Below are 127,065 nucleotides of genomic sequence, written 5' to 3' on the forward strand. Positions count from 1 at the left end.
AAACTTATTTTATTGAGACGTTAAAGAAAACTAGGTCAATGGAAAGACGTATCACATTCATGATAGAAAGACAGACTACTGTAAACATGTCGATTCTTTTCTAATTGACCTGTCGTCATGGTCCTCAAAGTCTGGTTTGTGGAACAGCAGCCACAGCATCCCCTGGGTGTTTGTTGAAAGTGCAAAGTCTTGCCCGGCCAGTGTGGCTCAGTGATTGAGCGTCAGCCCATGAACCAAGAGGTCACTGGTTCAACTCCCAGTCAGGGCACATGCCTGGGCTGTGGGCTCGAACTCCAGGAGGGGGCGAGCAGCAGGCAACCGATCCGTGTTTCTCTCTCATCGATGTTTCTCTCTCTCTCTTCCTCTCCCTCTCCCTTCCTCTCTAAAATCAATAAAAATATATATATATATTTTTAAATGCAAATTCTTGGGCCCCATCCAGGGCCTAGTGCATCAGAAGCTGCAGCCGAGAACACAGGGTCCCCTTTTCCCCGGCTCCCAGCCAGAGGGCTTTCTTCCGGAGAGTAGAACTTCAGCGTTGCTCATCCTGCCCTCAGTTATCTGTCGCTGAGGCCAGATCCCAGGTGAGTGTGGTTAAAGAAGTGTGGGCACCTCCCCCAGCCCCCACTCATGAACCAAAGGCTCTACACGGGCATGGAGTCCTGCGAACACCCTGGCCCCGACGGTCCTTACTGCACCAGAGATTCCAGCTGGGGAAATCAGACAAGAAACAGAAGGCATTCAGGTCGGAAAGGGCGAAGTAAAACCATGTCTGTTTGCAGATGATACGATCTTGTACATAGAAAATCCAAAGAAATCTACTAAAAAAAACTATTAGAACTAATAAATGAATTTAGCAAAGTTGGAGGAGACAAGATCTATATATAAAATCAATTATATTTCTGTACACTTGTAATGATAATCTGAATATGAAATTAAGAAAGCAATTCTGTTCACAATAGCATTGGGGAAAAAATGCTTATAAATTTAACAGAAGAAGTGCAAATCTTATATCCTGAAAACTACAGAATATTGATTTAAGAAATTAAAGAAGATCTAAGCAAGTGAGAAAACTCCCTATGTTCGTGGGTTGGAAACGATGACAGTTAAGATGGTAAACTGACCCTCAAAACTGATCTACAGATTCAACACAATCCCTGTAAGAATCCCGGCTGACTCCTTTGCAGAAGTCAAACAGATGCTTCCATAACTGATACGGAATCATGAGTGATCTGGAAAAGTCACACAATCCTGAAAAAAAAAGAACCGAGTAGAACAACTCATGCGTCCCAATTCCAGAACTTACTTCAAAGTAATGGTAATCACGACAGGGTGGTACTGGCACAAGGACAGACAGACAGATACATGGAGTAGAACTGAGTGCTGAGAAATAAGCCTATAGATCTGCGGCTACCTGGTTTTCAACAGTCGGTGCCAGCACATCTGCACAGCCACACTCTCAAAGACGACTTTTGATGGATGGGCTCTTACCTCCCACCATAAATGGAAACCATATGGTCAAAGACATAAATGAAAGAGTGAAGACTATAAAACTCTTAGGAGGAAAAAAAAAGATGTAGAGAGATCAGAATTCTCATACACCGCCCGTGGAGATGGAAAATGGGGCAGCTCCTGGGAAGCAGTTCAGCAGCTTCTCAGATGATTGCAGAGTTTACCGGGTGGCCCAGCCACCCAACCCAGGCATCTGCGCGAGACGCAGAAAAACACACATCCGCACAAAACCCTGTGCATGAATGTTCACAGCAGCTCTGCTCATACAGCCAAAGGTAGAAACAACACAAACGTCCACTCCACACACGACTGGACAAACAAAACGTGGTAAATTCAGACGACGGGAGGCTATTCAGAGAGGAACGAAGCACTCACACCTGTTCCTTGGATGAACTTGGATGAACCTGAAAAACGTGCCAAGTCACAGAGGCCTGCGATAAAGATTCACATACTATGTGACGCCACGCAAATGAAACCCCAGCGCAGCCCCTGTGCAGATCCGAAGCCTCAGCACCTGCTTGGGGCTGGGGGGGAGGAAGCTGGCAAAGGGGCATAGCTCGGGGTACGGGGGTTTCCGAGGCGAAGAAATATTGTGAATTTTAGAGTGGTGAGGACTGCAAACACCTGTGAATACCCTAAGAAGCCCTGAATTGCCCGCTTTAAAGTCTGGATTGCATGGTAAGTGAATTATAGATCAATAGAGCTGCTTTTTAAAATGTGTCGAGGGGACAGAAGGGTCAAGAATCGCCAAGACACTTGTTTAAAAGCACAGTGGGGGGCTCAGCGGGCATTGGGGTTAATTACGGAGCTGCAGCGAAGACGAGGTGCTGTCGGCAGAGGGAGGCACACTGACCAGTGGGAACCAAGTCGAGGGCCTGGACCCCCGCGCACGCTTGAAGCTTTGTCTGCGATCAAGGGGGGACGTCTGGTCAGTGGGGAGCAGGGGGACTGCCCACTTAACACATGCAGCTGAGAAACGTGGTTATCACAGGAAAAGTTGAAATTATATTTCCACCTCACAGCATTTACAAAAGTCAATTCCAATTGGATTTAGAACTTGAATATAAGAAAAGAAACTTTAAAACGCTTAGTATAAAATACAGGTTGAGTATTTATAAATCTTAGGATTAAAATCTTATGTTTTTTTAAGTAAGTTGCAAAAATCATGGATTATAAAAAAATTTATGTCTGAATAATCGATGTCCATAACTTTGTTCATAAAAGATAACCTTTACAAAAGTGAAAAGTTACTGAGAGAAGGTATTTTCAATACACACATCTATGAACAATTTGGATTAATAATATAGAAATGATATTAATAAATAGAACATAATAGAACAAATTAATAAATAGAGCATAATAACCTAATGAGAAAGTGAGTAGAAACATGAATTAGGAAACCTCTCTGGCCAATAAACACAGGCTGCTCATCATTAGTGATTAAGGAAAGTTCTATCAAGATCGCATTGTGATATCATTTTAAACTTCTTCAAATGGAAAAAATTAAAAGTCTGAAATACCTAATGTTGAGGAAAATGTAAATTGGTGCAACAATTTGGAAACCAGCTTGGTATTATCTCTTAAAGTTGAGCATCCACATGCTTTAAGATCCAGCAGCTTCTTTTTTTTTTTTTTTTAATCTTTATTGATTTCAGAGAAAGGAAGGGAGGAGAGAGAGAAACATCGATGATGAGAGTCATTGATCGGCTGCCTCCTGCACGCCCCCTGCTGGGGATCAAGCCCGCAACCCGGGCATGTGCCCTGACCGGGAATCGAACCCCGATCGCCTGGATCCTAGGTTGATGCTCAACTGCTGGGCCACGCCGGCCGGGTCAGCAACCTGATTCTTGAGTGTAGATCTAAAGGAAACCTGGCTCTTGTAAAACAGGACACATGGACAAGAATATTCACACTGGCACTGTTCTCTACAGAAAAATCTGGAAATAACCAAAATGCCCATCCAGGGGGAGTGGAATTTTTAATGCAATAAAAATTTTCACAGCAGTCAAAAAGCAATATGGATGAAGCTTAGCAACAGACCATTAAAAGGAAATTCAAAATATTACAGACAACATGACCTTTGGATAAAATATAAAATCTAGACTCAAAAGTCCATCATGACTGATCTATCATTTATCCATCCATCCATCCATCCATCCATCCATCCATCCATCCATCCATCCATCCATCCATCTTACTAGGAAGGGACGGAGGGAGGGAAAAGACAGAAGTTAGAAAGGAAAGCAAGTGAATGATGAGCGTGGGGATTCTGGAGAGTGACTACCTTGGGCCAGGAGAGGCAGGGAAATGTGATAATGGGCAGACTGTCAGTTAGACACATACAGGTTATTGTTAGAGATACAACTTTTATTTTTCACAAGCGTTCATTACATTGTTAGCTAATATCTAACCAAGTATCTAAATAAAAGTGAGGGGCAACTACTATCTGGGCAACTACATGCTCAGATAAAACTCATGTTTTTAATGCCTAACAGGAAAAACAGAGAATGGGCTGGGCATGTGGGGTGGGAGGAAGGGGGAACCAGCAGTCTCCACCACGCCATTCGCTTTATTATTTCAATCTTCATGTTGTTCAATTACAAAAGCTTTATTTGATCTTCACTTCTCAATAGTCTTCTTGATAGTCTCTTATCCCTGGCTCGTATTTTTAAGCTTCCCAGTTGATACTAAGCATTTTTTAGTATTCTGCATTTTTTAATATTCAAGTAACTGTAACCACCTGTGGTCCCTGCTGGTTTTCACTCACATCTTGCTTGTGTTTGTGATTTTTGACTGTGAGCTACTCGTTTTCCTTTGAGCCTAACCTGTGCTAATTCTTTGAGCCTGAATTGAAGGAGATTTCCTCCAAAGACTATACTGATTTGTTCTGCCAGTCTCCTGGGGACACTACTAACCTAGGTCTGTTTAAACTTTCTGCCTGGGGTCTTGGGGTACAGAGGTGGTGTGAAGTCAGATCATGAACCCACCTGGAAGCTGCCTTGTGGTTATGAATTCGTGGCCATCTTAGCGTGTTCCCTCCACCCAGTGGCAAGATGAAGGCAAATGTTTCAATTCCATCTACAATCGATTGGCAGATTTTTTTTCTACCTTACACTTTGTATGTAGCCCTTTGAGCTCCCAGCCTTGTTGGAGGATTTCCTAGTGGACATCTCACATTGGGCAGCTCCACACCAGACTTTCTGAGTCCTAAACACTGCATAATCTCAAGTACAAAAGCTCCAGGTGTCCAGAATGTCAAAGAAAACCTAGGCACAAATGCTTATTTTGTCAGCATCTGTTAGGCAACTTCCAAAGGCCCCAACGCCTTCAGGAACAAAAGCCGCTCCTATCAAGTTCTTTTTTCTGTCCTCAATTGACACAAGTCTTCATGCTTTGAAAATGGGTCTACTTTCCAGAAACAGGCAAAAGCAGCTGGGGTCCAGAGCTTCTGCTCCTGCCCAGCCAGCATGGCTCAGTGGCTGAGCAGCCAGGAGGTTGCAGTTGGATTCCTGGTCAGGGCACATGCCCAGGTTGCACGCAGGAAGCAGCCGATCAATGACTCTCTCTCATCATTGATGTTTCTCTCTCTCCCTCTCCCTTCCTCTCTGAAATCAATTTTTTTAAAAACCAACCACGTTAAAAAAAAAAAAAAAAAAGAGCTTCTGCTTCTGCTTTCTGTTTGGGGGGCGGGGGACACTTCCCAGATTCCTTTTGGACCAATTCAGGAAAGCATTTTAAAATAAATATTTTTATTTTGTAACTACACGTGTCATTACTTCAATCGGGGGTATCATTACTGGCATCCAATCTAATATCCTGTGAGAAAGAGTCAGTCACTAGTACTTTCTTACGGACAGCTGACTACTTCTGTTTCCTGAGCACCTAAAACTTGGCTGCTATTGACTGATGGGACAGCCCCCACTATGACCTAAAGGTCACTTCTTTTCTTTCAGTAGAGATATGCCATGAATATAAAAACCCATTCCAACTTACTTTGCATTGTTTTAGGGAAAATCAGGTAGGCTCAATAGAATGAAATTCTGTCTTTAAGAAGCGTGAGAAACCAGGCTTCCTGGCCTTTTAACAGGAAAGCACTCTCGCTGCATGACAGCCAGGCTCGCGATCCACTGGGCCATGAAGATGACTGAGACTGACCTCAAATAACTCACAGTCAAGTAAAGACAGGGACAAGTAAATATAACAAAATGTGATTAAATGCTGCATAGATTTATGTTTTAAAAGAAGTGATCTGAGCTCAGAGGACAGAAATGGGAAAGGCTTCCAGAGGGTGTGACATTTAACCCAGGTCTTAAATAAGTAGGTGCCTTCAAAAGACAAGAAAAGAACTGCGGACAGAAGGAACCAGTTTAGGCAACAAGGGGGCCCGAGAGGGCACAGCAGGTGCGGGCGACCCCGAAAGGCTGTGAAAGGCACACAGAGTCCGTAAAGCAACTTGAGTCGCCCACGCCCGAGAAGACTTTTTCCAGACCTCCACCCCCTTCACCCCACACACCGGATCAGGGGTCAGCCTAGCTAACGCCACACCCTGTTAGCACGTAAGTCCTCCTGTCCATTCCCGATTCCATTCCCTTAGCCCCCCAGCCTCTGCCTCGGATACTGCAGGTTTCTTAACTGCTCTTCAAGCCTCCCCACTCCCGGCCCAGGCTACACAGGCACTGAAACAGCCTTCCCAACGTGCAAGTCAGGGCGAGCCATCTTCTTGCTTAAAACCCCATTTGGTGCTCCAGCACTTAGGAGGCAAAGCTCACCCTCGGCGTGACGTCCGATGCCCTGGGTGATCATGACCCGCCGCCCCTTTCAGACTCACGCCCGACCTGACCCTTCCAGACCCCCCGGCTCTGCGACAGGGCAAAGGTTACTACAGGCAGTGAGCCCCCGCCTCACCTTTAAAATGGAGACCATGGCTCCTCCCGTGTTGAGGATTAAATAAAACTATACATTTAAAACCGTCAGCACGTGGCCTTTTTCTCGCATAGCCCAGGGACTCATTAAAGGCAGAAACAGGACTGAGCGATTCCATTACACTTCAGGACGCCGAGGGGCAGCGGGCAGGGCTGAGGGGTAACAGGAGGGAGGGAGGCAGTGAGCAATGGCAACGGGGGGAGGGGCGGAGGGGGAAACTCAGGAATGTAATCAGGACCTGGTTGCTAACTGAAAGCAGAGGTGAAGGGAAAGATGTACTGAGAAGGCAAGTTTCTCTTTTTTATTGATTTCAGGGAGAGAGAAACATCAATGATGAGAATCATCGATCAGCTGCCTCCTGCACACCCCCTCTAGGGATCGATCCCGCAACCCGGGCATGTGCCCTGACCGGGAATCCAACCTTGATCTCCTGGATCCTAGGGCCATGCTCAACCACTGAGCCACACCGGCCAGGCAAGTTTCAAAGAAACGCCCTGACACCATCAGGAACAAAAGCTGTTTCTAGGAAGTTCTTACCCTTCCCCTGCCCTCAGTTGAAGCAATTCTTCATCCTCTGAAAATAGATTTACTTTCTAAAAACAGGCAAAAGTAGGTTGGGGTCCATTCTTGCAAAACAAGAAATTAAACTCTGAAATGCCACGTGGGCTAGAATTAAGTGTCGAGTCCATGAAACTGGCAGGAATCACATGCATGTAACATGCATTTGCTTGGGGGGGGGATCTATCTAGGTGTTTTATAACCAAACCTTGCAATGCATGTAACTGTCAATTAGGAAGCACATGGTTTCATGAGAAAAATCTCAGCAAAGCAGCGAGAGCCCTGGTGCTTTGACCAGCGCTGACCCCTAGCAATGTACTGACTGCCTTTAGCAAATTTCCCAGTCATTCGGGACGGGCGCCCTGTGTGGACGGAGGCAGCAGGAGCCTGCCTAGCCCCAGGGTGGTGCTCACGTTAACCCTGCAAGTGTGATAAAAGCAATCATACCTCACAGTTCTTCTGTAAAACACTTTGTAGACAAAAATCTCAAATGCAGATAAAACACTTGATCCGTTACACATTGGGATTACTCAACTGTGACTTTATACTATGCTCCGCGGACAATTTTAAATAGCAGAATCATGTTTTACATTTAACAAGTAGAAATACACTTTGGCATATCATCAGAAAAACAACAACAAATGTTACTGTAGATACTGAACCATGAACCCTTATGATGCTGCCCAGGTTTGAGATGAGAATCCCTGGGTGTTCATTTACCCGAAAGGTGGAGACCAAAAATGCATCGCTTCAGCCTACAGCCAACTCCCAGGAGATACACGGAAGCGGACGCTTCCCACGCTGAAGGTGATCCTTACACCACGTGGTCTAGGACCAACTGCCCAGGCCCCGTGGTTCCTGCAGTCACCCTCAGAGTCACCGTGATGACTGGCACTCCCTGTGGTTCCTGCGGAAACCCTCAGTCGCCATGCTGATCGGGTTTCCCCTCAAACCACTTAACCCACAAATCCAAAATGAACAGTTCTTAGGTTCTCTGTCCTCACATTCTGAGTACCAAGCACAGAGGCTGCAATGTGACTGATGCACACCCCGCCAAGAGCTGGGACACGAAGCCACCTCGGGCGGGTGAGGCGGGGCTGCTCCAGCAGCTGACAGCTCTGAGAAACCAGTGAGCGAGCGGGCACTCTGACAGACTAAAGAGCCACCTCAAGTCCCTGCCTGCCTGACCCCTCCTCAGTGGCTGACGCAACTCATCATGCTCACGGGGACACTGAAGTCTCAGGTGCCCACTTAGGAACTAGGTGGAGCTTCTCCGGCTGGTTCTCAGGGAACTGCCTTCTGCTCCGCTGCCTTGCCATGGGCCACCGAGCCTCCAGCAGCTCGATGTGAGCTCACTTCCAGGGTAAAGCAGGCCTTGGTTAGGCTTAGGAACCTTCGGGTTACCCCCAACTGAAGCTCTGCTTCTCACTGCCACGCTTCTGTCAGGTGTTTTAAATTAATCACTTACGAATTCCCTAAGAAACGAGGTGTCGCAGCTGGACTGGAATCTCAGCTCCCCCTGCCGCTGTCGGGGTCAGAGCCTCACTTCCGTAAGCCTTGGTTTTGGGGGTTTTGTATGTGCTTTTTTCATATCTAAAAGGGGAGACTACAACCTGACTTTGGAGACTACAGTGAGGACCAAATGCGGTTAACAAATAGTTGCACTGTCCACAAAACATGAAGTACAGTCTCCCTGTCTCCTGACGCCGAGTCCGCTCTCAGCGAGGGCCCTGGCAGCTCCGGCTCAGGAAGAGGCCAGGATCCCGAGCCACACGCTCCCCTGGAGAACGTCTGCTCCTCCCCACCCCGGGTTCTGCAGTGGCGCCGCCTGGCTCAGGCCAGAGCAGCAGGGGCACAGAAAGAGGGTAAGGTGCGGAGTTAACGCACGGTCACAAGTCAGGGCTTGCTCACTGACAGACACATCCAGTGCTGACACTTCGGTGTCCTCTCCAAACGCTCCCAGGGCTCCACGGCTTTTGTTCACTTCCCAGGCCTCCCCCCATGAACCGCCCAGTGTGCCCTCCTCAGGGAGCCGTGGCGGCTGCGATCCGAGCTGAGGCAGACGCCCAGCAGCAGGGGCAGGAAGCCTGGCTGGTAGGCAGACAGCGGGCCAGCGGGCGGGACGCCACCACGCCCGGCGGAAGAGCAGGGCCCTTTCTCCAGGCACTAAGCAGCTGGGCAAGGAGGGCACCCAACAAAGAATCACACTTCAGGGACAGCCTCCCACCTGCTCAAGCAGGAAGCGAAGTGACAGCAACCACACGAGAGGAGAAAAAGAAAAGCCGTAAACGCTCCAGAAGAGAAGCTTCCTCAGTGTGAAACACACGATAATTTAATGGAATTTACTCAATTTTCCCTCTCAGGGTCTGACTTCAGAAAATCAAATTACAAAGTCATCATCACATCCTAGATTTATTACAACTGACCTGCAGGCAAAAGGATAGAACTATTACATAAACACTTCGATTCCATGTATATATCTTAAATAGAGGAGGAATTCAAACAAGAATACAGGATAAAATATTCCAAAGCTCCAAGAAGCAGTTATGTTACTGAGCTCCATTTTTACAGACAAATAAGGCAATATCCCTGCACATTAGCTTTTCGATAATTTTTATACATTTTTCTATGGTACAAGAGAAAAATAACCAGAGCTCACAATGTACAGTTCTTACACTATTTTCACAGTCTGTGAACACTATACACCCTTTTGTTTTAATAAAGATACATTGTAATAAACTCCTTGCCCTTAAGTTTATAGTTTATAATAATCTATGATTAATACACTAAAATTGCCTTTTATGTGGTCATCCACACAACAGCACGTCAGATCAGCTCCTGGACAGTCAGAACTGCTTTGATCTCCATGTGTACAATGCAAAGTGACCCACGCTGAGCCAGACGGGAGATCGACAGCAGGGAACAAACTCCTCGGTCCCTGGGAGACGTGAGGATGGCTTGGTGTGGGTAAAGGAAGCCACACAACGATGCTTCCTTGCAGAACACTGTGAGTCTAAGGTTTAGGATGCCATGGGGAGAAAACAGGAAAATTAGGCAAGTGGACCAAAGCAATAAATCATTTTTGAATTCTGAAATTTACAGGGATGTGACTTTAAAACAGCACCATTCTCCCTTTATTGTTTAGTGTGTATGACTGTCACTCTGGGAGGAGACACAGCAATACCTGCCCCGTGTGGCTCAGTGACGGCATCACCCGTCGCCGACCACGGCTGCTTTCTATTCCAGTGCGCCTGAGCCACTCACAGTGCTGCGTAGCGCCCAGTGCCCGCGCCAGGGAGCAGAGCAAGCCCAGGAGAACCTGGCTATGGGTGAGTGAGGAAGCAAGCGAAGGGCAGCAGACTTCAACGGCCTCATCACTACTCTGGGGCTGTTTGGGGATTTTTGTAGAATTCCAATTCCAAGAAACGACGGTGACCTTCTAGAGATTCTTGCAGGTGCTGAGCATATCTGACTGTCGCTTCAGGTCCACATTGGGTCACGTGTTTCTAGAAAGATGCTTTCTCATCACCTACCACACGACTGAGCCCCGTGTCTCTCAGCCTTTAAACATTGGGTCATGTGAGAGGTTTAGGGCTAGAAATCCTTGGGGAGGAACATCCCTGGTAATTATAAAGGTTTTTGATATGGGGGCAAAAAGGCGAAATATTGGATTAAAGCAGAGGTCACACAGTGGCAATAGACTACACAGGCAGGGAAAGAAATTCAGAAACCAAAGACCTGGACCAGTGATGGCAAACAGCTGAGATTTGGTCTTTTGCTGCCTACGAGTAATTGTTATCTAATCAATCAAGGCACATTGCTCCTCGCTACTTCTCCCTGGTAGTGAGTTTTGATGGCTAAAGTATCGGGCTCGGGACAAAGGGGAAATGTGAAGCTGCTACAAGTTGTTCAGATAAGATACTAGAATTAAAAACATCTGTAAACGTTGCCCTCTGTACTTTTTCTTCTGTCAGTCCCGATGGTTTGTGGCAGGTGGAGCCTCACACTGGCAGCACACCAATGCTGAGTGACAACTCTTAGGATCAGCACCTTCTTTGACAAGTGGCAGACTCCTAAGTCTCCCAATGAAGAGCAGAAGGACTGGCCAAGGAGAAAAGAACACATTCTGTCCTGTCTTGATATTTTAATGTTCGCCTCTTTGAACACAACATGGTTTTTGGTAAAGATAAATTCATTCTAATTTAAAATGATATTTCAAACAGGAATTGGCTGAGCAAGTCGATCCCCGAACATCGACTGTGACGATAAAGCAACAGAACGTCAGATCAGTAAATCTATTGCACTTGGTGAAGAACGGAAATCCTCCTGTCTCAGCCCCAGAAGGCAATGTGTCTCGCTGGCCGTGCAAGCTCTTCTCCCCACGCCCGAGTCTACGTTCAGACACAGCACGCCCATCACTGCGTTCTCCCAGGATTTGGAAGTCTGACAAAATACCACTCCAGTAGCTGTGTCTCCAGGTTTTGAGTCTAGAAATGAATTTAAGATGTGACCTAATCACAGTCAACAAATTGATCGTACTGACTTCCATGCTTCATGAGTGTGTCCACAGGAAAGAGCAGGATGAGGTCTCTGACCAGCACTAACACTGAGATCAGCGGGTGTTTCGGGGATGCACGTTCTAGGTGACGGGAGTACAGACATGATGGAAACAAACACCAATCTTATTGCACATGGTGTCTGGCGAGCAATAAAAACACTGTGATACGGGTGAAAATTCTTTACGTCTTGCTTCCTCTCAGCCCTTTTTTCTAGAGTCTGACGTAGCAGCGGCATCAATCGACATACATGGGGGAGCTGGGAGTAGTTGGCATTTGATCCAGGATTTTACAAACATAGCTTGCAACCTCTACGGTACGTTCTTCATACATTAAAATAAAGGGATGTTTCTACAAGAAAATTGGACCAAAAAAAAGAGAAAAATATCAAAATTCGTATCAGAGAACACAGAACTTTCCCAGTTTTGATAGAGCCTAGAACCAAAGGCTCCACCAGCATGGCTTCGAAACACTGTAGCACTGGCTCAGAGCAGCACGCAAAGCCTGCACTTCCGGGAGGTGTGTCAGTGGGTTTGGGCCGCACTTCCGGGAGGTGTGTCAGTGGGGGTGGGCCGCACTTCTGGGAGGTGTGTCAGTGGGTTTGGGCCGCACTTCTGGGAGGTGTGTCAGTGGGTTTGGGCCGCACTTCCGGGAGGTGTGTCAGTGGGTTTGGGCCGCACTTCCGGGAGGTGTGTCAGTGGGGGTGGGCCGCACTTCTGGGAGGTGTGTCAGTGGGTTTGGGCCGCACTTCTGGGAGGTGTGTCAGTGGGTTTGGGCCGCACTTCCGGGAGGTGTGTCAGTGGGTTTGGGCCGCACTTCCGGGAGGTGTGTCAGTGGGGGTGGGCCGCACTTCTGGGAGGTGTGTCAGTGGGTTTGGGCCGCACTTCTGGGAGGTGTGTCAGTGGGTTTGGGCCGCACTTCCGGGAGGTGTGTCAGTGGGGGTGGGCCGCACTTCTGGGAGGTGTGTCAGTGGGTTTGGGCCGCACTTCTGGGAGGTGTGTCAGTGGGGGTGGGCCGCACTTCTGGGAGGTGCGTCAGTGGGGGTGGGCCGCACTTCTGGGAGGTGTGTCAGTGGGTTTGGGCCGCACTTCTGGGAGGTGTGTCAGTGGGGGTGGGCCGCACTTCTGGGAGGTGTGTCAGTGGGTTTGGGCCGCACTTCTGGGAGGTGTGTCAGTGGGGGTGGGCTGCACTTCTGGGAGGTGCGTCAGTGCTGGGCCTGCCTGGTGGCTGGGATCTGGAGGAGCCACCTGGTGGTGAGGTTGGGAACTAATCTGGGTACCAGGGAACAAAGCTAAGGCAGACAGCACTGTTGTTCCTCTGCAGTGTGAGAACCAAGAACTACATGAATTCCAGGTGCTAGTCAGGACACAGACATATACCCCAATGGCCCACTTCCCCAGGCGTAAAGTGAATCCAGAACAGAAAGGATTCGGTTTCAATCCTCTGACCCCCACTCCAAAAGAAACTCAACAGAAATGTATCCTGTGAACATCTAAACTACACTCTCCAAAGCCTGGAGCCCCATACCTGCCTTGCACACCCACCCTCTCATACTCCACCCCTCTCAGTATTCTTCTTTCACAGCTCCTCTAAGCACACTGGCTGGGTATCTTTGGTCATGGCTGGGGTTGACCATAAGTCTGACCTAACATCCCAGAGAGCTAAAGCTAAGTGTGACAAACAGGTGGGTTTTTTTTTATTAAAATATTCCCATATTATTAGATCACAGTACTTCCTCTACAGCAAGACCAGTGCCCCATCCAGGAGACTGTGTAAAATGCCCAGTTTCCGTGGGACAGGTGAGAACTTGTAAAGAAACGGGCACTGGCCGTAAGATCTGGATGTGCACAAGGTCATTTAACAGAGGCAGAATAAGCACGATGGGTTCCTATGGATGTGTCACACATACAAAGACTACAGGGTACAAAAGTCGCTCCTCAAGTGAATGTCAGAATTCTCCAGGGTAAGTTTTATAACATGTCAAGGCCAAAACTTTCCATGAGAATATAGCTAGTAAATTAGTAGGAAAGTTATAGCTACAAATTTTCTCTTTTCGAACATCTTTGCCTCAGAACCTTCTACAGAAGCTCAGGGCAGCGGTCTATGCAAGGCCCACGGCCCGCTCGGCGAACCAGCATGCTGCGCGGACCCGAGGTCTCATACTTACCAGAAGTTCTTTATACTTTGGCCTTTTGGATTCGTCCTTTGTAAGGCTAAAATAACAAAAATAACATTATTAAAATGAAGACACATTTACCCCAAGTATTTTTTGTTTTTTCACAAATGAAACATTAAAAAGAATAAAGTAGTTTTTTCCTTCAGATACAAAGGTACAAAGCAGACAACCTGCCAGACTCAGAAAATGTGAAACACTAGGTGATCTATGAGAAAGGGAAAAGCAAAGCATTTTCAAGAATGTAAAGAAGATATACTAAATGCTCTGGCTTTTTGCTCGTAAACATATGTGCATTTTTTTTAAGTTTTTTTTTTTTAATTGATTTCAGAGAGAGGAAGGGAGAGGGAGAGAGAAATAGAAACATCAATGATGAGAGATGGTGATTGATCAGCTGCCTCCTGCACGCCCCCAGCTGGGTATCCAGCCTGCAACCCAGGCATGTGCCCCAACCGGGAATCGAACCAGGATCTCCTGGATCATAGGTCGATGCTCAACCACTGAGCCATGCCGGTTGGGCTAAACATATTTTTAAGTCATGTTGGATAAGCAATAATTATCAAAAATAAGCAAATAATAACAAAACCTGTTGTATTTAAAATACAGATTGAAACAGCACAAAGCACAACTATATATTACCATATCTGCAAGTTTATTCTCACGTCCCACACACACAGGGGCACAAGCGCACACACACGCACATCCATTAAAAGATGGACAGATAACATTAACAGGTGTGGGTTTCACATTCCCTGAAATAAGGTTTCAGAGAGCCAATATATAGTTCTACCAATGGAGCTTTGGGCCCACTCTACTACGCACACCCAGCCATGTTATCTGTTATGTCACAGCAGAGACCCACCCATGAAAGTCTGACCTGGTAGTATCTTGACTTGGTAAAAGCTTCCAAGTACAATCTCACTACTAGAACCACATCAGAATAAGATGGTCAGTCTCACCTGGGCAGTATTTCTGTAAAGGGTACTAGAAATTGGGAGGCAGAGGCTGCTCACCACCAGGCTAGCTGGAGCCTTCCATGCAGCTGCAATGACCCAGGGTCCCAGCTTGGAAGGCGAGTGCTATGAGAAGGCTCCCTTCCCCAGTGTCAAGTACCAGTGTTGCTAAGATTAAATAAACTTCCCTGTTCTCACTACCTGTTTTTGAGTATTCATAAGTCAAGTACTCACCACAAGTTGACAAAGTTGATGAAACTTGGAGAGAACTCCCTTTCCTCTGAATTACTCAGTTGTGGAGGATCTCCTTTCACGACTTGTGTTAGTTGATCAAATACACTATTCCACTTTGGATAAGGAAACCGGCCTGTGGCCAACTCGTACTAAAAAGAGCACAGAGGAAAAAGCAAAATACACTGAGGCATTATTTACTACTCCTCACTGAAATGCCCACGTAGAAAAATATCCAAACAAAACTCTTGTAAAGCCTTGAATCAAACCCATCTCTGGTTAAGGTAGTTTTCAGAAGTATTAAGGCTAAGCAGAAGTGATATTAGAATCAAGGTAATATAAAGAATTCCATATCAACCAAATTCAAGAACTTGGACTGAAAGGAAACACTCAACTGAAGCCCAGACAAGGTCCCCACAAGGCACGCTCCAGGGCAGCTCCGATTCCTGTGTGTGGGATTCTGGAAGGCTGGTTTTAGGGTTGTTGCAGTACAATGTCTGCATAATCTAGAGTCACCTGAGTGGGAGGCCACGTCCAGAGAGTGGTCAAATTCATTTTTAAGATAACAGAACATTCAACACACAAAACGCCCAAAGAGCTCACAGGGAGCAATGTGTGCATCCTGTCCTATTGCCATTCTGCAACCACAGAACGGCTATATGACAGGATGTCACTATTATTGAGGAAACAAGCCAAGGCCCAAACCTTCACCTCGAAGCCTATAATGATGCTGAAGACAGTATCTCTAATCCACACCAATCCACACCTGAAAAATCTATGGTGGATGTTCCAATGTCATGGGCTAAAAATATTTGTGAACTGTACTCTCATCTTTCTCCTGCTCTGTCCTGAGGATAATGAAAACCTAGAAATGGTGCTTTTTCCAAGAAAGACAGCAAAATCTACAGCATGGCCTAAATGAATCCCACTTTATGTGCCTGGACAGGCGATTGATATCATAATATAAAGAGACTCCAAGCTTGTTAGAGAGGAAGATGGCACATGAAAGAGGGCACACCTGAGAAAATTGTTTCAGTTTCTCCAGCTTAGATTTCATCTTTGTCAGTGCGTCACTGCTACATTACAGAGCCCTAGGCACTTCACAAAACCCCTAGGGAAATAATCAATCATGGTTTGATTTTTAAGGTATACAATATACTTTTATTCAACAACTAGAAGATATAGTCCCTGTAATTATAGCTATGAGGGGGGAAAATAGGTAAATAAAATCAAAGGCTAGAAGAAATAAGGAGCAGTTCTGGCAGAAGACTGATTAAACTTTCTTTAGCTTCTAAATTTCTTGTTACACTGCCAGGCCAAGGCTGGGTCGACATCAACATACCAGTGTGATCCCCAAACTCCAGACATCAGAGCGGACATCATAGCCTTGTCGTGACGCACTCGGGTCTATTCTCTCCGGCTGGAACACAAAGAGAAGCAGAGTCACTAGTGATTCGCCTCGCCAAGGAGCAGGGAAGTGGAGCACTAGCTGGGCGGGTAGGCCGGTGTCAGCACAAAGCACCATTAAAAACAATCAACAGCAAAAGAATAACATACAGACAGATGAAAAAGACCACCTCAGTCAATGGCTTCCTCCATAAAGGGAACACAAGTAACTCTTCTAATTGCCCCCTAAATACTCACAGCACTTACCAGCCTGAAGCTGAGAACAGACGAAGGGAGGGAGAGACAAACAGAACATTGGGAAAATGTAACAAATGAAGAATTGCAGGGTCAGCTTAACAAGTAGTGGTTAACAGGAAAAGAAAGACTAAGTCTTCTCTGTTCCAGTGAGTAAGGCCCTAGTGCAATATATTTGAGATATAAAAGCAAATGTAAATTTATTATAATTTATTAAATGTAAATTTAATAAAATGTAAATAAAATGTAAATTTATTATAATTATTTTACCCATTCTTCATCATAAAGCTAAATTTATCAATATGCATGTCTACTGGTCATTTTTAACCAAATTAAACATGGCCAATGTAGCAATATATCATCCTATCATTTAAATAGCTAAAATCACTTTTGTAATTTCTGCCTTTCGTCTCCTTAAATAAGAGACCATTGTCTACAGTGTGCCAAGGATGGAGAAGATGAGAGACAGGGTATCAGTGGTGGAGCAGACCGTGGATCCTTAACTAAGGCTGAGAGTAGCTGCTGCGGAAACGCATGTCCAGAGGAGCACACTAGGTGACCGTGTTGCATCCTCTGTCTGTCAGCAACAGCTAGCTTGGACACTACAAATTTTGTTTTGAATATGAGTACTGTGGGTGCATAAATTTTCATTGTAAACTATTTACTTTATTTTTAATTAAAAGTGTATTTTTTTCCTAATGATATGCATTACATAAAAATCCCAGATAACTGACCAAAAGAGAAAACAGTCCGTCCAACAGCAGCAGAATATACATTATTTTCAAGCTCACATGGAACATCCACTAATACAGACCATATTCTGTGCTATAAAACACACCTTATTTTTTAAAATTGAAATCATACAAAGCATATTCTCAGTCCACAAAATAATTAAATCAAAAATCAGTAACAGAAAGACACCTGAAGAATCCCCAAATATTTGGAGATTAAACAACACACTTCTAAATATACACATGGAGCACAGAAGTCTAAGAAAATGTAAAAAAGTATTTCAAACAAAATAAAATTGAAATAACAACTTATCAAAATTTGTGGAATGCAGCAACAGCAACGCTCAAGGAAAATGTACAGCACTAAATGCATATGTTACGAGAAGACAGATTGAAAAGTAATAACCTAACTTTACATTTTAAGGAATTAGAAAAAGAAATAAACCCAAAGCAAGTAGAAGGAAGACGTCATAAAAAGTAGAGTGGAAATAAGTGAAATAGGGAAGGAAAAAAAACTAGAGGGGGGGAAAAAAAAATCAACAAAATCAAACGCTGGTTCTTTAGAAAGATCAACAAAATTGACAACCCTTTAGCTATACTGCCCAACAGTAAAGACTCAAATTATTAAAATCAGAATGAAAAGCGGGGACATCACTACTGATCTTACAGAAGTAGATGAAATGGATACATTCTTTGAACACGAAAATCCACCAAAAATAATACAGAAACCTGAAAAACTTTTAAACTGTTTTTCCAAAGAATTTATTAATAAAACCTTCCCATGAAGGAAAGTCCAGACCCAGATGGGTTCACCAGTCTTACACATTATTTTTCCCCAAAATAAAGAAGGTATGCCTCCCAACTATTTCATGATTCCAATATAATCATTTATAAAAACCGAACAAAGACAAGACAATAATCCCTCATAAACACAAATAAAATTTCTAACAAAATGCAAACAAATCTAATCCAGCAACACATGAAGAGGTAATATATCATAACCAGGTGGAGTTTATCTCAGGAATACAAAGCTGGCTTAATATTTGAAAATCAACGTAAGGCATCACATTTACAGAATAATGGAGAAAAACTGTATTATCATCTCAATGAATGTAGGATTGGCATCTGACAAAACTCAGTAATAACAGCAACTAAGGAGAGAAGGAAATTTCATTTCATAAAGGTCACCTGAAAATAACCTAAAGCTAACATGATACTTAGTGGTGGAATATCAAACTCTGTCCTTCATAATTAATATGCTGGAACAAAACAATTCCTAATTAATACATTCAGCATGACTGGAGGTCCTAGCCAGGACAAAAAGGAAAGGGGGGAAAACACAGTGCCTTTATTCACAGACATTTGAATTTCTACAACTGTTTACAGAGAAAATCCCTACCAGCAAGGCCACAGGACACAATGTCAAAATATGAAAATCAGTTGCATATCTATAATATCAAAATATTAGAAAATATATTTTTTAATTCCATTCACAATAGTAGCATCAAAATACATGAATTCCTTAGGAATAAACTTAAAAGGTGCTCAACAGTTCCACACTGAAACCTCAAACATTGCTGATGACAAAAAGATCTAAATAAATGGAGAACCACAGCAGGTACTAAAAACAGTCATATCAAGACATGCAGGAGTGACTGGATAATAAATTACGGTCTATCAATACAATGAAAAACTTCTCAGCAATAAAAGAATAAACTAGCACAACATGAGATTACGTACATTTATATACAACTCTAGGAGAAGCAAATTAAACTGATAGTGACAGAAAATAGGACCAACCTTTGGGTGATATACATGTGTTATATCCTGATGGGTGAGGTGATTACATGAGTAGCTACAATTGTCAAAATTAAATTGTACACTGAAAATGAGTGGCTATCATTTGTGGTTATGGTGATAATGTCATTCTGATACTATTGTATGTTTATATCACTAAGAGCTGGAATTTCTAGCTATGTGTGTTAGGAAAACTTATCCAGCTTCTGGAAATCAGTCAAAATAAGGATTCCACTTCCTTCCGATATCACACTGAAGCACTGTCCAACAAGTAAGTGCACTCAGATTATTATTTAAGTACACTTGCTTCACTTAGTATTTATTATTCATGAGTACCCAGACACTTCAGTTACATGATAACTTATAGATCTTTGTCCAGCAGGGATGCAAATTATTTTGTGCAATAACCCCAAAAGTTATTGTTTTATTGACCTGGAGATAATCAGCATTTAAATCAGTATTTAAATCAGTCACCTCATTCTAGCATCTGTTCTTCAGTGACTGTGAATACTGAATTACTCAAATGTTCTTTCAGCCAGTTTCATCACCCTGTCCATCCAGTTTTCTCATTAATGAGCTAAATATAATTTTGACACACGTTCACTCTTTATATGTATGTGTAATATTTTTAACATTTTGAAACTTATTCTTTGAGAGCAAAGATTTAAGATCCATGAAATCAACTGAAGACCCTATATCCTAAAATTAAATCAGAACTATAGGTTTAAAATCAGAAAGGTTTTTAAAAGTATAACAGGAAAATAAACAACTTAGAGAATAAGATATGTAACATTAACAAAAACAGCAAAAAAGTGACAGATAAAGCAATTTTCCATCCAAAACAAACATATAATTTACAATAAACACACAAGTTACATTGTATTAAAATATATAAGATAAAAAACAGAATAAGGAAAAATTGATATAATCACACTGTTAACAAATTTTGAACAAATTCTTCTCAATTTTTTTAAATTGAAATATAATTTAAAAATTAAATTAATTAATAATTAAGGAAAAAAAGAAGCACTGAATAAATGTAATTAATAATGCAGAACAGCCAAGCTGAAGTGGTTCAGGGGTTGAGCATCGACCTATGATCCAGGAGATCCTGGTTCCATTCCTGGTCAGGGCACATGCCCGGGTTGTGGGCTCAATTCCCAGTAGGGGGTGTGCAGGAGGCAGCCGATCAATCAGTCTCATCAATGATGTTTCTATCTCTCTCTCTCCCTTCCTCTCTCTGAAATCAACAGACATATTTTTAAAAATAATAATAATAATGCAAAACAGACCTTTTTCCAGTGTTTCCTTTTTTAATTGACCATTTATCATGCTAAAAAAGAATCTTAATATGTCCCAAAATGCAGAAAAGCACAGGTTAAAATGCTTTGAAAACAAGAAATAAGCCAAAAGATTAACAAGGATCATTGAGACACTTTATATTGGTTAGCAATGTTGTGTAACAAATTACCCCAAAAGTTAATCGCTTAAAACAACAAACATTTTATCTCACAGTTTCTGTGAATCGGTACTTAAGGGGAATTTTCGATGGGTGGTTCTGACTTGGGGTCTTTTATGAGGCTGAAATCAAGATGTCAGCTTGGGTTGAAGGCTTTACTGGGGCTGAAGAATTTGTCACCAAGCTCATTCGCAGGGTTACTGTCAGGAAGCTTCAGTTCCTCATATAAGTCTCTTCATAAAACCGCTTGAGTATTTTCACAAACTGCCAGCTGGCTTCCCCCAAAGTGAGCAACCCAAGAAAAAAAGCAAGGAAGCCACACCATGCCTGTTTACAACCTACTTTCAGAAAGGATACACTGCCATGTCTGCCATATGTTCTGCATTAGAAGTCAGTCACTAAGTTCAGTCTACACTGGGCTGTACTGTCTCCACCTTTTAAAGGGAGGTATATTAAAGAAACTGTGAATAAATTTTAAAATTACATGAAAACAGCAGGAAAGCAGTGATTCCTTTCATATAAGGGATCCTCAAGAGTAATAGCTAATTTCTCATCAGAAACCATGGATGACGAAAGGGAATGTAATGACACACTTTAAAGTGTTGAAAGAAAAAGTCAGTCATCCAAGAATGCCATATCTAGCAAAACTGTCCTTCAAAACTGAAGGCCTAGCCTAGTCGATGTGGCTCAGTAGCTGATCATTGACCTATGATCCAGGAGATCCTGGTTCGATTTCTGGTCAGGGCACATGCCAGGGATGCGGGCTCGATCCCCAGGAGGGGGTATGCAGGAGACATTCGATCACTCTCATCACTGTTGTTTCTCTCTCTCTCCCTCTCCCTTTCTCTCTCTGAAATCAACAAAATTATATATATATATATTTTTTAAATATATCTTTATTGATTTCAGAGAGAGGAAAGGAGAGGGAGAGGGAGAGATAGAAACATCAATGATGAGAGAGTCATTGATCGAGCCCGCAACTAGCGCATGTGCCCTGACCGGGAACCCTGATCGTCTGGATCCTAGGTCGATGCTCAACCACTGAGCCACGCCCAGCTGGGCAACAAAATATATTTTAAAAAACTGAAGGCCTATTAAGACACTCACAGATAAACAAAGAGAGTATGAAAGGACACTAGACAGTAAATATAAATAAATATAGGTAAATATAAATAAATATAGACAGTAAATATAGGTAAATATAAAAGCCATTATGATTATATTTTTGGTTCATAACTCCTCTTTGGTTTCTATATGATTTCAAAGACAAATGAATAAAATAATTATAAATCTATGTTGCTAGGCAAACAACATTTACAGATATGATTAGTGACAGTAACATACAGGAGGTGGAACAGTATACTGGCAGAGTTTTTGTATGCTATTGAAGCTAAGTTGGTAGTATTTCAAACAAAACTTGTAAGTGTAGGATATTAACTGTAATGAACATGGTAACCATTAAGAAAATATCTAAAAAATAGCCCGGCCGGGCGTGGCTCAGCGGTTGAGCACTGACCTAGGATCCAGGAGATCCTGGTTCGATTCCTGGTCAGGGCACATGCCTGGGTTGTGGGCTCGGTACCATGTCAGGGACAGGCAAGAGGCAGCTGATCAATGACTCTCTCATCATTGTTTCTCTCTTTCTCCCTTTCCCTTCCTCTCTGTGAACTCAATAAAGATATACTAAAAAAAAGGGTAAAAAAGAAATATCTAAAAAATATACAGGAGTGAGAAGAAAATAAAAAAGGTGTAGCCCCCCAAATCAAATAAAAAAACAAGCAGCAACAAAAAATATATAAGTTATACAGAAAACAAAGAACAAATGACAGAAGCCCTACCTTATCAGTAATTATTTTAAATGTAAATTGATTAAACTCTCTAATAAAAAGGTAGAGATTAGTAGAATGAATAAGGAACCATGATCTTAATGTATGCTGTCTACAAGGGACTCATTTTAGATCTAAAAGTACAGCTATGTTGAAAGAGAAAGAATGTGTCCTAACATGTGGTCTGTCTTTGAGAATGTCCCATGTGTGCCTGGCTGGGAGTGGCTCAGCGGTTGAGCATCGACCTAGGATCCAGGTGATCGGGGTTCGATTCCCAGTCAGGGCACATGCCCGGGTTGCAGGCTAGCCGATCAATGACTCTCTCATCATCGATGTTTCTATCTCTCTCTCTCTCTCCCTCTCCCTCTCCTTTCCTCTCTCTGAAATCAATAAAGATATATTTAAAAAAAAAAAGAGAGAATGTCCCATGTGTACTTGAGGAGAATGCCTATTCTACAGCTTTGGGGTGAAATGTTCTGTAAATGTCAATTAAATCCATCAGATCTAATGTGTCATTTAGAGTCACTGTTTCCTTGTTGTTTATTTTTTTGTCTGGAAGATCTATCCAGTAAAGTCAGTGTGCTGTTCAAGTCCCCTACTAGGACTGTATTGCTGTCAATCTCTCCTTTAAAGTCCTCCGGAAGTTTGTTGTTGTTTTTTTCCAGCCTGTGTGTCTTTTGATCTGAGGTTGGTCTCTTGTAGACAGCATATATTTGGGTCTTATTTTCTTATCCATTCAGCTACCCTATGTCCTTTGATTGGAGAGTTTAATCCATTTATATTTAAGGTTATTATTGATAGGTACTGATCTCTTGCCATTTCTTAATATGCCTATGTTTCTCATTCTCTCTATTTCAACTTCTTATTACAGCAGTCCCTTTAACATTTCTTCGTTAAATTAATATTTTAACATTGCTGGTTTGGTGGTGATAAATTCATTCTCCAAGATAGACCACATGTTAGGACACAAAACAAGTCTCTACAAGTTCAAAAAGATTGAAATCATATCAAGCATCTTCTCGGACATTTACACCGTGGAATACTATGCAGCTGTAAAAACTAAGGATTCCTTACCCTTTGAGACAGCATGGTGGGATCTGGAGAGTATTATGCTAAGTGAAGTAAGCCAGGCAGAGAAAGACAAGTGTCACATGGTCTCAATCATATGTGGAATCTAATTAACAAAATAAACAGATGAACAAAATAGATCCAGAGACACAGAAGCATGGAACAGATTGAGGAATCTCAGAGGAAAGGCAGGGGTGGGTGGGGAGAGATTAACATCAGAATTTATATGCATATGTGCATAACCCACAGACACAGACAATAATGGGGTAAAGGCCTGGGGGAGGGGTACAGGGTAGAGGGGATCAATGGGGGGGAAAAGGGGACATTTGTAATATTTTCAACAATAAGGATAATTTTTTTATAAAAAGGAAAGAGAAAGAATGGAAAAAGTTATTCAATGCAATAGTAATCAAGGGTGAGCTGGAATGATTATACTAATATTAGAAAAAGCAGTCTTTAAGTCAAAACTGTTACAAGAGCTCAGCCGGTATGGCTTAGTGGTTGAGCATGACCCATGAGCCTGGAGGTCACGGTTGGATTCCCAGTCAGGCCACATGCCTGGGTTGTGGGCTTGATCCCCAGTAGGGGGCATGCAGGAGGCAGCCGATCAATGATTCTCTCTCATCACTGATGTTTCCATCTCTCCCTCTCCCTTCCTCTCTCTGAAATCAATAAAAACATATATTTTTAAAAAAACTGTAGCAAGAAACAAAAGATCAATAAAAATCTATAAAAGAATCGATTATGAAGAAGATATAATAATAATGATAAACATATGCACACTAAACGACAGAGCTGTAAAACACATGAAGCAAACACTGACAGAACTGAAGAAATACACAGATCTATAATAACAGATGGGGAGTTCGAGACCCCACTTCAAATAATGGATAGAACATTTTGACAGAAAATCAGTAAGAAAACAGAGGACTTGGATAGCAATATAAACCAGGTGAACCTAAATGATACATGCAGAACACTTCAATCAACAACAGCAGAATACACATTTTTCTCAAGTGCACATGGGACATGCTCCAAGACAGACCATATGTTAGTCCACAAAACAAGTCTCAATGATGTCATGCAAAGTGCCTTCTCCAAACACAGTGGAATGAAGCTAGAAATCAGTAACAAAATGAAAACTGGAAAATTCACAAATACGTGGAAATTAAACAACACAACTAAACAACCAATCAATGGGTCAAAGAAGAAAACAACAGAAAATACTTTAAGATGAATGAAAACACAAACACTGATTAACAACACTGTGGAATTCAAGAAAGCAGTTGTCAGAAGGAAATTTTTAACTGTAAACACCTATATTAAAGTGAAGAAAGATCTCAAGTAACATAACTTTGTACGTTCAGTAATTAGAAAAAAGACCAAACTCAAAGACAGCAGAAGTAAGGAAATAAAGATTAAAGCAGAGATCAATGAAACAGAGGGGGAAAAACAACAGAGACAAATCAAAAGTTTATTCTTGGAAAAGATCAACAAAATTGACAAACCGTTATCTAGACTAAGAAAAAAAGAGAAAAGACGAAAATAATTAAAATCAGAAATTCAAGTGAGGACATTATTATTTATCTTACAGAAATAAAGAGTTATAAAAGAATACTATGAACAACTGTATGCCAACGTTAGATAACCTAGGTGGAATTAGAAAATCTGAACAGACTTATGGCAAGCAAGGAGACTGAACGCAGTACTAAATGCCTCCCAACAAAAATAAGTCTTAGAGGAACTGCTAAATAATTTCTTTACCAGGCATTCTGAAAATCTGAATGGTCACACAAAGGAAAGAGAATGGACACCATGTTTTCAGTCTTGTATACAAGTGGAAAATAAAAATTACATCCTGAGGAATAAAGTTCTTTTGAAACCAAAGAGAAAGAGACAGCAGAATATGAATATTTTCAAAGTTTGTGAGAAAGATCAAAGGAAGGTAGATAACATCAGCAATTTTCCACTATTGAGGAGATACAACTTGATTAGATTTTCATGCCTAATAGGCTGCATATATTTTAAGAGAAGATTAAGTTAGGGTTTGAAAAATGACCAAGGCAAATAAATTGATATATTTCACAAAGTACTGCTATGAAATGAGTTATCTCTATTACCAATTAAGACTATCTTAAAAACAAATACGGATGGGCTGCTACAATGTAAGAAGAGGTACAAGAGGAAAAGCTTAAACACAGAGAAACGGAGGCGACTTTTTAGAAGTCTCTTCAAGTTGCAGGGTACCAGAGGGGACAGTGAGAGGACACTGGGTGAAGGAATCCTTTGAAAATGAACATCATCAATTACTCATTTGGGGGAGGAAAACGGAAAAATTTTGAGGAAGTGAGTTTCTATTTTGCAAATGTTTCAAGTGCTTAAAAGAAAAAAAGCAATTAGTGAAATACCCTATTGTTACCTAACATTATGTTCGTTGCAGTGTGATGCAATATGAAGTATACATCATCTATGAAGCACCCATACCAAAAAATGTATCCTCTGAAACTAGTCATTACAAATAAATCAGACAAATCCAGGATGTGGGACATTCTAAAAACACTCCCAAAAATGTCAAAAGCATTAAAACACAAAACGTAACAACTAAAAGTAATATATAACCTTGATGTGATCCTTGACTGACAGCTATAAAATACATTTATTTTGAACAACTGGGAAATTTGAGTATGAGCTGTATATCAGATGATACTATGAAATTCTTATTAACTTTTTAAGGTTTATGTTTTAGGTATGGTAATGATAATGTGGTTATACAGAAGAATGCCCTTTTCTTGGGAGATACATGCTGAAGTGTTTAGAATGAAATTCATGACATGTGTGATTTCCTTTCAAATGGTCCAGCACGTATGCACACACACAAACACACCATATATATATATATATATGTGTGTGTGTGTGTGTGTTTAAGTACATATACAGGGATTGGCAAATGTAGGTTTACAGTTGTTCATATGGAAAATAATACAATAATCAATAAATAATAAAACAAGAATAAACTCTGTCTTGTGTACTCATATTTGTAAACCTACTTTTGCCAACCCCGGGTGTATGTATATGTAAATGTATATGTGTATGTACATAAATACACACACACCCCTAGAGGAGGAGGTGGGGAGGCAGCAAAATGTTAACAACCGGTTTATGAAAAAACTTAAGTTTAAACTCTACACTCTATACACTTTCTATGTTAAATATAATCTAAGAAGTCACAACTCCTATAGACTAAAGACAAGATACATTGCTGGTATCTTCTGCCAAGATATATCAAAGAAAGTCAAGTCACTCAGAGGCTTGTAAGATGAATGCGGATTATATTCTTGCCTATTTACATGCCTCAGAAGACTGGAATGGACAGAAACACTCGTTCAGTCTGGTCAAGATCAGAGGCAGAGTCTGTCATCAGGCTGCTCACTCCAAAGTTGAAGTAGGTCAGCAGAAGTAGAAAAGCCGGCCCCTCCTGGGCGTGTGAACCTTACTTACTTTTACAGAAACTGAAAGTCTACTTCTGTATAAAAGTCACCTGAATGCAAGTATTTAGCTGTATCAGGGCTACAACTGCATTTTTAACATTTACCTAAATCAAATACAATTCTTAGCCAGTGTCACACACCAAAAACATTTAGTCAACCTTAGTACTGAGACAAGCCCTAAAAGTACAGATAACAGTTTACAGTTAATTCTCAGGGCATAATTACTAAGTATGTAAATTATATGAATTGCCAATACTCCACATTTAATTTGTTGTTCTTGCTTTTGAACTGGTTGTTCCATTTATCCCTAATTATCATGATGCATGCATGATCGTCCAAATCTTCCCAAGTTTGCCTGGACAGTCACCACAAAGTCCAAACTATAAATGAAGGTATCTTTTCGTATATGTTAATGCACACTCACACTCACACACACACACACACACACCCCTCTGACATTTTCATCTGTGGAAAAGGTGAAATGAAAAGATGTAACAATAAAAATAGAGTATTGGAAGCAATAATTCTAAAATACTGTTAAATAACTGAAAATTTTAAAATACAATGACCAGAGTACAGGCAACAGAGCGTGTACAAAGAACACGTGAAATACTGCGCCTTAAACTATTTGTAGGTTGAGAGATAAGTGAAAAGAACTGTTGATATAAAATTTACTTTTAAATAATGTTGAAAATACAATGTATTCAAGTTTATAAAATAAGTGTAAGTTTGGGGATAGCACTGAGCCTGCCCACCCACAAACGAGGTAAGAAGCTGTAATATGCAGCCTACGATGCTTATTTCCTATTGCTTATGGTACTGGGTTTGCAAATACATAAATCAGGAAAGAAGCTGAAAATTAAAAGGAGATAAAAATTATATTCAGCTCTCAGCCAATCTTCCAGTTTAAAAAGAGTCTTAAAGACTGAAACAGAAACCACTGATGAGGAGTGTTTCCATAATGACACAAAGCCTGTATGTGTCACCATTTAGGCTAGTCTGCTGGTCCCCAAAGAGCCACAGCCACATTAAGGAAGACACCAACACTTAAGGGGAATGTTTATAATATAGACACTAAATTCCAGTCTATGCAGATGCACAGGGGTCAGAGGAGTATGAAATGTGCAGAAGGTTAGTGTAGCTCTGTCTCCCTGAAGGGAAAGAGGCTCCAGGCTGGCAAATACCTAAGGCATCTCCCCTTGCATTTGTTACTGTGCTTCGCCCACCTCTAAAGAAGGAACCAACAATATTCAAAATGTAACCTCAGAATCTGTAAAATACACTGAGTTCTACCATGAACCAAGTCTTCCCATTCTTCTGTGAACCAAGTCTTCCCATTCTTCTGTGAACCAAGTCTTCCCATTCTTCTGTAACTGGAAACAGTATCGCTTAATGGCCTAGGACACATCACCAACATGTCTACTACAACATATGGAGTGCGAGAAACACAAAGAGACCTTCTGAGATCTAACCATCTAGTTGATTAGTAGAGTTGAATATAATGAAAAAACAATAGTTAGACCACAAATGCTAAGTACCAAATAAGAGGAACAGAGTAAGACAAGAAAACAGGAGTTCGCTGGGATAATTTTGCAGCATTTCATGGAAAAACTAGAACCTGAGCTTGGTTTTTAGGGAGGAGAAAAACATTCTAGCAGGTGAAACTGTATGACCAACGGCAGAGTCCTTGGAAGTACAGCACCAAAGGGCACAGGCTCTGTGCAATGACCATCAAGCAAGAAGGCCTGGCTTTCACTTACTGCCATGTACGGCCTACACCCAGCATCTCTTGTCTTGGCAATGGAATCCACGAGCTGTCCACTGATGCCAAAGTCACAGAGTTTAATATTTCCACTTCTGTCCAGAAGGATATTGGAAGGTTTGATATCTGAAAGAGATAGATGTCATTCAATGTAGAAGTGATCAATCAAATGAGCTACATTCTAAAGTACTTTAAGTAAAAATACTGAAAACCTTAGACAACGTAAGTGACCCAGTCCTTAAAATTTAAGTATATGAGCAGATGAGAAATATGAGATTTCTCTGAAGACCAATGCTTAAAAATTCAATATCAAAAAATGCTATACAATACATTTAGGCATTCTATAATGCTGTTTTTGTTCTCACCAGGAGACATATTCATTTACTTGCTTCAAATTCATTACTTAACAGTCAAAATATGAAAAATGAATTAACCTGTAGGAGTATACTAAGCTACTTTACAGTATGTGCCAAAGACTACACAACTACATACAAGGTATACAAGCTATAAACCCAGAATTTAGTTAAAGCAGAGCTCTATGTATACAAGCTATAAGCCCAGAATTTAGTTAAAGCAGAGCTTAACTAATTTAGGAAAGTATTCACTCCAGTGCATCCAGAGACTACAAACTTTGGGATCAGAGGAGCAAAGTTTAAATCTGGATGTAAAATTCACAATGTGAAATTCTTAAGGTGACCTGTGAACTTTCAGTAGCAACCACAATTTCCTCATCTACAAAATATAAAAACAGTAATTCCTAATACAGTAATTCCTAATTCAGGGTTGTGGAAATTAAAACACATAATACATTGCCTGAACATTATTTAAGCTCAATAAATGCATCCACTTAATAATTATTTCTGCTTGAGAGACTTTTCAGATCTCAGATGGCTGCATCAAGCTTCTCCCAACCAACCCCTTCTTAAGAGCCGTCCTCGAGAAATGAGGTTCATTACCACTCCCAGAGGGTTTGTGCTTTCCCGCAAATCTGACAAAACCGAATCCCCTCACGTGTTTCTACAGGTTTTACACAGTCTTGCCAAACTGGCCCCAGGGTCATCACCTCCTCCTCACTAACAATCAACTTATCACCAGTTATATGAATCGGCTGTCTAGCCGATTCTCCCCCTTGGCTCGCCAATTCTCTATCTTAATTCTTCTCTCCATTGTGTTGTCACTATCATGGCACAGTGAATAAAAAGTTGAGATAAAAATAAATATAAGACCTAACAAAATCTGTCTATAATTCAGAAAGTGACCTACAAAGAAATCCAGAAAAGATCTCTTACCACCACTGACACAGCGACTGCCTAGCAAACACCCACTCCTAACCACACCATTCTTTCTAATGGAACCTGCGTGAGGATGGGCACCTCAACATCCTCCTCCTCTGTATGGCTCTAGCCACACCTCCAAATATTGAGTCCTGATTGGTCTAAGAGCATCAGGGTAGTCGCAGGCTCCTGGGAAGGGACTAGTTTATATAAGGGCATGAGGCAATTCTGGTGACTGACAAGAGAAAACAGAGACCTGTAGGGAAGACGTCCCTGCTCCTAAGACAGCAGCAAGGAAGAGAGAGCTTCTTCATGAAGGTGTCATGTCTCGATGTGACACTGGGGACCAGCTTTATTCGTTACTACCCTGAAGATGCAGCGGACAGACCTAGGAGGGTACAGTCTAAAGAAGGGAGCTTGAGCCCTAATCATATTGTGCCAGAACTATATTACAACAGATAATGAATTTCCCTGAAGTGTAAGCCAGTTAGAGTTTTCTATTACGTGTGATCAAAAGCACTCTAACTGCAGTGAAGAAGGTGACCTAATTCAAATTGATAAAAGGACTGCTATAAATTCATCATTTCAGGCAGTCATAGGAAAGCCCAAGTTATTTCTGTAGACGTTCCCTTTTGCTCTACTCCTCAGGCCTGTCCTGGTGCTTTACTGTGATGCCCTGAATATCCCCAGGGCTCCTGAATAGCCTGAAGGCAGAGGCGCTGCTCTCACAATTGACGAGCCCAGCACAAAGGGAGGGAGACTCCAGAACCAGAACAAGATGAACTGTGAGAGGAACAAAATAATTTTGTTTAGGGGCCTAACCCTACATGACTTTAGGCCAAAAGGAAATTAGAAGTCTACCTAATACTATTTTTAACAAGCATTAATCCTGGCAAAAGTAAGTGATTTACTCTGATGTTCAACGTTAACTAATTTCTAGTCCAGGGTCAACTCCACACTAAAATTACTTAAGTAAATGCCCCAATTACTAATTTCTCTAACCACTAGAAACTGTGTTTCTTAGAACTCAAGCTTTTGCACTTCTCTGAATATGACCTTTGACTTTCCGTCTTACTGTCAGGCTGAATCACACTGTCACATATTGTCTTAGGTTTGTGCCTCTTCAAATCCACTACCTCACTATGAGTCTTTCACAATAAACAGAGCAACTATTTATTCAGTCTATTCGCTGAATTAAACTCAGGATCCCCACTGTCTTCCAATAAATCTACATCAAATGTCTAAAAATGCTGAATCTGTGTCTAATAAGGGCAAGACCACTGTTCTCACAAATACAAATGCTTTAGAGCAATTTCAATGTACATACTAATTAAGGAATCTCTCAATTTGCAAAAATATCTTCTAAGGTAGACAAGAAACACTGGACAGGGACAGTGGTGTGCCCTTAAAATACAAGGGCAGTGCCCCTGAGTCTTCTCTGAATGCCCACAGGACCACCTTCAAGTCCTCGTTGCATACAAGAGAAACAACTAATTATCTATCCAGCAAATGAACAATTATTTTTCAACTAAGAGTAATAAGAACTTACAGCAAAATCTCTTTCCATTACTAAGCCCAACATATTAGTACAGTAGACTGAAATTTATAGATTCCCAAAAGAAAAAAACACCCTAAATTAATAATGAAACTTTAGGGTACATATAGTAGGTTTTGCTTAAAAGTGACATTGTAATTTTCAGTATTTTTTCCCTATTAAGGAAAAATTATTCTATAAAAAACAATCCTATACCCACCTCTGTGAATGATTTTCAAGTTTTCTTTTAAGTGGTTTAGTGCTTTCACAGTCTAGGGAGAAAAAGCAGATATGGGATAAAAAATTTCCTTTTAATCAAACAGCACAATAGTTTACCATAAGTAACAGCCTACACAGCCCACTGCATTCTTATAAGCTTTATGTTTCAATATCCTGTGCAATTTCTATGTTAATTGAAGATGCTAAATGATTATTTTAAATCTGAAAACTTAGTTGCCTTTATATGCTGCTCCCTGACAGCTATAAAGAAAACCCTGTAACTTATAATTTTTTAAATAAGTCATTAACAAGTTGTATAATGGTTCTTATACCTTCAAACTTTTCAAGAATAGAAATATGTAGTACAAGAAAGTTCAACAGTCTGGTTTCCTTATCAACCCTAATTTAAAAAGTTTTTCCAAAGTCTGTTTCTCGCCATCATTCACCCTCATTGAGTGCTGAGTCTTCAAAGTAACTTTTGCAGAGCCATGGTGTCACTAATGTTTCAAATAGCCAGGCTTGTGTGTTCGCAGTTATTAATCAGCCTGGTGTGGTTCAGTTGGTTGGAGCATCGTCCCAAAACACCTAAAGGTTGTAGGTTCGATTCTCATTCAGGGCCCATACCTAGGTTTTGGGTTTGATCCCAGTAACTGATCAATATTTCTCTTTCATATGGATGTTTCCCTTTCTCTCTCTCCCCCCCTTCCTCTCTCTCTAAAAATCAATGAGCATATCCTCAGGCGAGGATTAAAAAAAAGAAGAGATTTAACTCGAAGTAATTTTAAATGTTGTGCTTAATATAAAAGGTGATCACCAAGTCTAGAAACATAGGCAAATATATAATAAATTATTTATTAGTATATCTATACTACACATATTGCAGTATGCAATAAAATAATTTTATCTATGGTTTCTAACGTCATGATCACCCTGTTGCATAGTAGTTAAGAACAAGATTCTGGGATTAGGCTATCTGGGCTTAAAGCATTCACCAGTTAAAGCTATATAAACTTCAAAGCAAATTAATTACTTAACCTCTCCATATTTCAGATCTCTCCTCTGTAAACAGGTTACACTATTTATCATAGAGAACTGCTACGAAGATAAAATGTCATAAGACCTTGGCCTGAGAGAAATAAACATTCAAAACCCACCAGCTATTACCACGACACTACCACTGTCCCTATGAACACTGCGCTAACAAACCCCAACACAATGCTGCGTTTGGTATCCTGGAGAGGGAGGGCTAAACTGGCCAGTATAAAATCCCCTGTACCCGCTGGAGTAAGGAGCAAGTTTCTAGTAAAATTCAGCTTCTTTTTATAAAATATATGAAAGGGCATACATCGCTACATTTAGCTCATAAAGCATTTTTTTTTAATTTAAGCATTAATTCACCTAAGTAAGTTAAAACATTAACATGAGACCTACGAATCTTAAGATTATATGGCCAGAGTTTAACCTGATTTTTAAAATTTCAATTATACACACACATCTCTTACAACTAAAATATAATTCAGAAACTATGTATTTTTAACAATAACCATTAGTGATTAAACAGGATAAAATGACAATGAACAGACAACCTATGTTGGAGGTTGAATATCAGGAAAGGAAGAGACAGGAAACTACATGCACCCAGATATCTACTTTACAACTTTCTATAAAATTTAGTTTACATATCCACTAACCCTGATCATGATCAGATTCTCAGGGGTTTCTAAGAATCTTATTAATTTTACTCTATCAAAGAAAATTTTTTTTTGGAAAAATAATTATGAACAACCTTTGTCAACTAAAAGACTCAGAGCAAGAAAGGAAATAATCATGACCTCACAAGACTATAAAAACACAAGCAAAAAGTGCCTCTTTTCTTTTTGGTATTCTGGTAAAAGTGAATCGGCAGTAATACTGGTTAATGAAATTGCTAGTCAAAAATTAAATAGTTCAGGCTGCATAGCCCAAATCTTACACCACAGGAAATAGTACTCTTAAGAGTTTTAATTAAGAGACTTCAGGGAGACTGCTGCGATTCTGATTAATTTAGGGATAACTGTGACAATACAACGTATTTTAAATAGTTAAACCACAGGAGCAAAAAGGAACAGAAAATTGCTTTTTCTAATCTCACTGGAAACACAATCTATTATGGTTCATTGTGATTTTACCGAAAAGAATGCTGCAGTACTTATGTGGACCCCATTTTGAAAATTGCTCTTATGACTTGTGTTAATTTACCCCACAGAAATGATTTTGCCTCTTTTCCTATTACAAATGATTTTCTAGGAAAGTCAGTAACATTCTGTGAAGGACATTTGGGTTCAAAACTCCAGCAGCATCTTTATATGAGTATATACAGAATGAATAATTTGAAAACCAGGTACTTACTGCTAAAGTGATTTTGCCTAAAATTTCTTCTGGAATAACATCATCTAATACACTATATACATATTTGTAAAACTTATCAAACGAGGTAGACATGAGTTCCATACAGATCCAACAGTCACCCTAAAAAATAACAAATATCTGTTATTCTTATATATCTTAAGTATCATTTTTCCTTCACTTAAAATAGAAATACAATTAAAGAAAAAGCAATCTTTTATTTTTATTTTTTTTAAATCTTGTACTAGTAGAAATTTTTGATTCCTTATTAAAGCTCTGGGCAGAATATTCTCCTCATGCTTAAACACAAACTTATTTGTCCAGTTTTCCCCACTCTTAATTTTAAGGGCAGTAACAGCCTTACATTGAAAACTTTTGCGCTTTTATAAAAATTTCAAATTTTGCCTTAATTATATATAAATATAGAAAACATGGAAAACTGTTGATTCTCACTAACAAAAAAAATAGATTACAGTTATCTAGGTATTATAAAAACTTCTTAAACTAGTAAAAGAGGGGGGGATACATAAAGCCAACCCAAAGCCTCAAATCCTTGCTCAAATGCACCTTCTCAGGATCCAGCATTGAAAATGCAAGTAATCCTGCTCGTAGCGCTGCCTTATCTTACCTGCTGTACTTTGAAGGACCTTTATCATCTCTAATATAGAATGTAACTTATTTTATTATGTTTTGCACCTATATTCCCAGCCAGAACATACACTCCACCAGCACAGGGGCTCAGTGAGCACTCCTTACATGAATGAGTGCTGGCTATAACTAAACTGCATCACTCAAAAACTGATGGCAGCATTCCAGTGTGTCTTAAAACAGTCTGAAGGCAACTGGACAATAAAACAAGAACCATGACTGGGAATCTGACCTAAACTAACAGTCCATAAATTACAAAAACAAAAACAAAAACAAACTGGAAACCACTGAATTATCTCACAAGAGGCAATTGTACATCATTAAAGGGATTATGTAAAATTAAATTTTTTTGAAAGCGATACAGTTCATGAGGTATGCATGAGAAAATGCAGAACATAAGCAGATGCCACGATTATAACACTATAAAAGGATATGCACATACTTGTATGATTAAGGATACCATACAGAAAGTTCAAAAATAAGACAAGAACATCGATTTGGATGTAAAGAAACAAAGGATTAGTACCCTGAATAATAGAGCATATGCTAAATTAACTAGGAAAAGACAACACTTAAGGGAATAATGGCAACGGTGTATGAACAGGCACGTCACAGAAAAGAAAACCTGGACACGCGGGCAAAACATTCTGCACCTGACCAGTAATTAGGTAAATGTAATTTTAAAAGTTAGATAGCACTTTAAACCCACCTGACTGCCAAAACTGAACACTAAATAATATCCAATACCAGCAGTGAGATCTATGACAATAAAGGCAATGTGCTCAGCTCCCAAGTCTTCTACGTGCAGCAGGGCAGCCAATGAAATGGCAACGCAAACAGCTGATGGTTCCAGGCAGCCCTTCTCTGCCTTCCTGTGGCCAAGACAGCCGAACTCCAGGCGCCAACTTGGACCACGAAGCAATCTTAATAATGAACACCACACACTAAGTAAGCCGCTAAGTCTCCATTACTGACAGGTGAATAAAATTCCTGACACAGAAGTCATCATTCTGACTAGGAGGAATATAAGTTAGTGTAACCAATGTGGAGAGAAATATGACAGCACCCACTGAAGTTGAAGGTATTCATTATCATTTAACCTAGCAACTATATTTCTAGGTATATACTCCGTAGGAAATCTGTAACCTAAGTTGTCAAGGAGACATGCAAAAGGAAGTTCATTTTTATACTTTTATAATTGCAAAAAAAATTAGAAACAACAAACATTAAAATTATTAAACATTAAAAGTGGTATGTTTACTCATTAGAATATTGCATAGCAGTTAAAATAAATTAACCAAATCTATATAAAAGGCGGGGTAAAAGTGGGCATACAGTTGCTCGTAGGGAAAATAATACAATAAATAATAATGCAAGAATAAACTCTGTTTCCACACTCACAACTTTGCCCTGCTCTGTATTACATATCTCTATTTACGTGGACAAATCTTGAAAGCTATGCAGAGTAAAAAAATGCTTTGGAAGAAACAAACAGGATGATTCCATCTCCATAAACTTAGAAAATATATAAAGCAATACTATATATTACTTAGAGAAAAATATATATGTGGAAAGCCTAAATAAACAAGTTGAAGCATTAACTTCAAGGTAGTGTTGCGACTGGGAGAGTAAAAGGGGAAACAGGATGGGGGCTTCCACTGTATCTATAATTTACACACAGATAAAGAGCAAATGTGGTGAAATGCTGACCTGCGTTATGGATACACTGTTATTTCCTGTAATTTTCTGCATGTTTGGAATATTTCATAGTTTTTAAAAAAAGTAAGAACTATCTTAAGAAACTAGGGAGAAAAAGAGCAAATTAAACCAAAATAAGAAGAAGAAAATGAGTGATCAATTTTTTTAAAAAAATTTAAATTAGAATACAGAAAATTAATGTAACTGAAAGTTGGCTCATTTAAAGATTAATAAATTTGATAAAATTCTATGCAGACTAACCAGGAAAGATTAGAGAACATGCAAATTGCCTGTATCAGGAATGAGAGGAGAGGGAGGAAACATCACGATGGAGTTTACAGATATTAAGATGATAATAAAGGACTATTTTAAATAACTATGTCAATTAATGTGACAATTTACATGAAGGGGACAAATTTCTTCAAGGAAATTTACTACCAAAGATCACTCCAGAAGAAAGAGATAACTGGAGTAGAATTCTATCTCTGAAAGAAATCAAATTTGTAGTTGAAAATGTTCCCACAGCATATATGCACAACCCAAGGACACGGACAATGGTGGGGAGAGGGACTGGGGAGGGGAATGGGAAGGGGTGGAGTGGGTCATTGGGGAGAAAAAGGGACATTTGTACTATTTTAAACAAAAATAAATTTAAAAAAAGAAAAGAAAATCTTCCCACAAAGAAAACTCCATAATCAAGTGGCTTCACTGGTGAATTCTATCAAATACTTATAGAAGAAATAATACCAACTCTATAAATTCTTCCAGAAAACTGAACATGATGGAGTATTTCCCAAATCATTCTATAAGGCTAGCATTGCACTGATACAAAAGCAAAAAAAAAGAAAATTACAGATGACTATCCCTCATGGCATGTATATAAAACTTCTAAATAAGTTTTAGCAAATTTAACAATATAAAAAAACAACAACATAATAATCCAGTGGATTTATCCCAGAAAGACAAGGTTGGTGTAACATTTGAAAAGCAATCCATGTAACTTACCATATTTTAAAAGAAAATTGTAACACCATACAATCATCTCAAGGATGTATAAAAACAATTTGACAAAACTCTAATATCCATTCCTGATAAAAACTCTCAACAAACAAGTAATAGAAAGGAACTTCTTCGGCCTGATAAAGATCACCTATGGAAAACTAGAGCTAACATCAGTGAAAGGCTGAATGCTTTCCCCCTAAGATCAGAAACACGACAAGGATGTCTCACCACTTCTAATGAAAAATGTACTTGAGAATCTAGCCAGTGCAATTAAGAAAAGAAAGAAAGAAAAGGAACAAAAAAGGTGGGGGGAGGGGAGGGGAGGGGAGGGAAGGGGAGGGGGAAAGAAAAATTAAAAAGGAAGGAAGAGAGAGAAGGAAGGGAGGGAGAGAGGCAGGGAGGGAGGTAGGGAAGGAGACTCAAATTGGAAAGAAAGAAGTAAAACCTTGCTATTAACAGATGACATGATAATCTATGTAGAAAATGTGATGGAATCTATAAAAGCTTCCAGGACTCCTAAGTGAGTTTAATAAGGTTGCACTACAACAAGACAAATAAACAAGAATCAACTGCATTAGTCACAAAAGGAAACAATTTTTTTTAAACCTCATTTATTAAAGCATCAAAAAAAACCACATACTTAAGGATAAGTTTAACAAAAAATGTGAAGACTTGTACAGTGAAAACTACAAAATATTGCTGAAAAAAATTTTTAAGACGTAAATAAATGAAATAAGACACCATGTTAATGGGCCATTAGACTTATATTGTTAAAATATTGGTGCTCTCCCAATTGATGTATAGATTCAATATAATAATCCCAAACAATTCTGGGGATTTAAAAAAATTTTTTTTTAACAAACTGACATGCAGATACCAAAATCCATATGGAAATGGAAAGGACCTCAAATATCCAAAACTTACTTCTAAAAAGTAAAATTTAAAGACCAGTACTACAAAGTGAGAATAACCAAGACAGGGTGGAGCTGGTGCAAAGAGAGACAAAACAGACCAATGGAGCAGACCAGATAGTCCAGAAATAGGCCCAAACACTGATTTCGGGCAAAGGTACAAAGGATCTCCAAATGCAAAAAAGTAAACATCAATCCACACCTCTCACCATACAAAAACTAATTCTAAATAAATAATAAACATAATTGTGATGTCTAAAACTAAAGAACTATGAGAAAAAGCATAAAAGAAAATCAAAGTGACTCTGAGTTCGGCAAGAAATCCTTAGATACAACACCAAAAGCACAATACATAAAAGAAAAAAACTAAGTTGTCCTACATCAATATTTAAAACTTTCACTTTCTTAAAAAAAAAAACACTGTTAAAATGTGTAGCAGATAAGCCACAGGTATGGTGGGGGACAAACATTTGCAATTTGCAATCATATATCTGGTAATAAACTTGTATCCAGAATAACATTTTTTTTAAAATCCCAAATCTCAATAGCAAGAAAACAAACAAAAAAACTCTTTAAGAAAATGACAAAGGATTTGAACAGAAACTGCATACAGCTGGCAACTAAGCACACGAAAAGCTTTTTAATTGTTAGTTATTAGAAAAAATGCAAATTAAAAATGCAATGAGAGTCTACTCTAAATCTATTAGAGTGGCTAAACATTAAAAGACAAACCATCCTGCCCAGCTGGTGTGGCTCAACGGTTGAGCATCGACCTAGGATCCAGGAGATCTCAGTTCCATTCCTGGTCAGGGCACATGCCTGGGTTGCAGGCTCAATCCCTAGCAGGGGGTGTGCAGGAGGCAGCCGATCAATGATTCTCATCATTGATGTTTCTCTCTCTCTCCCTCTCCCTTCCTCTCTGTGAAACAAATAAAAATATATTTAAAAAAAAAAAAAAAAAGACAGACCATCCCAACTGTTGAAAAGATGTGGAAGAAATAGAACTCTCATACACTGCTAGACACTGAAAATGGTGAGACTGCAGGTGACCCTTGAACAACACGGTTTGAACTGCGCAGGTTCACTTACATGTAGATGCTTTTTCAATATACAGGAGGCCCTCCATATCTCTGGGTTTCACATCCTCCGATTCAACCAACTGTGGATCAAAAACAGTATTTTGGATCCGCAGTGAGCCGACTGCATTTATTTTATACAAGGAACAGGAGCATTTGTGGTTTTGGTATTGGTGAAGTACCTGGAATCACCCCCCTGCAGGTACTGAGGGACAACTGTGGTTAAGTTTGTGGGGAGTCAAAAGTTATATGCAGGATTCTCGACTGTGCAAGGGGAAGTGCACCAACTCCCAAGCTGTTCAAACGTCAACTGCACTTTTTAAAATAGTTTGCCTATTTTTTTTAATCTTCACCTGAGGACATTTTTTCCATTGCTTTTCAGAGAGAGTGAAAGGGAGGGAGGAAAGATGGGGGAGGGAGGAAAGGCGGGAGGGAGGGGGACACAGAGAGAGAGAACATCCGTGTAAGAGAGACACATCGACTGGTTGTGTCTTGCATGCACCCTGACAGGGCAAGAAGTGAAACCACGACCCAGGTATGTGCCCTTGGCCGGGAACTGAACCCCTGGGGTCACGGGCTGGCGCCCTAACCACTGAGCCACACCAGCCAGGGTAATATGACCATTTTTTAAAAACTTAAACATACACATACCGTATAATACAGCCTTTCCACTCCCAGGTATTTACCCAAGAGAAGTAAACTCAAATGTCCACTCAAAGACTTGTATTCGAACACTCAGAGCATTTTATTTGTAACAGATAAAAACTGGAATAAACCCAAATGTCCATCAACAGGTGAATGAGTAAACAGACTGTGGTGTGCCCACGCAATGGACACGACCGCCGCTACCACCGCTGACACTACCACCACTGCTGCTGCCAACACTACGCCCACTACCACCGACACTACTCCCACTGCTACCGACGCTACCGCTGAAATTAGCACCACTACTCCTGACACTACTACCGACACTATTACCACCACTATTACCGGTACTACCACCACTGCTACCACCAACATTATCACCGACACCACCACCACTACTGACACTACTACCAACACTACCACCACTACTACTGCCGCCGCCGCCACCACCACCACCACCACCACTACTGACACCACCACCACTGCTACCACCATTATCACCGACACTGCCACCGACACTACCACCACTACTGCTGACACTACCACTATTACCACCACTACCGACACTACTATCACCACTATTACCAACAATACTACAGACACTACTACCAACACTACCACTGCCACACCACCACTACTACCACCACTACTACCGACACTACCCTGTAACCAAAAGAACAAACTACCAATACATACCACACACAAACTGCAAAATAATTATGCTGAGTAAAGGAAGATTTCTTTTAAAAATGTATGATTCCTTTATACAAAATTCTAGAAAATGCAAATTTATCTACAGTGGCAAAAAGCTGATCTATGGTTTCTGAGGAGGGTGACAGCAGAGAGGAAGTGTGTATTACCTGTGGGACAAGGAAACTTGTGAGTGATGAAGATGTTCATTATCTTGATTATGGTGACAATTCTACAGGTGCATACATTTGTCCAAACGTATCAAGTGTATACTTTAAATATGTGCAGTTTATTGTGTGTTAACATTATCTCCATAAAGCTGTATTTATAACTTGCAAGGGGGAAGGAAAGAGAAAGAAGATGAGTAGAAGGGATAGAAAGGGAGGAGGCGACTAAATTCAGCTAATCTCACTGCCTTTTATATAACCTGATGACCTTCCATAATCACAAGTTACTCAGAATAGTATTGCCTACACTAGAATTTCTCCAACCTCAACAGACATTTGACATAAGGGTTTCCTTGCTATTAAATTCTGGAAGTTTATATATTAAAAGCCTTTAAGTAAGCTACAGGCTAAAAGTCACTTTCAATACTATCAAGCTCTTTTTCCCCCATCTACAAAGTCTGAAAATGAATTTTAAAACCTGTGCAATTAGATGTCTAAATCAAATCCAAATTGTACTTTGGGCTTTTTACTTGAGTTTAGGTCCATCTTAGAAAGAAGTATACATGGCTGGAGACAATGGCAACACATAAGTTACCAAGTTCAGTATTAAATATTACTCATTCACTGCTCTGAATAAAGTTATAGAACTTTCAAAGGCTCAAAATTACCCAATGGCAAGATTAATCTCTACATAGTAACTGCAAGAAGAAAAATAACATTTTATATGCCCTTGATTGATGGCGATTGAACCAGACCAAATCCTGATGCCTTGTGGTCATATAAATTATGTGAAAAGAAATATCCTGGAGGGTTTCTCACAGTGACAGGAATTAAAAGCATTTGTCTCTCTCACAGTGATGGTAAGGTAAGAAGTCCTGACTGCACACATTCACTTCCATTCTTTCCTGTCATAAACCTAGAATTTGGGGTCTATTTTTAGAAATGAAGATCCTATAGCCAAAAAAGATCTTTATTTTTAAAAGTAACCAATTTTGAAAGAAAATGTTTCTCTAAACTCTTATTAAATATGTGTAACATTTTTACCCTTTCTAACTTGAGAAAACACACTTTGACTATATACTCTTTAAAGATGAATTTTCTGCTTCTAAAACTTCCTTTTTTATTATTCAGAAAGTACCTATTATTTCTTCCATTCTAAGATTTGGGGAAGAAGTTCAAGTTCACACTATCTAGGCATTTTGTGACTTTACACAGCTTAACTGTATATATAGTTCCTAAGATCCATCATATCATAGTCAAAAACTGTAATGTTTTAAATTAAGCTAAAAATTCTTCATCCCAGGACCACTTGTGATATAATAGAATGAACAGTGAGATCTTTGTCTGAATTCCCATCTCTGACACTTACTGGCTATGTGACTTTTTTCAAATTAGTACTCAAATCTCAGTTTCCTCTCTGGAAAAGGGGAATAATACCACCAAACTCCCTGAGACTGCTATGAAGATAATATATGTGAAAATTATAGAGCATTCAATAGATGCTAGTGCTTATAGCTGCATCTCAACTCCCTTCAACCCTCCTGAGATGTAAAACTGAATTTTACCCAGCTTTTCATAAGAAACCATAAGATACTATTCAGAACTACTCTTTTTGTATTAAAAACCTTTTTGTTTTGTTACCAGTAAGGTTTCAATCATAGGTATCACTTACTCTGCCTTCTTTTCATAAAATCAGACTTCCACACTATCTAGCCTGGGGCTAGATATTTAAGTGATGCTTAAATGGAAGATTAAATAAGTGAACATAAGAACTGAATTGGCATATTCAAGCACTATGGAGGTGAACTGTGGTTACGATAAAGCCAGTGGGAGGCTATGATGAACACAGCACTGAAAAGCTGTCTGTGGAATCTAGTTAGGAGAGAAAATCTAGTCCGATCCCTAAATAACAACTGTTCTGCATAAGACTGAAAGAGTAATGTAGCCAGGGGATTTAGTGATTATGAAGAATAAATTTGTAGTTTCTGGAAAGAAGGGGAGAGGAGATGGCAAGATTCTTATGCAATGTGCAACCTAAAGAAAGTCCCAGATTCATGATCTTACTAACAGAATAACATTATGAAATACTTGGGTCCAGGATATAGTTATGTACCTAAATACATGACTGTATACTGATACAACGTAATACTGACATGAAATGGTCGTAAGCTAACAAATTCAATGTATCTGGTCAAAAAATGAATATACGGGTCATAAAAAGTACGGAGACAAGAGGAAGAAGAAACTATGAGTCTAGAATTAACAGTGATTAATTAGTGATGAAACAAAGAAATTGGCTCCATCATGAAGTAGTCTTCTAGCTACTAAAGTTACCTATTAAGAACACAAAAATAAATAAATAAACAAATAAATTTCAGGATTGGGTGGAGAATTAACTGGCTAACCTCTAAGCTCTTCTGCAATTACGAGATTTCATATTTCTATTCAGTGTACATTCAGTCCTGTCTTAGAATGGTATAGTTTAAGTTTCAATAACTAAAACAAAAACCCCAAGGCTACACTCTTGTGATCTAGTTCCAGCACAACTGAACATTTTCAAAATTAGAATGGTATTTTAAAAGAGAATTTAAAATGCTTAAGAGTTCAAAGTTGAAGGTATCACACTACCTTATATCAAACTATAATACAAGGCAATAGTAATCAAAACAGCATGGTACTGGCATAAAAACAGACATATAGATCAATGGAACAGAATAGAGCGCCCAGAAATAAACCCACATCTACATGGTCAATTAATATTAAACAAAGGAGGCAAGAAGATGCAATGGGGTAAAGACAGTCTAGTCAACCGGAAAGACACATGCAAAAAATAAAATACCACTTTCTTATACTATATACAAGAAATTGAAATAGATTAAAGACTTAAATGTAAGACTCAAAACCATAAAATTCCTAGAAGAAAACATAGGCAGTAAAATCTCTGACATTTCTCTTAGCAGTCTTCTTTCTGATACATCTTCTCAGGCAATGGAAACAAACAAAAAAATAAAAATAAACCAACGAAACTATATCAAGCCCTGGCTGGGTAGCTCAGATGGTTAGAGCATCGTCCCAATATGCCAAGGTTGTGGGTTCGATTCTGGATCAGGACACACATAAGTATCAATGAATGAATGCATGAATAAGTAGAAAAATTAATTGATGTTTCTCTCCTTTCCTCTCTCTCTTTAAAATAAATAAAATCAATAAACAAATTTTAAAAGTTTTTGCACAGCAAAGGAAACCATCAACAAAACTAAAAGACAACCTACTGAAAGGAAGAAAATATTCGCCAATGATACATCTGATAAGGGATTAATATCCAAAATTTATAAAGAACACAAACAGCTCAACACCAAAAATAGAAACAATACAATTAAAAAACAGGCAGAAGAATTGAATAGACACTTCTCCAAAGAGTAATATAGACTGGCCAATAGACATGAAAAGATGCCCAATGTCACTAATCTTCAGAGAAATGCAAATTAAAACCGCAATGAGATATCACCTCGCACTTGCCAGAATGGCTGCCATCAATAAATCAACAAACAACAAGTATTGGCAAGGGTGTGGAGAAAAAGGAACCCTCGTGCACCGTTGGTGGGAATGCAGATTAGTGCAGCCAGTGTGGAAAGTAGTATAGAGGGTTCTCAAAAAATTAAAAATAACACTGCATTATGACCCAGAGATTCCACTTCTGAGTATATATCTCAGAAACCCAAAACACTAATTCAGAAGAATATATATACCCCTATGTTCATTGAAGCATTATTTACAATAGCCAAAATATGGAAGCAACCTAAGTGCCCATCAATAGTTGAGTAGATAAAAAAGCTGTGGTACATATATACACCGGAATATTACTCAGCCATAAAAAAGAATGAAATATTATCACATTTGTGACAATATGGAAGGATCTAGATAGTATTACGTTAAGTGAAATAAGTCAGCCAGAAAAACAAATATCATATGATTTTACTTATATGGACTCTAAAGAACAAAATAAATGAACAAACAAAACAGAAACAGACTCACAGTTACAGAGAACAGACTGACTATTGCCAGACTGGAGGGGGGTTGGGGAGCTGGGTGAAAGAGGTGAAGGGATTAAAAAGTACAAATTTGGCCCATCTGGGCGTGGCTTAGCAGCTGAGCATCGACCTAGGATCCAGGAGATCACGGTTCCATTCCCCGTCAGGGCACATCCCAGGTTATGGGCTAGATCCCCAGTCAGGGGAATGCAGGAGGCAGCCGATCAATGACTCTCTCATCACTGATGTTTCTCTCTCTCTCCCTCACTTCCTCTCTCTGAAATCAATAAAGATATATTTTTTAAAAAAACAGAAAACAAAACAAAAAAGTACAAATTGGTGATTAGAAAATAATCATGGGGATATAAAATACAGCATAAGAAATATAGACAATAATATTGAAATCACTATGTATGGTGCCAGGTGGGTACTGGAAATATCAGGGAGAACACTTTGTAAAGTATATGGTTGTCTAACTACTCTGCTGTACACCTGAAACCAATACAAAATTATATGGAATGTCAACTATAATTGAAAAATAAAATTTTTAAAAATAAAATAAAACACTTAAGAGTTCAGTTCAAGTCCTACTCAGTACCTAACTAAATATCACAAATGTATGATGATCGTTCAGGACGCCATAAAGAATCTGATTCATTTACAGCTCTGGCTGTAGTCCCTGCACTTACTTCCCTGCAGCGAAATGACTGGAAATGAAGAAGTGGGTTGACAGTTGGAGACAGAAGGAATACCATCAGAACACAATACCCAGAGGCGAACAGAAGAAGCATGACCATGACACCAAGAGTTAGAGTTCCAGCTTCTACATAAAGATCTGGTAACAGAATTGGATAAAATAATATAAAATAATATCTGTACAACTTGGTAACTTCCACGTCTGATGGATTTCGTTGACGATTATGGGTGAATACGAATAACTGCTTTATAGTAAATGCAGATACATTTGATGATGCACATGAATAAAAGTTTTAATATAAAGGAATGGGGTACACAAGAGAGTTCAAGGCCAAACCTATAGAGCTAAACCTATAGCAAAAGGGCTAATGTGTAGAAATCAGCTGGTCTGACAGGTTCTTAAAGAACAGAAACTATTTATAAATGAAGAAAGGAAATATGGGATTCACAAATGACAGCCATTTTTTAAAAAGTATGAGATTCACCCCTTAACAAAAGGAAAAGTAAGTGGTAGGAATTACTGTATAGATTATCTTGGCAATATACTAAATTACTGAGAAATTAACCTGTTACTAATGTATGGCATTTAACTGAAGATCAGAATCTAATCCTGCCATGCTTTTATTTATTCCAATTAGATATTCATTCATCAGCTAAAACCCAAATAGTTCATTCCTACCTCTCTGAAGAGTGCACCATAAAACTGAACAATGTATGGGCAATCACTACTCCGCATTACTACATCCAAATCCATAAGAAGTTGTTTTTGTTCTTTTTCATCCACTGTTGACCGAATTCTCTGGAAAAGAATGACAAAAAATGTCATAAAAACATAAAACAACTTTAGAAACCTGAGAAAAACAACTGCCACAAAAAGACTAAAAATTTCCAAGCAAACTTCATAAATACTAACCTGACATTAAAGAAATTATCATCTTTGTTATACCTTACAAGAAAAATTTTTACCACAGAAAAACAAAATAGCATGTAAGAATTTTTATTTTTAACAAAATAGTACTTAATAACTCTTTAAAGGACACAAGCTCTCTAACCACAGGCATTCACTGATGATGTTGGAATTTATGCAACGAAGTTCTTGGGCTGTGAAAATTAACCCATGTGCAAAAGAAAATCATAATGAACTATACTTTAAATCATAATGAACTATACTTTAAACAGTTTTCATGTGAATAATCAGAGATAGCTTCAAATACACTTTTAATCACCATTTCAGAACTGTATGAAATCTAGGTATTCCATGCAAGAACAGCCCTCTTCCCTCCTGGGATCCTTACAGCATGGCATCCTCACTCAGCAGACAGAACGCAGTTCAGAACAGGTACAAGTGAGAACTACCGAGGGGGAGCACAAGGACTACACCCGTGCCTCCCAAAGCCCAGACTGGAGCTCCCCCCTTCGCCACACTTCCTACCTGAGTCTCCAAACCATGAGTCAGAATGCAGGACAGCACAAACATGCTGAAGAAAACCTAAAACTGAGTAAACAGAGGGCTCTTTGTCCATTCCTAAGCTGATGAGGCCCTGTTCTGTACACCTCACACCTAGGGTATATCCCTAACGCACCTACACAACAACTTCTGTGCGCAATCCTAAAATACTGCCACAGAAGATCAGCATCCCCACCTCCTGCCCAGGAGCAGTACAGGACATGCGATGGCCAGAGGGACAGCTCTCGCTGCACCACAGAGTGGGGAAGAAGTTCAGAAATTGTGAAACATTAATAATGAAGCTATGGTTTAACATCAAGGCATGCAAACAACTTTTGTTCTCATAAGAAATTCAAAATGTCACACCGTGCCACTGTATATAATACATAGCACATACTTACAAGGCAAGTTAGTATCAAAAAACACATAAGGTGGCATTTTGTCTTCCAAAGACTTCAAGGTCTCTGTCCTCAATGTTCTTGAAAGGAATGAAGGCCGTCAATTACATTCTTGAACCCATTTTTCAGAAGAGAAGCCAGAGGCACAGGGAGATACAAGAGATGTATTCCATGTGACATGACAATACGCAGTTATATAAGGAACAGGAGTAGGTTCAATCACTTTCATTTTCCTGCACTAAATAGGAATTCTATGCATTTCAAATGCAAACAAATTTAATTTTGCTGCTTAAAATGTATGGCCTACTAGCTACAGTATTTCATACCAAATAAAATTTACTAACTGGCATCCATCTATGTACGCTGACTTAAAACTTTGACATTAAATTTCACTGCACACATAAACAAGGAAAAAATATAAACAAAGTAAGACCAGTACTTTTAAAAATAAGACATTTCCCTTCTCTCTCCTATCTTTTCATAGCTTTGGGATAAATAATCTTGCTTTTAAATCAACATTGGCGTGTGTGCTCAAAAATATTGTTCAAAAGTCAAAACAGCCCAGAGGTGTAATGTGTATCTACTCCAAACATGACACTGATAATTTCTGTAAACATTTTAACTAACTACATTCATTCCTATTTTAAAACTATAACTTTAAAAGTATAGCTGTGAAAAATACTAATTTGGGAAGGCAATTATTTTCAAAAAGACTTAATTATTCTATCTCTATAACTAAATTTAAAAGACAGAGACCTAGTGATTAGAGACAAAGAGGGAAGAAAAAGCAAAGGCTCTCTGGCTGGGTAAGATTTCCACCTACTAAAGACTTCTCACTATTAAAAGGCTTCAAAACATACTTTTTTCCCTATTTTTACTTGTATGTATATATTGGCAAGTGAAAATATACTAGCACGCACACTATAAAATACTATTTTAAAAGATGCTCTCTTTGCTAGTTTATTTTTTGTTTCCCTAAACTGGTTATATGGTTTTCTAAATTTAACATTTGCACAAATGCTTATATTTCAAATATCAGAAAGCATATTATGGTCAAAAGCTCAACAGTTATCATCAATACCTGACTCTTGGGGACCACTACTAAAAATACTGCTGTAGCTACAGAAAGAATACATGTTACTACATGAACTGGAGGCCTAACTGTAGCCCCAGCATCTGATTAATATCTAATGATCCCTGACAGGATTATTATTAACCAGAATGTAGAGATAATTCCTAGCGCAGCTCTAACCTTTGAGATCAGGAGCATGGTAGGAAAATATATTCATCTTTAAAACATTCTTTAATGCCACCACTAGTACAAAACAGAACGTGTGGCCGCTGGAGGGCCTAACATGAAATTGATTCCGCACCTGCATGCTTGTCAACAAACACACACCTCCTCACAATCCCAAACACCTTGCCCAAGTGACCGGCAGTGGGTAGAAGAGTAGCTGCTTGTATTGCATCTGAATTCTTACGGATTAAGCAAGTATAGCTGACTCTTTTTTTTTTTTAGGTATGTGGTTGGCAAATATTTTCTTCTATAAGTTTTCTTTTCACCTTTTTTGGTATATATTTTATTTATTTATTTATTTTAATGTTTCTTTATCTTTATTGTTGAGATGTCCCCTTTTTATCACCACTGATCCCCTCCAACCCATATCCATCCCATCCCCAGGCCTGACTCTTAATTATACTAAAGTTTTAGAGTTGTATTGCAACATTTATTATATGTGAGCACTTAATAAAATAAACTAATTTAAAAGGCCTAAAGGACTCAAAAAGCAGATTACACATACACCTACAATAGCAGTAACTTCAAATTGATATTAATTCAATAATTCAATAAGTTATTAAAGTTGGAGAAAACTTTTTTTTCGGGGCAAAACTGACACTAGATTTTATCTTATTTATTTTTTTAATTCTGAGGTTTAATTTTTTCCCTTTTTATTGACTTTATTGGGTGACACTGGCTAACAAAATCATACAGGTTTCAGTGTACCATTCTATGAGTCATTATCTGTACACTGTATTGGAGAATACTTAATGATAATCAATGATTTAAATGAGAAAATACTTAGTAACAAAAGTCACTACCAGTAAAGTTCTTGTAAAATGGAACATCAAAACAATGTATATGAAAAAGTTCTAACATTTAAAATAAACACGGCCTGAGTTCTCCAATATTAAGGAAGCATAATCAGCTAAAATGGAACACATCACTAAAAACAAACATCTCTTCCCTTTGTAAAGATGTCCTTAATTGAGGGCACTTGAAAATGAAGTGCAATGGTGAAGCCAATTATACTACTTGGAATTCTCTTATAACTGGAATGTTCAGAGGTCTAATGTATTGATAAATGTCTTGAATTAAAGGTAATTTCATTTATTTATATCATAAATTTAAAAGTTAGATAAGGCTGATGTTTATTTGGGCTCAACAAACTTTCTTTTTCTCATAAAGAGTGGGATGAAAATCTCACCCAAGAGTACAAAACATTTAAGAAAATCAACTCAAGGACTTAACCTTTTTTAAAAAGTATCATTTTCACCCACCTCTTAGAACTCATTAAAATCACTCGTTTCTGCATTATGGGGATATTGAGCTCTTTTACTTGTCACTAGTTTATTAACCTAGCTTAAGTAATTACGAACATGCTCTTGGGACAAATTAAACTATTTATTTTTTAAATCAACCCACATTGCTTTTCCAATTATAAAGTATTTTCAAATTATTATGTTTTAATTTGGAACATAATGTAGAGAAAATACTTAAAATCAAAACAAGAATTACTACCCTACACATATAAATGGTTTTCCACAGTGAAGAAATTTATATACTTGAAGCTAAAAATTTTTTCTAATTATTGTCCAAATCTGTATTCAAGGTTGGCTTATACTCCTAACAAAGCTTTAAAAGCAGACAAATGCCAATATGAACAGCATGTAGCTATAGACCAGCGATGCCAAAATGGCACCAGTGGAATGTCACCTAGAGATACAGGGAAAAGGAGACATTAAGTCCCCACTTCTCTGGTTTTATGACTGTTAGGGTTACACACGATTCCAAGAGCGCCCCTTTTCTAAAACAGCCAATCCAACTCATGCCATTGGCTGCAACAGCCACAAATCCAGCTAGGAATTCTGTAGGAATCATGCTACAATGATAGACAGTTAACAAGCACCATAAGACAGGCTAAAAAGTTTCAGTTAGGAATTGTCCTCTTGTTCTCTCCTACCCCACGAACCAAACACAGCGCTGTCCACTTTGGAAACAGTCTCAATCATGCAGAAATACTACCAAGTTGTTGAAAGTTTGCTTTCTTCCTTTCTGTGCAACATGGAAATTAGAAGTCACTGGTAAATTTAAATGCTGTCAGCTTATACTTGGCCTCAAAGATTGACTCTGTTATAATGGAAAGGGACTGGGGCGACTACTGAAACAAAATTCACCGAAGAACTGGGACTGGAGGTAGGTAGGGCAGAGAAAGGGAAGCAAGGAGGACAGGTGGAAACATGCAGTACACGTGCTCTCAATGGAACTGGTCTGACCTTTTCTTACTGAGACAGTCTAATTGCATTAGTGTCATTTTTCAGTTTCTCTTCCTTTCCTAAATTTATTGTCCTGGGTCAGGAGAGACAGGGAGAAGAGATAGAGGGGAAGTATAATGATGACCCAGTCGCTATTATGGGGTTAGGCTATGACGGCTCACCTGTGGCAAAGAGAAAAGGAAGAAAGACTGAAGACACAATGGCTCAGGGACCAGCTATAGAGGAAACAAAATAAGACAGGCCCAAGGAGTAGGTCTTCAGAAGCTGGTCACCAAGGACAATCTGCCTAGGGGCTAAATAAACACCTAGAGGGTACTGGTAGCAGTCCCAGCCACTCACTCTGATTCAGAGTTAACCCTTACATCCCCATGGCAAAGTTCTCAAAGACACTCAATTGCTAGAGAGGCCAGGCATACACCAACACACCGGGCTCGGCCTGAAATGACCCCAGGCTGTGTCTGCCTGTGCCCTGATGTGAGAACTGCCTCTCACCAACCTACAGTTTTTCTTCCCACCAACTCAAGCTATAAGGCAAGCTCTAGCTCTTGAACAGTGTGCACGGAGAAGGCCCTCTGAGTCCCTGATCCCATTCCTGCTTAGAGAAGGGGAAAATTAGGTCATCGTTTACTTGAAAGGCTCAGAGTAAAGACTGATGACAAGTCATGTTCTGTTCTCGGTTAAAAACAGTAGTTCCGCAGTGCGTATGACAGGTGTTAGTTCCTAGGATCTGAGCAGTCCAGGCAAAAAAGATACGGGTCACCTGCAAACTATGAGGAATCAAGAACTAAGGAGTCCAGGAACTGACTTGAGAAAGGCAGACCTAAACATAGCAACACAGTTGAATACACTTACAAAACGTCTATCATTTCTTACTGATACTCTTTTTTTGTGTTTCTGTTTTGAAATGGAGAGAACACATGGGGGAATGAAATGTGGGTAAAGAAGAAATGGGGAAACTAATATGGAAAGGCATGACCACTAGCCCTGGCAGATAAAGTCTCTAAATTCTCACATGACAAATCCTTGTCAGTTCTCTGTAGGGCTCAAGCAAGGTGCCACACCTTTACCTTTAGCTGCCTAAGTGAGCAAGGTACAGTGTGCGAGTAAGAGCAGGACAAGTTCCCGATCAGAGATGAGGGCCATTACACAATGGAACCCAGCAAGGGGATGGATTCAAAACTGCGGACAAGCTCAATGTATGGCTTTAAAAATTATTCTAGGTAGTGATTAAAACAATTTGACATGGGATAAAATAAAGCAAGCTATTAGTATTATGGCCATTAGCAATGCAAAGTGTTATTTTCAATTTACCACCAACCCAAATCAGAACACCAGAAGGTATTTACTTTTCAGCAAAGCTGTGTGGGACCTGTTATCACTTGCAGGAAGCTAAAAACTTATATCTCAGTGATTGTGGCTCATTCTTTTATGTAAGCACCTCTCACCATCTAAGGTTCCAAAAGGACTGGTATTCCATATTCCAAGTAACTGCCAAATGTCTTGTCAAACGGTATGATGTCAGAGCAACCACACATAGGACACAAATGAAATCAAATGCTCCCTATGTTGACCTTTTGTGCCAAGTGGATACACTTGGGTGGATAACTACCACCCATGTGGAAATCCTAGAACCAGTATACCAGTGAACATATCACATGGGATCTTAGGTGGAACTCCTCACCACAGAAAGTAAAAAAGTGATATAGTGATACAGGCTTCGCTTTAAAATCAAAAGATGGCCTGGCAGGTGTGGCTCATGCCCCATCCTCCCATGCCCCAAGAGGTCCCTGGTTCGATTCCAGGTCAGGGTACATGCTCAGTTGTGGGCTTGATCCCCAGCAGGAGCATGCTGGAAACAGTCGATCCATGTTTGTCTCTCATCAATGTTTCTCTCTCTCTCCCTTCCTCTCTGTAAAAAATCAATAAAAACATATTTTAAAAATATTTAAAAAAATAAAAGGATGGAAAGAACAAGAATTATTTTAATTGATATAGTTTTAAAAATGGTATTTTGAAAATGTGTCCATAGTCTGGGATCTACAAACACCAATACGTTTCGGCCATAAATGCACCCTCGTTCATTAAGCATTCCTTGCTAAAGAACCCTCCTAAGGTTAGTGTCTGTAAATGAAATATGAAGGGGAGTCCATCACCAGTCAGTGACTGACTTCAGATCAACTTAAATCAGTGATGTAGGGTGTAAAACAGCAAGGATCACACTCAGAGCCCTAAGTGTCCCCTTGGATCCTAATAAACATTCTGATCCTTACAAACAGACTGCTTTCCCCGCAGAAATGTCCAGAATTTAGTGCTAATACAAAGTTGAGAAACCACCACAGCACATCACTTTGCAACCACCTTCCTCTGGGCCACAGGAAATCTTAGGCATGCTTACTTCCCTTATTTCAAAACTAAGATTCTGTATCCCACAGACTCAACAGGACTCTTATCCCTGCTGCACAGGTTCATTCTTAGATGCTAAAGTGTCTTCTGAATAGATCACAAACAAAAATGCCCATGACATCTCACAATGCCATCGCTAATAAGGTCCAACCAGATGACATTAGCTAAAACAAACAATTAAAAAAGCAAAGTGCTTGGAATGATGACCACTGATGCAAAAATGGTTTTCATGTCAAAGAGTAACAAATAGTGTCTGTTAAATCAATTGTTTGAAATTATGACAACACATGCTTTTACTAAGGCAGGAAGAAAAGATACTAAATCTTAATTGCAAAACCATCTAAGCCTTTAAAATCAATTTAGTGAACTCTCAATTGTATCTTAGTCAAAATAATTAATTAATCAATAGTAGTACCTCCCATTCTTCTGAGGATACTGAGGCCCAATTAATTGATTTTGCATATCTTCTGCCACACATCATCAGAGAACTTGGGAGATCAGTTACAAAAACATATGTAATATTACATCACGGGAAGAGCTTCCCTGGGGTCAAAGATCATGGGACAGACTTGATATATCATGGTAAAGGCTGTAGCGTCTTCTTCCTCTCACTTATTACATCAACCACATGTAAAGGACATACTGTTAATCTTAACATTAAAATTTTTAAGGGCCTACATACAGATCATAAATGACAGACCATTACTTCAATACTCGACAACAATAAAGTGAGATAGGAGTAAAAATCTGGTGTATAACCATTTTTAGAGGCATGGCCATAAGACAACAAAGAATGACAGAAAAATGTTCAAGAGGTATATCAAACATTGGTGCAGGTGACCTTCATTTAGAGTGAGTGTGATGAGACAGGTTTTCCTCCAAGTAACTATATAAGCTGAGATATGGTGCTATGTCACAATTCAGTCAAATCAGCCAAGTAATAGCAGAGATTCAGAAACTAGGTGTCCAGAATGTTCAGAAACACATCATGGTTAATTAAAGTTCACCTAGAGCAACCATTTCCAAACTGTCCCACTTTGACCCAAAGGTTTCCTCAGAGATCAAGCCCCAAGGACTTCCAATAGGGGTAGGCAGGTTTCCCACCTCCTATCCCCTTACATCAACGAGAATAGTACCAATTTTGTCTATTTTATTTTGGGGGTGTATATGTAATTCTGTTCACTTAATAAACCCACACTCTGAAAGCCACTAAGAGCAACAGCAAAAGAAACACGTGTCTACTAGGAGTTCCAACCCCAACTACACAAGGGACCTGAGTTCCAAGCCAAGGTTACCAGAGGGCAGCCCTGCCACATCCTTAGGATCTGCCCACTGCTGGAAGTGATCCACTTAACACTTTTCAACTGTCACACCACAACATTTAAGCAACATTAGGAAGCATAAAATAATATGGCTCAATCAATCATGTATTTCCTAATTAAGCCACATGACCTAGCCAATCAGATGAGAGCACAAGACACTGGAATCAGTCTGAATTCAAAACGAAATAGCCACAACTTCTGCATCCCACAAGTGATCTGGATAACCAAACACTAGCACTGTGGCCTTTTGAAACTCAACAGAATTGCCCAACAAAGCACTCTGCACCATCAGATAAATACTTTTTCAATTTAAGGCCACTCATATCAAATATCATTCTAGTGCTTTCAGAACAGTGTGCAAGACCAATGTTTAAAAACTAGCTCAGCAGTTGCACATCAACTCATGAACCAGGAGGTCATGGTTCAATTCCCAGTCAAGGCACATGCCCGGATTACAGGCTTGATCCCCAGTGAGGGGCGTACAGGAGGCAACTAATCAATGACTCTCTCTCATCATTGATGTTCCTATCTCTCCTCCCTCTCCACTTCCTCACTCCAAAATCAATAAAAACATATATTTTTTTAAAAAGACTAAAATGAACATTCTCCAATAATGCTCACACTCCCCACCAAAATTATTCGGTAATGGAACTTCTAACAGAAATGGCAGGGCCCCTGCAGTGTGGGGAAAACAAGCCAAGGCATACTTTGCCGATTCCTGCCTTCCCATACATGCAGTACCACCTGTGTACCAAGGAAGCCTTCCTAATGAGCAGATAAAACCCCACACTGCTCAGAGAAGGGCTGAACTGTGGGATGCAGATACAGTCAGATGCAGGGCTCTGATCCTTCCCAGCAAGCCTTGGTGTTAACATAGGTCTCAATTCCAGGTCAAGGACACTGAAGTCAAGATCCAAATACCAAAGAGAAGCAGGAATGCAGGAATCCAGGTCAAGTTACCAGCCCAGGATCAGCAACACTTAAATCAATGCAACAGTAGTCTTGGGAGAGTAGAGGAAAAGCACTGAGTGTTGAAGAAATAAGACAAGTTAGACATATCACCAAGACAGGAAAAATACCTCAACCTGAAACCCTTAAATACAAAGTCATCACAAATTCAGTCTGGCCTAAGTACCTAACCTCAAGTAGCCAATCTGTCTTCTGATTAACCCAGATACCTCCACAAGTATGAGACTAAAAGCTCACCATAATGATCAAAGGTGACAGTCTTAACATAACACTTTCCTATCCCCACCTACCTGTCCAATATTAGTTCCATTCTCCAATGACAGGACAGCTTTATTCCAGCATTAACCCTCCAAGTAACAATCCCATTACCTTCCATCTTTAGCAACAGCTATTTCATTCCCTTATATCCCCTCATTTCCATTCTTTTCTACACTCCTCTCACAGCCTACAAATAGGAACAGGTCATGCATGCCTTTAGTAAATCAATGTGGACATGAGTTTGTTAGGAAACACTAGGGAAGCTGGTAGTCTAAACAAGCAGGGTTCACGCTGCAGGAAGGGCCAGATGGGGGGCTCCCTGTCAGGGTTTGAAGGCTCAGATTGTTCCTCCCTCTCAGCAGTGTGTGTGTCACTCCACTCAAATCCAGCCCATGGGCCTGAACCACAGCACTTCAGTTACTCTCTCCAACTCTTTACTCCTGTGTCCCTGGATTTACTTTGACATCCTGATTCTGATCATCCATGGACCTAACTCTCCTGGACGTTTCTAATTCTATGTCAAAAACCTAACCCTGAGTGCTTCTTCAAACATTTGTTCTGAATCTGGGTTTTTTTCATGATAAATCCAGCCAGAGAGCTAGCCAGGCACCTACTTTACTCTTAGAGAACAGTGACTGCACGTCCAGCATCTTCATTCAGTGCTTATCTCACTATCATGCAAAATGGGCTTCAGGCTGCTGATCAAAGCCTGAAGTACCCAGCCAGAGTTGAAGGTTGTCTTCCTGAACTCTAGAACGCAGTGACACAGCTTTGCCCTTGGCAGCTGTGACTCAGTCACTCAGGCAGAGTTAGACAAACTAGTTGTATCACCACCACTTGTAGAAGAAGGCTGTTTCCTTGGGTGTGTGGACTGTCCTCAGGCCAAAAGTCAAAAAAGTATTTCAAGTATTACTCTTACAATGTTATCTTACTCAGTCTGATTTGCTACATATGAACTGATTTTTAGATTAAGTCTTGGAGGTAATTATTTCTGGTAACTAAAGTCATCTTTTCAAACATTTCTTATATTTGGCAAAATAAACTTGGGGAAGGGTTCCCTCAAAATAAAAATGAGAAATAATAATTTAACTGTCAGGCTAACACAACAGTTCATCTTTGTACAAATACTGTAAGCAAATCTTAAGGATGATTTCCAGAATGAGATTAATATCTAATAAAGTAATCCTTCTAAAGTCCCAAGGTGCCCATTAAAACACTAGTACAGAGCTACTTCAAGTGTCTTTCTCATTTTACCACAGCAATGGAAACCTCACAGGACTGTAAACCATGGTCTCATAGTACATTTACATCTCTACAGTCCTAATTTCAGAGCTAGAGACAGTGGGTGCTCAGTAACTCACTTCTACATGTACAATGTCAAATCTAACTCCTTAATTGTGCATTGCTTCTATGTAATTGTACTTGTCAATCTGGCTTGTGTGTCCAAGGAATGAGGGAACAAACTGTCTTAGGTGTGATGAAAGGCTAAGCTTTTTCAGAGACCAACAAGAAATATATTTTATAGTAGATGGCATATATCAGTCATCAAACTGGTAACAAGTACGTCCCATCAATACATTGATTAATATATTACCACCCTCCTTATGCTAAATTATCACGCTTGCTCAAGAATTCAAGGTGATAAACAAAGGTAGACAGTATCAAATAGTGAGTATAAATGTGACTGTAGGTCAAGTCTGCCTTAGAAGTATTTCTTAAGTGTTGGGATTTTTTTTTTTTTAAGAGAGAGAGAGGAAAGGAGACGGCAAAAGAAAGAGAAACGTCAATGTAAGAACATCAATCAGCAGCCTCCTGCATGCCCCCAACCAGGGATCAAGCCTGCAGCCCGGGCATGTGCCCTGACTGGGAATCGAACCGGCAACCTTTTGGTGCAAGGGACGACACTCAACCAACTGAGCTACCCATCCAGGGCAAGAGTTGGGATTTTTAACAGCATCCCAACAGAGGCTCTCAAAATAAGGTCAAATTACAAATGGAGGAAAATTTCCTATTTTCACTTTTAAATTCCTTCAAAACTTGAGTAAGCATTATACAGTTCCAAATGTTATCAAATTAAGAAAAACGTTTTTAAAGTCCAAAGGAAGTACCTTCTTTATTTACCTTTAAAATCTATTAACCGTGGCTAAGCCATTCCAGTTACTAAAACAGATCGAGATGTAGATCAACACAGTGAAGCACACACAGCACAAACTGAAACTAGCAGGACACTTGTTTAAAAGTGCTTTCCCTGGTGTTGGAGGGGGAAAGTTAGAACTTAGTTATATAGGATAGATTTCCCTTAAGACCCAGCTAAGTAAAATCAGGTGTCATGAACACATAACATAGGGCAGTGCAACACTCATCCAGAGGAGTCTAAATACAACAACTTTCTTTCCACTTACACTGCAGTGGCACAAAATCAAAAGAGAAACGATTCACAGTTCTAAGAAAAACAACATTTTATTTCAACAGATAATCCAGAGCAAAGTCTTAGTGTCTTCATCTTTAGTGGTCTACAGTTGTGTCCAAAATACATGAATACATGTATGCATCTTCCTGAGAGAAAAGTCTATAGCTCCCATATGACCAAAAACAAGATCAAGAACCCACAGAGAAAAACATAAATTTCTCCCACCACTGATTTCTCATTACTTTTATATGACCCAGCAAAGAGAAACGCTCGGACAATGAAGGAGGCTAAAATAGTAACATTTTGCTCACAATAAACTTCAACACAGGTAGCCTTTTATATCAATATAATATAAATCCACTCCCAAAACCAAATAAGAAACTGAGGCTCCTCCTCTCATGAAGCCCAAACAGGATTAAGAGGAAGGTGGCTAGCTCAGACTGCCTGCAAACCCATTCTCAAGTCTTGCAAACTGGCACAGTATTTATCACTCTAAGAATTTCGAGGTCAGTGACAGTATATCCATATCTTAATTTTTTTCTTTTTCTCTTTAAATTGCCCACCCACCCCAATTGTCAATTTTCCTAAAATATCTTACACAGAGCAAATATTCATTAACATCTGAACAAACAAATAAATGAACAAATTACAATTACATGGGCTCCTCAGAGTAGGATGGAAACAACAGTTCATTACAAGTACCAACATAAGCCTGCCAGGTACAGTCAATGGGTCAATCTCCATTTCTGGCCATTCTTGATTTTTTTTTTAAATGAACATATTAAGTGGCATGACACTCACAACAGGACAGAATGTGACAGCATTATCACAAGGTATGCATTTCAGTACAACTTTCAAACCAGGGAACAGGGCAGTACTGAGTGGAGATGAAATAAACAAACAGGAGCCGAGCCGGTCAGGACCGAGTAAGGTTGAGGTTAGTGGCAACAGCATGTGTGTGGTTTCCAGGAAACCTTCAGTAAGACTGCTGTTAGCCCTAGCCCCGCACCTTGCCCAACCCAGTGCGCTGCCTCTTCTTCCAGCTCCCCGCCTGGCTCTGCGCAGCACTGCCCTGCTCCCAGGGGTGCAGCCGCCCAGCCTGAACTCACCTTGGCAGTGGAAGGGCCTGAAGTTTAAAACATGTTAATGCATCATGCCAAAAGTGCAGTGAACATGCATACTTCATACACTCATGGTTCCATAGATAGAAAACGTGCCACCAATAAGACAACCTCTATACAAAACACCCTCAAAGAATTCCAAAAATCAATTTTATAAACACCCACATTTACCACAAAAGAAAGAACAGAATAGTAGTATTACTACACCAAGAAATTGCACCTAATGGATTAAAGTACCAAAAATAACTATGGACTTCACCTACTTTCACTGCCATTATCTGTCCACTCGGTTTGTGGACCATTTTGTTGACAGAGCCATATGCTCCTCGCCCGATTTCTCCCAGGTCCTTCAAGTCCTCTGCAGTGAAATCCCAGTGTTGTTCAGGGGAGATCTTCAGTTTTCCCGACGATTCGATGCTGTGTGTTCTCAGTCTCTCTCTGTTAAAATATTGGGAAGCAATTTCCACATTTTAAATAGGTTTTGACCTTTTTTTTTTAAATATATCTTTTATTGATTTCAGAGAGAGGAAAGGAGAGGGAGAGAGAGAGAGAGAAACATCAATGATGAGAGAGTCAAGTCATTGATCGAGCCCACAACCCGGGCATGTGCCCTAAACAGGGAATCGAACCCTGATCGCCTGGATCCTAGGTGGATGCTCAACCGCTGAGCCACACCCAGCGGGGATTGACTTTTTTTATTTTAGCTAGTAGCGATTAATATGTGAGAAATTTGTTTTCTCATAATTTACTAAAACAGTCTGAGCCAGATTTCAGGAGGTGTTTTTTGTTTTTTTCTTGTATCACCTTGGTATTTTACACACTGAATTAAGAAAGACCAAAATATAGGTAATCTATACACATAGCTTTAATGGGATTCATAAAACCAATTTTCATTTATCGAAGAAACTCATTCTGCAAACCAGTTTCATTTCCAAATATAAGATCTTTTTCAAACTTTGCAAACTGTAATATCAAATGCAGAATCCCAGGAGCTATAAACCTCATTTCCAAAAAGTTCTTATCCTGCCTTACACACCATTATTTATTCCAGGTCCTCACTCCCTTAGTACAGCTGTTCACAAACTCTGCTGCATATTCGAATCATCTGGGGTGATTTTTAAAATCCCATAGCAGTTAAGTCTGAATATCTAGGGAAATGAGGCAGAAAACAGTATTTTTAAAGATACCCAGGTGATTGTGGCAGAGATTGGGAACCAGCACCTCAGTGTACTGCCCGGTTCACATGAAAGCCATGCTGAGGTGGGGGTGAATAGTCCAACGGTTCTACGAGGAAAACTGTCATTTGCTATTCAAATTTGAAACTTTTAGCCCTTGTTCAATAGATAAAGCAATGGAGTGAAAACAGATGATTCATGGAAAAAAGTGCTCACTTGTTACAGATTTTCATTAAATAAAAACATCACCTCCAAAATTCCAACCTGGAGATCAACATATTCACTTCTAACTATGCTTTGTAAAAAAGCAAATCCAATGAAAAATATAAAACCAATCACATCTCCCTCTGTCTATCCCTCTCTCTTTCTCTCTCTCTCTCTTTCACACACACCAATGTGTAGGAATAAACTAGAGTGAAACATACAGAAAGAAAAACATTCCACTGAATATCATCTACATTTTTTCAATTTCATAGTAAATAATCAGAATCTCTTTTAAAATCTGATCTGGAGATACAAGCAAAAGTTTACAGGCTTGGTTATTTATTTTTCTTCTTCTAGAATTTATGAATGTTTCTCATATTTTGAGGGTTTTGTAGCTATTTTTAAGGTTCTCAAAATATTTAGAATTTTAAAAGTGCTCCATTAATAATAATGTACACTAGTATTAACAATAACTAAGATTTGGTCAAAAATTACAAATTTCCAGTTACAAATAAGTAAGTCCTGGGGATGTAATGTACAGCACGGTGACTATAGTCAATAATAATGTTATATATCTGAAAGTTTCTAAGAGTGTACATCTTTAAAGTTCCCATCACCCACAAATTGTAACTATATGTGGTGATGGATTTTAACTAGACTTATTGTGACGATCATTTCACAATATACACAAATATTCAATCATTAAGTCATACACCTGAAATGAATATAATATTGTCAGTTATACTGCAATAAAAATAAATAAAACCTCTTTCAGGTGAAAAAATAATAACAGCCAAGATTCGAGATTACAGTTCAAAGATTAGTTACACTTTGTCTAAATAACAACTTAGTGAACTAGCATTCCAAATGCCAGATTCTCAAATCATAATATTAATATGCCATAATACCAGCTTTCATTCATACAAGTTTTCAGTTTACAAAATACTTTCACCAACTTTATTCATACTCTAGAAGCCAGAGTCACAGAAGACTGGAAATCGGTGGCATATGTGACTAGTCAGGGACGAAGGTGAAGCCTGAATGAAGTTTTTAAGATCTGAAATCAGATCTAGGCCAGTACATCAAGCCCAGGGACTAATGTTCTCAGTAATTTTTTTCATGAAGTAGACAAAGTAAGCCAGGAAATACTCTAACATAAAGAAGTTCCAAGCATAATAATTACTGTTCTAGATCAATGGCAAGTAAACACCACTTCTATGGTGCAGTTTAATCACTGGTGAAATATTCAGTACCCATCTACGGCTGAGGGAGCTGAGGAAAGGTAATTAAAATTATGTGTAAACTGGAAGCAGCAATTTTAAAGTATTCTAATTGGAGGCTGTGGCAGAGGCTCTAAGGTTGTCCCTATGAGCTCCTTTCCTGGTGCTCACATCTCTGTGTAAACTCCTCTCTGAGCACAGATGGGACCTGTAACTTACTTCTAACCAATAAAATGTGACAAAGGATATCACTCACATGGCTGCATTGTGTTACATAACATTTATTACTAGCATTCCTAAGAAACAAAATGAATATTTCATTATTCAATAAAAACCACAGAGTAACAATAGCTATCTTACCCATTACTTTAAATATCGCGTTTTAGAGTTATAGAATATCTCTGCTAATAGTTTAGCTTACTATATATAGCCTGTTGTGTGGTTTCTAGAGAAAGTCCTTTTTTTTCTTTTAGAAAGTGAACAGATTGACAGCTAAGGCATGCAGGTTACCTTCTTAAGCTAATGAAAATGTTCAAAACTTGAGTAAGGTAACAGATGAGCAACTCTGAATGTACTAAAAGCAACTGAATTGTACAATTTAAATGGGTGAATTGTATGGTATATGGATTATATCTCAAAAAGTTGCTAAAAGTTAAAGATAAACAGAAGAATGTGACTACTACCCAGAGTTCCATTTTCTCATTTAGACAGGAAAAGAGTCATGAAAACCACAGAAAAATATGCTCTGGAATGTCACCAGGGCATGTTCATAGTCTTCAATACTGGGCTGGCCATCTTTTCAGTGACACTGAATCAATTTTGCAGCTAGTTTTAAGTGTGAGGCCAACCATGCTGACTTCCAAAGAACTGTAAATAGAATAGACGTAGCGCCCTAGTGACTAGACCTGGCAGCCTGGCCTGAACCTTTACCGTTCAACTCCAGCAGTCCATCACTGAGGCAACTGGGCCACGTGGCCAAACCTTAGCTGCAGTGTTTCATCTAAGACAAATTTATCAAACAAGATTTAAGTGTTACTTCTACTAGACAGTAATCAGAAATTCCTCATCACTTCATTATTAATTTCTTACCTGAAAATTCAATGACTCCATACCCAGAAGTTATCCCCAGTACCACTGCCCTATGAGTAAGTTAGTTCTGCCTGTGAACTTTCATTTATCCATATTCCTCCTAAAGTATATGTGAAGTATCTACACGGGCAGTTCTTAACCAAGACATCCCACCATTCTCTTTTTTGGTCCACTCAGCAAACAAACAAGGGATTGAGGTTCCAAGTTTTAAATTAACTAAAGTCCAAGACAAATACAATCCCGGCCCCGTATCAAACCCTCTCCGTAAACCAGTCCAGCAGAAAAAAAGTCCAAAGAAAAATGAGTAACATTCTCCTTTGCATGTAAAGGTCTTTAATATGAAAACAAGTTCCAGTCGTTTTTGTTGTAACAGGACTTGTAATTAAGACTATCAAATGATACACATTCCAGTTAAAAAAATCAGCTACACACTAACATTTTTAATGCCTAAAATCACAAATCTGAATTAAACGGGTGTATCTCTTGAATACAGTATTTCGAACAGTATGCATTTTTGGATACATATTAACATCAGGGACAATGTTTAGATACAGACTGATGTTAGCATTAAAATATTTTCTCCTATACAAAGGTAAGTAGAATTTTAGTGGCAATATGAACTTGAAATCTACAGACACCAATACTAAGGATTAAAATCTAAAAATAAATAAATAAATAAATAAATAAATAAATAAATAAATAAATAAATAAATAAAGAACCTTACTGGCTGATTTGAATCCAATTTGAAAAGCCAATTCATGGATGTGCTATACCTTACCACCACATTCACTGATTAATATAAACAGACTAGGCTTATGCCCCATGGGTTACTAATATGCTCCATTTCAAAAGACTACATTGCTTAGCTTTATAAAGAGATACTATATGAATGACTGGAAAATACCAAAGATGTCAGGGGTTACCTCTCCCAGCTGTTTAAGGGAACACTAACTCCCCCATACCTCATCTCTCCATGCAGAGGAATCTGCTCTCTCACCTGAGCCCTCTAATAGTGAACATGGAAGAAGAAACTGACACACTCCATTCAACTCTCCCCTTTCAAAGCTGGCCTGCCAATAGAAAGCTATGTGCTCTACGGCTGTCTCTCTGAGAGACTGCCACTTGTGGGGTGGTAGTCCAATTGTTCGAGGGCAGGGGGAGCTAGCAAACTATCCTGGCCTCAAATGTAGAGCTACATTTCCAATTTTATAAAGAACAGGATGAACCTTATAATCTCCATCTCTTTGGCTCCTGCATCTCTCTTAACTGGTCCCAAACACAAATTGAAAGGAGGCTTTTCCATTATTTACTAGATTTCCATATAACTAAGACCCATAAATTTTGAAAGTTTTAACAAGTATTAGATAGAAATAAAACTAAATGCAATTCCTAGGGTTCAAAGAGAATAAAACACTTTCCATGTGACCTAAGATCTTCTAGGCTCCAAGAGTTTCAGAGCTATGCAAGAGACCCTATAACCAGCTCCCTTTAATCCCCTTGGAGAAGTACATCGAAGAACATAAGACAAATGTTTCTGGCAAAACTGAGTTATACCTATAGCTTTAAAGTGCTGGTTTATTCCGCTTTTGGAAAAAGTTCACCAAGAGTCTCAAGGGCAACAGGGAATCACATGCAGTGTGCTAAGTGGAATTTCTGTCCTACACCACACAGGAGACCTAGGAGACGTGAAGAGGAGAAACACGCTCGCTGAGAAGACAGGGGAAGCAGAACGCAGCCCCAGTGGCGAGCTGCCCTCACCTACTGACAGACATTTACCTACAGTTGAGCTCTTAAAAAGAAAATAGGTTCCCCAACTTCTCTTTGGGAATATCACTTTCTTAAGAATAGGAACTGTATTTTATCAGAAATAATTCCTAAATATCCTCATGTTTCCTTTCATAATTTCCTATGCATACTTTTATACAAATTATCCTCGCCTGCCTTCAGTGAACACTCCATAAGGTTCCAGCTCCAGGCCCCTGATTATCAGCCTGGGAAACTCAGCCAAGAGCCCCTGTAGGAACTCCTACTGGTTGCCAACCAACATCCATGCTCTCCTTCTTAATGGGATCTTCTTTTATTCTGGGCAGCAATATCTCCAACTGCTACACTTCCCAACTGCTATGAACTGAACTGTGCACCCCCCAATATGACTGTATTGAAGACAGGGCCCTGAGGAGGAAATTAAGATTAAATAAGGTCATAAGTGTAGAGCCCTGATCCGATAGGATCCATGTCCTTATACAAAGAGACCTGAGAGCTACTCAAACAGCACAGTCTCTCCTCCAGCCTCACCCGCACAAAGAGGTCCTGTAAGCACGCAGCAAGATGGCCAAGAGCAGAAACCTCAGAATGAAACCTTCCTTGTCAGCAGGGCAGGAGGTCATTAGGCATCAAAGCTGGTCCTGATCGCCCCACCTGGCCTTGCTGCTTTTCCGGGCCTGAAGCAGAACCACAACTGAGGCCTAGATATTCTCTCTAGTTTGACCAAAACTCTGTCAACAGACCCAAGGCTTTGTTCCTAAGATTATTTGATGCAGCCAGAGCCTCACTGATTTAAGGGTTTAATGCTTAAAGGAGTGGTCGTGCAAGGGCTTGTATGGGGTCATAAGAGGTTCTCCGGTCCCCTTGTTCCTCCTCTAGGGAGGTCTACCGCATGACTATCAACATGCGAGGGGAGGAAAGGTCACCTTGGGAACCAGGTCCTTGTTTTCTGTTCTGCTCATGCCTGAGTAACTTCCTACTACAATTGCTGTTGTTTATATGCAAAAATTTATTTTTAGTTAATACGGCCCCTAACATTACTTTATTTCCCAGTGATGCTCACAGAAAGAGGTACTATCCCAGACCCTGAGCATCTAAGTGGGGAGGGCAGGAGCAGTTCCGTCATCCTGGTGACTGGCAATCACTATGAGCATTTAGTGGCTGAAGGCCAATGATGCTCAATGTCTTCAAATCCAAAGACCAGTTCCAGACAACAGGCCAAAAGCATTTCCTTAACTAAAACCCTGAACTCCTATGTCCCTGATTTCTTAAAGCTCATCTAATTCCCATACCTAATAATTATTGGTTCCTAGAGACCAGCAGTTCCACAGTCGAGGGAAAAAAGGGGGAAGGAAGGAGGGAGGGAGGGAGGCGGGGGAGGGAGGGAGGGAAGAACTGGGGGGAGGTGCTATGGGCATCCCCCAAAAGTGAAATGTGTTCATAGAGGCAACTTTTACACAAGCAAGATTATAGGTAGAACACTTAATATACAGCCTGAATCCATGCAATACAGGCCTCATTAAAACACAATTCAGCCCAGCTGGGTGTGGCTTAGCGGTTGAGCGTTGACCGAGGATCCAGGCGATCGGGGTTTGATTCCTGGTCAGGGCACATGCCCTGGTTGTGGGCTAGATCAATGACTCTCTCATCATTGATGTTTCTATCTCTCTCTCCCTCTCCTTTCCTCTCTCTGAAAATCAATAAAGATTTTTATATTTTTTAAAAAAAATAAAAATAAAACACAATTCAATGTATAGAAATTATGTTTTGAAATCAGAGAGTTATCTTGTTACATGAAAATCTGAAAACTATCATCGTTTATTCCATGTTTGCACTGAAATCCTTTCTGAACACTTTCTTTGGTAACTGAGCTTCTGGATAGAACTGACCAATCTGTCCACTTACTATTTAATACTGAGTCACTGCTAGAGTACTTTAATTGCTGTCCTTTCAATGACCCAGGCTAATCCATAAATTTCTGAAATCCTACAGATTCCAGAAACACCGAAGTACTAATGTTCCAGACTATTAATCAGACTAGGCACTGAGAAAAGCTCTCTTTCTTTCTAGTGTGTCCAATAAAGCTGCCTGCGGCTTTGCATATGGGTGGATGGACTTGGCTCTTAAAGAAATATAGTGGCACAGCCAAGGTTACCTGGTATATCTTGAGTCCCAATCTCTACTGCCACCCCTACCCCTGAATTCAGCAACAGGAAAAGTACTTGAACCCCTTTTTCCAATCAGATTACCCAATCCTAAATCCCTCTTAAAGCTACACAGGTAGAAGATAATTAAAATAAAATAATCAATGGTAATCCTCGGGGGGGGGGTTGAGGTGGGGGATTGAGAAAAAAAAGAGAGAAAAAAATCAATCAAAATCCAGAGAAAGCCACTATTAACAATTTCCTGAATCCTTTGTATTTTTCTGTACTATGTGTATAGGTTACAAATGACATCTCACACCCATTGCTTTTAGACTTCACTTAATATACTTGACCTATTGGTCATTACGTGGTCCACACGGTTACTGTAATGCTGCACAGTGAGTCTGCACTGCTTTAGCAGCTCCAGCAGCTAGTGTGCCCACAATGCCCTCTTCCGTCACGTCAACCTGACAGGTGACTAGTGTTAGATCACTGTTTTAAGTTGCATTTTGATTTATTACTTTTAGATATTTGGTGAACAAATGTTTCTTCTTTTACTGCCTAACACCCTGAGCTCTTCATGCCCAAGCTAAAAAGTTCTTTATCTATTAACATATCTCTCAAATGTTTCTCCTGCACTACAAATATTTCTCCAGGGCGTTGTTTACCTTCCCATTATATTTAAGAATGCAACTGGAGTTCGAAAGGCAGAATACAGGGTAAGAGAGCCGCACAGAAAGAGAACCCTGCCATTATGCAAAGGTCCCTCATGAGTCAGCACACACCTATCAAGAACCTACATAAGCCTGAGAAATGAACCACCAAAAAGGATAGAGGGAACAAAAGCCACACTCATACAATTCCTGCTTCTGGCCACTAAAGTGGAAAACTCCATCATCCACAGGGAAACTACTAAAGTACTCAAAAGGATCTGGTGTCACCTACCACAGCTAAAAAGCAAGACCTGAAAGGACCGTCTGGCCGGTGTTGCTCAGTGGTTGACCATCAACCTATGAACCTGGAGGTCACAGTATTCCCAGTTGGGGCACATGCCCGGGTTGTGGGCTCGATCCCCAGCAGGGGGCATGCAGGAGGCAGCCGATCAATGACTCTCATCATTGGCATTTCTGTTTCTCTCTCCCTCTCCCTTCCTCTCTCTGAAATCAATAAAAACATATTTATAAAAAAAAAAGACCTAAAAGGACCAAACTATTTCCAAGTAACTTAACCAAGAACAAAGCTCAAAAATATTTATAAGAATTGAAAAACATACAGCAGTCAATATCTAAAATCACCAACTATGTAAAGAAGCAAGATAATACAATCCATAGTAAACAGAAAAATAAAACAATTTAGAGCAACCCAGAAACAACTGCGATGCCAGAATTAGGAGGCGAGGACGACACAACAGTGTGAATTACTGTGCTCCGTGTGTCAGGAAACTGCAGGTGAAGCCAGCATGTTAGACAGACATGAAATGTGTAAATCAGAACCAACTCAAACACCCAGACGTAAAAGTGCAACAGATGGGGCAGCTGAAAGCTTCTGGCAGGGATGGACAGGTTCACCACCATGCCAGGAGTGATGGTTTTGTGGGTATGAACATGTCAAACCTTATCAAATTGTATACTTTAGATATGTGCCATTTATAACAGCCAATTATACCTCAATAAAGCTGTTGTGAGAGAGACCTGCCCTCGGGCCCACTCTACTTATATGAAAGGGATTTGCCAATCACGTCTACAGTTCAAAGCATGCCTATAGTTTACGATGTCCAGGGCTCGGAGTCTTACCACTTAGAGCACGCACTGCTCCAAGGGCAAGTTCTCTGACCCTCAATCTCCTTGTTCTCCAATACTGTGCTCTCAACTGACAGGAGCAAATATAAAAACACCATGCTCAGTCTATATTGTTACCACAGTCCTCCTCTATGTCCACCTACAGCACTACTCAGAGAGACCATGCTCCCCAGGTAGAACGTGTCTACTCCGTTTCTCTTCCCTCTTCCCATTCCTCCCACATTTATTTCTGTGTGGCCACCGGTGAGGGAGGAGGGCATGAAAGGGGATGAAGGTGCTCTGTCTTTGACACTAGTGGCTCAGAAAAGCCACCTTTCCTTGGACGTGTCTGCAGGAATGCTGTAAGAGAAACCCTAGGCAATTCTTTTCTTTATTCTGGCTGTTATTTTATTAAAGATCCTGCAGAGCTTAGCATTAAGTTGTCTTAATTTTGTTTATATTATCATCTTTGTTCTTAATAAAATTAAGGACGCTTCTACTCGTACATGATTTTGTACTACAAATCTGAAATTGCTTTCACAAAGTCAGAACTTTTCTTCTTGAGGTAAGAACCAGGAGTCTTAACTACATTTCATTCATAATCTATACCTAATTTTTAATGCCACTATTGTGTGAACTGTCTTTTAAACAAATAAGTATGAAATAGTTACAATCTCAAGCTTACTTTTATTATTTCTGGGGGACATTTATCCAAACAGGTCAATAAGAAAACAGATTTTATAGAAATACATTTAACTAACAAACACATTTAGGAACACATGTACTTAATATAGTATAATATACATACTTGAAGCCTAGAGTATTTTTGAACCCTTTACAGTACTTACATTTTTGCTTGTATGAACTATAATCAACCAGCTTAATTTAATTCCAATCTATGCTTTAAACTTTATCTCATTCTATTTCCTTATGTATATTCTAGATACCTGCCAATAAAATATAGAACATTAAAGTCTAATTCTAGTTGAATCTGAATATTTCTGTGAAACTATTTCAGCTTAAGCGTACATGTCGACAGGCGTGGCACTTAATGCACACAATACTTTGTTGGGGAAAACTTTCATTCCCATGGCTTCCTGGCTTCTCAATTTGGTGTTCAGGACATACAGTTACAAACAACAGAATTTGATTAGAAAGGAAACAGACTTCATCCCATCTTGTCCTTCGGGAAACACTGCCTAAAATCCTGGGCTTCGTGTTCCTGCTCTGCACCCACGTACACTGAAATCAAGAAAGACCCAGTCTATGGCAAATTCCTGATCTATGGTCCCAATAACTTTTTTTAAAGTATATGACACTTATTTGGTACTGCTTATATCCTAATTTGAATCTACCTCTAGCCATTTTTGCTTAATTCTTCTAATGATTATCTCCATAAATCTAAATCAGGTTTCATTTTAAGCTACACAGGTGAGGATATAGGCATTACGTTAGGATCCCTCAAATTACAGAATGAAGAGGGTTCTCCTGCAGCTCCAGCATCCACACTGGAATCCCACGTCTACTATTTGATTCTTTGCCATGGGCACATACCACTTCTTAGACATTTCCAAATATACTCAAATATGCTAAATGAAACTTCCACGGGATGCAAGAATAGATATCTACTACTGTTACTATGGCCTACAAATGTGTCCACTAAGAGCACAGCACAGACCTCTCCAGCATAGGCGAATAGCCTGTGAGTCTATGTACTCCCATAACAAATGACACAAAGGTTCTCCAACCAGAGTTAAGTCTCAGACTCACAGCCCTATACACCACTGTGCACATTCTGCATTGCCACTCCTCCATGCATTTATAAACCTACTTATTTTGAATCATATATATATATATATATATATATATATATATATATATATAAATGTTTACCATTGTCATAATCTAGTCATGAGTCTATCCCCTCAAAACTCTGAATCTTGTTTTGGTACCAACTATCTTTCATTAAAATTCCAAATTCACTTTGTTGTTTTGGATGAGTGGAAGTTGAGATACTAATGAAAACAGGAAGTGTTAGACTCAACACTGCTCTTCATCACTTTCCTGTGAATATTTTATGCTGTTTTCCTGTGAATATTCTAGTACTACCCCTACCCTGCTACTTATGTTTGCATCACAGAGGCTGTCTTCTATGATTTTTAGCTATGCCTGTATCATCCTGTCCTTTAAAAGTGAATTTAATAGCTTCCATAGCAGGTCAACAAATCTATTGCTGAGAATATATTCTTCACAGGTTTCAAAGGAAACTTGCCAGGAGCTAGCTACTCTTAACATAGAATGTGGTCTAAAAAGCTAAAAGCAAGTCTTCAATACCATGTGCAGAGGGTGAAATTGTACCCCCCCAACAAAAGATAGGTCACATGGGACCTCAGAGCTGTGCTTATCTTTAAAGATATAATTAAGATAAGGGTCTCAAAAAAAGGTCATTGTAGATTAGGGTAGACTCTAAATATAATGACAAATACCCTTATGATATAAGAGACAGTCAAGGAGAAGACAGAGCAAAGAGAGACACAAGGAAGAAGGCCAAAAGAGGCTGGAGGCAGCAACTGGGATTCTGCTACCACCAAGGAATGCCAGGAGCAACTAGAGCTGAAAGAAGAAAGGAAGGCTCCTCCTCTAGAGCCCTCAGAAGAAGCGAGTCCCTGCCAACACCTTGATTTCTGATTTCCAGCCTCCAGCACTGTGAGAGAATAAATTTCTGTTGTTGAAGCCATCAAGTCTGTGTTAATTTGTTGGCAGCTCTAGGAATCCAATACACCACCTAAACAGGAAGTCACCAAAATTTTTCTGTAAAGGGAGAGATATTAAATAGTTTACAGCCATACAAGTCTTTGTTGCAACTATGTAACCAAATGGGTGTGACCATGTTCCAATAAAACTTTATTTACAAAAACTGGCAGATGTCCACATTTGGTTCCTGAGCTACAGTTTGCTGATCACATGATCTAAATAACATTGTCATCTAAATGACATATCTAAATTATATCTACTCATTTTTTACCTTTTCTCTTTCAAATTTATCATCAGATCTGAAAGACAAGTAACTTCAATTATCCACCCAAACCCTATCATTTTATTTCTAGAATTTAATCTCAAGGTACATTTCAAGCTTTTTCTTAAAAATCTCCTAGCAATCAACAGGGAATGGAAAGGTCTGGTATCCCTTCCCTAATCCTATCAGGTAAATGTGTATATTAAGGTGGCAGCCAGGCTCCTTCTTTCCTATCTCTGTCTTTCAGCAAGAGCTAATTACTTTTAACAGATTTCTTCCTTCTAGACATGAGAACTTGATTCCTCAAACTTTCCAATGCCTGCTAATTTTCCTTTAATATATAAATATGAGATAAAGAAGTTGTATCTAGAACCACCATCCAGGAGAACCCTTTATTTAATCAATCTGAAGTGTTTTCTCCTATTTCACTGCCTCGTTCTCCTACTTCATCTTGATCCTGATTTCCCAGAAATGCTCTCACACGTTTCTCCCCAGATTTTTCCCTAAGCACCCTTGATTTTATCAAGCCAGCATACACTAAAGTGCCTCAAGCTCTTTTACTCTTTTCACCACATAGAGATAGACAGATAGATAACTAGCAATCCTCCTTAGACAGGAAAATAAATGTAACATACCCTGCACACCACTGCAACTGTTCTTCAGTGTCCATTCTGGTAGGCTCTGAAGATGAATACTGCTTTATGCATCCTTCTGCAATGCAGCTCTATTAATTCCGGAAATTTCCACAGTAAACTCAGTCTGCCAGTTGCCATGGAAACTGCCTGCTTCCTGGCACTACTAACAAAATGAGTATCTGCTAAGATGTAAGGTAACGCAAAAGGAAAAAGAACTGAAAAAAGAAAGATCTCTAGAAAAATTGCTCAAACACTCCAAATATAAATTTTCAAATTCTGATGTCCATATTCAGTGAACAGAAAGTATTAATTATACAAATCTGCAGCATTCCGAAGCAGTACAGATTTAGGAAGTAGAAAGCATTTCTATCACCGAGGAAAAGAGTGATATTAGAGAGTAAGATAAACATCGTGCTTGCATCCTGCTGCACATTCTCTGAGAGCTGAGGGGTATCAGCTGTACTCAGAGCTTACCATGACGATAGCATTTCTGGGCTGTGTTTCCTATAGAAAAAATCAGGGAAGCTGCCCAAACGAACAGGTAAGTTTTCTTAAGATCCTTTCCCTGTTTGAGCCCCAATCTCCACTGGTAGCTAAAATCCCTTCCCCCAAGTACATAAGTCAGAATAGCTCAAAGTGGACCCCAGGAGGCACCCCAACAAAGCAGCCTTCCTGGTATATCCTCAGTGCATCCGACACAGCTGGCCACCCCCAACCTCCTGCCCTTTGAGACAGTGCTTGGCTTAGATGGCATCGCACCCTCTAATTTCCTTCCTACCTCTCAAGCGTCTTCCCTATCTTGGCCTGCTGCTCCTCTTCTATCCAACCTCGAAGTGTTTCCTGGGGGCTGACCCCTGGATCCAATTCTCAACAAGATACGCTCTCTCCCTAGACAATGCTATCACCTACGTGCTGACAACTCTCAACCTCTAACCTCCAGTCCAGACCCTCTCCTTCGGGAAGCCAAACTCCTGTTCTGCACTCCCAGGGTCCCCATCTCCTGAACGGAAACTGAGCCCACCAGCCCACCCAGAAGTCGGGAAGTCACTAAGAACACCTTCCCCTCTTCCCCATCCACATTCAAAACAGTATCAATTTTTGTTAATGCAACTTTCAAAATTTCTTTGAAATCTGTCCATTTCCCTCTGCCTCCCCTGTCATCAGCCTATGATCAAGCTGTCACCCGTTATGTTTCAGCTGCATAACCACAACCTTACTAGGACTCCCTAATTCCATGTCTGCTTCCTTCCAATACATACTCCCCACAGCAGTCAGAACCACCACTTTACAATACAAATCAAATCAGGTCACTCACCTGTTCCCAGCCCACCCCTGGCCCTTCCCAAAGCACTTCAGATGTCATCCCAAGTCCTCATCTACAAGGTCATACGTTATCTGGCCCATGACTATCTCTCCACGCCTGTTTTAAATCCACTATCCTCCTCATTCAATCGTTCTCTAATCAAACTGCCATTCGCTCAGTTCTGTGAAAAGCTGACTTTTTCCCACTTTGTCATCCTGCAATTTCAAAGACATGCTATTCCCTCCACCTGGGGCATTTTATCGGTCAGTCCCTTCCTCAAATCCACTAAAAACCTGCACAGGAGACTACCTCCTAGCATCCCCACTCTAAACCAGACTCCTCTTTCATTCTCTCATCACACCTGGTTCTTTTCCTTCAATAGTATATATACTATTTATAATCACATATAAAATATAATTTGAAAAAAATATACAGGGGTGGGCAAAAGTAGTTTAGAGATGTTCATATGGAAAATAATATGATACCGCTATATATTTTGGGAACTCCTGCATCTGTCTACCTCTAAGCCTTAATCTTCATGAAGTAGCAATCACATTTCTTTTTTTACACATGAAATACCCTATACCCACCACAGTACTTCGTAGAGGTTAGTATTCAACAAACACTTGCTGAGTGCATGAAAGAAAGTGTATTGAGTTGCTTTGGTTTCTGACAGTTACCAGCTGCTCAAAAAGTGTTGATAAACTCTCTGGACTCTGAGATACCCTTATTCCATTCCCCAAACTCTCCTTTTTTTTGGCATCCACTCAAATCTCAAGATAAGGAGGAACACACCTCTTATACCTGAGGACTTTGGCAGCTCCTCAGTCAGGAGAGAGGCAGCAGTAATCACCTGTGTGAACCTGCAATGCTCTCTGTACCAGTGGTCTGCAACCACGGACAGTTTTGCACTTCAAGGGTCATTTGACAATGTCTGGAGACAATTTTGGTGATTACAACTGGGGGAGGAGAGTGCTACTGGCATCTAGTGGGTAGAGTCCAGAGATGCTGCTAAACATCCTATAATGCACAGGACAGCCCCCACAACAAAGAATTATCCAGCCTAAAATGTCAATAGTGTCAAGGTTGAGAAGAGACAGCCACTTCCACAGTCTCCTTAGATAGAAGGATCAAAAACTGGCACTCGGTGAAGGATTAAACATTTTTTAATAATTAAAAAAAAAATACATTTCACCAGCACAGAGTTGTTCTTTAAAAGATTGTTTTTAATTAAAAAAATGAAAATGATCTAATGGTTATCAGTAAACTAGGTAAGTATATAATGCACCTGTATAATGTAAGAACAGGGTAATGGAAATTTAGAAGTACCTTCAAGCTGTACTAAGTGAGAAATATCACGCTACAAAGCATACAATAAAATTGCCTTCTGTATAATTACTTCCAAGAATTTACACAAATTATTATATGTTTTAATATTTGAACAAGTTTTTCTGCAAGGACCTATTATACTTATAGTGTTTTATCTTCAGAGAGAAATATTAAGGGCATGAAGCTTACTTTTTATTTTATAACTTTCTGTACCATTGAGTTCTCTTACCAGAAGCATGTATGACTCGTTTTATAAAGGGTAACATGAACTATCTGAATGAAAAAATTATGGGCCATTTTGGTTTTCTTCTTTATAATTTTCTGTAGGGGGGGTGGGAGGCTAAAAAGACTAGTGAATGTTCTTTTTAAATAAAAGCACAATAAAGACAGTATGTCCCACACTTTCTCCAGGAGAATCCAACTACTGAGGAGCATACCATACCTGATGTGATTTGACAGATGCTCTGGATTAACTCTAAAAAGATACTTGATAAACTTCTTAAGAATTTTATTCTAGGTTTCTTTCTAACATAATGACAAGGGAAATCAAATGTGCAGAAGCCAAATATGTCACAACACTGTCCTACAGGCGTAAGGGCCGAGTTCCATAAAAACACAGTGTCCACATACTTATCACTTGACTGTTGAAGCACACTGTGCTTTGAGAACAGGGACGAAAGGCCACAAGTACTGTTGGGGAGAGTAAATCACACACCCATCATTTTCATATCATGAAATGCACAGATCATAACTATACAGTGGGATGAGGTGAGAGATGCATATAACTTATACATTATAACTTAACAAGATGCAGAACATCCCATCACCCCAGAAAGCTCTCTTGTGCCATTCTTATCAGACCCCTCCTAGACAAACACAGTTCTGACTTTGATCACCATAGATTAGTTTTGCCTACTTTAGAATTTCATGTGGATAGAATCAAGCAGCGTGTTCTCTTGTGCCTGGCTTCTGCTCAGCATTTTTGGAGATTCATCAATGTGATTGTGGGCATCAGTATTTGGTTGTTTTTTACTGTTGAGGACTATTTCATTGAATAATATACAGCTGGCCATCTATATCTGCAAGTTCCTCATCCATGGATCCAACCACATATCCAAATTTTTTTTTAAAAAGCTGCATTGTTGCTGACATGTACTAAGTAGTTAGGCCTATGATGGTCGTGTCTGCACTGAACATGCCCAGACCTTTTGTCCCTGTCATTACTCCCTAAACAATACAGTGTAACTACTTACATAGCATTTACATTGTTAGCTATTATAATTAATCTAAAGATGACTTAAAGTACATGGGAGATGTGTGTAGATGATATGCAGATTCTATACTATTTTATATAAGGTATATATATATATATATATGAGCGCATCCACAGATTTAGGTTATCTGCAGGGGTCCTAGACTAATCCCCCCAGATACCCAGGGATGACTGTACCACAGTTTTATCCATCCTTCCATCATTGGACATCTGGGTTGTTTCTTGTTTGGGGGCTACTACAAATAAAGTGTTTATGAACATTCATATGAAAATCTTTCTGAGGATGGTTTCATCCTGTGTAAAGAACAAGGAGTAACAAGGAGTAGAACTGCTGAGTAACGGAGTGGATGTAGGTTTAACTTTGTAAGAAACTATCAGAATTTTCTAAAGTGGTTGTACCATTTTTTACTACCCCAATAATGTATGAAAATTCCAGTTATACCATATTCTTGCCAATATATTGTGTGGTCTTGTAAATTTACCCATTCCAGCGGGTGTATAATGGTGTGAATAGAAAAAACAAAATTACACACACACACACACACACACACACACTATATATATATTATTTTGTTGAAAATTTTCAAGCGTATGTTCATGAGGGGTAGTGGTCTGTAGTATTCTTTTTATAATGTCCTTGTCTAGTTTTTATATCAGGGTTATGATGCCCTCATAAAATGAGTTGGGCAGTGTTCCCTACTCTCCCCCCCTTTTTTTTTTTTTTGAAACACATCTTTATTGATTCCAGAGAGAGGAAAGGAAGGGGAGAGAGAGAGATTGAAACAGAAATGATGAGTCACTGATCGGCTCTGCCTAGCCCACAACCCGGGCATGTGCCCTGACCAGGAATCGAACCCCTATCTCCTGGATCCTAGGTCGATACTCAACCACTGAGCCACGCCCAGCCCCTACCCTTCTATTTTCTTAAAAAAAAAAAAAAAAGAAAATTGTGGAAGCTTAGTCTTATTTCTTTTAATGTTTGTAAGATTTATTAGCAAAACCACGTGTGGTCCCAAGTTTCCTTTGTGTGAAAGCTTTTCCTTACAAGTTCGATTTTTTAACAGATATAGGGATAGTCAGATCTTCTATTTCTTCTTGGGTCAGTTTTTATTATTTATGTTTTTCAAGGAATGTCTGTATCATTCAGGTTACTAAATTTATTGGCATGAGTTATTTACTATATTTCCTTATTATGCTTTTGTTGTCTGTGGGATCTGTAGTGATATTCTCTCTGTTATTCTTGACAGTGATAACTTGGGCTCTTCTTGTTTTTGATCTGTCTTGTTAGGGGTTCTTCACTTTTATTGATCTTTCAAAAAAATACCTTTGAAGTTATTGACTTTCTCTACTACTTGTCCATTTTCTATTTCATTGCTTTCTGTTATCTTTAGTTCCTTTCTTCTACTTACCTTAGATTTCATTTGCTCTTCCTTTCCTAGTCCTTAATGTTATTACTCTTTGTAATGATTCTGTGTTTATGCCTTGCCTAGGCATTTAAATATTTAGGAACAATACCATCACACTTTCTATTTCTTTCTGATTCATTCAGAATCGATAATTTCCCTCAAATGACTTTAATTCATGCCCATTTCTTTTCTTTAAATCCCTAAATTAAGAAACAAATATTTAGCCCAGCCGGGCGTGGCTCAGTGGTTGAGCACTGACCTAGGATCCAGGTGATCGGGGTTCGATTCCCAGTCAAGGAACATGCCAGGGTTGCGGGCTCGATCCCCAGTCAGGGGCATGCAGAAGGCAGCCGGTCAATGATGACTCTCTCATCTTTGATGTTTCTATCTCTCTCTCCTTTCCTCTCTCTGAAATCAATAAAGATATATTAAAAAACACACACACACAAATGTTTAAATGATCAGTTATAGGAAAAGTGTATAATGCTTGACATAAACCTTATGTCAAGAACCTTAATTTTAAAAGCCCACTTAATGAAGAGATGTCCATATAAACATGCGTTGGTCTCCCCTCACTTCTGAAACCCCAATAAAACATCAGAAAAAATGTTTAAATATATGAACTCACAATACAAAAAAGACTGGGGAAACCACACTAGGTAAGAAATAGCAACACATTTTCGGAAGATCAAAAGTAAAGGAACAAGCAGTAACAGATTTAGCAAGGTAGAGAATGGTGAAACTAAAACTCCCTGCAACAGGGAATAGCAAAAACAGTAAACTGATTTGTATTACAGAAACCCAGAAAAGTTCCAGAATGGGAAGCATTGCTTAAGGGTAATGGGTGGGGGTTAAAGCCAAAGGCATTATTAAAATTCTACATAAGGAGTAAGTAAATCCCTACTTTCCCCAACCAGGGAATGATCCCTTCTCTGCCTCAGAAGGTGACCCAAGGCTATATATTCTGGACAAACTACAAGAAAGGCATCAGGCAAAAAGAAAAAATGTAGGTGGAATAAGTCAAAGTCTATACAATAGAACCATGCCTAGCCTCCTTTACCTTCATCTGCTGCAGAATTATTAGCCTGGCATATAATCCTTCTCTCAGCAATCCAGGCTAACCCACTTCTCACTGTTAAAGGAGATTTGCCCAAAAGAAAAGAAAAAAAGAACTGATACTAACATTTGGAAATCTTCCAAAGGGAAAAATCGGGCACCTCTCCACTTCACTGTGACTCCCACTAGCCAAATCACAAAGCTTCCAATCAACTTTTTGTTGACTCACTGGGGGGGGGGGGGGGCGGGGGGGGGCTATACTCCCTCAAAATGTGGGGGAAAACAAAAAACCTCACCTCACACAAAAAAACACTTGAACTCTCAGAAGCAGGGAATCAAAATCATGAGATGCGTTCACTAAACAAGGGCACCAGCAATGATGCAGGCCTAAAAGTACAACTAATCCAGATTACAGCAAGAGCACAGATGGAGAAACAACTCTAAAATCAAGGCAAAATAAAACAAAACAAAAATCATGCTGAGAGAAGATTCACAATGAGCCATTAAATGAGACAATTATTGACTCTGGGGAAAACAAACTTGCTCAAGAACAGTAATGTAATCATACTCTGACTCATTTGTAAATGATAATAAAAAAAGAATAACCTAAAAATACATGATGTTTCCTTCAAATAGTGTAATTCCTTATTAACAGATAAAAGTTTCCAGAAACATGCCTACACCAAAGAAGGACCTCTATAATATTCTGAACTAAATCAGAACTTAAAAGCTTGCTGCCTGATTAGAAACAGTTGGAAACCTCATTGAAAAGCAAAGAAACCAGATATTTCTTTAAAGAGAACTTTGCAGGACTATAGGTTAAAGAACCAGGGCAATCTTTTAAATGGCTGCCTAAGTCTCTGATTCAAGAACACAGATGACTTAAAACACCAAAAGTAAATTCATTTTTAGTAGACAAGCAACTCAACAGTATTTATCATTAATTTCTTTAAATAAACATTCCAGAATTTTTACTCAATACCTAGCCTATTTATAGGATGTTTACATCCAGTTTAAGGAGAATGATACTAGTGAATCCCCAGGAGTGAGGGGCCACACAGACTGGTAATCAGTTAATCCCTCTGCAGAGAATCACTCCTCCACGAATCTCTCACTTAAGGGAATGTACCACAGCTGGCAGGCGCACTGAAGTGGAATGTGGGACTGAAAAAAAGAGTAAATACCTCTGGACTTTAAGAAGTACAGTATGCAAGCTTTAAAAACTCTCTCACACAGCAGTATTACTCACTACACTCAAAAGATTTAACACTCAAATGTCCATCAAAGATTAATGATAACCAAAATGTCATATACACATACAATACATTATTATTCGGCATTAAAAATGAAATTCTGACATGTACTGCAACACAGATGGAGTATAAAAATATTATGTTGAGTAAAATAAGCCAGACACAAAATATTGTACAACCACTTATGTGCGATACCTAGAGTAACCATACTCAGACAGAAAGCAGAATGGCAGGAAGGAGGAATGAAGAGTTAGTGTAATGGATACAGAGTTTCAGTCTGAGAAATGACAGAGTTCTGAAGATAGATGGTAGTGACAGACCCAAAACAATGTGAATGTACTTAACGCCACTGAGCAGTACACTTAGAAATGATTAGGTTTATGTTATGTATGTTTTGCCACAGTAAGAAAAATGCAGCAGTGCATCTAAACCAGTCAAAAATAAAAAGATTATCCCATAATACTTAACACCTTCGATGTTTTAAATTTGGGGGTAGTAATTTGTACTTATACACATTTGTACCATTGCTGTCATTTTACAAAAGCGCTCCACTGTAGAAAGCCCTCCACTGTAGAAAGCGCTCCACTGTAAAAATTACAAATTACTGAGACTGTTAAAAATTTTCAAAGATGAAAAAATAAAAAACCTTTTAAGCTCATGTATACTAGTGGCTTTCACACTTAGGAATCAACCAGAGATGTCCTCGGAACCTTGGGGAATGAGGGTACACGAGACTACAGAGCCTCTCCCCCCTCACAACACTTAGCCTGTGAAGCTTATGAAAGAGATTTTATTTGAAGAAAGTAGCACACAACTGGATCAATTCTCTCTCTCTCTCTCTCTCTCTCTCTCTCTCTCTCTCTCTCTCTCTCTCTCTCACACACACACACACACACACACACATTCCAACTCCTTCTCTTCTAACTCACCATACAAAACAATGAAAGTCACTATTCTAATTCAAGGCCTGAATGGAGATCAGAGGTAAGTAACACAGAAATAGTGATGATACTGGGATGGAAACCAGGACTCCAAAATTAACTAAAACAGTTAATCGAAGACAATAGCATTTAAAAGATAAAATTCCCACAATTTAACCTGCAATAAGTGCCTAGATAATTTATAATTACTGTTCAAGTTTTAAGATAGAGCTCTACTGAGAGGGCTCACCGTGGAATGAAGAATACTGATGAGTAGTAACTGGGGGGCTTTAAAACATCCTAGATGCTTTGTAGCACAACTGAGCCTTTTTCTGCTCAAATGCAATAAAGATAAAGGAGATACTAGAGATCCTCTTGGTCTCAACAAACCCAGAACATATGGTTCCTAATTGTTTAGCTTACGCCCCAAAATGTACCAGTGTGCATCGTTCCTCATTCCCTGTGCTAGCTTTTAAGCCAGCGTTTCTTCTGGATGGATCTGAGACGCTGTGAAGATAAAGGGGCTGTTCTCTCAGAGTAACAATTGTACTTGGTGCATTCTAAATGGCTCAGTACACTGAGATCATTCACACATTTTCAGCATGAGGGAAGCATAGAATGTAACAGAATATCTGCTACTTACTGCTCATGTCGAGTTATATAGAGAACCTGACTTTAGCACAAGCCTGTCACATTTGTAAAATACCCCTGGGTATTAAAAAGACTACAGTGCATAGATAAGCCAATTCTGGTGGAAATTTAAAAGGCAGCCATACATTTTCCTTGCATTTTTCCTTTTACTCTTTAGTTTTACAGCTTAAGTTTCACTTAAAGAGCCAAGGGGCAAATGTTAACATCTATTACACCCAGGGAGTAGACGTCAGAGTCTCTATAAACTCATTTTTTTATATTTTGGAAATGTTTATAATAATTTTAACCAATAGCAATTAAAATCAAAGGTTTCCTGTTCAGGTTCTCTCTCTACTCTCCAAGGACATACATAAAAAGAACGATTTTTTCCCCCTAAAAAAGAAAGTAATGAAAAACAGATTTAAACAAATTTTCTGAATGCCTGAAAGCAGACAAAATGTCTAAACAAAGTAAAACTGATCAATTCCACGAGACAGGACTCTATAGTTTCAGACTTATCAGCCAGCTGCAGGCAGGACCTTGTTTTAATCCTGCTTCAAACTATTCAAGAAAAAATAAAAACTGAAGTAATGTACTTATTTGATGATAGTCAAGATTTATTCATTCTACTGAATGTAATAATGGCATATTGTGATTATGTTTTTAAAAAGGAGTCCTTGTCTTTTAGAAATACACCTTGAAATATGAATAGATGGAATAACAGGTCTGAAATTTGGTTAAAACTAAGGGGGGGGAGGGAATGGAGGAACAGATAAAAACAATATTGGCTGCATTAGCTGCTGACACTGCTAACGCTGATTGATAAATATATACAGATTCACCTACCACTCTCTAGTTTTGTATATATTTGCAACTTTCCATAACAAAAGATTTTTAAAAAACAGTAATAAAGAAAACTACAGCCCATACACATGGTGGGAGGGAGCATACAGCAGAGATGAGAGATAAACAGTCCAAACAGAACCTTAGAGGAGATCACAGCTGGAAGGCATGGAGGCCTACAAACAGATGAGTTCATTAAAAACCTTTGTAGAAGGGTCCAGTCAGCTCCTCCTTCCTCTCTACCCTCCCCTGAAAATAATAATGAAAGAGCATGTCTCTAAAGAAAACAAACACACTATTTGGGAAGAACTAGGCCTCCTAGGGCAAATGTGGTCCTACTATTACTCTGGCATCTAGAATACTCAGGGCCTGACTGCCAGCTCTCAAATCTTTCACAGGAAACTAAAGTCAAGCTCACCAGTCGACCATCAGTAACCACAGTTTCCAATCGGCTTTCTAATTTCCTCACCCTCAACCATCTAGGGACAATCAAGAATTATAAGGCAGTGTGGGGAAGACCTAACCCAAAGCAGAGCAACAAGGATAAAAGAAACACTGACCTCTGAGGAAATAAGTGACCTAGAGGACAGAAAAGACTTTAAAATTCCAGATTTTACACTTATAAATTAAGAATAAGGTATGAAGAAAAAGCCACAATCAACTCATAGAAATTAAAATCAAAATACAGTATCCTAAATTAGAATCACAATATAAAAGTAATCTCCTAGGATACAGAGCAAAAAACACAAAGAGATGGAAAATATGAAAGAAAAGTCAGAGGCCCAGGGAATTCAAGAAATCCAACATCCTCGGAAAACCAGCCCCAGCCAGAGTACACAGAGAAAGATGATCCGAACCTCAGCACATCCTCACATAATTACAGAATACCAAGAATAAAGAAAAAATTCTAAGTTTCCAGTGAGAGATAGAAAGAGGTACTACATACATAACACCTCTGCTACAATTACATAGATCTACACATGGTGCCCAAAACTTACCTTGTACTCACACTCACCACAATGCCATGCCCCCTTCTCTCCACCCATCTATGCCCACCTATTCTCTACTTGTCTTTCAAAATCCAGTTCAAATCTTGTTCCCTTTGTGAAACTTTTCACCAACTTGTTTATCTAAAGTGATCTTACCCCTGCTGCACCACTCATTTGCCATTCAATCTGTACTACCTTACACCTTACTTCTGAACTGCTATAGTCAACTACCAGTTCTTAAAACTTATTTAAGCTGTTGGTTCACAGAAAATAAGGACAGCCTTTTTTTTTTCTTTTTCTTTTTTTAATCTTTTACAGAACACTGCAGCCAGGAGGCATCAAATGCCAAATGATCTGAAACTTGTTCCCTGGACATATCTTAATATCATTAGTTGCTTATAGTTAATCTTATCTTTCCCTAAATTCATGAAAAAGTTTTCTATTTATATCTGTAACTAAAGTTGAAGGAAATTTTAAGAGGAAACACATATAAATAGTACAGAGATGTCTTTCTCAAAGCCCCCAAAAACTGCAAGTTATATTTTCTAATTGCAAACTACTTACCCTAAACAGTAGCCTCCAGTAGTTTTAGTGCCTGACAGGACACAATTCAGAGTAAGAACACAAAACGACTCCTTCACCGAAAGGGGTGGGAGGACACAGGAGACACGCTGCTCTAAGCAGTGACACAATTGTCTTTGACCAATATCTAAGCAGGAAGTTGCTGCTCAGATCCAGATAATAAACCAGTGCAGTAATAAAATTCACACAAAGTCTGGGTCTAAAATTTTACACACCACAATCAAATTCTAGAGATCCTACCAAAAAGGCCTACTACGTTGCCCTCTCAAACTTTTAACACCTGCTGGGAAGAGACAAAGGATAAGAAACCTAGCTGGTTATAGGATTACTACGAAGTAGGTTTAACAAAAAACAAAAAAACATCTGATTAAGCTGAATTTTAGAAGAAAGCTTTTTTTCACCCTTTTTACTGTTTACTGTTAATTTAAAAAAAAAAGAAAGATTTTTGTCCATGAATTCCCTATACATGAAGAAACTCTTGAGGGAAGAGAGTTCCAATCTATGTGACTGTTTTTCCAGTTCTAATATAAGTCAGGCTGTCTTTGTCTTTGTCCAAAAGGGCTTTAAAAAAAGAGACGAAGAAATCTCTCTTAAGTTTGGTGATTATTGCATAACCTTTCCTTCTTAGACTTCAAATATATGTTCAGCTAGCAATCAAGATAAATAGACTATGTTCAACAATTAGTTTTATAACAGCTTTCACTAAAACTTCTAGGAAAGGAGGAAGGAAATTCTTCTGAGAGTGTTTCCTTGCTGCTGAGGCTCTGACTAATTGAGAAGTACTAAGAGTTTCCTTCCTCAATACTATACCCCCACTTGATGTTTCAGAAGGTAAAAAGGTTGGGACTCTAGGCTGAGCTCTGACAAAATCCCATTATGAGCATCAGTCTAATTAAATTGGAAGACACTATTCCCAGTCAAATAAACTGTCCCTCCAGCTTTCTTTTAAAATCTCTTTCATTCCCTTAGGTCATAGGTGAAAGTCTAAGAGCAGATACACATGAACACACATTACTCCCTTCTAGGCTGCTATTGTAACAGTAAAGTATCTTCAGTATTCCCACTGAAGACACCCTTCCTTCTACCAATCTGTTACAATGCACACCTAACATCAAAAGATGAGAAAACAGCAATAAATGTGTCTCTTTGGGAAGAATAAATATACTTGTAGACTAATAAGGTGTGAATACAAATTGTTGAGAAATTATTAAAAACTATAAAATAATTTATTCTGACAGTTTTTTTAACCATACCTTTCACCACTTGCTTTATAGTTCTCAATATCAGAAGTGGGTGAAAATTATTTTTATGGACATGAATATAAAACGTAAACCCACTACTTTTGACTCTGTTCACGACAGGTTTTTGGGTGCGGGGAAGGCATTATCTATTAATACATCACTTCAATTCAATCAAAGGTTTCTGTAAAATATTATTCTGAAGATATTATTTAAATTAACAGATGTTTCTAACAATTTCAGTGAGATGTTATAACACAGTATCTATTTTTCAATAAAAATATTCAGGGAACAAATTTTAAGAATAATCACTGACACCTGTACACTGATATGTACACACAGTTTCAATTTACTGTGACATGGAAATCTCAGAGGAAGTCAGTTTGTTAAGAACAGCAATCTAGTCTGTCACCCAGTCAGTGGGGATGATTAGTGCAGATCTACAGGAAAGAATTAAGTTTCCTAAATACCACTTACAATTTAACTGGAAATCTAGAATGAAAGGCATGAGCAATATTCTCAGTTCAGTGAGAGAGAAATTAAAAAGATATAAATATATCTGAATCTTTAGCTATTTTTCCTTAAACTTTAAAAAGGAAAACTGTGTTTACCTACTTCAAACTACAGCACCAATAGCTTTCTATTTAAGTTCAAATGGTAATATTTCAAATGGCCCATAAAAATAATGGAAATACCAATCCCTCAACTCAGAAAAAATCCATAAAATACATTAACTTTCAAAACCTTTGCTTGAATTGAGCCTTTTACTTGGTTACAGAAATACTCACATGTGTGGGTTTTGAACTCCGGTAGGATTGGGATTCAGAGTAAACCTTGCTGTAGATTTGAAAGGTGGATTTGCAAAATTCAACTTCAGTGCTTTGCGTTTACCTAAGAAATAACAAATAAAAAGTAAAAGTTTCAAGTACTATAAAACAGGTACTATTCTGAGGGCATAAGAAATTCATACCAAAAGGCAGAAAATTTTGCTTTAACATATAGTAAATATAGTATTTTAAAAGGCAACAAAGAATTTCCAGAATTAAGAAAAAGTAAGTAAAAATGATCTAAAGTTGTTACTATCCATAAATCACTCACTATGCTCCAGTAAAACAGAAAACAATGCTCAGAGCATCAAGTTTATGTTCTTCAGAGACGCTAACTTTTGCAAATGAAAATACCACCATAAAAATCATTTACCTCAGCCATTATATTGAAAAATGCTAAATTACTACCTTTTCAGTGTTACACTTTAATGCCTTAGTTTAATAAAAATCATTTTCCCTCAAATGTAATATAAATAACTGAGTGTAGAACCTGAAGCATTCGCAACCACAATGGGCTGAAAATATCATGGTAGAGTCAACTTCAAATTAATAACAAAGGAATACCAAATATTCATCTACTTGGAGCAATTTCTTTGGGAAGGAAGAAGATACCAATATTTTATATTAAACAAGCAAAGCACGTCCATTACAAAAAGCCAGAAAATTCAGAAAAGATAAAACAGAAAATATATATTATATATACACCTATAAAATATATAGGGTTTTAAAAAATATTTATATACACTTAAAAGTCCAATTACCCCAGACTAATCATTGTCTATTGCAAACTATTATCTATACAGACAGACATTATTTTTTTCTCTACAACTAAAATCAGACCATAGTACCATTTTGTAACATGATTTAGCCACTGACCATATTTCATTCTATGTCAATAAGTCTTATAAGGCATTTCTTTAGGATTCCAGTATGTGGAACCTTTGTAACAGAGTTGGGTTTTGAAGCATTTTTAAGCCCATCTTGGTTTCATTACATTTTAAGGATACTTTTTTCCAGCATTCACTCTTCATAGTTTATTATATATATATCTACCTACTCAAACAACATCTCTGCAATCCAGACACTTTCCCACCTCTGTAGATTCAAAAGATGTATTAGAGAGCTCAACCTGTTCAGCCCGGTACTTCCGATGGGGTTTGAAAGTTTGAGTGTGCACACTAGCTGGACAAGACTGCAGAATGCACAGAGCTCCTGGCCAGGGTTCCGCAGCAGCTCTCAGGAGTGGGCCTTCTACAGGATGTGAATTCCGAAGACCAGACACATCATTTTCAGAAGTAAGCACAGTATGACATCAGTTTTCCACATAATTTGCCTTTCAGGTACCAAATATTTTCTTGAAAATCATGTTTATTTGACAGCGAGTAAGGAAGGACATTCAAACTATACATGCAACAGGTACTCTATGAAAAATGGTAGATATGGCTGTATTGAAAAGAAAATTCTGTATATTACAAAAAAACTTTAAAAACTGAAAATGAAAACTTAGGGAAATCCTTGCAATACAAAATCAAAAGCTCCCAATATACAAAAACATCACACAAATCAAGAAAATTTGAAAAACTGGCAAGGGTATAAATAGTAAAGTAAAATTATGAAAGGCACTCACTAACCAAAAACAATTAAAAATTCCATTCATGTGAAACTGTCAAAGTTTAGGGGTTTTATTTTATACATATGCATACAAATTTTTAATGATAACATTGATCAAAGCGACTAGGTAAAATAATCACTAGTACAATACACTGTTGGTGGAAAAGTAAATTGATATAAGAAAAATTTTAAAATAAATGTGCTCTTTTACTTCTTGGAAATCTGTCTTTAGGAAATATCTAAAGGCAGATTGTTCTCAGCCCCTGAAACTTGGTGGACTTTGCCCTGTTAGGTTTTTTAATTGCTCGCGACTGCTGACTCCTCTCTTCCATCAACTGCTCCCATTCTCCCTTCAGTTTTATCCGATGACTGACCCCCACTGTATCCTGGAAGCAGATAACTTGTTTCTAGGTCCACAGATAGAGGAATTTTGTGTCAAAATGGACTGTACTTAGTCTCACCCATACCTGCTTTAGATGATTTTGGTGGTGAGATTTCAGACTGTTGAGCTGATGATGTCCAGGTGAGGTCTGGATTTGACCTGTAGGGTGAATGTACTTTGCATGTGGGGCAGATGTGAATATTTGGGGGCCAGAAGGCAGACTATAGCAGACCCCAAAGATACCAGGTCCTAATCCCAGGAACCTATGAATATTACTTTATGTAGCAAAGTTTCTGAAGATAAAATTAAGAACTTTTTCAATCATAAATTTGAATAAGCTCAATGCCCACAAACACCCCAAATCAAAAGCTGAACACCGCCTGTCATGTGAATTATGTCTGAAACCCCCCGGGTACATCACCCATGATCTCTATATGGTGAAAAAACCATAAAGGACAAACATCAAAGGCAGGACAACAACACAACAAAGAATCATTGTGATAACTATCCAAAGAAAAACACCAAAATTGGTCCTTTCTTCAAAAGCCCAATTTAAGGGGTCAGTAGCTAACCTCTGCAGGCAAACAAAATCTATCACTACAATTAAAAATATGTAATACACATACACACATTCTTTTTCAGCATTGTAGCCACATGTATACAAAAATAAACTGGGGTCTTCAAAGAACATTTACTGCAAAAATGAACAAGCACATGTGTAATGGAATGTGACTTAACCTGCAAATTTAGATTTAAACACACTCTATACTTCAGAAACATCTTCAACTATCTTGAAAACTATCCAAGTATATATTCTGATGTTTCACTAGCAAAACACACTAAATAATTCCATAAAACTTCAAAGCCTCTTTAAGCAGAGACCACTGAGAGCCTAAAGCTGGTGCCAGGGGGTTTAGTGTAAGATCAAGTTACATGCCCTGTTCTCAGTAGTGCCCCCCAACTTTTCAAATGATGATCAGTTTAAGATTAACTCACAAGGCAGTGCTGAGGAGGAAAAGGAACAACCCAGAAAGTCAATCAAAGGTGAGATTCAGGGAAGGATAGAAAGAGGCAACTTCTACAATACTTTAGAGAGGGTACTCCAGGCTCCCTGTAGACCTGTAGGCATGGGCCTTTTATATTTGTTTAAACATCTCTCCTCCCATTAACTTTCTCTAAGAACCTCTTTAGGACTGGTCTATCTCATCTTTACTTCTCTTTCTCAAAGGTCACAAAAACTAAACCCTAAAGGAAACCTGTTGCCATGTATTAGATATTTTTAATGACAAAACTACAAAGAGACATTAGAACAACATGAATTTTTTTCAAAAGCCTGCAACAACTTCCACAAGAAGAAAAGGGTATAAGGAAAGAAGTTATACCATAACAGGCCTGTGGAGATTGTTAGAAGCTAACAGGAATTAAAATATTAGTACAGCAGAGTTTCAAGTAATTGATCAAGATAGATCATAAATTTGTGATTATAATTACCCCTTTGGTGAGACTGTCTCCACCTAATAAATTCCTAACCAATAGCAGAGATTAACAGATCTCCCCTTTATCTACAACAGGATAGAAACCAGGCATGATCAAACATCTTACATTATTTACATGGCAGGAGAGAATATCTTCTCTCCTAAGAGAAAAAATTGTCTTTACATGCTTAATACCTAAGTTCAGTGCTTTATGTAGAAAGTGCTTTCAAATGTGTATTAATAAGGAAGTAAATTGGACGTGGACAGCCCCAGACAGCTCAAGTGTGGGCTGAAATAGCTAGAGTAAGTTTCTGTTGTCTGCAGCCAAGACCCTGACCGATAAGGAAAACATATCCTTCCTCATCCAAAACCGTTTCCAAAGCACCACTACATCCCTTAGGGCAGATGTGGGGAAAGTCCAGCCCATGGGCCATCTACAGCCCACAAAATCACTTGGTCTCGCCCTGCCAAGGCAACCGCAGGTGGGACTCGAAATTCAATAAATTTAGGAGCTTTTTGCATAGCTAATTTTAAGTTGATAATTTTGTATGGCCCTCAAATGATGTTATAAATATCTAAATGGCCCTTGGCAGAAAAAAGGTTCCCCATCCCTGCTTTAGGGCAACACTAACTTTTTTCATCTTCTGACTTATATTGAAAATGAGGGTGCTTGTTTGACACACTGGGAAAATTAGAATCACAGCTAGCCCAGAGGCTGGCCTAGGTGGTTCAGCAGCCTCCTGCTCCACTCAGCCACTCCAAAAACTGAGAAGACCAATCTCAAATTTTGGTTTCAAAGCTCTCCCTTAAGAGAGCACCCAGTACTATTTAAACAACCTGTCCACATCATCTAAGACAATTTCTTCCTCAAGAGCTCGCATGAGAGCAGCATTCCCAACCATTAGATCTTCAAGGATATTCAGAACCGTGACTGAAGAATTTGCCCAAGCGCATCCATACTCACTAAAGCCTAAGAATACCTTTTGCTGTAATTCTGACCACAGAGCATCTCACAGGCTCACAAAATAGTGAAGTTGGAAGGAAGGTATCTTTCAGCTTTATTTGGCCTTAAGCAAGATGATAAAGAGCCCTGAATGCTCTCCCTCCAGTACCTTCTCAAGCAATGCAAACCTATAACATCACTTTCAAAATCAGCCAAGCTAACAAAATAGTTGAGTTCAACCTTGGCCAAAGATCTCGCCAAGGACAGTAGAGAGTCTACCACTCACATATGGAAGATGACTACTCTACTCTCTGCAAGCTAGGTTACCACAAGCATCTCTCCTTCACCTTTTGCAGGTAAGGAAAGAGTGTCATTGCCTCATTATTCATTAAGAAGCAGCATTATTTATAGTTTCAAAAACCAGCCTGTCCTCAGAGAGATACTATGTTTACGTTAGGTCTACCTTATAACCCTCTCCCTTCCTCCTCAAGGCTGTTCCCATCATCAAATTGTGAACAATTTTCTGTTCTATATGTCTAACTATCTTAATTTATCTTTGAGCTCCACAAATCACCTGTAATAGGTAACTAGAAAACAGCAGTTCAACAAATACTTACTGAATTGGAATTATTAGATTGTTTTTTAATCAGCATTGCACTACCCTCTCATACAACCTAGTGGGCTTCTTTTCTTGTATTTTATCAGAGGAAAGTAAGATTCATTTACCCTTATGTTCAGAGTGAGAGAATCAGAATCCTTCCACCCAACCCGTAAGAATGGAGACCATCTCTAAAATATTTTAGTCAGTCTACATAATTTCAACACCAGTGATCTCACCAAATTTGAAATAGTAAATAGCAAAGTTCTTATGGTTGAACTTTATGGCAATAAATTTCATTGTAATAGCTGCCTCTAGAGGATGGCCTTTTTGATATAATACTAATAATGAATCACTGTGGGTTATATAGTAGATTACAAAAATATAGTATGCAGTCACCAATGATCCACAGCTCTGTGTCCATACCTCTTTGTAATGTGATTTTGCTGCTCCTCCCATCTATAGGTAAAGTCGATTTCCCTACCTCTTGAATCTGGGTTGGCCTTGGGAATTGCTTTGATCAGAAAAATACAGCAAGCAGAGGAGATGTTTAATGGCTTCCAAAGCTAAGCCTTGAGGCCTTGTGGCTTCCACTTTCACCCTTTTGGAAAGCTACCAAGTCTAAACATAAAGCAGTTCAGTCTAGCTTCCTTGATAATGAAAGACCACAGGGACCAAGAGGTCCAGAAATACCAGCCATCCCAGCTGAGCTTACTCAGCCCCAATAGACCTACTAACTGAATGCAGACAAGTGAGTGAGCTCAAGTGAGACCAGCAGAAGTACCACTCAACTAACAGAATCATGAAAATTAAATAGTTGCTCTTTTAGCCACTACTCACAGGCCAAAGGAGCTAGGTAGGAATAATCAGTCCCTCTTAAGGAACCCCCACTACCACCACAGGGAATTCCCTGGAACCCAACATAGCAGGAAGTGAGAACCTGAAGTACAATGTACAAGTCACTCAGAATATCTTCAAGAATATTGGAGACTGATCTGCAAGTACTCAAAGCATCCTACCTAAGGTGGAGAGATGGCGGTTGCCTTAAATTCTCATTTCTCCCTTGGCTTTAATTCTTAGTACCTTGTTTTTAAAAGAGAAAGAGAATCCAGAATAACTTTTTATAAATAATTATTTATAATCACTGGTTATGAAATGAGGAACACACAATTCTAACTATGCAACTTTATATTCAAACAATTTCAGAAATGAGGAACTAAGGTGGTAGACAAGAACTTATTTTCATTTCCTTTTCTGCCTGAATGACTACAGTAATGACTGCCCTAATGAATTTCATAAGTTCAAGAGAATAAGAGAGGGAGGAGGTCAAACTTGGAACAGAAGAACTGAAAACTTTGTCAGCTCCGTCCTCAACTCGCAATCTCAGGCATTCCAAGTAATGAATGAGCTATTACCCGCTAATATTATATTGCCCCTCTCCTCGTCCAGTCTTTAATACATAACAGTGAGCAATTTCCAAAAATTGTAACTCCACTTGGAACTTGGAACTCCCATCAATAAAATAAAACGCTGTTATTCTTCCATGCAGCTAAACATTTTGGAAACTGAATTGTTCTGAGTTTGTTTAAAAAAACAAGTTAATATGCCAACAGCCCCCTTTAACACATTTTAACACTCCTGTATAAGATGGGTTTGGGGGAAAGTTCAATGTAATAATTTACATAGCCATACGGGCAGAAATATCACAATTATACACAAGCTGGTGTGTCAGGCAATGGAGAAAAAATGATAGATAAAGTAGCTGACCCATCCTCAAAGACTGTTTTGTTTGGCACCCTGCCAAAATTATAAAGGAATGTGGTAAGAGGGGCTAAAGGATAGGAATAGGAAAGAAAATTATTTCTGCTAGATGCTAAATGATCACCACTGAAATACTGGGGATAAAAACAGGGACATTTCTACAGTACAATCATTTACACATCTGTAAAGCCAAGATAAAAACAATCCCTTACTTGGCAGCACTGTTGTGGTGAGGAGTACTATACCTTAAAATTACAATGGCTGGTAAACAGTAGCTATGAAAAAGGATAACTACTATGATACTAGTTATAAGCATTAAAACTGATTGAAAAGTTAGTTTATTAAATTCTCTATAAAGAAAAAAACCGGAAGTAATTTGTCTGATACATGTTAAGCCAACAAAATACAGAACAAGGAAAGAAAGAAATTCAGCTTGCTTTGTAGATTTGTTTAAAGTACTATCCCATAAAAATCCCTATTCCTACCTAAATCCAGCATTCCAATGGTGCTCAATTAGAAACCAGAAAAAACAACATGGAGTGACAGAGCCAGTTTACCTAGTTCTGAAACTCAGCTCTGCTACTTACTAGCTACACACCTGGGCAAGTGACTTCACCTCTCAGCCCCAGTCCCATTCCTGACAAAGGAAATTAGTATTACCTTCCTCAGAGGGGCCTTGGGAGGAGTAAAGGAGTGAGTGTGTATGTTTGACAGTGTTAGCCACATTGTCACTCATTGTTTCCCAGCTTTTATCATCAGTTATGTTGAAGTCTACAGTGGCAGGTCCGGAACTAGGGTGGTAGTCACTAACACCAGTCAATGCTTCCTCAGTGTTAAACATTTTCCTCATCACAAGCCTGGACCTGAGGCTCAGCTGCCAAAGAAAGAACAGAAATAATTCACTGTCAGCATTCCTAACTAGCAGATGACTCAGGAGTCCTCTCCTTGGGTAGGAAGAATGTTTTTTAAACCTGGAATATCAAAGAGTCTGTTATTCCTCTATCAGTTCGTGAAGGGTGCAGCTTTGTACTTACAGACTCCAGACAAAGGCAAAAACAGGCATTTTACTAACCACAGACTACATTTCACTATGAGACTCTTGTCTGGTTAACAGACATCTTCAGGGAGAGTTTGTGGGCTTAAAACCTCCAAATTTGCACCCAAGTTGATCTTCCAACAAGAAAAAAAAATGTTTTAACTCTTTTCTATCATAGTAAATTTCATGGAATGAAGCTCAGAATATGCTTTGAAATCCTTCCAAACCTAGTATTAGAAACTCAGATTTGATACTTCACTCTGATTCAGCTAACCAGCAACTCGCTGACATGGTTATATGAACCCCTCTGTGATTACCAGGAATTTTAACTCAGTTATGCAAAATATCATTATGGTTTCTATAGGCAGCCACACTTTTGAGCTAGCAATTAATTAAAACCAACATCACTTTTGATCAGACTGAGCCAGATGTCTACCACCAGCAAGCAAATATAATTCCTCAGGCTAAATTGGTTAAGTCCTGATTAGTCCAAACTTCTCAAAAATACACAGGGGGCCAGTTAAGCAGGAAGACCCTGCTGGGATTACCAACACAGCCCAAATGTCAAGGCTTTACTGAAATAAACAGGGCTTGAGATGCTTGTCCTCACAGTCATGAAAGTGGAATCAAACAGATTCTGCTGAGCAGAATCTTGGCTTTAGATCTCAATGGTCCCAAATTCTCCTGTGAAGGACCCAGATTCATTGAGGGGCAAAAAGAAAACACCTCTGTCTGAACTTTATAGTCCCAGGTGAAGTCACTACCTTCTGAAATGAAAACCTGAGGGAGGGGCAGGGGAATATAAGGGCCTTACTTATGGACATGATAGCAAATATCTCAATTAGAAAATAAACACAGAACATAAACAGGTAATTAACAAATAAAAGAATACAAATGTACCATTAACATGAATAAGATCAAATTCTCCTAGTTATCCAAATAAATTAAATTCAATTTTTGCCTTTTATACCACACATACATAAAAAGAATCGTAACATCAATGTTAACAAGGCAGAAGAGGCAAGTGGTTGCTTCTGAACTTGTAATGCAGCTGTACATTTACATCTCTTTGTGGTTACCTGATCTCTACCTTCCCCCCCAAACCATAAGCTCCAGGGGGGCATATTTCTCATGCACCTTAATGCCTAGAATTATACCAGACACATAAACCTTTAACATTTGTTCAGTAAACAAATGAAAATAGACAAATGATGAAACAAATTACCAAAATAAATATAAACTGGTCCACTTTCTGAGAGGACAGTATCTAGCAAGTACCTCAAAATGTCCTTACAATTAACCCAGTAACTCCATTCCTAAGAATTTACCCTTTAGGAAGTTACAGAATATGCAAATAAAGGTAAAGCATTGATGTTTACACTAGATTAGTTACAAAAATTATGGAACATCTATAACTGGAATACTACACTACCACCAAAAAAAATTTAAATGACTAGTGACACCAGAAAATGTTAATAAGTGGTAAGGTTTTTTAAAAATCAGACAGTAAGGAATGTGTCTAATAAGTTATCATTTTAGTAAAAGCACATATGACCATAATTTATAATACATACAGGTCATTCTCCAAAATATCACTGGTGATTAATTCAAGGTGCTAGAATTACAGGTAATTTTTTTCTTTTTCTACTTTTCTGTGTTAAATTTTTCTTCATTAAGCATTTATGTTTTCTGTTTTAGTTAGAATCTCCTTGCAACTCATACCAGAACTTTCTAAGAGACCAATCTTATGGAGGCCTAGAGAAGTAATGGCAGTCACCTTTTGGGTTCCATTTGGAACCTTCTCTAGGTGGCTGTGTAACTGGAATTCCAAGTCTTTTTAGATTTTTGTGAAGGCTGTGCTTGCAAAATAATTGGAGCGTGGCATTGTGGGGGTGACTGTGTTGGATAAGCTTCTTTAGAGTTCTCTTGCAAGCCACCATCCTTCAGAACCCTTACTAGGAAAGGCCTACCCTGCTACACACCTGCACTCATTCCATTCGCACAGAAGCACTGTTGCTACACAGGACGCTCAGAGTTCCAGTCAGGAAAAGGGAATGGTTATAGTGAGCAAGTCTGTAAATTTACTCAGCACCTTGTCCAGGTGCTCGCAACACTTTAAATCCATGTAATGCCTCAAACTCAGCCGAATACACAAGGCATTTATGTTCTTAAGCCTCAAATTTGTGAACATACCCACAGTGGCCCCATGGAGACAAGTGAGACACAAATGCTACGTTGGTCAACTCCAACAAAAGTTTCTGTGCAGAATGGTCAAAGTGATCTCTTCTTCTGTGACATGTAGGCCATAGACTGACCTCTGCCTCCCAATCAGACCCCTCAACATTCTAACTAGCTCCTCAAAGTTTTAAGTTACTGTCTGATCAATATTGGATTTCTTGAAAACTATCCACATAACTGACTCTTACTTTTTGGTGGCCATCTTCCTAGTGGGACAAGGCACATTACACTTAGGAAAGAAACTGTGTCAAGAAAAGTCACAAGGCTTGTTCCGATTTGCATCAGTACTCCAGAGCCCATACAGTGGCTTCTAGCTGACCTCACTGTACAGGCAGGCACCAAAATCACACAGCAGATATTCTCAGATCAGCACACTTGAACTCTTACAGGGAACCAACTGCTCACTGGGCTTATGTCACATTAATTTTTCCTGCTTGGTAAACCCCACAATATTCTATCATTACCACTGTAACTTTCCACCACTTATAAATGAAATAAGCACATTAACCATATATTCTAACTATACCATCAGAATTTTTTCAATCAGTGCTTAAACCTTTTTATGTGTGTCATGATGTTCTGAAGAAAAGAACATCTGTACAACACAATGAAAGAAAAACACTTCTTGGCCAAAGGCCACTGACCTAGAGCTCTAATAAGCAGCTCCAGGACACAGGGCTACAGAGATCTATATTTCAGCTGAGAGGTAAAGTATTCACAGAAGCACCAACTCAACTAAGGAGCTACCAAAACAACCAGATCTGACTTCTCCTTGAAAAGTTTAGGTAGAATCATATTACCAACCGCACAACAAACCCAGACTTTCATCACATGTTAACTTCTTCCCTTATCAGCCAAAAATACCATAAGGATTCCCGCCAATAATAATTAACTCTCCTATACTCAGCCCTACATAAACTTCATTAGCAAGTAGATTAAGATAAAGCAAGCTTAAGAAAAAGGCAATTTAACCTCACAATGAAGGTACTCCTTTGGTCCTGGGAGACAGGGCGTGTAGATCCTTTTCACAACAGAAAATCAACCACCCACTGGACAAAATGATACTGGGTACCCACACATCTTTCCAGGTAACTGTAGATTAGCCCATCTAGAAACCTTACAGATTCAAAGCTATGGGTCTATTGTATGCAAGGGAATTTTACTATAGATAGTTCTGTGATATAACAAAAAATATACAGACCTGCTTTTTAAAGGTTTGTATTACGTCACTTGGCTTTTACTAAAGAGCGACATTAGTACCTGTTTTTGCTAACTGAAATAAATTCAAAGACGACTTTGGCTTTTACAAAAAGGGCAAAAAATGAAAATACTGTTCAGTGATTTGCAGCAAGCTGTTATTGATAGCACTGTAATTAACCCAGTTACTAATAACTGGAAAGGAGCAATGAGAGGGCCAAATAGTATAGGCATGCCATTTGTGCAGCTTTGCCAGGGAATTGCAATTTAACATTCCCCAGGTCTATTCCCCACAGATCTCTGGGGGAAGGGACTGGACAGAGGAGAATAGACGCATGCCCAGTAAAGTCTGGGTGACACAGAGAAGGTACTTCCGTGTTGGTCACACTTGGGAACAGGTCATTGGCCAGAGTAGGCGAGGCCACTGTAAGCGCAGGAAGATGAGATATGTCATCTCCTAAACAAAGAAGTTCGCTCTCTTGGCTTGCCTCTTGTGCTCTTGCCCTCTTGGCTCCTGACCCTCACGCACCTGCATGCGCCCACGAGACCCAGGGCCATGTGGACCCCACACAAAAAAGCCTGATACTGTTTCAGACTCAACTGCACCATGGAAAGGAAACTTTGGACACTGGCTTTGCTTCTAGGTCCACTGAATCCCCAGCTGCACATCTTCCAGGACTGTATTAAAGGAAATGGGACTTTGAAAATCCAAGGATGTAATTCTATGAAAATAAAGCTTTCTACCACATCTCACCCTCCTGTGCGGGCACCCGGAAGTGCTTATTCCAGTGGTACCCCAAGAACCCCATTCCCACTAACAAAGAAGAAAGACCATCCACGCATTTCTCCAACAACATTAGAGGAAGTGTACCTCAAGCATCCAGAGTGGTCCCGCCAAGCTCCTTCCCTACACTCTACATCTCAGCATCAAGTGCCACAGTTCTGAACTATGTCTGAGAGCATCTGTGCTTTATCTCAATTATTCTGTGCATCTTAAGGTATCAGAAAAGCCTAAAAGAGTTCGTGAGGATGTTAGGTTTGTTGTAAAACTGAATGTAATTAAGCATTTCGATTGTGGTAAACAAAATAAAGACAAGAGTTGAATATGGGCCTGGGAACACTCAAAATTTTTCCCATATAAATTCATGATAACTGCTTCTTCCCTTTACACCATTGGTATTAGTCCCAAGCAACCCAAGGAATTTCCTAAGTGATAGGCATGTCTTTTGTTATTCATAACAAGTCCCTTTCAACCAAACCAGAGTTTATGCTAATGAGGGATGGGGGTTAGGGGAGACCATACAAAACTTCTGGATGAGGCCAGCTCTCCAGAGAAATCAATTAAGTGATTAGAGGGTTATAACATTTAGCCCCGGCCCCTTAACTCCATAGAGGGGAGAAGGGCTGGAGACTGAGTTCAATCATTAATGGCCAAAGATTTAATCAATCCTGCCTAGGTAATGAAACCCCTAAGCAATGAATCTCCCCAAGGAGATTTCCAGTTGGTGAGCACGTCAAAGCGCTAGGAGAAAGCCGTACCCAAAGCAGGCACAGAAGCTCTGCACCACCTCTCCCTCCATACCTTGACCTGTGCATCTCTTCTATTTGGTTGTTTCTGAGTTGCATCTTTTATCATAAACTGGTAAACATACATAAAGTGTTTTCCTGAGTTCTGTGAGCTGTTCTAGAAAATAATTGAACCTGGGTGGGGTGGTGGGGAGGCAGAGGTGGGGGTATCAAGGGAACCCTCTAATTTGTAGACAGCCAAGCAGAAATGTGGGTAACCTGGGCACATTTGCAATCAGATCTGAAGCAGCGGAAGTTTTGTGGGGCTAAACCTTTTAACTTGTGAGATATTATACTAACTCCAAGTAGATAGTGTCAGAATTGAACTATTGGACATTCACTTGGTGTCAGAAAATACCTGAGTGTTAACATTTGGAATACTGGAAAGTAAAGAATATTAAGATTTTCTAAAAGCAACAGAAGTCAGTTTCAAGAAACAAATCTTTTTATTTCCATTAATACTTGTAATTGATATTTTATACTATCAAAATCTATAAGCAAGCCTAAAAACAAGTTAAAAATATTCCAATGCAATTAGAGATAAAGTGGAAAGATATCATTTATGAATATATTTTTCTCTATCATATATCAATAGTTGATTTATAAACAAATATAACATTATCAAGGATTATCAAGCTTAAAATACTATACCAGGCAAACTCTTGATTTCATAAGGGTCTTTCTGAAGCAAAGAATGGACACACATGACCACCCTGTGCTGACCCAGGAAAGTCGGGCACAGGGTCTCACTTCTTTTCCTCTCTGTTTGGCTCCATAATGGATCATAGTTAACTTTTTACCTAAGTTGACTTCTCTCACTCTCCAGGGAACACTTGCCTCCCTCACCCTACTACCCAATTACCTTATCCCCAAAGCAAAAAATTCACACCACCATATAAAACTTTACCTGTAATAACCTTGCTTCTCACCACGTGTCCTTAGGAGTTCAGAAAGGCAAAAGAAGGAATCAACTTTGTTCATACACAACATTTTGCACATATTTTAATTAAATTAAGATAATCTGGAAAGCCTTCCTGTAAACTTTTACCCCTAAATAGCACCTTTAAATGACAATAAGGCTCAATTTTACTGACCATCTGTGGCTGAAGACAGCCTGCACACAAACACTGAGCTAGTGGGCTAGTTACTGCAGTGAAGCAGTGGAATACAAGCTTTGTCCTGGTAGCTTGCCCTACCTAAAGCAGAAGTAAAGCTTTATTTCAAAGGTGACTTCCCAATTCTAAAGCACCATCAATAGTTTAGCAATAACTTAGTAACTGCAGAGGAGGGGCACACACGAAAAAGCACACTACGTAATTTTTAACTATATCTATAAAATAACTCCTTTCTTTCTCAGGCACACAGTGAGCACTGAACCCATGCTTTCTTCACACTCAGAACCTGCTATTCACTGGGTGACTCTGACCACAGTAAATTAGATACAGAAGTCCAGTGACTGGGTGCTTTATGTAACAGCACCTGGAGTATCACAGCAACTCAAACATTTCTTGAATTAGTGAATAATCCAAGCTTAAGTTTTTGACTTAACAACTTTAGGACAAATAGTTTTCACTCAGACATCTCAATTGGGGGTTTGATCTGTATTTCTTGGTAGATCTAATTTGTTGCTTCATTTTTTTATCAATCAAAATATGTATAACTAGAAGTGATATAGGTTCTCTGAAAAGGTTAGCCAGAAGCTTTAACCAGAAAACTGCTCCTTACTGATAGAACCGCACGACACATGAGTTAGTCAGCCAACTTCGGGCTTTTAAAAAGATAATTTGCTATTTTTAACTGTCTCAAGTTGTACGACATGACAATCTTTTGTATACTCAACTTTTTCCATTTCAGCTACATATCTTTCTAAGAAAGTTAAAGTAATGATTTGCTATCCAAATTTAAATTCAGACCCAACTGTGTTACTACCAAAGCAAATAGCAGAGGTGGAAGCACCTTCTACACGAAGTTCATATTGTGTGTGTATAAGCAGTAACCGCAGCGCTATTAGACCCGTCTCACCAGCATCTGAACAGCCTCTTTGGACTGCACTGAACACTACCTCGCAATGTAAAAATCAGTAAGATGTGAACAATACTTTCACTTCACAGTGACCACAAGTAAGTACTATTGTTTGCCCATAAATGGATTCTAGAAATTGAAGTTTTTAAAAAGTTAGAATAAAGTAATACTGATCAAGAGTAAATTTCAAAGAGGGTCTGTTGTATCCTATCTACTTCCTGAATGTATAAGTACATGAGAATACCGTGACTGAAATTTCTCTAATTTGTTATTTACAAATTGTGCAAGATCAAGTCAGTCTTAGAATATCATGAAGGAGGGACTTTAATAATAATTTATTTACAAGATAGGTGACTCAACAGGAATACTGAAAACGGAGAGCCGGTTAAGAAACTGTTACTACTGAAGGGTGGATAATTACACCTGGACAATATGCTGGTCACTGAAAAGGTAACTGCTCACTGGAACACAAGGATTTCACCAGGATTTTTATGTCCTCAATGAGAACTTATACTTACTTCCATTCTTACCAAAGTGCCTGCCTTTTGATGACTAATTCTGGATCCCAAGTACTGCGAAGGTAATGCCCCGAAGGAACTGAGCGTTCTGAGCACTGAATATAAACTAATAAACAAAGTTTATAGCAGTTTTGAATTGATCTTAATTTAACAAAACTGGTCACACATACCCACTGGCTCTACAGCTTCACCAAAAAATGTCAAGAGTTATTTGGCATGGTTTTTCATTGTCTTCAGAGATTTTAAAATGTTAAAAAGAACCCTGATTAAAGAACAGATCGACTCACATTCCAGGGTATTAAGGATAAATGTCCAGTTTATCCTGTCCAGTACAGAAAATCACAATAAATGTTTTTGCATATGTGTGCATATATACACATAATTCTACATTTAAGTCAGAGATGATCAATGCTTACCTCTATAATTTGCATTCGATAGCATGCCCCAAACATAAACTTTTTTGGCTGACTATAGCCACTATTTGCAGAGCCCACAAATATTTGGGGACACAAGTTAATCAGTTCCTAATAAAATAATTAATTTAGACAAAAATCACTGATGGTGGCCAAACCATCAGGTGAAGGCTGATGAGGAACATTAGCCTATATGAATCACACTGACAGTACCTAAACCCACTAACCAAACTCAATTAGATGGACAACTAGAAATCATCTGCTTCTTGATGTGATGCAACCAGAAACACAGCACTACCTTTGAAGTTTTCCCCCAAAATCTGAATCTCTGTGATACAGCCTCTATCTAGCTACCAATTAACAGGAAACACAGGGCAAAGAGGAACATGTGCCACACTAATTACTAAAAGGATATAATCAGCCTTTTGCAAAATGCTACAAAATACATGACCTAACTTTTTCAATGTATAAATGGCAAAAAAAAAGGAGAGAAGAAGAAATTGCTCTAGATCTAAAGAAACTTAGGAGATATATCAACCAAGTGCAACTTGTGTGGACCTTGTTGAGATATCAACTTGAACAAATAAACTGTAAACACGGCATTTTAAGGCAAACGAGGAAATGTGAACATGGAGTGGCTATACGATATTGTTTTATTTATTTAATGGTGTAATAATGGTATTGAGGTTATGTATTTAAGAGTTTTTATCACTTAGAAGATATGTGTCTGACAGACATATCGATGAAATAATGATAATCAGAATCAGCTTTAAGATATTTCAGGAGAGATAGGTGGCGGGAGAAGGAACAAATGAAATCACATTGGCCGAGTGTTGATACTATAGGGCGCACTGGGGGTTCATTATACTATTCTACTTTTGTGTGTGTTTGAAAACTTCTATAATTAAAAGTTTCTAAAAATTAAATAATGTTCTCTCTTCCAGCCCTAAGTAAAAGAAAGCAGAAGGGACATAAATCTTTTTGCTAAAAGCATCAAATCGTTAAAGAGAGCCTGCGTACACAAATCTGTCTCCATGCAATGCATGGCTATGCCACCTTGTTCACTGACTACCAAGTCTCCAGACCATGCATCTTGATCAGCTGTTTTCCAGACACACAAGTCATTTGAGGAACCCAAGTAAATTCATTTTCTACATCTGTCTAGGCCAGAATCCAAGGCAAAAGATAATTCGGTAACATTCCCCTTGGAATGGCATAACGCAGAAAGGGACTGCGTAAATCTTGACTCTGCCTATACCACTACTACCATTCTTGGGATTTAAGTAGTATAAAAGCCATTCCCAAGCAGATGGACTCTCCAATGGCAGTTCAGCATGGTCCACAAAGACAGTGATGAATATACTGGATGCTAGCTGGGCTTACGGCAAATCCCACAAAAGTCTCATTTTCAACTTACTGCGGCATCTATATAAATTTAAATAAACCTTGTTAAACTCCAGTAGTAACAAATGTAGTCATTCTGTTTCTCAGGACTGCTGAAAATCTTAGCTGAGTTTTAAAAATTCTAAATGATAAAATTTTAGTCACTGGGTGTAGATTTTTACTACATAAAATGGGAAATTGGAAATTTAATCAGCTGAAATTTCTAAGGTCTTAATTTTAAATAAAGGATGGCTTGTCTCTGTCCTCCACTCCTTACCTCCCCTGGTTTTTTATACTCCACCTCCAAAAAAGTCAAATACTCTCTTGAGCAAAAGGTCACCTTGTATAGACATTTCTTATCAGGTCAGTAAACTTATCAATGGCATACTCAAATTTCTGTAAAGATTCAATAAACATCCTTCCTCCTCTTTATTGTTTCCTCTTCATTACTACCAATTTAAAAACTATTAGGGATACTTAACTTAAAAGAATAGTTTCCCAATGAAATGAGAACCTATCATTAGGATACTTCCATTTTCTCCAAATACTCTGACATGCAGTATGACCAAAAGCAATCCCTACCTGCAATCTAATTTCCTCTAGAGCATATAATTTTCTAAATAAAGATCCCATTGCTATGCAAATATTCCCAATAAAACAATTTTTTAAAGCCACTAAAAGTTTTTAAAGCTACCAAAAGTGTAAAAGGCAAAGCTACAGAAATTCAACACTATCCAAACTTGTCTTTAGCACTCAAGAACTCTATAGCCCATGGCTAAAAATACACTGCAGTACAGGAGGGAACTGTGAAGAGAGCTTGTGTGAAACTGAACTATTAACAGAGGATTGCCAAAGTGCTACCCACGCTCACTCTGATGGGCAAGGATTCTGTTAGGCATTTTCTGAGGAGAATTCCTATGCCCCTGGATCCTTAATGGGTCACAATTCCATAGAAATAAAAAATCAGAATGCTTGGACACTAAGGTAAACTTGACATTTATAAAAGAACTTCTCAAAAAACTTTGTTCCTAGGCAAATCTATTACCACCTTCAAAAAACTGGTATTATAAAGCAAAGTAAAAATCGTATTCTAAAGAACGGTGCTTACAAGTTAGCTCGTTAAAGTCACTGAGATACGATAATTCCAACTTGGTCATAAATCACATAAACATCTTTACAAGTACAAAGTTATCATCTTCAAATGGTCAGTGATGACTTAATCAACCTTCTAAATGTAGCTCTACATCGTAGAAAATGTATTCCCTTCAGTCATTTTACATTCAGACTTCAGAAAAATTCAATCATCCAACAGTGTTAAAAGAAATACTTTTAAAAAATAATTATAACTTATTTATTACTTATTATCTTAAACATATATCATCTTAAACATATATTTAGAAAACCAAAAAGCAAATAAATGCACAGACTATAACTGATAAAAAGGATGAGATGCAAAGTGGATTTTTATTGAATTTCTATAAAAATCTGGTTCCAAAATTAAATACATCATCTCACACTATTTGTGTGTGTAAATACCTACACACACATCTCCAATAAAACTCCACTAACTTATAGCAGGCAATTATAATAAACTGAGTGGAATAGTGACATGGCAATATAAAAAACAAAAACTACGTGAAAGTCAAACAATGGAAAATTAAACCTTGAGAGCTTCCATTAGTCATCAAAATTATCTTACAAGTTTCTTTGATTTATGATGGAGAATTTAGCTTTTGAAGCAGCAGCAGTCAAGCTTACTGGACTTTTAACACTATCTAATTTTTAACTCCTTTGCCCGGTGCCCCCCACAACTGCTGTATGATATACAGAGTGGGGCAAAAGTAGGTTTACAGTTGTGAGAACAAGAAAAAGTTTATGCTTGTATTATTAATTAATTATTGTATTATTTTCCATATGAACAAAAGTAAACCTACTTTTGCCCACCCTGTGTAATTATTTTTAATGAATTAAATATGTTTATGATAATTCTGAAACACCCTTAGAAAAAAATTGGAACATTCTGACACTAAAGTATGCCCTAATAGGTGAGAAAATGCTGCTTTAGTAATTTCAAACCCTCTATTTTTTTTTTTAATATATCTTTATTGATTTCAGAGAGAGGAAGGAGAGGGAGAGAGAGAAGCATCGATGATGAGAGAGTCATTGCATAATTGCCTCCTGCACGCCCCCTACTGGGGATCGAACCTCTATCTCCTGGATCATAGTTTGATGCTCAACCGCTGAGCCACGCCAACTGAGCTAAGCCCTCTATTTTTATAGAAATGAGTTACCACTTTTAACATAAAATTAATGTCTATATGCCAGAGCAAACTGGAAAACTGATTGTTGGCAACCATTACAAAACTGCAGTTTTAATTAAGTCATGTCAATCACAGGACCAGTTTTAACAAAAAGTGTTAATATATGTAAGCAAGTGAAAATTTATCCTAAAATACAGGTACCAATAGTGCAAAAATAAATGCTGTCAACTTAGAGCTCGCCATCCCTACCAACAAAGCAGATCCAACCCTTCCTCATATGTGTGCTCCCTTTTCTAGAGTCTTCAACAAAAGTCTCAGCCAGCACAGACAGCTCTGCTTAGCTCCACAGCAGACAGGCCCGTTGCTGGATCTGAGTCACAGTCTCCAATCAGGAAGCAGCTATCATGAGACCCACAGCGCTCCTCAGGCTTGTCCTCTCTCATGACGGAATAGCAGAGCAACGGTGCCCAGTACACATCTGCACCTGCACCACCTCACGGTGGGCTCTGCTACTAACCAATCTGTAGGATGAATAGCGGAGCACTTAAATCAAAGCAGGACTAACTCTAGTCCCCTGCACTAAGAGAACACTTAAGGGCAGGGAACAAGTCTGTTCATTTCTATAACAACAACCTTCCTCACTTTATGGTACCCAGGTGTTCAATATGTGCTTTGTGAGTGAATGTATAAGTTACTGTGTTGAATCCCAAAAGCAGAAAAATAAAGAGGACGACTCCCAAAGAGAGGGAGAAATAAAAAGGGACACGTGAGAAAGGAGTCACAGCACGACAAGGTAGTGAAGGCAACCCAAAGTAAGCATCAGAGTGGGAATATATGTGCTCCTGTGTTAGTCTTCCCTGCGTATTACAGTAGGCAACACTGCAAACCTACCATTCCTATAGCAATGGGAAAGGGACAGGACCTAAAGGCATTTTTAATCTATCTACAAAGCTATTTACAGACACTGCATACTCATTTTAAACTTAATAAAATCAGTACATTCTGTTGTTTTATGTACACAATAGGTCTAAGTTAGAAAAAAAGGGCAACAATGCATATGCAGTTGTTAATTTTAAAACCCTCGGCATTTTTCTTTAGATTTGATGTCATATATAAAAACTAAAAATTATATTAAATATTAAACAGAAATATTTTATACTAAAAGGTAAATGAAAACTAAAAATTGTCCTATTAATATGTTAAAATTAAAAGATAGTATAAAATACAAGTTGTAACCTCATTACATATATATATGTATGTTCATTATGGACAGGAAACTTTACACTATTTTTTACTGATTTTTAGAGAGAGAAGGGGAGAGAAAGAGAGAGAGATTTGTTGTTACTTATTTATGCATTCACTGGTTGTTTTCTGTACGTGCCCTGACCGGGGATCCAACTTACAACCTTGTGTATGGGGACGGTGCTCTAAGCAGCTGAGGCACCCATACACTGTTTTTAATGTAAAGTGAGAGAAGGGTAATAATACTGGGCCAGTTAAAGAAACTATCCCAGGGTGTAGGTATCCCACTCTGTTACTAATTATGTACTTATATTATGGGTGAGTCACTCAATAAATAAATGTTTGCTAACTACATTTCAAAGTCACAGTGTTCAACCAATAGAAACGAGGCATTTGATTCTATTAGAAAATTTAAAAACAGAAATATTTTCTTCAGGTTAAACTTTGTTTCCTTTGAACTAACTTCCTTAGGAATGATACATATCAGGGGATCTAAAACGTACTTAATAATATTGTATTATATACTTAAAATTTGCTAAAAGAATAAATCTTAAATGTTCACAGAAGAATTAATTATGTGAGGTGACAGAAGTGTGAATTAACCCATTGTTATTACCATTTCACAATGCAGAAGCGTAGCAAATCACGCTACACACATTAGGCTTACACACTATTATATATCAATTGTATTTCAGTAAAGCTACTAGTGAAAAAGAAGAATATATGTAGAAAGTGCTCATCATGCTTCCCCACTCTATGAATAAATAAGCAGAGGTGAAAATAATTATATTTTACTTTGGGATATTTTTATGTTAACTAGAGAACAGTCTCCTTGAGCTGGGATTTTTTAAACTGCATTTTATTCAGTGATGTGTACGCTTAAGATGCATTTGTTTTAGTTTTATAAATCTTGCTTTTTAATAGAAACACATTCTGTATTCTATGAAGACTAGTGTTCGAATATAATACACTAGTCTATATTGGGAGGTTGGGGAAGGCAGGAGAAACAAGCGTTGTTTTAAGAAAAAATAACAAAATGCATTATATGTATGGTTTAAATACATTAATTTTAAAGCATGAGACCTCTAATACAGTTATATGCTTTTTGCACTACAATCTTAAAAGTGAACTTTCCTTAACTTGTGACTTAAATTACAGTTAAGTCCAAATACCTATGTACATCCTTCTGTAACTATCTATACATGACCACTTATATATACCTTCCTATACCCACACACACCTTTCTAAAGCTAATATATCCTTCTATACTTATATACAGCTGAATATACAGGGTGTCCCAAAAACAATGTAGACACACTTTAACAGCTGACAGCTCCATTTTGCAAATGAGCTGTATTTTAATAAACACTGCCTTTATAAGTACTCAAAGTATGTATATAAATTTTGGGGGATAATATATCTATCTATATATATATAAAAATCTTTCCAAACCCATACACACTTGAATACTTCAATACATGTTCTATTTCAATTTCAAACGAAAAGAACATAACAATTTTTTTTTACATTTGGAAAAAGAATGAAAAATGGAAGCTCTTTCAATGCAAAGTTGCCATGGCTGGTTAGTTAAAACAACAGTAGACACATTCCCAGTACCAAGATGGATATGAAAAAATAAGCAGCATAGTATCATAAAATGTGTAGCTTACTTTGTGCCTTTTCACAGAAGTTTATCTGAAAGCCTAAAGTAAAAGAGATAAGTTCCAGTTCATTTACTGCAAATCAAACAAACCAAAATTAGAACATGACATGGCATTTTTATATTACATTCTGAATAAACTAATTTAAGAGCAGTTCAAATCATGTACCCCCACCGTCGCATGCAACTGGCACACATTTCTTTAATAATTCAGCTTTTTTCTGATATAGATGTACTTTATTATAGAACTGAAATCAAGTTTAAATTTTAAGAGTTACATTGTCTTTACCTTTATTTTTCACATCTACACAATAAAAAGAATAGCTATTACCCTTGGAAGCTAAGAGTACTATTTAAGATATATTTGTCAATTCTTTCAATCTACAAATTCAGAATATTGCTATTTTATTAACTCAAATTACTGACTTAGAACTACTAGTGATTACTACCTATGATTCAAAAACTTTAGTAGTTCATAAATTGTGAAACCTAAACATTTTCTAGTTAATCAGCTACCCTCCAAATGATAAGAAAATGAGCTACTGAAGAGGTGTTGAAATTCTTCTAGAGTAGGCCTGATAAAATTTCTTAAAAAGACCATGTCCCTAGATATGATAAGAGCAGGACTTTAGTTATAAGGAAACCTGTGAATTCTCCTTAGAAACATGAACACATTTTCCCAATCCAATTGAATCTGGTTGTACCTTATGCATACAGTGTTTGCGGATGTAATTTTTTATAAAATACACCCAGTAAAATAAGATGTTTAAAATAGACGCCTTTTCAAAATATTCTTTCACCCACTTAGCTCACCGGCTGAAGGTCTGGTTTTCTTAGTAGTCTACCTATATCTGTGTTTATTACTGCTTTGGGGAACAAAACGGGAAAAGTAAATTTAGAATGAGTATCACTCAAGCTTGTATTTATACAAATTCAGTCAAAATTTGTAGGAAAAAGAACCAGGACTAAAGAATATTTAAGTAGTCTTTCCCATCTAGTTATCAAAATGCTTGGGATTCTAAGAAGATAAAGATATCACCTATAATGCAGAAAACCTGGAAAATGCTAGTGTAGCTACTTGACATGAAGGTACCTTTTGGTGCACAGAAATAACCCACTGCTTACTACCTAATGACACAAGTGGCAACACAGGAGGAAGTGGGAATGGAGACCTCATGGAGGCAGGGCAGGGCACAGACAGACACTACCACTGAAGCTCAGTATGTGCCCTACCAGACGAGCAGCAGCAAGACTTCAGAAAGAAAAAAAACCAAAGAGCCATGGATTTTACAAACCTAAGCAACTAAAAACTAGCCAGCCTCCTATCGAACAAATGAGCAGAGCACAGGTCAGGAGGAAAAAGAACTGGCTCCTCTGGAATCAGCTTGGGATAGAGCTCAGGGAAGCCTGAGTCACAGCTCAGAAGCCAGTCGCCCACCCTCTCCCACTAGAAGAAAGAGAAAATTCACCTATTCCACAACTAGAGAGGAAGCTGATGAAACACTGAAACAATTTTAATGCAATAGTTACTCTTGTCTTTTTAGCTCTAAACACAGTCAACAGCTGCTATTAGGTAGCTAAAACAAAATGTGAGAGAAAAGGTAAATAAAATAGTACCTATGGGGAAAGGAGCAAGAAAAAGAAATTTGAAAAGCATGAAAAAAATGAGTTGGATCTATACTTACGGTTGTATAAAAATAAGTTACAGAACAAAGCACAATAAATAGAAACAAATTTTAAAGGTGTATGTAACTGAGGATGTTAGAATGTCACCAATTACTGCTCTAACACTTAGAAGTTAAGCCCATTTTTATAAGCACTTAAAAACTCTCAAAATTTGAAGTTCTGCCAGTACAGAATCAATGCAAGTAGCTAAAAAGGCAGTGAAATTATCAAAGCATAACTACAGACTTGCTCTTTTTACCTAATTATGGATGAAGTCACCAGGTAGGAGTCTAAGCCTCATCCCAGCATCCATTTCTGCATTATTTCTCCCTCAGAAAAAGACTTCCCAACTGCTGTCTGACCCAGAGTCCACCAGGCAAGCAAGGGCTGAACTTACTGGAACATAATGGCTCACCTTTTCCTTGGAATTCCATTTAATCTTATCAATTATATATCAGATAAAAAGCTATTTAGCTAAATCTTTCTACACCTCTAAAAGACTATATATACATATATACACATATATATATGAGACTATATATATAAAGAGATTTTACGTATATATGAAAAAGAACCCGCAGAGGTCAGAAAGTTGGTGCTTATAGTACAGATTTGGGAAAGTACCAAACAGCTGCCCTAGCTCATTGTATGCAAAGAGCAGGGAAGGGCGCAGGGGACCAAGAGCACTGGAGTACAAGGGAAAGGTGGGAGAGTAATGGTGAAGGAAACTTTCACTATCCTCAACTTCATGAAAAACAGCCTTGGGGCTAGGCTACAATTAGTGCATTACTACTCATTCACGTTCAATTTCTGAGGTCTCCTTTTATCAAAAATCCTAAATGCCTTCTTTCCACTCACGTTCTTGAGGTCCTGCATCTCCGGGATATGTTGCTAATAACCGATTTGTTTTTAAAATCTTAGATGCCCCACTCTTTCTTATCCTGGTGAGTTATTAGTACCATGATCTTCCCCTTCCAATTTCAGTCTCGTTCTGCCTGCTTCCAGGCACCCCGGCTGTGTGGTTCAGGTGGCTAAAGCATCTGCCTGCACTGCCGGGCGCAGGAGACTGTCAGGGCCCGACGCAGTGTGCAGGTCTGGCCCCGTCAGAGGTCAGAGCCTGTGTGGGAAGCAACCCATGGATGTTGACTTTTCTCTCTCTCCCTCTCCCTCTCCCTTCCTCTCTCTCTCTCCAATCAATTAAAAACACACACACAAAAAAAACATATCCTTGGGTGAGGATTAAAAAAAGACGAAGAAAAGAAAAGGTGCCGGGCAGAGTGCTCGCTGGTGAGCCTACAAAAGAAAGAAGCTACGAGGGGCTTTCCCTTTTCTCACTAGGCCTCTCCCCCGTCTCCCCACAGTCTCCCCCTCTCGCCTGACTCGAGATCCCTTGACTTGGCCATACCTGAAACCTACAATGGGCTGTATTTACCAAGTAAAGTGAGAGGCCCACGTTAGTTTAAAAGGCTTAAGGACGGGTGTAAGTACATGCAAACATGAAGGCAAACAGTGTTTGGTAAAGCAGAAAATGAAATGAAGAATTCCAGGAGACCAGGGTTCTAGCTCCAAGTGGGAAACTTAAACAGGCATAATCTTATCTCAGAATCTGAAACAGGGTGTCCACACCTAATCTTGCCTGAGTACTGGCCCTCGTGGGCAGCGCCGTTACCCCCGCTCCCCTTCCCCTGCGCTGACCGTATAATCCGGGGAGGGTGGGGGGCAGTTCCGATGGTTCCCTGGGCATCCTGGATTTGGGTACTACTGAAAATGGAGTATGAACACAACACGAACCCCGCCAATGTAAAGAAAATCAGAGCTGCCTTACTGGGTCACGCCCACAGACCAAGCCACCAAGTCTTCCTTCTGACACAAGCATGAAGAGTCTAGTCATTTGCTACCTTCAAGCTTCAACCTCAAAATTTTGGCACATGTCTTAGACTGCAAAATTACTCACAGTACATCATTATGGTTCTAACATCTAAGAATTTATCTAAGCTTGTCCAAAATGTCCACTGTAGTTAGAGTGAGCCACACAAGATTTATTTCCTGCTATGTTATTTCTTTAGCTTTCCTGACTTCACCTCTCACACTTAAAAGGGAGCCACCTTAATTTAAGAACTCCAGGTTGTCGGCATCATCTAGAACCATTCATGATTTTATAAATACTAATCAAATATGCCAGTTCTTATTCCTCCCTGTGGCCAATGACTACCTTATTTATATTTACTCTGGTGATGTAACTTTAATGCTATATTATCATCTCAAGCCTTTTCTTTTCAATTAATTGTTTAGTGAGAGAGAAAGGGGGAGAGAGAGAAACATCAATTTGTTGTTTCACTTTTTTATGCTCTCATTGGTTGACTCTTATATGTGCCCTAACCTTGGATCGAACCTGCACCCTTGGATTATCAGGACAACGCTCTAACCAACTGAGCCACCCAGCCAGGGCCTCAAGCCTTTTCAATGAAGCCTCGTACACTCAGGAGAGTATCTAACCTCTAGAAGCCTCAACTCTCTCATCTGTATAATAGAATAGTAATATACAAAAGTGTTCTGTGATGATTAAATAAGGCAATATATCTAAAATGTCCACCACAGAGCCTGGAATAAAGCAGGTTAATATTATCATAGTCATCATCATTCCTGGCCTCTCCCTCAGGTGAGCAATGACTGTGGCACCCTCCCTACCAGACCAGCTTAACCTACACAAAACCAGTCCCTCCCTCTCCTTTCATTCTCAGTCACCTTAAGACAGTTAAAAGGGAAGAACTCCACCCCACTCTCCACATTTTTCTCAATATATTTTTTTATCCTCACCGATATTTTTTTTTTTATTGATTTTTAGAGAGGAAGGGGGAGAGAGGGGGAGGGGGGGAGAGAGGGGGAGGGGGGGAGGGAGGGAGGGAGGGAGGAAGGGAGGGAGGGAGGGAGGGAGGGAGGGAGGGAGGGAGGGAGGGAGGGAGGGAGAGAGGGAGGTCAACGTGAGAGCAAAACACCAATTGGTTGCCTCCTGTATGTGCCCCAACCAGGTATCAAACCTGTAGCCTAAGTATGTGCCCTGACCTGGAATCGAACCCCAACCTTTTGGTATAAGGGGCGACGTTCCAACCAACCGAGCCATCTGGCCAGGGCTCTCTACATGGCTGCTACAGCCCTCCCTAGACCCTGTCTGGTGTCCTGAGGACTCAAACGCCAAAAAGGTGGGTACTTCCCCCCTCCCCCAACAGGAACCTAACTGGTATCAGGGATACTGGCAAACATATCAGGGGAACCACTTAACGTCTTTATTTCTTAGCAAAGTCAGGCAACTAACAGACACAGGCACGTCAAACACATAGCAGAGCTATCTCTAGCAACAGTTACCTAGTTTCCCCTTTTTAAATTTTTGAGTGACTTTTGGTAAGATGAAGTACAGTTTGAGAAAACTACTGCAGTATCCACTTCAATCGCCTTTCCCTGTGGTGGGAATGATGTGTTGATCCTCAAGAATCAAGCTGTATATGATGTGGCTGTTATCTTCTTTCAAAAGGTCCGTCTTGAGTTGTGTTTAACTACTGGCCAATGCTCCCTTTCACTGTAGAGCACAGCACAAGTCAGGCCAATCTTACCGCTCCTGCCCTTGTATCCTTTCTCTAAGTACCCATTAATTCCCGACCCTGCTAAGAATATGAAGAGACACATGAAGACTTTTTGGATTTGGGGGGAAAGGGCTAGAAGCTAACCCATGTCCATTAGCAGGGACAATAATTTGCCCAGATGACAGACTTATCCAGAATAGCAACATGTTATTAACTCCTATGCTAAATGGGTTCCTTTTATATGTTTTATGTAATGTTCAAAGAGTTCTATTACCTTTCATTTCTACATTGGCCTCTTGGGCCTCAGGCCTAATTAAAGTTTTCTACCTACTTGTAAATTCCCAGTCAAAATGCCTCCAAATTCAAAATGCCACCAGAAACCCTCCAGTAAGTTTAAATCTCTATTTCATACAGGAGCATCAGGAAACACCAAGGCTCCAAAACCAACCCAAGTGTGGCTGGGTGCGTAGAGTTCCCATCCCCTAACTGAAACCTCAAGTCCCTTCTATTCCTGAACCTGCATCACTTCTGGCAAAGAGTCTTCTCTTAGCCCTGAAAGGCTGAAATGACTTAGAGAGAGCTCAGAGAACATGTGAACCTGTGTAAACAGAGTAGCAAGAAAAACAATGGCTACCAGTCACACAGGTGGACTAAAACCCGCCTCTACTAGGGCAAATTACTTAAGGTCAGTTCCCCAACCTATGAAGGGAGACTATGCCCAGCTACCCTTAAAGGATGCATGTGACCATCAAATTAGGTAAGGCTAGAGAAAAAGAACTTTGTTAACCATTAGCTTCCCTTTCTAAGTCTGAATTAACGTTTCTCAGGTTGTATCATTTGGGCCAGCTCTATCTTCTAGAGAGGGAGATTGCAAAGGAGACTGACTTGGATTATGATGGAGTCGATTATGATCTCCAGACCCCTAAAAATAAGGAAAATTCTATGGGCCCAAATCAATCCAGTTTCTCAAGTTAGGTAAAGAAATATAATTTTAAAAAGAGAACTTCACAAAAAAAGAAAATATGACTCAAAATACAAGGTTAACTAATAATGTCCTACCTCCAATAAGTTTCAGCACACACTCACTCTGGTATGAGATATATATGAAAGGAAAATGTGACAAAAGTGTACTAAAAGCAGTATGTTTTTATTCTTTTTAAATTTTAACACTAGGGCCCAGCTGGGTGGCTCAGTTGGCTGAAGCATCATCCCATACACCAAAACGGTGGTGGGTTCGATTCCCAGTCAAGGCATATACCCAGGTTTCAGGTTCGATCCCCAGTTGGGGCACATATGGGAGGCACAGATCAATGTTTCACTCTCACATCAATGTTTTTTTCTCGCTCACTCTCCCCACCCCACGCATTCCTCTCTAAAAATCAATAAACATATCCTCAGGTGAGAAAAAAAAATTTAGCACTAGGGTTGCTCTCATTTTTAGAGGAACAAAGAGTACTGCAATATGTGCTTTCAAAGGGAACTAATTTTTTCTGAGCTGGACTTGTATCAGGTTATAGCAAATCAACAGTAAAAGAAATAGTATGCAACACAGAGAAAAGCAAACAATTCTAGGATTTAGAACTATGTATAGCCAATGTTCACACAATTCAGCTCTTTCAAATTGAGATAAAGGCACCCTCCTATGGTTCTTGAAAACCACAGACTACATGGTGGATAGTCCAATATAATCACATATAGGGCATCTCACACATATTTTATATATCCTAATATTATTGCAAGAAAAAGCATATTGATTTTAAATCTTCACTTTTTATTAACAGATATGCGTCATTACACTTGAAAGTTTTGTGTGTTTTTTAAAAGTAGAGTCACACTATCATATCTTTACTTCAACTGATATGTATAAAACGTTCAGCTAAGGGTAAACAAAATAGTAAGTCCATAAGTTTTCTGTTACATACCTACATTTGAAACCTAAGAAAAAAAGAATAACTGTTTAGACCAGTATATTAAGAGAATCAGAGGCACCTACAACATATTCTATATTTCCTATAACAAATACTTTACAAATGCCTCCATGTTTTTCAGAATCAATTATCGATTCTAACCATTTTTTAAATTTTTAATTCTTAGCTACCTGCATAAAGTTTTAAAAAACTATTATTTTTCCGTTTTCTCTTCTATAAGAAATTTAACTTCTTGTGTTTATGAGATCTTTTAAATCTATTACATTTTAAGTGACTAGTAACTAAAGCAGGTTACCATCTCTGATAACAATTCTTATATACTTGTATTTTACAATTTTCAAAGAACTTTCACATGCATTCATCTAATAATAGGATTTTCATAATAGCCCTATAAGGTTTAACAGATTGAAATACTCAGAGTTCAGAAAAGGTGGGTACTTTCCCCAAGGTCACAGAGCTTGTATATGGCAGAACAGCTACCTGAACCCAGGCAGAACAGATTCATCAAGCATATTCTGAAAGGGAATGCTCAATAATGAAAAATGGGAATCAACAGGTTAGAGAAAAGGATAGGGCCCATTAATAGTGAAGCGAAATAAACCGTGAGTAGACCAAAGAAACTGAGTGGATCATGAGGGGTTAGGGACTAATCATGAGAGACATTAATGAGACCACTATAAGTAACAGTATTGTTGCTGTTACCAAGGACGATTGCTAAAATGTATAGCACCCTTATCATACGCCAGCCCCCTGCTCTGTAACAGTCTCCAAGCACCAGTGAGGTGAGCGTTGCTTCTACTTTCCAACTGAGAGAATGAGGCTTGAAGAGGTTAAATATCTCGCCCTCAGTCACAAATATCTGAAGTCCTGACGAGGGGATTCAAGTCCGGGACTCCAGAGCTCTGGCTCTTAAGCATTATGATAGTAAGAAAACAGTATTTCCCAGCTTGGACCACTCTTGAGCCACAAACGTCAAGAATGGTCCAAGTTGGGAAGTATTAAAAAGGTGTGCAAGGTTACCCGTGCCCCACGCAGTGCTTACCACACAGCAGGACCTCCAATACCTGTTATATGAAATGTCTTCCATTATGTCCCAAAACTGAATGCTGCTGTTTAAAAGAGCATGGTCATTAGCTCCCAGAAAGGCAGTGTTTGGGTGGCAAATAGAAGCAGACTGTGAGAAGGGGGTGGAAATACAACAAACATCTTTTAAGGACCATCTCTGTGAAGTTTATCTAAAGCCAAAGGTCTTTGGTAGATGAAGCATTGGAGGTTAGGCTCTAACATTACAAAACAAACAAGCAAGAGAGACCCTAAATCACTGCTTAAGCTCATGCGTTATAACCTGAACTCAGCTAGGCAGCATCCTGAGGATTTCAAGCACTTCTCTTCATCGAGTAATCAAAAGAGGTTCAAGACCCGACATAGCTAACAAGTTCCTGAATCAATCACCGTATTGATAAAAGAAAAGTCATCAATAATTCAAGGAAAAGTTTGATGTCCTCCTTCTCCGTTTTAAAGTGGGTTCCTCTGATGAGTTTTGCTTACAGGTGTACAGACCCAGGGCTGGGGGGGAGAACCGAGGGCATCAGAACAATTCCCAACCGCATGACTGTCTTTGAATCCCTAGGCTATGCCAAGGTCTTTCCCACTTTGGCACCTCACACACGCGGCTCCTCCTGCTTAGAACTGGAGCGCTCTTCTTTAGCACGAGAGTCACCTTTCCCGACAGGGCACCTTCGACCACCTTATCAAAGCGGACTGCTCGCTCCCCTATTATCACCTGTCACAAAACCCAGCGTGTTACCTTTGTAACACTTTTCTCAATTAGTAATTTTCCTGATCTACCTGCACACTGCCTGCCCTCCCCCACCCTAGGGGAGGGTGAACTCCTTGGGGACAAGGCTGTCCCGTCACTCTTTCCTGTACACCCAGGACTGGAATACTACGTCTGGCACCGGGCACATGCTCAATAAATATTTTTTGAACAACAACAAATCTATACAGCCTCTTCATGCTACCAACCTCCTTACCTTCTCCCCTAAAATTCCAACTCCCCACCTCCCCCCAAAAAAATTATTTTTATGTCACCCCCATTGGATAAGCAATACAACCCTCAATTGTCATTCTGCTGTTTCATCTCCCCACCACCACCACCTAGGCTGTAAAGCTGTAAGGTCAGGAAACCCAAATCGTCCTCTGACTGTATGCTGTGATTTGCAACACGGTGGCATCCAACAACGATTCAGTTTGAATTAATTACCTGAGGCCCCAACAGAAAGTGGCCCCTGAGCCCTGACGTCATCCTCGCTAGGTATCTATCACCGTCCCTTAGATTAAAAGGATCTCACGGGGAGGGTGGCAGGGTTATAAAAATGAATACAGTCCGGTCCCTGCTTCCTGAAGCACACGCATTCTCATAAACACGAGACAGTCACTACATGTTGAGTCTAAGTAGACACCCAGGGAGCCCCTGAGAGACGTTCATGGGGGAATCACGATGGCCACAGTAGCCAGGGTACTCCGACCGGTCCCGCTACAATGTAACTAAGCAGTCTGCTCAAGCTGTCAAGAGAATCCCGAGATTCCCTTTTAAAAATAGCATCGCCCCTCGAAATTCCCGGGTGCACTGAAGGAAATGGTCCCCAATGGGCTGGGCCCTGGTGCTTTCACAGGGCCCCAGTCAGGAGCCACGGAGCCAAGGAGCACTTCCAGCGGGAAGAGCCATTAACTAGGAGCCGCCTCGGCGTCCAGGCGCTCCGCGGTGCCACCTTGACCCCTGCTTTCTATTTCCTGGATCTCTCCATTTAGCAGAACCCACTCTTCATTTTTTTTTTTTTTTTTTTTCTGCATGCAGCCAACGGAGAAACCCCCGGCCCGGAACCAGTGGCCTCTCCCAGGCGGTGGCTGCGCGACCACCTTCCAGGGGCACAGGCCTGAGCAAACCCCGCGAAGTTCCAGCAGGACGGCGGGGCGCTGAGGGCCGCTCGCTGGGCCGGCTGCAGCGGGGCCCCGACGGGGACAAGATGGCCCGCGCGGGGCCCGCTGCGGCGGCGGGCCGGGGCGAGGGCGCGGGCCGAGGGGCGCGGGCCGGGACGCCGCCGCCGCCGCCGCCGCCGCCGCCGCCTACCTGGGCAGCGAGGACGCGGGGCCGGGCTCCGCGGCGCCTCCCGCCCGCCCGCCAGCGCCGAGCCGGCGCGGCCCCGGAAACGCGGGCGGGGCGCGCCAGGTAGGCCGGCGGCGACCGGGCGGCCGCGGGGGCGGACCCGGCCAGGTGGGCCCCGGGGACCGGGGATCCGGCAGGGCGCAGGGCCCAGGGCCGCGCGCGGGCGGGCGGAGGCCGCGGCCGGGGCCTGCGCGAGCCCGAGCCCGAGCCCGAGCCCGAGCCCGGAGCCCGGCCGAGCCCGAGGCGGCCGGCCTGGGGCGGGAAGCCGCGAGGGAGGGCGGCAGGCAGGCAGGCAGGCAGGCAGGGCGGTTGGCTCCGCGGCTTCCTCAGCCGGGTCGGGGGCGTCCGCAGCGGCGGGGACAGGCCGCGACGCCGCCGCCGGCCGCGCCAGGGAGCCGGGGTCTCCGCGCCGCCGCGTTCCTTACCCTGCATGCTGCTGACGGCCGGGTGGCCCGGCGCCGGGGACCCCACGGGGCCCGGGGTGCCGCTGCCGCTGCCACCCCCGGAGCCGCCGCCGCCGCTCGGGCTCGGAGCCGCCATTGTTGGGAGTGAGGAGCCGAGCGGCGCCGCGGCGGCTGCAATGCAGCAAGCTCGGCCTCTCTCGCGAGGGGCGTGGCCTCCGCCTTGGCCCCGCCCCGGCACGCCCCCGGCACGCCCCCCGCGCCCGACGCGGCGCCGCAGCGGACGCCGAGCCGAGCAGCGCCCGGGCCCGGGTGCAGACCCCGGAGGCCGGCGGGGGTCCTGCGCCCCGCTGCTAACGCGGTTTGCAGGATCAGGGGTGCGTGCGCTTGGGGCAAACAGAGGCTGCATGGCTTGCACCGTGCCCACAGAGGTCTGTGACCCCAGAAGTTTGAGAGCCTCGTGTTGGCTCTCAGATCCCGGAATCAGAATGGCAAACCCGGGGGGATCTCCGGGGCCGTGCTTCTTGCCGAGGGGCCGGCGTGTGCTTTCCAGAGGGGAGCGGCTCTAGCTCGCGCTCCATCGGAAGCCCCTGGCGGGCCCTACCTGACACCCCAGCCCTCTGCACTGCCCCGGGGCTCAGAATCCACCACCGAATCAGAATCAGCATCTTAATAATATCCCGGTGCGAAGTGCGCATAGACCAGCATCTCCTTCCGCGACCCCCTTCCCCCCAGACCTTACCTGTGCCGGGACTTCCTCATGGCCCGTGGGACCTGTGTCCTAAGTCAAAAGGGCCCTGCCGTCCTGCTCCAAAGCCGACCTCGGCCGCCAACCTCACTGTTCAGATGCTAACAGATAGGGCTTAGGGAAGGTGAACGGGGCAGCACTAAAGACCGGTGGAAGGGGAGAGCCCGTAGGTGTGCTTACGCGGACAGCCTCTTACCTGCCCACCTGCCGCTCTGCTCGGGGCCGGCTGGCCCAGGCCAGGCTGTTAGAAACATGGCCAAATCCCCAAGTAAGGAACCAGCAGCCACCTGCTCTTGCTGGTCCTGGGGAATCCTAAATGTGGGCTCCTCAGAGGGGAAATATCAGAAAGGGAAGTTTCCCATCTAGGCTCTTCAGCCCAGAGTGCAGACTAAATATTCTGTCATCTTCTTTCTGCCTGGTGCTGGTAGAAAGCAAATAACACACGACAGCAGAAGAGGGGAGCCCTGGGTCCCTACCAGTCTCCCCAGGTAAGGTACAGATTGGTAGATGGCTTTCTTTTCTTTGGGGTTTACATTGTAGTGCCTGGGTGAGTTACTGTCAATAATCAAACGAAATTCTTCTTTCAAAACATCAGCACAACTTGCCAAAGATTAGAAAAGACTGATGCAGAAAAACAGGGGTACGCACGCCTTGCATTTGCACTGGGCCGGCCACTTTGGCACACCGAGAAAAAGGCATCCACGGCCCCTTAGCTGGCTGGCAGATGAACCAAGCACAGCATCCTGTCATGGTCAGGCTCCGGCTGCAGGATGACCAGATGCCATATAGTTCAATTTGAGCAATTTTCTGACACCTTTTTCCAGTAACTGCCAGTAGAGTTGCCAACCAGTTCCTGGTGTCTAAATGTCGCTGCTGTGTGTGTGCCTTCTCATTTCTGGTTTCTACTTCCAGAATCCCAACCTCGTTCTTTGACGTGGACAATTGATACATTCACAGTCTTATGTAAAGTGCTACAAGCCCTCTTTTCCAATTACATGTATTTCTTTAATAGAAACTTATTAATTCTTTAATAGAAATCCTAGAGGCAACAGTAGAGATCAGGCAACTACTAGAAAAAAAATTTTTAAACATATAGTTTTCCCGGTATTGTTTTAGATTATGTATAGGTTACATTTAAGTTTGTTCAAAAGGAGTTTAATAAAGTAAAAAAAAAAAAAAAAAAAAAAAAATTGACAATATAGTTAAATAAACTTAAATAAGAAAAATATATGTAACAAATAAACTTAAGGGAAAACATTCAAACTAGGAAATTCACTCAGGAAAATTAAAAGAGTAATGTAAAACTAATTACGTTTGTTTGTTTAATAATACCTAATGCTGGGTTTGTGATAAAACTGACAGTGCACTTGCATTGATGTTAGCATTGTAAGCTGCTGGATAAGCACCAGGAGAAAGAACCATCAATTAGGTCTGCATATGGGCAAAATGAGAAAGGACCTTTATTTGTTCAAACTAACAAAGTTCTGAGATTTTTACTTTTTCATACGTTCGTATTTTTCTTATGGATTTATGAGGTGTGTTTTTTCTTATGTGTTTTATGGTTTGTTATAGACTGAATTGTGTCCCCCAAATATCTGTATGTTGATGTCCTAACTCCCAGTACCTCAGACCGAGGTTGTATTTGGAGATAAAACCTTTAAATAGGTAATTAAGGTGAAATGAGGTCATATGAGTGGACCCCAATCCAATAAGACTGGTATTCTTATAGGGAGAACAGGCTACAGACACACACACAGGGGGAAGACTGCGAGGGCACAGGGAGAAGAGGCCACCTACATGCCAAGGAGACAGGCCTGAGAAGAAACCAGCACCTTCATCTCAGACTTCCAGCCTTCAAATCTGTGAGAAGATAAATTTCTCTTGTTTAAGCCACCAGTCTGCGGTTGTAAGGCAGCCCTAACTCACTCACATATGGTTCAAAACTGAATGGCTTAAAAGAAGTATAGCCTCTTTGCTACTAATAATATAGCAATTGGCATAATCTTGGGGGAGAGGGACAGGCAATTAGGCAATAGGTATCAATAACCAGCAAATTCATATTTATAAGAGCTCCTTAGGAAAATCTCCAGATGGGCTCAAAATTCTTGGCTCTGCCTCATAGTGATGTTCCCTTCCCACTAGAGGATGGAAATGACAGATTAAGACCCTTGATAGGAGTAATCCATGGCAAGCTCAGAGTGTCCTGTCCTGACAGAGGCTGCAGAGAGGAGCAACGTCTGTGTATCCCCTGCTCAGAGCACCTTTGTTTAGAAACCTGGTTTGCTGGCTCTTTTTGACACATCTGTCTCAGTGGTTAGATTAGGAAGACGCTTTTCACTTCATGTTCCAAATACATTAAAAGTAAGTTACACCCTGGCTGGTGGTGCAGAGCATCGGCCTGCGTGCCAGTGGATCAAGGGTTCGAATCCCAGGCCAGGGCACGCACCTGGATTGCAGGTTCCTCACCTCCATTGGGGTGCATTTTGGAGGCAACCAGCTGATGTGTTTCTCTCACATAGATGTTTTTTCTCTCTCTCCCCCTCCCTCCCTCCCTCCTACTCTCTCTGAAAAAGCAATGGAAAAAATATCCTCAGGTGAAGACTAATAACAACAACAAAAATAAGTTACAGCTGGATTTCACCTTAGGACCCCAATTTCAGCCTCTGAAAAGATAATAAGAAGGGTCAGACACCTCTATTTGGCTGGAACAATCATCAGATATTCCCCTATAAGTGCTCAGCAATGGGCTTTGAGCAAAATCCATGGTTCTGCCCACCCCCAAATCACTGAGGGCTCAAGAACAGGCCACGCAATGACTGACTTTGCCTCCTTAGGCGGCGGGCAGCGTGCTGTGGAGCTTTCTGGATATCGGTTGAACATTGCAAGTAATTGAAAATAAAGGGCACGTGGGAAGCTTTGACTGGCTTATGCCATTGGAAGAACCAAAGTTCTGTCTGGTTCAGATAAAAGAAGACACTACATTTTACTATTAATAGCCATGCATGGGTATAAAGAGTTATAGGTAAATGTTCATCACAACATTATTTATGAGAAAAAAATTGAAACATCTCACTTTAAAACACTACCACTGAGTGAAAGGTAATATGGGCGGTCTTAGCCACGGTCTGACCGGATACAAATACATGCTGTAAAGATGTGGTTCTCATCAGTTCGAACTAACCTACAGCCTGTCCTCAGATTTTGTATTCTGTTCATCTATCCTCACTATTTTTTTTTAAGGAACTAAAATGGAAAAAAAGAAGGCAGTGGGCATGTCTTTGGCAGAGGAGGAGGAAGTGCTGCATGATCGGGAACGGGAGGGGGGGTCTTTCGAAGGTAATGGCCAGTCTCTATACCTTGATAGGGGTTTGGGTTACGCAAGTATGTGCACTTGTCAAATGCAGCAAATACATGCTGAGGATTTGTGCACTTCAATGTATGTAAATTATGCCTCAAAAGAAAAAATAATGAATAAAGACTGAACTCTAGCTAATGGTATAAATGCTAAAATATTCAAAAGGACATGTACTGCTATCTGCAATTCTGAAAGATGTCCAAAACAAGATAGATGAATGAAACGAAAGTGGGATAGATAGACGGATAGATACCAACCAGCATAATGAAATATTAATGGTAAAATCTGGGTGGTAGGTAGGCTGATGTTAAGTACAATTTTTTCAACTGTATGTTTGAATTTTTCATAATAAAATATTAGGGAGAAATGAAAAACAATTAAAAAAAATTAAAAATCACACAAAAATTAAACATATTGCAAATTTATATTGCCCCCCTAGAGTGAAACTTACAAACCAAATAATAAAAGTTCTAATGACTAAGTATAAATTAGTCTAATTTGTCTAATTGGATAGTTTTCTTATAGAAATCAGTACATATTGAAATCCCTCATCTAAAAGAAAGGCATCACCTCGGGTACAGCCATGCAGGCTCCTCATGTGTGAGGACATATGTCTTTATGGACTTACATGAGACCACACCAGCATCTCTGGTTAACTCAATATTGTAGAATTTAATAATTACTTAAGGGAGGACATTGTGTGTTTTGTTTTTCGTTTTTAGATTAAGTAACAGTATCTCATTTGAATTCAATAACTCTTTTTGTTTCATTGGGGTTTTTTTTGGAACAGATATCTTGAGCTATATATAACTCATATACCACCATATAATGAAGTGTACAATTCAGTGTGTTTTAGTATATTCATGGAGTTGTACTACCATCATGATAAATAAATTTAGAATATTTTCATCAAAAGAAACTTCATACCATTTACAGTCCCTTCCTATTGGCCCCAACCTCCCACACCTCCCCAGCTTTAGGCAACTATTAATCTCCTTTCTATCACCATAGATTTGCCTGTGCTAGACATGTCCTATAAATTAGATCATATGATATGTGGCCTTTTCTATCTGACTTCTTGCACTGAGGTTATTTTTAAGGCTCATCCATATTGGTAGCATGTATCAGTACTTCATTCTTTTTCATGGCTGGCTAATATTCCATGGTATGAATGTACCACTTTTCTTTTTTATTCCCACTGAGGGACATTTGGAGTTGTTTCTACTTTTTGACTATTATGAATAATGCTGCTATGAACATTTGTGTACAAGTTTTTGTATGGACATATGTTTTTTAATCTTTTGTGTACATACCTAGGAGTGGAATTGTTGGGTCATATGGTAATTTCATGTTTAACCACTTGAGGAACTGCCAGAGTCTTTTCCAAAGTGGCTCCACCATTCATTTTACATTGCTACTGGCAGTGTATCAGTGTTCCAGTGACTCCACATCTTAGTCAACACTTACTATTATCTATCTGTTTTATTATAGCCACCCTACTGGGTCACATGTGCTTTGAGGCATTTTCATCTATAGTATCGACTAAACTGAATATTGGTAGACATGATATATTTTATAAACTAAAACTGAAACATATGTTCATTTCAAGAGGAGATGCCACAACACAAATTCTTGTGACCATATACCAGTCACTTTTGGTACAATCAGACCACATCAAATTCTACCAATCAGAGCTCTAGAAAATTATCCCCTTTTCCAAGAGGTACACACAGAGTTGTTGGATTATGCTAATGATCAGAAATCCATAACTGAACTCTTATTAGTTGTTGATGAAGCACTTTATCAGCTACATAGACTAACTGAAGAATTATTGCTGGGCACAGAAATTTATCTGTTTTTGGAATGTTAAAAACTGAATTACTCAACATCAGAATTGATAATAAAGTTATATGCTACACACAGCCCATGGGAGAACTAATTAAGAAGAAGACCAGAAATAGACTCAAATACTTCTAAGAATATAGTATAATTAAAAGTAGGATTTCAGCCCTAGCAAGTTCGGCTCAGTGGTTAAAGCGTCGACCAGTGAACTGAAGGGTCCTGGGTTCAATTCCAGCCAAGGGCATGTACCTTGGTTGCAAGCTAAATCCCCAGCAACCAACCAATTGATGTGTCTCTCTTACATCGATGTTTCTCTCCCTCCCTCTCTCTCTCTCTTTCTCTCTCTCTCTCTCCCTTCCACTCTCTCTGAAAAAACAATAGAAAAAATATCCTTGGGTGAGAATAAAAATAAAAAAAAAGGATTTCAATGGTGAGAATTGTGTATTTGGGAAAAAGTAAATTTGAGTTCATAGCTCAAACTTTAAACCAGAATAAGTTCCAAATGAATCAAAATTTCTTTTAGTGTAAAAGAAAAAAAATATTAAAATATAATATGAGCTCATCCTTTCTAAGGATGACACAAAGTTGATAAAGAAAAACCTTTTTATAAAATTCCTCTTGGCAAAAAACAACACCACCACACAATAAGCAAAGTCAAAACACATACAATTTACTGGATGATTCAACTTATAACACAGATAAAGGTGTAATTTGACTAATAAAGATTTCCTACAAATCAACAAGCAAAAGACCAACAGCCCAGTAGAAAAATCAGACAATGATATCAAATAGATTGCAGAAAAGAAATGTCAATTTAAAATGCAAAGTCGTTCAGCCTCACTTGAAATGAAAAAAAAGCAAATTAAACCACACTTGAAATATTGTTTCTCAATTATCTAAAGCGCAAAGTTTAATTAATACACTATGTTGATGAGAGTGCCGGGAATTGGCATTCTTATGCATCGCCAGTGGGGATGCAGATTTGTGCAGCTTTGAGAAGCACAATTTAGCAATGACTATTGAAATTACAAAAGTTTATGCCCTTTAATCCAGAAATTATACTCCTAAGAGTTCATTCCTACAAATATTCTTGCATGTTTGCAAAATGAGACATGTAGAGGTTTTTGCAGGTAGCATTTTGACAGCAAAATAGTAAATCAACCTAGATGGCCTTTAGCAGGAGAAGAATTAAAGGAATGCAGGGGGAGCTAGCTCTACGGTGCCGCTGTGTGCGTGGGGCTGCTCTTTAGGTCGCGGTGTGGAATGATTGCCGATATGTATAGTGAGGCTAAAAAGGCCAGATGAAAGCACCATGCTTAGTATACTACTATTTGTATGAAAGAGGAGAAATGTATGTTTAATATACACACACTTGTTTAAAATATATTTGGAAGAATACCCCAAAAAACTAAAAATATTAATTGTCCCAAGGGAGTGAAACTGGGTGACTGGACAGCAGGATTGGGAGAAGGTTCTTTCATTATATACTCTTTGGTTGCTTTTGAATTTTGAATATTGTGAATGTAATACGTAATGAAAATTAATTAATATGTAGCTAAATCAGGAGTGATGCTGTCCTTTTGTTGTTGTGGGGAGCAATCTCATGAAAACAATTACAGAATATTTATTACCATATATTTATCTTTTTTAAACAGTATTATTTATAAATGACTCAAGCCCTGACTAGTATTGCCCAGTGGTTAGAGTGTCAGCCCTTGCAGCTGAAAGGTTGCTGGTTCAATTCCCAGTCAAGGGCACCTACCTGGGTTTTGGGTTCACTCCCTGCCCCCCGGTCAAGGCCTGTGTAGGAGGCAACCAATTGGTGTGTCTCTCCCACATTGATGTTTCTCTCTCTCCCTCTATC

General features: G+C 39.5%; 1 protein-coding gene across 3 annotated transcripts; it reads right to left on the minus strand.

Annotated features, from left to right (window-relative positions):
* Nucleotides 1–9,294: 9,294 nt before the first annotated feature.
* On the minus strand, nucleotides 9,295–119,395 carry MAP2K4 (mitogen-activated protein kinase kinase 4). Of its 3 annotated transcripts, XM_087825843.1 has the most exons (12): nucleotides 119,281–119,395; nucleotides 108,529–108,561; nucleotides 86,174–86,276; nucleotides 59,801–59,975; nucleotides 46,334–46,453; nucleotides 34,094–34,213; nucleotides 31,707–31,758; nucleotides 28,677–28,804; nucleotides 16,249–16,326; nucleotides 14,910–15,058; nucleotides 13,717–13,762; nucleotides 9,295–11,900 (listed from the first exon to the last, which is right to left on the minus strand). In XM_087825843.1, exons 1-12 carry the CDS (start codon nucleotides 119,393–119,395, stop codon nucleotides 11,787–11,789), a joined length of 1,233 nt encoding a protein of 410 aa, XP_087681969.1. In that variant the 3' UTR covers nucleotides 9,295–11,786. The 3 variants fall into 3 exon arrangements, with proteins under 3 accessions (XP_087681969.1, XP_087681968.1, XP_087681967.1); XM_087825842.1 differs by lacking the exon at nucleotides 108,529–108,561; XM_087825841.1 differs by lacking the exons at nucleotides 108,529–108,561; nucleotides 119,281–119,395 and adding an exon at nucleotides 93,643–97,933.
* Nucleotides 119,396–127,065: the final 7,670 nt, after the last annotated feature.

This window comes from Miniopterus natalensis, chromosome 17 (genome assembly GCF_054644295.1).
Source record: "Miniopterus natalensis isolate mMinNat1 chromosome 17, mMinNat1.hap1, whole genome shotgun sequence".
Lineage (NCBI taxonomy): Eukaryota > Metazoa > Chordata > Mammalia > Chiroptera > Miniopteridae > Miniopterus > Miniopterus natalensis.

What these genes read in the sequence shown, in the direction of transcription:
- MAP2K4 (XM_087825841.1), bottom strand. Translation starts at nt 93,832, where the DNA reads ATGAGGAAAATGTTTAACACTGAGGAAGCATTGACTGGTGTTAGTGAC. An exon ending in GACAGATAATGGCAGTGAAA is followed by an intron (nt 46,454 to 59,800) that starts GTAGGTGAAGTC and finishes ATTCTTTTCCAG; the next exon opens with AGAATTCGGTCAACAGTGGA. An exon ending in ATGGTGCACTCTTCAGAGAG is followed by an intron (nt 34,214 to 46,333) that starts GTAGGAATGAAC and finishes GTTATTTTTTAG; the next exon opens with GGTGACTGTTGGATCTGTAT.